General features: G+C 37.9%; 1 protein-coding gene and 1 long non-coding RNA gene across 2 annotated transcripts; one reads left to right on the top strand and one right to left on the bottom strand.

Annotated features, from left to right (window-relative positions):
• Nucleotides 1-42,912: 42,912 nt before the first annotated feature.
• On the bottom strand, nucleotides 42,913-89,976 carry KCNK12 (potassium two pore domain channel subfamily K member 12). Its single transcript, XM_014057279.2, has 3 exons — nucleotides 89,862-89,976; nucleotides 88,187-88,913; nucleotides 42,913-44,112 (listed from the first exon to the last, which is right to left on the bottom strand). Exons 2-3 carry the CDS (start codon nucleotides 88,527-88,529, stop codon nucleotides 43,217-43,219), a joined length of 1,239 nt encoding a protein of 412 aa, XP_013912754.1. The 5' UTR covers nucleotides 88,530-88,913; nucleotides 89,862-89,976; the 3' UTR covers nucleotides 42,913-43,216.
• A 370-nt stretch (nucleotides 89,977-90,346) lies between these two features.
• Nucleotides 90,347-136,161, top strand: LOC106541749 (uncharacterized). The gene is made up of 6 exons (XR_015696921.1): nucleotides 90,347-90,636; nucleotides 97,902-98,129; nucleotides 106,534-106,727; nucleotides 108,933-109,199; nucleotides 114,616-114,727; nucleotides 134,375-136,161. It is a non-coding gene; the product is annotated as an uncharacterized LOC106541749 (long non-coding RNA).
• The last annotated feature ends 508 nt before the right edge of the window (nucleotides 136,162-136,669 follow it).

The raw sequence follows: 136,669 nt of genomic DNA, 5'->3' as shown, positions 1-136,669 counted from the left end.
AAATCAACTCCATAGGTTGGTTAAAATATTTTTTATTGAAACTGGGTGTTATAATAGAGATTTGCAATTCAGTTTGTTCTGTGCAATGATATCCAAAAATACCTATTAAGATGGGATACATTGCAACTATCTTTATTGAATAGAATCTCTGGAAATTAAGATGCCTTAATGTTATTTCTATTTCAAACTTCACCAATACTTATAATTGATACTTAATTTAAACAATGGAAACTTTCCAAGTTCATATGGCAGGAGAAATAAAACCAAGATTTAGATGTAATTTACTGCATGATTCTAAAGAAAGAGAAGGTTCGAGTTCACTAGATTCAAAATTATACTTTGATACTTGTGGTTTGGTCTGATTTAAAGAGGGCGTGATTCTCCAAAACAAGAAGTTAAATGATCTGCAGGGCTATACATGGTTTCAGATTTAGATGGCATGCCTATTTAGAGTATGATAAGGTTAAAATAAATGTGGATTTCAACAACCATTTTGTTAGATGTCACAAAGGTGCTTTTTTCAGAAGGCAGGGAATGTAAAGAAGGAACTTTTTACCATCTTTGGTGTACTATACAAAGCCAAGAAATATTGGAGTATGAGTCATATCATAACACAGAAGATTTTCTAAAGTGAATATAAAGATAAAACCAGAGACTTTTCTTTTACGCCTAATGAACAAAGAAGTTGAATTTTCTTTTGAACTTTGATATTACATATGCTGAAAGCAGCAAGAATAGTCTATGCACACAAATGGAAAGAGACTTTAATTCCCACAACGGATGACAAAACTGTTGGAGTTAGCAGAGATGGCTATTTTAATTAAAGAAAAGAATACAATTCATTTAGGTTCTACTTAGAAACCTCTTCTGGACTTTGTGCTTCAGGTGGAAAAAATGAGACTTGATATTGATTTTGCTGAATAGATAGGTTTGTTGTTATAGAATTTATTTCTACATATTAATATGTAAAATTAAGTTGTGCTTGTATATTATTACCCTATTTTATTGTGCGAAAAACAATTTTCTTTTCTTTTTCTTTTCCCCTTTCCCTTATTTTTTCCTCTTCCTTTTTTCCTCCTCTACTTTCCAATTATTTTAATTTTTCTTTGTGTTTACATTTCAATAAATTAATAAAATTATATCTGCAAGTCTGATTGTGCAAGTCGGATTCTGCATAGTTCTGTGAATTAGGGAGGTTTCTGTCTGAGTCACTTTTAAACATTATCTAGACATTCTAGACTTAAAAAAAAATGCTTTAGAATCATTTGCCTAAGTAAAACTTGTGCTATGGGCAAAACAAATACTAAGCATAAATAAGGAGCAATTTTGCTCAAAATAAATAGTACAATTAGCATTATGTAAACTTACATAATTTTAACATGTTTTATTCATTTTCATATTCCTGAGGCATGCACCTGATATAATTCTCATATCACACCTGACACAATCTTTACATCTTATGTTTAATGCATTATACTGCAGTGTTTAATAGTTGCTGGCTGTTTTTCTTTGATATAAACATGGAGGCATTTTTTTGGTCTTTCCTGCCTTAGGCATGAAAGCCAGCTTAGTGTGTTAGTATCAGATTCAATCACACATATGCTATGATGTCAGCCAAAGGCTTGTCCATGTCTTGTTTTGTAAGGTGATACAGAATCGATCTTGACATTTCAATGTGTAATACCCCTTTTAGGCATCATGCATGCACATAGGCAACTTTTTAAAAGATTCCCTCAGTTTTTCCTCATAAAATTTCTGTTCCAGTGTCCTAATCATCCTTATTGCTCCATTTCTGTTCTAGGGCCTCTGAATTTTAAAAAAAAATGTAGTGCCCAGAACTGGATATATTTCTTGGAGTCTAATACGCAATTGCTTTTCTATTAGAGCTATTGTGGAAGATTCTTGTAATTGATGTTAACACAGCAGGAAGACTATTAAATGATTAGGTAAAATTGGGATAAACCAAGTTTTTCTCTGGAAATGGAAGTCAAAGTATGGGCTCTATCAGAAAATTCTAATTATCTTAGTACTTATACTGGATGTTCCTTGAGATACAAATTGGGTCTGAACTATTTAGGATTTTCAAGAATAGAAACAGCAGTTTGATGATATCCTAAATGGCAGATAGTATAAAGCTGATCGATCATGATGGGGATTTATCCCAATCCCATTATAATCCAACAGTACAGGAACTATAATTGTTATAACCTCTGCATATCAAGAATCACTAGGAAATTGGCTTCACTTGAGAATCTTTCTTACTTTTAAACTTTGTTGGAACTGGAAATAGTGTCTTTCATCCTTCTTTTATTTAGTGGCTTTTCCCTCTTCCAATAACTTGGAATTAGTTTTATAATTTTGTGTTGTTGGAATTTGCAAAGTTCACAGACTATTCAATTGATCTTTTAAAAAAAGAATTCAGGCTCCTTGCTTGTTTTTCTGTGTTATCATATATGCTTATGCTTGTTACTATTTTTTTTTCATTTTTTCCTACTCTTCTGTTACCAATTTCCAGTTATTTGTACAGTTTCTGAGAGACTCTGAAGACCCTGATGCTCAGTTAAATAAAGAAGTAGCAGCTGCCCAGAGCTGGTCTAGCCACTTGTTATGTCACAGTAACACAAGATATCTCCCATGAAATACCAGATCGCACTTGGTTCTTTTGTGAATATGCCTTACATCATGGGTGTCAAATGTACAGCATCACATTGCCTTGATGTGAAGTATTGTGATGTTTCTCCCCTTCGTGGAGCTGTGGTGGGCGTGGCCTGCACGTGACACATCCACCCCACGGGCCGCCAGTTTGACACCCTTGCCTTACATCCATCTGCTCTGAAATCAGCAGATAGTTTTCCAGGAAGGATAGGTTGGTTCCAGCTAAGATTCACAGGACTGACTCTCAGTGGAATAAAGATTGCCATTCTTGGCTATTAAGAAAGGAGGAGACTGATTAACATTTAAATGGCTGAAGATGTCAGATACATTCTTCTTGAGATCATGGTGATTTCACCAATAAAAGCTGTTTTTCAAATTTGTTTTCAAATAAAAGCCTGAATTGCAAGTCCCTGTGGGGAATGGAATATCTTCTTCTTTTAAATCAAAGCTCTGTAGTTTCTTGAGTGAGTCTGCTGTGGGAACATGTTTTTTTTTAAACCTTTTCATATGTCAGGAGCAGAACATACAGTATAATTGAGACCTCTCCCTTTTCTTCTTACTACCTCTTAATGTATGTTTTTTTGACACTCAAAGGGAGTGTATAGAGAATCCAAACATTAAAATAACACTTGAGATTACATTTAACAGATGGATTTTACTGCAGTGAATGAAAAGTATTGATCCATTTCATCATATCAGCTTTTAAGGCCTCTAGCTGCAATAAAAGTAAAAATGATGACATATTGGGGGGTGGGAACAAGTATCTGTAGGGTGTGTGTGAATAATGTTTAATTAAAATGAATGAACTACCTAAATGTGAGTCTTAAGGCTTAAGATCTCCTTTGCAGTTATCCCTGGTTGGCCATGACTTCCACTGACCCAAATTTGCAAACTCTCTTTTCTTATCTTTTTGTTTTGCTGTCCTCAGTAAAGCTTTTTTTTTTTTTTTTTTTAGCTTAGAAACTCTTTGGGGCAGCGAAACTAGATAAAATATGAGGAAGATACAAGATAGGATTGAAAGTTGATTTACTGGAAGAAAGGAACAGATGGACTTTTATTAAATAACCAACAAAATTACCTGTAAGCAGGGTCACTTTTACAAATTTTCTAGATCTTTAAATACTTGCATACTTATTAAAAATAATCTGAGCACTATCTCCCTGATGGGGTGAGGTATGACTAGGTTTTGACTCTCAGCCTCCCTTAAACCAGTCCTTGCAAATGTACTTTCCAAATCCTTCTTCTCCAGTTCCCTCTTCTTGCTGGATGATAACTCCAGAGGAGATGCTCTTTATTGCTCTCCTGACTAACAGTTTATCTCTAATCATCATATGGAGAAGATGTTATCTGAGAAAACGATGGTTGATCAGATCTTACCCAGCACTAGAATAAGGCAAAGTCAAAAGTATGTGGGATGCTTTTTCTTGCTTTTTCTCATTTAATTAGTGGCTAGTTGGAAGGAACAGATCTGACATTACTCAAACAGGGATTCTTCAAGGATGTAGGAAACCTCAGATATGATCTTGGAGAAAGCATCCCGAAACCTTTTAAGGAGAAAAACAGGTGCAGATGAAACATATGTGTTGAGCCCAGATGGTGGGTGGGAAAGTATTAGGAAAAGAAACCCTCAGACAGGCTCCTCTTTGATTTTTGGGGTTATAAGAGGGAGGAAAAGAAAAACACAGGCAAAATGTGCAAGATTGTGTTACTATAACCTGTCTCCGTAGAGTCTAATTCTGGCTTTCCCTTGGAAGTAATTTTCTGATCTGGTCTCATAGGGCTAAAAAGAAATCTCTCCCCCATCTCAGTACACTATGTATTTAAGTAGCTTCAGCAACATGAATTACTCTTATTTTGAGCTGCTCTTTATATTTCATATATCCTCTGGATCAATAATACCGCTACATAGTACTACTTCTTTCTGCAAAAGACATTTGATAAATGGTACAGCTCTTTTAGACCTGTCCTTGTACCAACACAAAGAAAATGCTTTGTCTATGCCAATGTGTCTCTCTAGACTGCATGCACTGTTGAGCTGCCAACAGTGGCACCAGCAGAGCTAGATTTTTCTTGTTGTTTTGTAGTGTTTATTTCATTATGGCAAAATATTGATCTAGGAAAATTTATATTGCTCTGTCTTTATTTATGAAGATCCATTAAGTTTGATACTTGCAATAAATGAAAGAAAAGTTCTTTGAAAACAAAACAAAATAAACAGTTACCTTAAAATGTAAAGGCGGTAAGCAGTAAAATAGCAATTGAAGAAACACAGCAAAAAATAAATGCACCAGGTTTATGAAACAAATTTACTGTCTTAAAATATTTTATTCTGTTTTTGTTGTTGTTGTTGTTGTTGTTATTTCCATTTTAAATGAAGCTTTGTAACCTCTTTACAAGAAAAAGAATATGGAAATGTTGGAAATCAGTTATGCCACTTAGGAAGAATTGGTAACATCAAATGTATGAGATTAGAATTTACTTGTTCAGAATTTTCCCAACATGTGATTTTTATACTTTTTGGGTTCAAATAAACAGGAAAAAGGGAATTGTGAATACCAGTATTTTCATGTTGGTGCTTTGTTTGGATGAATGGTTTGGTTGCAACACTGATTTCTTCCTCATCCCACTTATGAATTTAATATTTGTAATGTATTACAATTTATCAGTCATGAGGATCCTATGTATAATACTGTAGCAATGTTTCTTCTGTATGCAATATCAAAAAGTCTTTTTTGCTGGTATGAAGGATGTTAAACATATTTTTGTAAATTAGCTCTATTTATTAGCCAAGAGAAGACTATTCGATTACTTGAATACACTGCCCTCTCTTGCCTCCAGGTTTCTAAGTTTTCCTTAAGTTTACAATAGCTGATTCTACATAGTATTAAATATGACTGGAAAGCTTGTCAGGCAATAGAATTCATATCCAATTATGGCTATTATGTGCCTCTACCTTAGATGCTGAATGGATGGCAGAGAGGCTTTTTGGAGAAGTCACCTCACTCATGGAACATCTCCCTCGGAGCATGCCTGTTTCCTTCTTTGCTATTCTTTAGCCAAAGGCTTTTATCAGGCTGATTGTTAAATTATTTTTAATACTGCTGAAATGATAGATGTACCTTTTTACTAGATGTGGAATTTATTTCCATCTTACTTTTTAATCCTTTACAAACTAAGTTGGATAATGCCAATGGGTTGTTTAAGGTTGAGGTAAAAAGACTCATTAAAGCATGCTATTACTGTCCATTGGATTTAGACATAAAGCAGCCTCATGTTATGCGCAATCTGTAAACATAAAAGAGGTAATTGAGAAGACTGCTTTCTTTTAAATAATCTTTCATATAACCTCCACTACCTACATTCTGAAACTTGAGCTGATGTTTGTGGTCTAAAATCAATCCTTACAGTTTCCTTATATTCCTCTAGCTCTACTAGATTGCTAAATGCTCGCTTGACCCTAAAAATATGTTCAACTACAGTCTTCCCCATTGCATCTATAACTTGAATATAATAAATAGTGTAGTTTTAACCAGCATTGTTTTCAACTGTAACCACAAGTTACTGTCTGCATTTTCACTGCATATTTGAGCCTCATATGAATCCTATGAAGCTGGAATAAGCTGCAAGAAAAACTGCAGCTTATTCATTAAACATAATAAGTTTTGTAGCTCATCACTAGATGACATCAATAGTGATTATGTTCCTTTAAAATCATGATATTCCAAATCTATTATGTTATAATAAAATGCAGTGAATTAAGATTAATATTTTATAATGAAAGAAGAGTGAGGTGGCACAACAAAAAGTCAGCCACTGCAGTGCTGCTTTGTTTTTCAAATTTACTTGACAGATATTATTCATCCATTAAGGTGAAAACCTGTGCTAATCTGCCAATCATTCAGGGATCTCTCCTCCTTTAAGATATTTGGAGCCATCATGCTGGCTGGGGAATTCTAGGTGTTGAAATCCAAGCATCTTAAAGATGCTCAAGTTGAGAAGCACTACTCTAGATGATCCTTTATACTTGCTGATTAGAATAGTTCCACAGAACATGCAAATACTAATATTAATAAAAGACTAATGAGACCGGGAGAATCTAATTTTCAGAACACTAGGCAACTTTAGGCAGCTCTTTTGGATATTATGGATGATGGCTACTAATGATCTGGAGCAATTATCAGCTTAATTATTAAACTAAAGTTTTCAGAATTTTTGTGGGGAAACGATAACAATAAAATGTGCATAATACCAATGGGAGCATGTAATGTAGAGGAAAAGATATTTCAGATCTAAGCTTCAGTCTTTATGGTGCTAAAATAGAGATGTTGCTATAAAATTTTCTGTACAGTCTTTGAAGACCAAAAGGTGGTGCCCATGAAACAATTAATCCAACCTTTTGGACACTTACAAATACAGACCACCTTAAGCTTGGATGCAAAAGGTACATGGGAGAAGTGCAGGACAGTATCAAGTTTTCCAAAAGTTTTATCTCTTTTTCCATTGGAGATTTTCAAACAAAGGTAGAATACTAATTTATCAGGGATGGTGTGGAGAATCCTGCGGTCTACAGTGAGTTATATTTGATGATTTCTTAGGTCTTTTCCAAGTATGATTCTTGAATCCATGCGCTAATTCTGACACTGATTCACTTTTTGCATTGGAATGCAATACAACATATTTCTAAAGGCTTCTTTTACTATATAGCAAAATGACATTTCTCCTCTGTTCTCACATCTGTATGAGTTTTTTCCAATACAATATGTGTATATGACTCAACTACAACACCCATCGTCCATAGAGAAAATAATCACATTCGCTGCAGATGATATTTGGCATAAACCAAGTTGAGAAAGATTTATATAGATACAATGGGCCAAGTTTTCTTTTCAAATTAGACATACATAGTAGATCAGATATATGGAGGTTTGTTTTAAAGGTTGTTGACACTGTTTAATGCCAGGATGGTACAGCATTAATTTTATTTCAAAAGCATTCTGCAAACAGTTGCTGCAGACATTTGCCAACAACCAATTGTCTGAATTTCCTGTGGGGGACAAGGAGGGAGAGAGATAGAAGTCTCTTTCTCATAGAAATGTTATTATATTGAAAATGGATCCTCACAAGACTATGGACTTGAAGAAAATCTGAGAACCTGAGCAAATGAATTACCTAATTACCTATCAGCTCAGCTCCTCCTCCAGAGTACGTGCTGCAAAAAATGGTTTTGCAGCATTTCATCTGCAGTTGCAATGTTTCCCTTGTTATGGAAGTCAAAGCTTTGTACCATTTGTCACCAACCTTACCACCACCACCCTCCATTCCTTTGATGCATGAAGAAAGTTGACTCTGCCACTCTTCCTGCATAGTTGTGAATTGTTGGTGTATGATACATGTAACAAAAAGACCTCCTCTATCCCCCCCTCCCCCAAGCAGCCTGAAGCAAGCAATCCATTCTCTGCCAATCAGACAGCTCTTGCAATCTTCCCCTTCATTTCAGAGAACACCAGTGGGGGTATTTGTGCAATGGTTTAAATCTTGACCAAGATTTGTGGTTGTTGCCCAAAAGGAAAGGAAGAAGGAAATCCCAGAAAGAGAAACAATGTCTGATTCATTCATTGCTTCCTTAAGCCCAGTAATCACTGATGTGCAGGAGAATTTCAAAGATGTGCAGTCATTAGGCATGGAAAATAGCCCAACTGTGCTGCAGTGCTTTGTTGCAGTGGGAATGAAAGGAAATTTTTCAATGAGGATGCTGAAATGTCTATTGGGAGTTTTGGGGGTGAGGATGGTATTTAAAGTAAAGGCATGAAGCAATGGTTAGATAAGCATAGCATCAGGAGTTTATGAAAGATCGTGCATTGTCTCTTGCCCCATAGCAGATCCAGAGTCCCTGTGATTGAAATTTTACTTAGGTATGTATTTTTGTTGATTTCCTTTTTTTCCTTGTAGCTCTCTAGCTACTCCCTCTTACTGCCCCCCCCCCCACTTAAATCTGTTCTGGGATTGAAAAATGCAGGTATGGTGGCAAGAAATGTGAATATGAGAAAACTGCAATCCTCAGAAGAAAGTCTCTAGGGGAATCACATACTTTCCTTCATATAGGTTTTATTAACACTTTTAAACAAGAAGATGAAAACTGACCCAAACTAATATAAAGTAAGGAAGCAAAAATAAAAAAGAAATAAATCAAACAAATAGCAAAAAGTGCCAGAAAAACAGAAAAAAAAGTTATAAAGAAGTAGCTTCCAAAGTTCTAAGTAAATTCTAAGTAAAATATATTTTAACCTCTCTCTCTAGAGTCCCATCATATTATTCTTCTTTCCATAATATTCCTTGTGTAATTATCAAAACCATAAATCACATTTTTTTCAATTTTTACACAAAAAGGTCCATAAGAAGCTTCCAGTCACCAGATCATGTCTTTTCAAGAATCATATGCCTTCCTCTAAATGGAAGGGACATATACTGGCACAGAGGAAACGGCTCAGGATTCAAGGCCATATTTTATTTATCAGTAGCAAAATATCATTTTTATGGGAAAAACTCTCTGTCTATATAGCACAGCTAGAATATATTGCCAAGGGAGCTGGGAGTAGGGATGGTTGCTATAAACCAGTTCTGCACACAAAGCTACATTGCAGTCCCCTGTAAGATTTACATAGAAAGAACTTAACTATTCAGAGAAAGGAAATTAAAGGCAATTAAACCTTTTCCATGTGGGTGAACTGCAAACAGTCACACAGATGGGAGAAAGTTAGGGAAAAAGCTTATGGGAGGGGAGGAGATGAATTTGCCTTGAGTGACCCAGTAACTGTACCTTGTGGCCACTGAGTAGAAGAAAGCACAGCACTATTGTGCATTGAGTCTAATGAACACATCTCATTTGTGATAGAACCTTGGAAGCGAGATTTTATGCAAAGTGTCATGGTTACTGCTTGAAATCAGCAAAGAGCTGCAGTTTCTCCCCATCCCTTCTTATTCCAGTCTCTCCCATTATTGCCAGGCTTTCTCCTTCTGTCCTTCCCGCTAGCTCTTGGATTGCATCTCCTAGTACGTCCTAAATTTGTGCCTGCCACAGCATCTTGTCTCTAGGGGATGCCTCAATTAGTTTAAGCTTGCCATCTTATAAAGATGGCACACAAGAGACCGTAGTTGTTGTACTCAAAGATGGTGGCACATTTGTGTTATTTTGTTCTCCTGACGAAGGAGAGTGCAATGCTAGAGATTAGATGGGAGTTTATGACTGAATATAAACAATTCTCTTCTACAGTTTTCTAAGTAAACTGTTCAAGAACTGATATTCTTTGAGAAGTCTGGAAATAAAATTTGGTTAGCAAAAGGATAAGGAAGAGATGAGAAAGAGGAATTATGACCTCAGTGGCCATTAATGACTAATGATGGAAAATGATTGCCAATCTGTTTAATTTGCTATAAATATTACTTCCAGACTGAGACTGAGCAGTATTCTTAATTTTGAACATTTTATAACAGAGAAAATCATTTATTTCTTTACTTATCAAATTTGTCAGAAGAAGTGACTCAAGGCACCATACAGCAAAAAATAAAAATAAAAACAATAAACATGGCAAACATAGTCATATTAGTGTGTGCCAGTGGTGGGATTCAGCCAGTTCAGGAGAACCGGTTGTTGGAAGAAATCTCCTTTTGTTTTTTTCCCACTTTACAGGGCTAATCCTGTAAGGAAGGAAACATTCTGGTGTTGTTTCTAGCCTCATCTTTTTTGCCCTGCTTACAGAAACTGCCTCTCCGGTTAACCCTTATTACATTGTAACAGCTAAGGCGAAGCGCCCATAGACGTGAGTGATGTTGAGTTGGCCACGCACACACAGTCACATGACCACTGAGCCACACCTACCCACCTGTCATTAGGGCAGAGAACCAGTTGTTAAATTATTTGAATCCCACCACTGGTGTGCGCACACACACACACACACACACACGCACACACACACACACACAGACAGATTTAATAAATAAAAGAGCCACCTCATCATCTCACAGGTTCCCTGATACTCCCTGGTTTTGAAGACAAAACCAGGTCTTGAGGGACTTCTGGAAAATAAGGAGATTTGCAGCTGACCTCACTTTGGGGTGCTAGAAGAATGTTCCACAAGGCAGGCACCATGTCAGGGAAAGTCCAACTCTTTGGGCACATCAAGCATATTTCCCTGAGAGTCAGGAACTGCAGCATGCCCCTCATGCAGGACCTGATGGGACAGTTGAGGAGAGATGGTCTCTCAAATAACCTGGTTTTATGCCATGAAGCACTATACAAGTCAAAACCAGCTCTTTGAATTAGACCTGTTAACAGTCTGGCAACGAATGAGCTGACTCACAGAAGAGACATACAATGTGTTGCTTGTTTAGAAGCATCCATTTTGCACCAGCTGAAGATACTCTTCAAGGGCAGCTCCGTGCAGAACGCAATTCCAATTGGAAGAGGACTAGGGTATGAGTAACTGTGAGCAGAGCCCACTGATCCAGGAATGGGCATAACTAGTACACAGCATGAAGTTGTGCAAATGTGTGCAAAGGCCCAGCTTTATGAAGCCAGTGAGAGAGAAACAAGTCCAAACTTTGCAGCTGGTTACAGAAAAGAACCTGTGAAGGTTCCAAATAGAGGCTGCCAAACCAGAATGCTTTAGATATGCTTTCTGCTTCACCATGCTTATGTGTGTGTGTGTGTGCGTGCGTGCGTGCGTGCGTGCGTGCGTACGTACATACATACATACATACAGACAGACAGACAGACATATTCTGCTTCACCATGCATGTATATATATGCTACCCCAGATTTTTTTTATTATAGTAGATAAATAGACAGACAAGCAGTGTGCAATGTTTGGGTTGCTAAATAAAATATTGCTAAAAGAAAAGAAAACAAACAGAAGGATATTGTTTCAGGCACAAAATGTGCCAGAACAGCAACATTTCATTAGAGTATCTTCAAATAAAACAACCCCCATTATTTTCTTATTAATATAAAATAAAATTAATAATGCTATTTAATATTTTAGAAGAGGGTTTATAATTTAATATTTTAGAAGGGGATTTCCTTGAAATAAAGAAGACATAGGAAATTGAATATTTGTGTATGCTTGTGTTTGCCTTCTAAAATATTACAGCACATCTTTCCAGGGCAAGGACAATAACTTCATATAAGCAATCTCTTAAACAAAGATTGAGCAGAGTTATAAATAAAGAGGGACACAGAATAAACATCTATTTAAACCCTACTGTTCCTTTGTGATCAACAGGACATGAAGTGCTAGAAAGCCACTGCCGTTGGATTTGGACCTACAAAGTTTAGCAGTTATGTCACATTGTTTTCCCATGTGGATAATTATGAGATCTAGATCCTTTTCACATGTACTACTGCCATGGTGTCCTCCATCCTATACTTGTGTTTTACATTTCTCCATTCAAATGCAAAACTTAGCTACCTCACCAGCTTTGTGCACCTACAAATCAGAGGTGATATTCTATCGGTTCAGACCGGATTGCCAGAACTGGTAGTGGAAATTGTGAGTGGCTCCTCCCACCCATCACATTTAGGTGATTTTTTTCACCAAAAGCGCATACATGGAAGGATCTGCATATACGCGGAGAACTGGTAGGGAAGTTAAGTGTATACCACCCGTAGCTACAAATATTATACGTGTCTTCTCAAATCCTTTAGTGAAGTAATTGATAAAAATGTTGAACAGCACATGGCCCAGAGTCCAGGTCTGACTCTTTTCAGTTGGTCTTCCCCTGCATGTCACAAGTTTAAAGATAATACAACAATTTCATCATATGTTATCAATCATCTTCAGTTCTTCAACTAATTCTTCCTTCTGGTGAGGATTACCAGAATGTATCAATTACCACAGCAAACAAGAGGAAGAACTGTTACACATGAAATTCAACTGAGCCTTCTATAATTCCATGACTTTACAGGTGGCAGCCAAATTTAAAGATTCAAAAACAATCCCACCTCTAAAAGGGCAAAATGGTGAAGATTGTAATGATGATGCCATTAAGGCCAATCTCTTCAACATTTTTTTCAGTTCAGTCTTTGTCAACAGCAATGGCATCTCCCCTTCATTTCCTAGTTGTACCACAACCAATTGTAATGATCTAATCCACATTGATTTTACTAAAGGTACCATCAAAAGGGCATTACACAACCTAAAGCCATCTCTATCTATTGGTCCTGATGGAATAGGTGCCTACTTTCTAAAAAGCTCTCCATCGCCATAGCTGAATCTCTAAGCACCATCTATAAAGTATCTTTTAGAATGAACTCCTTGCCTGACCTATGGTCATTAGCAATGGTCATTCGTATCTTCAAAAAAGGAGAACCCAGCCTTGTTAAGAATTGCAGAGCAATCTCCCTTTGCTGCCACCTGTAAAGTCATGGAATCCATCATTAACCAATCCATCATCTTCCATTTAGAGACAAACAACCTACTCTCTAATAAGCAATTTGGTTTCATGAAAAATTTGTCCTGTAATCTGCAACTCATACATTGCAAAACATTTGGACCTCTTTACTCGACAAGGGTAAAGCAATGGATGCAATCTACATAGACATGACAAACTTCTGTTAAAACAAAGCTCCTATGGCATTTCTGGATCTTTGCACAGGTGGATAGCTGTGTTCTTATCAAACAGGCAACAAGTAGTCAAAATTGGAAGCTCACTATCGAACCCTACGCCAGTTAACAGTGGTATCCAAAGGCAGCATTCTAGGCACCAACACTCTTTCTACTTTACATAAATGACCTTTGTGATCATATTATAAGCAGATGCATCCTCTTTACGGAAAATGGCTGGGGTTTCGGGAGGCCAAAAACGCTGTATTCAGTGTATAAGATGCACCCAGATTTTCAGCCTCTTTTTTGAGGGAAAAAGATGCTTCTTATACTTTGAAAAATGCGTGACCCATCAAAACCGCGCTCGACTAAGCCGCGCCCGATTAAACCGCATCGCTGATGTCATCAACAGGGCTACAACAGCCAGCGCAGAGAAAGAAGGGTGCTTTAAATAGCGCTTTGAAAGCAAGCCAATTCAACTTAAGGTAAGGGTTAGGTTTAGGGTTAGGTTTAGGGTTAGGTTTAGGGTTAGGTTAAGGGTTAGGATTAGGTTTAGGGTTAGGTTTAGGGTTAGGTTTAGGGTTAGGTTTAGGGTTAGGTTTAGGGTTAGGTTAAGGGTTAGGTTTAGGGTTAGGTTTAGGATTCGGTTTAGGGGGGTTAGGTTTAGGTTTAGGGGTTAATTTTAGGTTTAGGGTTTACAGCGTGCTTCTGTCTCCGCGCTGTTGTTGATGATGTCAGCTACGCGGTTTAGTCAGACACGGTTTAGTCGAGTGCGGTTTTGTGGTGGAAACTGAAAAATGTGGTATTCATTTTATGTGTTTATGGATATGTTTTGCTTATTTATATCCATTTATTTGTGCCATTTTTCATGTGTCCATGTCTATGTCTATACTGATACTTGTTTCCTTGTACTTGTCGACAATAAATGAATAAATAAAATAAAAATAAATTATATATGCATAATGGTGGAGCCCTTTTTGTTTTTCAACTTTACACAAATTCAGTTTCAGCAAGAGAAGACAAGAATGTGTTTACTATCTGACTCTTTAATGTCTCTGCACACAAGAGTACTTAAAATGTCCTGTTTTGCTGTTGTATATCTCTGTGTAAGATTGGTTATCTAACCCCAAAAGGCTACTTCATCCATATCTTCTGTCTGCCTAGGATCCATAATAAACTCCCATGAAGGTTCTATATCACTATTGGTTTTCCCCCATCTAAAACATTATTTAACATTATTTTTATACAAGAATTTCTGTGTTTTGATTCCTGAATTTCTGAACATACATTTTTACATACAGTAAGGCAACACAAACATCCTGCACATTTCCTAATTGTACATTTGACAGTGCTGACTATTAATCCATTGAGCTTCAGTGATGCTGGTTATATGCATCTTCCTAAGTGAAGATCTCTGATTTTCCTTGTTTATTTCCCATATGCTCATTAATTAATTATTGATTAATTTAAATTATCCAAGTTGTAATCAGCTTTCTTTTCACTCCAATATAAAGACTATTATATGCATGAAATAATTAAATCCAGGATCCAAGCCTTAGAAAGGGCCAGTTGTTCCATCAATTTCAATCTGCTTGCCTATGAAGGTATCCATGTTAAAGTGATTCTAATAGATGGCTTTTGAAGGGGAGTTCATAATCCCCCTTGGTAATCGATTCTATTGTTGTCACTGCTTATTTTATTGCAGAGTTTTCCCTAACTGTCAACTATAATTTTCCTTCCTGATTTTAAGAACACTATGCTGTGTGCCTCACTCTGTGATGATTGACAACAATTTGTACCTTTCCTCTGCATAACAATAATTACAAATATTCAAAAAATGCTATCTTTGAAATTCCAGTCTATCTGTATGTATTGTTTCTTGATAACCTATAATTTTTATGCAGTCACGTTGATTTCTTCTGCAACCTTCATTTTTTTCTCTCATTACAATGATTTCATTTTTAAAAAATCTTTTACCTTCCATCCATCTTAGGCAGTTTTCCCTATCTGGTCTATCCATTGCTCTGAGTGTTTTAAAACACATTTGTTTGTAATCCAAAAGTATGAATTTTATCAGATTAAGCCTTAGTACTTCTTCAAATCAAAAACTTCAACATTGCACAGTTGTTTTTCCCCCCATGTTTCTGCTACTTCCACTTTGTTAACTAAATCTTCCCTTATAGAGAATCAAATTAGGAACATTTGATCCCCATTTGTCTTCCTCTGGTCTCAGAAGAAGGAATTTATTAGCAAAAAAGAAAAAAAAAGAAAAAAAAAGAAAAAAACCTTTGGATAAAATATTCTTGGCAGAATTTATTTTGCAACAGATGTTGAGATACTTAAAATCATACAATACCATTATTATGTAGATACATGATTCTGTCTTACTTTTGGTATTTATTTACTTATTTTTCAAAATAAGTAAATAAATGCAAAATAAAACACAGGAGGTAAAACACACAACACAAAGCTGACAGAACACTCAAACAATTATAACAGAATCCTGAGTAGTTAAAGGTTTCTAGATATCGAACATATTTAAAAGCAGCCCATTAATTGATTGAAATTCTAGGAAGGTTAAAAATATCCTTGCCTGACACGGAGAGTCTATAAAGGCATATATCTCACTGGGAGACAATGTCAGAGTCAAGGGTAGGGTGGAGGGTTAAAAATACCAACAAGGTAAGGTCGCAGCAGTCAATTAAACTAAATACAGCTCATGTTGATCACTGGCCACACTGCCGAAGTTAAGAAATTAATTGATCAAGAATCCTCAATAAGACTGCAGAAGTTGGTAAAGGCCTTCTGCACAACCAAAACAACTTGAGGGATGAGAAACAAATTAAAAGTAGGATAGACAAGCTTTGTCCACAGTATGACAATTTGCACTATTGCCCTGGAAAGGCTGTAGACCTACTTGCTGTATGATTAACCAAATGAGTTTTGGGACCAATTGTATGCTCTGACAACTGCCATATTATAGGGAGAATCTTTAGAAATAATAGCTATGTATTGTCCTCTAATAGATAATGATGTATTTACACAGTTGTGATTTCAGAATTTGCTTGCAGAAGCTTCCAGAGCCTGCAATAATTCAGCACACTACTGTTTTTTGCAGGCATTGGGGAATATAAATTAAAATACTCCATAGTCAGATAAACAGTCTTCTGAGCCAAGAGACATCTGCTGTAATTAGCCGTGTGTAAGAACTCTTCATAGAGCATTTAAAAAGGGACCTTAAATATTTCTCCAATGAAGAAAAGGCTCAAGGAAAGAGCTGTTTCTGAGGAAGGGGCATATAAAATTAAGGAAGATGAGTCAATTTAGAGGGATCATTGAACTAGCAGACATCTGTCTACCAATAAGTCAAGAACCCAGGAGAAATGGCATCAGTGATTGCATATTTATAGATCTAGAGCTGCTGAACAAAGGTATGAAAAGACAGTGAAACTTTCTCCTGCCCTTCTGTCATGACAATTGGTTTCTGGAATATTCACACAGCTTAAAGCAATAGTCCTTGTTTATATTCAGTTAGAGTCAGATTGTAACAACTTTTATCATACAGATGCAGATGTAACCTAACACTCTTCAGAACACCATAAAGTTTTGTTTTTCTGAGTAAGATCCAACAGGGATGCTACATGTCAGTTGAACGTGTACAAACATCTAACCCCAAGAATGATTGCACCTCCTTTTTCTTTATAGCAGTGGTCTCCGACCTTGGCAACTTTAAGACCTGTGGACTCCAACTCCCAGAGTTCCTCAGCAAAGCTGGCTGAGAAACTCTGGGAATTGAAGTCCACAGGTCTTAAAGTTGCCAAGATTGGAGACCACTGCTTTATAGGAATGGGTCATTGCTTAGATATCCATTACGGCAACTTTCAGAGAGGAGATAATCTCATAGCCTGTTTGATGTCCAAAGTAGACTACCAGATTCAGCCACTAGACATTTCTTGGTCTTGAATCTGGCCTCCCTGATGCACTAGAAAACCACTTCCAGATGCTGTTCACATTTATAGTTGAAAAAATGTATTTGGTCTCATGAGAGATCTAGGCTATTACCAGACCAGCACCTCACATGTGGAAAGAGTTCCACTATAGCTCTCGCTCATGATTTATTTCTAGAAAGGTTGCCTGAACTGAGTTGTTTTGTTCACACTTACATTTTATTGGTCATTTTCTTGATGCAGATTTCAGCTTAAATCCCTGACATTTATGCTTTGGACTGTATATTCCTCCATTTCACTAATATCCACAGAATATTACTGAATGAAATGACTCGAATATTTAGAGAACAGTACCATGGCTGCATGGAAAACGCTGTCTGCTTTAAGCACTGTCTTTGACAGTCTAAGTTTCCATTTGACTGTGGAGCACAGGGGTCAGCCTAATCAGGAGGGGTGCATTATTTCCTTGTCAGTTTCTGTGACAGCCAACAGTTTCCTCAATACTAGAAAAAAAACTCCCATAAATGTATTGGAGGTCCTGATTTGTTGTATGGATACAAAAATTGGATGTGATATACTGTATATATTCATATTTATATACCTATACATACCCCAGACAATGGCAACATTTCACAAAACAGCAGAACTAAGGTGAAAAATAAATTATGTAATTAATCATTATTGATTAAAATTGATTTGCTGCAAAATAAAGTCTTCCCTTATTCATAATCTATTTTTCTTCCAACTGTATGTACACATACTACCGGTAACTATTGATTCATATATAAATTATTCTCTCAAAACACACACACACACACACACACACCTCTGTGTAAATCTGGGCTCAGGAAACATAAAGCCCTAGATGTTTGCTTTACATCAAGTCCCAGGAGTTCACTGATATTCCTAGGGATGTACTTGGTTGTTGCTATGTTTAGCTGAACTGTTTAGCTCAGCTTATTCCATATAAACTGCATTGCACATTGGGGAAATGAGGTAGTGAACTACTCCCCCCCACCGTTTCGTTTACAAAGAGGAAATGGGACATGGAAATCTCTGCACTGCGCTATAAGGACTCAGAAACCTATAAATGCTTATTCTGTAATAACTTCTTTCTTCCCCTCTCAGGTTTGTTTTGGACTTAGGTTCCAGTCAGCATGCTACCATCATTCTCCTCTCATTCTACTTCATATGTGGAAGATGAATGCCTGCAATTGAAAGCATCTTTTTCCACAGAAACTTTCCACTGATTGAGAATTCTAACTTCCCAGGGTGCTCATTCACCTGAAGAACCTTTATGGACAGAGGGTGGCACTTCTGTGCAGATATGCATCTTCTGGAGCAGGTGTGTCAAACTCTTGATGACGCATTGTTGTCATGTGACGCATCACAACTTTCCCTCCCTTTGCTAAAATGGGGGTGGGGGTGGCCCGCAGCCTGCAAGTTTGATACCTGTACTCTAGAGGTAGAGGCAGTGGGCGAACCAATAGTGGCGGCAGTGGGAGGCTCCGCCCATTCACTCAGACATCATCACAGACGCTCTCCGTATGCACAGAAGTGCTGTGCTTGAGCGAAGCGCATGCACGCATGCTCCCAGTTCCAAACCGGTAGCGAAGATAAGAGGATTTCATGCATGGGTAGAGAGTTCAAGAGAGCTGGGCTCTCTGATACCTCTTGTAGTAATGTCAGTGGCTTCTTTTTGTCTTTATCTTCCTCCACTTTAGCTATTTGCTTTCATTAGTTACATCTTCATTATTCATTATTTTGCTTAATAGTATGTTGCTATAGTCTTAGCAAAAATGTTTTGTCTGATTCATATATATTTAGAAAAAGACTCTTTCTGGGACATATGATATTACATTTATAAGAATATGAGCAGTGCTTATTAGAGTATATTGCAATACTTTCACTATATTTGACTGATGTATTTATATACTGACTTTCTAAACAAGCATTTTTTCCTATGGATAAGAGTTATTAAATTAGTGATAATCATTTTAAATTCCCACTGAAACTATGAGAAATAGGAAACATAAATATTGTTTATATTTCTAAAAATATAGAAATGTCAACATTTACTGATATTTATGACATGGAATAAATTATTGGAATATCCAATGATGAATGTTAATAGATCCATGTTTTTAAAATTGTTAAGTTGTTTCTTTGGGTTTAAAGCTGAAATTAATCAAAATTAATCAATCAAAAGATTTTATTCCAAGTTAATTGGACTCCTCAAATTATATATCAGAAACAATAGACTTGGAGATGTCAGAAAGGCTAATTCAAGAAATGTGTAATTTAACAATTTTTGAAAAGACTGTTCACTTTTTTTATTTAGCACAGATTTAATAATATTTCATAAGAATTGACACTTGTATGTATAATGTAATATATTTTTATTAAATTATTATATAATATGTAAAATAATATATTATAAATATTATATAAATATTATAACACACACACACACACAAATATATAATTTTTTTTGCTGCTAAAGGGAAGCAGTATGCTCCCTCCCATACTAGGTGCCTTGACAAAACATCATATATATGTATGTATGTATGTATGTATGTATGTATGTATGTGTATGTGTGTATGTGTGTGTGTATGTATGTATGTATGTATGTATGTATGTATGTGTATGTGTATATAGAGAGTGGAAGTGTGACCTTCCTCCCATATTTGGGCATACCAGGGGTTGCGACTTTAAATATATATATATATATATATATATATATATATATATATATATATATATATATATATATATATATATATATATATATATATATATATATATATATATATATATATATATATATATATATATATATATATATATCTGTGTGTGTGTGTGTGTGTGTGTGTGTGTGTGTGTAGTATTTGTGCTGATAAATAAATAAAGGGAGACTAGTATAGATCTATTTCAAGTTATTTAGCTCTCATCAGCTAGCCATACCCTTACTGGGATTCAAACCTGGGCTGTAATGCATATTAGGCAGATGTGTTTAACCACCAAGCCACAGGCTCTGATCCATTATCAGCTGAGCCAGGGAGAAAGATATATATTTAAGTCACAACCCCTGGTATGCCCCAATTATGGGAGGAAGCTAACTGCTTCCATTCTCTGTCCATCGGCTCGTCACAAGAGACCATCCAGACAGAAAGCCCAATATTTTACTGGTAGTATTTGTGCTGATAAATAAATAAAGGGAGACTAGTATAGATCTATTTCAAGCTATTTAGCTCTCATCAGCTAGCCATACCCTTACTGGGATTCAAACCTGGGCTGTATTGCATATTAGGCAGATGTGTTAACCACTAAGCCACTTGCTCTGATCCATTATCAGCTGAGCCATGGAGAAAGGTATATATTTAAAGTCACAACCCCTGGTATGTCCCAATTATGGGAGGAAGCTAACTGCGAAGATGTAATATAGCACAGGTTCGAATCCCAGTAAGGGTATGGCTAGCTGATGAGAGCTAAATAGCTTGAAATAGATCTATACTAGTCTCCCTTTATTTATTTATCAGCACAAATATAACACACACACACACACACATGCACATATATTTATTTATTCACGGGTGTAGGTATGTTGGTCTTGTTGTATTCGGGTCTTTTCCCATGTAAGATTGAGATTATTTTGGCAACATTTCGGTGAGGTCTCACTCGCCATCTTCAGGCTGTGTTTTGGACTTAAAGTGTGGTCGGAGCTGCCATCTTTCTATAAATCTTGGGGTGTGTGCGTGGAGTGGTGGCTTTGTTGCTGTGAGTGGATTGGTTGGGGTGTTATAACATCTTGATAAGTTGATGTTTGCAGATTAGTCCAATCCCCCAGGAGGTTGCAGAACAGGACTCAGGATATCACTACAATAGAGCTCAGGATGTCATCACACAGTCCATTACCCAGGTCGTTACAACACAAAAGAGCAATAGGCACACAGCCAGTACCTCAGCCACACAGGATGTTATGAAACAGCCGATTAATCTGCAACATCTCCTGGTTTCTAGTCGAATGTCTTAACCCAACGTTTCTCAACCATAGCCCTTGATTATAGGTGGACTTCAACCTCCAGAATTCCCCAGCCAGCATGAATTCTGAATGTTGAAGTCACCAAAAGAGGGTATTCTGGGAGCTGAAGGCCAACCAGCGCATCAAAGTAGCTCTCTTTTTTACTCATTTCTTTTTTTAATTTGTTAGAATAGCATATATTTTTAGGCCTTGAATAGTGTTTTATGTTTCTCAGAATCATTAAACATTATTTATAACTTTACATGGTATCAAATTTAACCTGAATATATCAGCAAAATTTAGGAAAAAACTATTCCTTCACACATACATTCCTTTAAAAGCCCATATTTTTAAAAGCATTATCCTTGGAATTGATTCAACACTGGATACCAGGGAAATGCATAGAAAAGGGACTGTACAATGTGAGCTGTTTTGTTCAGATTTTGTTGCAAAATACCCACAATTGTAGTTGTGACCTTCTCACTAGTCATCTTTTAAGGAGAGAAAAACAAGCAGGGCTTCTTGCTGTGTGGTAGAGTGGGATGCAATCTCAGGCAACATGCCTCCATAGACACAATGACACAGATGGGTCAATTTTGATTTTCTTTCTGTTGTATTCCCATTACCTTCCATTGTGAAAACTCCACACAAGTCTTCTGGGTGAATCATACCCCCCCCCTCCACTCACAAGTCTACCCTTTTGCTTCTCTCTGTGCCTGCATTTTACAGGAAGCTATGAAATCCATCATGGTATTAACATAATAATTCAACGGTGGCTTTTCTTTCTTTTGGACTCCCTCTTGGAGTGAAGCTTTCGGAGGCCTTTAGATAACAGAAGTAGGAGAGAAAAACTAAGCAGGGTATGACCTGAATGAAAAAAAAAAAGTAAAATCTGAGAATTAAGGATTCTTTGCTTTGCTATGGGAACAGCTTACATAACCACTTTCTACATCATGAATGTTTTATGTTAATCGAAGCAAAACAAACAGGGATGTCTTCATGACCTGAATGCAGTGCTATAGAAACTTATATGCCTTCTTAGAACTGTTGCCTATCTTACAATGTCAATTTATTTAGAGGGCTGAGTCAAGGTTGTTTTGATTTTTCACCAATTTATCTGAAATGAGAGCAAAGTTGGACATTTTGGCAGCCTGGATCTTGCACCAGATTTCTTCTTTTTGCTTTATAACTTCTGGGTGAAAGCAGGTTCACTGCTTATTCATTATTTTTTCTCAGCCTCTACTGCATTCCACTTAGGCTAAGGAAGAAATTCAGGCAACTTTTTCAGTGAACCTACTTTTAATATTTTCAGGAGTGTTGTCAGAATCCAGAAGATTATTTAATGACAAAAGAGAGTTACAGAACTATATACTTTTTGCTAACACCCAATGACGACCCACACATTTGCAGGTCATCAGATATGTTAACTTCAATTTTTCTGATCAGGTTTGCAATCTGTACAAAACTTCTTTAGTTTTATGTTTCATAAGCAGCATGAATTTAATTCTACTTGATGGAAACCTCTCATGAATCCAGGAAGGGTTTGCATACTTCCTTTTTGAAGTACTTTTGGAAATTGCTTATTAACTGTTTTTCAAATTAAAAGATATTTGGATTGACAGGTTTTACAGCACCAGGTTAGCTTCCTTCAATCCTTAGTGAAAGAAATTCTATATGTGGAATCCTTGGTCTTCCAGAGCTTGTTTTTGCTTGTTGATGTTTCATTATCTAACTAGTGATATCATCTGAGTATGGGGATTGCTCTCTCCTTATATATAGTAGTTTTACCTGCTGGTATTGGTGATCGTGTGGGTTTCCTCTTGGTAGTTCCTTGATTAGGTAGTTCCTTGATTAGGCTTGACTTTCATAGCTAAGTTATGACTAGGTTACAAGTTTCTAGAATGGTTGAGAATTCTTTAAAAAAATACATGGTAGGATGGGACTTTGAATGTTGAACACAGGGAGAACTAGAAGGAACTAAAGATTAAAATTAAAGAAGAACACTTAAATTTGACTTACTAATATATAAAAAAAACAGAATACTTTAACATTGGACATATTTAAGGATTATTTATGGACCCAGAAATTAATTTTAAGATACTCTAACATTAGAAATAAAGTGTGTAATGGAAAATGAATACATTTTACTGTCCAAGACTGAGACTGATCAGAAAATTGACTTAAAAATGAAAGGCTACAAGAAAGACATGAAAAAGATACTACGCTGGATATACAAATGAAACCTGCTGATGTCTTAATAATTAAAGGGGATGCACAAATAACAAATCAAAAGAGTGATCGGGATAACTTTTCCATATTGGATTTGCATACGAGACTTCTTTAAGTTTTGAAGAATTTTATGGGAAGGGACAAGGAAAAATAAAAATAAATCAAGTTGTAGGTCATCATTTGAAGAATTTCAAAAAAATCAAGATTATTAAAAGTAAAAGGAAGCAATATAAAGTAGGCTTATTTAATTAAGTTTAAAATAGATAGTTATCTTTGCAACTCTTAATGAACTTTAGCTGACTAGGATTGAATGATGAAGCTTTAAGGATTTGTTTATAGGGAAAATGGAATATGGGACAAAGAGAGAAGGTGATAAATTACTGAAATGGTTTATATTATTGTGATGAAGTCATTTCTTTATGTATTTCATTTTTTCTTTTCTTATTTTTTCTGTACTTTCTATTTTTCTTCCTTTCTGTACTTTCTAGCTTTGCTTTGTTCTTTATTTTTTATTGCATTAGTTTTTATCTTTGTTTTATAAAATTACTATATTAAAAAAAAGAAACAAGGAAGCAAAGAGTACCCACCACAGGAAACCAAGTCACCCACAAATTCTGCAAAGATTCAGGCCCAGAAATGAGGAAATGAGGAATTCCTTGTGATTATAGGTTTAGCAGAATCAGAAATAAAATCATTCAGATACTGAATGCAGACAATGGCATGATATCACATTGCTATTCTGGAATTGTGGAAAGACTTCATTAAAACTACCCCGTGTCTCCATAAACTCAGTGACCGGGTTCATGCAACATAATAAATCCTAAAGTTGGTTTATAAATCACAGTTGCTATACTCACATAAAATGCTCTGCCTGAACAAATAAATCATATCATGCTCATTTCAGGTGCTATAATGTGGTACATGTTAGTACAGTAGCTGTTGGGGTTTTACAATATACCAAATGATAACCAACCCAGTCACATTTAATCTAGTGAAACTAAACCTTGTAGTAAAAGTAAAGCTTATAATACTGTTTGAAAATGTGTTCTCAGAAAAGGTAAGCCAAGATGGAAGAAATGCCAGAGGAAAACTGTTATTAGTTTGATTTATGGTAAAATAGATATTCTATACTTAGTCACCCTAATCACTCTTTTGTTGCAGTTCTTGTAACATATTTTCCATAAATTAGGAACACTATTTGAGAGAACACCTTGAGTCCCTTAGCTGGAATAATAAGATAGTGTGCATTTATTTCTCTCTGTAGTTGTGGAATATGGAGTCAAATATGCTAAGGGACACTGAGGTTTTTAAAGTGGATGAACAGAAACTCTGCTAAAGCTTTCTCATGTTTGGGAATGTTTCCAGATGTAATACTGGTAAGGGAATTATGGGGATTTGAGGTCCAACACATCTGGAAGTTGTGAGATTGGGGAATGGTGGATTTATATGCTACATTCATGGGCTCATTAACATAATACAGCCACTTAATCTTTTCTTTCTCAATAGATTTTTTTAAGGGATGAAAAGTAGAATTAGGAATGTGGCTCAATAAAAGCCTGAAAAAGTCCTCAATTGGTACTTATTCTCAAGAACAAGAAGATGTAGGTGTTATCAAGCTGAGAAAGCATTTGGTACAATATTTAATATTTGTTATGGAGAGGGAATTTGAAGTATAATAAACATCCACAATAACTTGGAGACAATAGTAGATTGTATTGGCCTGATAGAAAAAGATAGATAGAGCTCTAAATGAATCTCCTTCCAAAATATCACGCTTCAAACAGCTCAGATTTATAGAAAATATATTACTAATTTGCAAGTAAAGTACCTTCTATTTCACTGCATTTTTAAATTCAGTTATCTACATTAAAATGAATGCATAATTGCAAAGGTTTCTACCAGACAGCTTTACTTGCTGTGGTTCATTAAGTTTACACAGTCACTTGAAATGATAAGTATACAAAGCACTTAAATATATTTGTGTTATGCAACTGGGATTCCTGCTATGTACAAATTCAAGGCTGCACAACTAGTGAAAAAGGAATGCTGATTCTATTAAAAAACAACAAGTATCTCCAGTGAGATCTGATCAAATGGAAGATTTAATGCAGTCTCTCTTGGTGGGAGACTTCCAACAATGAAGATATTTTAGAAAAGATGGACCTCAGTAAAGGAAGCATGCCCTGTCTACTCTATACTTTTGGCTTGCAGGAATCAAGATCTGAAGCTATGGAGGAGATAGCCAAAAGGAAGAAAACTGGAAAACCTCCCATTTCCTTAAGAGATTTGCAGCCACAGAGGAACCTATTAGTAACCAACAGGTCATCTTTCTGTAGAACAATATAACAGGGGCCAGAGGTCACTCCTAAATGCAGCAAGCTAAATATCAATTTCCTTTTAGTACCGCTCAAATGCAGTAATAGCTTTGTACCAGTTTAGCCTTGCAATCAGATAGAAGAAAAGCAATTTATGCTTGACTTGGAGGAGTATATAGAAGAGGTCTAACATGTTATGCATTTTATAGTGTGCTGCTACAACAGACCTGCCCTGCTCTGCCCTCCTCTCTTATGATGTGAGAAGTCTCGGTTTGAAATGGCTTTTTTGATAGCATTGAGCCTTTTATTGATACCTTACAGAGTTTTACATCTCTGAAACCAGTCCCTTTGCTAGAAGGCCAATGATGAGCTTTGAAAGAGCAAATTTCAAGAGGCTATCGGACTAATATGGAAACAGATTCTCAACTTGTAGACAAAATTATGGACCATTTTAGAAAGGAGAACTGATAAATTCCAGTGGTATTAATACTGCAGGTTTGCTGAGCTGTTCTTCCTGGATTTATCACATAGGTATCTTTGAAGATAGGATATGGGATGTGGGCAACAACCATGATAATCACACAACCATGATATGTGCCATAATTCCCTTTGATAGTGGATTAATTATTATGGAAAATCAATCAGAAAATTTTATTTTAAAATAGTGATGCCTATGCTTCCAAGATTAGAAAGAAAAATAACCCTTTACTTTAACACTTATGCAAAGGGTTTCAATTACTTGTATACCTGTGGCTCTCAAGAGAACGGGAAACTAAGGATTGTCATAATAATATGGCTTTTTAATAATGTTCCATCTGGCAGATTAGTCTTAGCTTATCAGACTATAGATAGCTGAGTATTTTTAAGCAAATAGTGGCTGCTTCCATATAAGAAAGCAAGGATATTTCAGAACTCATGCTTGTATATTTCCCCCCCCCCCATCCCCATTAAATTAATGTTGTGGGCATCAATTTAAATGATTTAACATACAAGACCAAGTTGTGTTGCTGGGTGCCATACAATATAAGAAATAAATAATGTTCAAGATAGTAATCGTGTTGCCTCTTTTATAAATTCCATGCACTGCAAGTCCCAAGAGGAGCTGCCCCTTTAAAAAAAATGGGAAGCATATAAATAAATATTTAATTTTGGCTAGCTGAATAAATAATTCATATTAAGCTACTAAGATCCCTGTACAGTTATGGTGCACTTAATAAACTATCTTACATCATTTGAGCTGACTTTTTTTCCTTCCAATATATGCACCTCACCTGGAAAAAATAGTTTGAGAGAGCTTAATGACATGTTAAGTGGCTTATACAACATTGGCCTTTGGGGAACAAGAGTGGTGACCTCCTTAATCAACAGAGCCACAGCCAAAATATGCCCCAGGAACCGAAATAATTGGGTGCCTCAACATTTTTCACTTAGGGAAGTACAATAGATCAATTAAGACATTATCTCATTTATTTTGACACTTATTGCCGTTTCCTGCACCATCATCAATGGATAGAAAAAATGGAGGGAAAAGATACATTGTCCTGGGATGCAGTGAAAAAGCTTCCAGGCCTCTCAATCTCTTGAAAATATGGTGCTACATAGCTACTTTGTATAGGTGCTGCTGCAGCATCTCAGCATCTCAGAAAAGGGAACCAATAGATCTAACTGGCGGGGTGGGAAAAGAGCTTAAGCAAACTATTTTTTAAATCAGACTAGAAAGGAAGAATTTAAAAGATATACCCTCTACATATTTGGGTGCCTCAAGCAAAAGATATAATGAGAAATGAATTTACATGCAAGGTAGATAAATGTCTTAACCACTGAAGGGAAGTAAGCAAAACATTTTCTTTTAAAATCACTGAAGAATGACTATAATGGACTGGCACTAGTAAAAATGCATTTAAGGGTTGTGCCACCTACAGTCACTATGGTAACAATGAAGCTATTGTTGTGTTGCACCCCGTGTTTGACTGTGTTTTAAACAACTACCCAGATCATAGAAATTGCTCATTAGAAAACTGGATTGTAAGAAACATGTGGAATGTTGCCCAGATTCTGAGAACAATTGCAGTTTAGTTTCCAAGCTACTAAATATAAACATTTTGGAGATCAGGTCCAGACTGCCATTACATTAAGTACTATTTTAATTGTCTTTCCAATCATACTACCCAAATTGTGCATCAGTGCTGATTCTTTTGATAGTTGTTATCCCCAGTTCACATAGTTTTGGCCAAGGTGGCCAAGAATCACTTGGTGAGTGATACAGATCCTGGGATAAATAGACATTTGACATTAACATATGCAATGCTTCAAACTTAGGGATAAACTTAATGGTACACCTTACCCATTTCACACCCTCTTTTTTAACACCCCCTCCTTCATTGCTAAGAACCAGCTAGGTATAGTGGTTAAAGTGTCAACACTAAAACTCAGGAGACTGTGTTAAATTTATATTTTACTGACAAAGAAAGGGAGACTAGTATAGATCTATTTCAAGCTATTTACCTCTCATCAGCTAGCCATACCCTTCTGGGATTCAAACCCAAGCTACTTACATATTAGGTAGATATATTAACCTCTAAGCCACAGGCTCTCCTTGCTTTGTTGACTATACCAGGGGAGAGATTAAGTGTTTTTTCTTTGGCAGGACTGGTTTATCAGGGCAACCTGGTCTACCCAATTATGGGATGGAGCATATGTGGAAGCAGTATGCTCCGTCTCATAATTGGATAGACCAGGTTGTCCTGATTGACCAGTCCCACTGGAGGAAAAAAAAGCACCCAGGAGACTGTGACTTCTAGTCCTATCTTGGCCACAAAGCAGCCGGTTGACTCTGGACCAGTTACCCTCCCAGCCCCAGGAAGAAAGAATTGGCCAACCACTTCCAAAAAACATTGCCAAGGAAACTGCAGGGGAAGTTGCACAGAGTAAAAACTGACTTGGAGGGAGAGTTTCTTTCCCTGTTGCTGCTGTGTTGCCTCCTGCTGTTTGGTGCATGACTAAATGGTGCAGCAGCCCAATTCCCTACCCACTGCTAACCTCTTTGTGTCTTTAGCATCCCCCCTCCTCACCTGCACTCCCTGTTCCCCTGCCTCTTTTTGCCACTGGATAAAGCAATTTGTGTGTAGCAGTTGTTCTGTTAAGAAGTATCAAGAAGTCTAAAATGGCTACCCAAATGTGAGGCTGTTGAATATTGTACATTTTAAATGCATAGGCTTACATTTGAAAGAGTGTTGATTTGAATGGGTGGTGAATGATGGCTTTACTGCTCTTTCTTTGTCCCCGATCTGCTAAGGCTGCCTTTATATTACAATGATATTTCTCAGGTCTTTTGCATCACAGATTGTTGACCCTCAGGAAAGGCCACCTGGCACCCCGAGCATGTCAGGGTTAGAAGAGGATTTATACTCTCCCCTTTCAGAAGACCTCACCCATTGTGTGAGGTATTTCTTTAGGTTCACCTTGGCATATAGTCATGCTGGCCACATGACCACGGAAATGTCTTCAGACAATGCTGGCTCCTTCAATTAAGAAATGGAGATGAATAGTGCCCCCTAGAGTCAGACACAACTGGATAGGAGAAACCTTTACATTTAGCTGAGGGCTGAATAGAAGATGTTTTGCTACTAAAAATGTGGCTTTGTTTTTATGAGTAGCCTCTGCATAGGGTCATCAGAGCAATAAAAATCTTCCTATTTTATTTTCATAGAGGTCCTGTGAAGGAGACTAGATCAGTAGAATTGAGATGCCACAGACTGATTTTAGGAGATTTGAATCTAGACTTAGTCTAACCCTCTGCTCATTGTATAACTTTGTCTTACCGCTTGAGTTGTTTGTGAAATATTTATAGGCTTGCTTATTCAGTTAAAAGTACTACACTTAGTCTTCATGTTTAAACAACAACCAAAACAGAAGACAATATTGAACAACATTACAGTTTCAGGCCAGTTGGCAAGGGATACAGCAGACATTTCTTCTATAAAGTACAAACACCAAGGGAGAAGATTACGGTCTAGCACAAACATGGAAACCTGGATCTTCAGTTTGTTGGTAGAAACAATTCCCAGCACCCCAAATATCAGCTCTGCTGGCTAAGGCTACTGAAAGCAAAGGGCCAAAAATTTTAGACAAAATATGATGGCACAATTCCATACAGTGTTTATTAATACTGCCTAATTTACAGAACTAGCTGCTCAGACTGGGCTGTATTTCTTTTATGAGAGCTGCATCTATTTAAAGTGAAACTGGTTGTGGAAAGAGCCAGAGCCCTGTATGGTTGGCTACACTATTTTCCTCTGCTATTTCCTGCTCTCTATCCCTTCTTCTTCCTGCTATCTATACCGAGCAGTAGTTCTTCAAGTGATCAAGCAGGGTTTTTTTCCTGCATTTCTTGCAGATGTCTAGGACTTTCTGATATAAAATATAATTGGTCATATTTTGTAATGTGCAGGGACTTTTTCAAAAACATCTCTAATACCTGGCTTAATTTACATGCTTTAGGTTTATATCATAAATGTTGGCTTGCGATCAAAGCAAATTAAAAATGCTTACATAACTTTAAAAAAATCATTCATTGGGTGGCGTTTAACAGCCTATTTAAATGGCTTTCATTTGGAGGTATTCCAGTGCGTATTTAAATGGTGCAAGGAACAAGCTGGCTTTCACCACAGAAGATCATGTTGTGAACAAATCTTTACAGTGCATTAATATTATTGAACATAGCCTTGAATTCCAACTGATCAATTTCATCAACTTCAAAAAGTCTTTTGACAGCATGCTGAGAATCATTATGGAACATTGTCAGGAGTTATAGCATTCCCCAGAGATAAGTCAGTATTTTCCAGAGTCACTATCTGAATTCCAATTGCTGCATAAGAACCGATGGGGGCACTATGGAATTTTTCAATATAAAAACTGGAGTTCAAGAAGGTTGTATTCTGTTACCATTTTTGTTTGTTTTGGTTATGGACTTAAAGAGCTATGAGTCATCCAAACTTTGGAATTCCATGGGAAATTATATTTTTCAGTTTTTACCAAGGCCTCAGTTTTGTAGATGATATTGTATTACTAACAAAAATCAGGGAATGCCTGCAGGAGTTGACTGATGACCTGGAAACTGGGGCCTCCAGAATTAGGTTACAAGCTAGTACTTCCATAGCAAAGATATTTTATGGCGGAAATGGTGGAGGGACCTACAATTTCTTGTCAGAGGTAAGCATATTGAAGATGTTACAAATCAAAAGTACATGTGGGTAGACTGGGTGAAACCAGGCTTAATAGCAGTAACTGTGAGCAAGATCTTGGAGTCTTGGAAAACCAGCTAAATATGAGCCAGCAGTGTGCAGTAGAGCCAAAAAAGCCAATGCAATCCTAAACTGCATTAATAGAGGGATACAATCAAAATCACTTAAAGCCTAGCTTGGGCAGGGGTTTGGACTAGATGACCTACAAGGTCCCTTCCAACTCTGTTAATCTGTAATAATTAATTAATGAGGTAGAGCAGTTCACTGTCTGGGAAGCATACTTTGCTGTGATGGAGATGTTGAAGTAAACATCAAGTACAGGATTGGAAGAGCTTTGGCAATATTTCAGCAGTTGCATCCAATTAGGTCTATGTTACGCTCTAATTTTGTTATAGCATTGTTTTGCCAAATGTAACATATGCCAGTAAAACATGGAAAATGGCATGTCAAGTAGCACAAAGGCTCAAGATGTCCCAACAGTCCTACCCGTGAAAGATCTTTGGTATCATTAGTGTTACAGTGCTGAGAACTTACAAGAAATGACTCACATCAGATTCAGGACAGTGTGGCAGAAGAAAGCAAAAACAACTCACCTCAGAAAATCATGCGAAGAAGACTACAGGGATTAGTCCAGGCAATCACCAGGAGTCAATATTGACTTGAAGGTACCAGTCCCCACACCAACTACCCCACAATCATTCAGTTGGTTAAACTGAGGGATGCTGAATATAACAACATTAACAATAGCTTTTTGACTGAGTGAGGATTTGAACTTGGGTCTCACCAGCTTTAACACAAACTATAATGAACCATTATAACAAGGGTGGGCATGCAGCAGAATTCATGAAGTCCCCGCATTCCTGAAATTCAGCAGGAAAATGATTGAATTTTAGCAGCATTATTTTAGAACATTTTTCAGTGTTTGCCAAAGGTACTATTTAAGGGTGGATCTAAAGTAGAATAAAATATGGATTAAACTATAAGAATGAAGACATGGCATAAAAGGGACAGTTAGAAGTTTGCTTAAAAGGACAAGGAAATGTCATCAGCCTTCAACCACAACATGTTCCAGCAAACGTCCCTATGTCAAAAGTCCAAAACAGGAAGAAGTTATCCGAAAAATAATGGACTGTGCTGAAATGAGTAAATTGACATTTGAAATTAGAGAGCAAGAGGATGAACAATTTAATAAGATATGGGATTTGTTTTATCGGTGGCTAGGGGAAAAAAAAACTTTGGAAATGAAAAATGATATACTTATGCTTTAATTGAAAAAAGTAAATGATGATATAATTATGCTGTGAAATAATCTAACAATGACACAATGAAGAATTAATATAAGGTCTGGTGATATAATGTATAAGGTTAAGAACTTATTATAATGATATTTCACTGCTGATAAGCAATTCTAATAGGGGAACAAATGAAAACTGATATATAGGCAGCGATGTTTTGTTGAAAAATGAAGGAATAAGATCTCTTTTTGAAGGTATGAAATGCAAGGTTAACAATAAATATAAGTATACTTTCTGGGGAAAAATAATGCTAATGTTAACTGAATACATATTGTAGAATGAAAATGAGGCCTTTAGTTATATTAGATGAAACATTTGAGACGGTAAATATTATTTGAAGATGCAGATGTTAAAACACTTGTAACCAAACGACATGCTCCATGTGATGATGGTTTTCTTTTTTTCCCCTTTTTTGTGTTCTTTCTCCTTTTTTTCTTTTTTTAACCCTAGGTTATTGTGGCGTCTATCAAATATATAACAGAGAGATATGGGGTGTGTGTATGGGAGGAAACGTAGTAGGGATGCACCTGTAATCAAATGACATACTGTATGGGATGATGGGTTTTGTTTTCCTTTTTTTGTGTGTGGGGTTTTTTTTTTCTTTTCCCTCTGCCTTTCTTTTTCTATTGTTATGTGATTATGTTGTCTATGTAACAAAAATAAAATAAAATTTAAAAAAAAAAGTCCAAAACCACAAGGTTCAATTAAAGTTCACATAAAGACATGTAGTCTATACCTGTGTCCCAAGACAAAAGGAGAAGAAAGACTCCATCTCCTTATAAGGCTTTTTCCTCAAAGTAACCAATAAGAAATGAGTTAAGTGTTTCCGTGTTATGCTGCCTTTGAGAATGTATAAGAATGCGTGCTTCGATAATGTTCAGAATTTCCAATGCTAGCTACGGGTTAGCTCTCTGAACCTGGCTGCCAAATAAACTTTTCCTGTATCCTGGGAAGTCTAAGCCTGTCATTTTCTGCAACAGATCTTTCACTTCTATTCTTACCCTTCAAATAACAAAAAAGTCAAACTTGAATAATTAATTAAATTGTTTTAATTTTTATTTGTGAAAAAGTAGCATGTTGCCCCTCTAAATATTGCATTAAATTACTGTGGTCTTCTAGAAGATTCAGAACATGAGTTATCGTCCCCATCACTGGGAAGCAATCCACCTTTTCAGCAACCAGTATCATTAGTTAGTTGGCTGGAAAATGTCCCCTATTTTGGTTATTTTTAAAAAATTCTGAACTGGAGAAGGAAGTTTCTAATTTGGAATAATGTTCAATAATTCTATGCTGTTGGGATTTGTGCGCTTCACAAATCTCAATAGATGGATATTGTATTATTCCATTATATGTTTCCAGTGATGTGTGGTGAGGTTTATGGCTGGTGAGGCAGACCTCTCCCCCGACACCCCACTAACTAAAGCATTTTCTTTCACCCGCCTGTGCTTGCGGCAGAGCTCAGGCGGGCGAAGGAAAGCACTTTAGTCATTGGGGTGTCGGAGGAGAGGAGAGAATGCCTTAGAGAATGCCTCTCTGACCCATACGTACATGTACCTTTTCCAGCTGTTTCACAGAGGATTTCAACTCTGCTCTTGTCTGCCATCATAAAAATAAAAAAAAATGTAAAAGGAAAAAGGCAAGAGCTGAGGTCAGGCTGGGCTAGTTGCTGCCAGAGTCGCCATGGATGAACTGTTTAAAAAAGCCTCTAAAAAAACACCGTCTACAGGAGGAGGTAGGAGAACGATGTGCCTCATCTACATCAGGAATTTTTCGGCTTTTAACCCTTGTTTAACTCTGCTCGAGTGATCATAGAGACAGACTAGATGAAGCATGTGGTTCTCTTGCCTCCTCCTGTAGAGGGCGTTTTTTTTCTAGGCTTTTTTAAACAGTTAAGCACTAAGCAGAGTCATCCACTGTGACTCTGGCAGCAACTAGCTCAGCCTATTTCCTTTTACATTTTTTTTCTTTTCATGATGATAGTGGTGAGGCTCTGCCTCCCCTGCCTCCCCTGACTGCACGTCCCTGTATGTTTCCAGATAAGATTTTTATTGTGCAATTGCCTTGTCTCGTTCATCAGCTTCAATCTGTAACCCTCTTTGGTTTTCCCATAAATATTTCACCAAGAAGAGAAAGATAAAACAGCTCCATTATGTTGTTTTTGATTTGCAATGCTAGGAAGTCTCTCTTAGAAGCTCAGCTATCACTTTCGAAGGTTAGATGATTGTTAAAAAGGCTGGAGATTGTTCTGCTTTATTGCTATAGTGCTGGACTTCCTTTGGGAACTTATTTATCTTCTGAAAAATGTGACAGCTCTCATTTTGGAGTAGTTTTTTTAGAATCATAATGTTGTATCATAATTTTGTTATGCACTTAATCTAATGCTACATCTGCTTTGCAATTTTTTAATAGTTTCCCCCCCACCCCTTGTGAGAGGATATTCTGTTTCTCAACTCTTTTATATGGATAGTTGAAAATACTTACTTTCCAAATATCCCTTTTGTTCTTCACCTTATTTGGCCTTATTATAACTAAATAAGTGCAAGAATACCATATCTGGAATGAAAAATCCTCCAGAAACTCTTAGCTGCCATCTAGCAGTTGTTTAGGTGTTTGCAACCTAGGTATAGAATAGAATAGAATAGAATGGAATAGAATAGAATAGAATTCTTTATTGGCCAAGTGTGATTAGACATACAAGGAATTTGTCTTTGGTGCATATGCTCTCAGTGTAACCTCTCATATGAGGTTGGATCTAAAAACATATGACATTTGGTTTATTAGGATTTCACCAAAATTCTCTTCTCTTTGGGAAAAACATTTTATGCAATTTTTTTCATTAAATTGCATGGAAACTTAGACTACTTCTTTTGAACAACATGAAGTGCATCTGGTAGTGATTTTATCCCTGCAGAAAAAGAAAATGCAGCCCAAAACCTTTTCCTAGATTTTCTTTTGCACTGCAGCATTTTGTGTGTGTGTGCCGGGGGGGGGGGTGGTGCCTTTCTTTGCAGCTAAAATATTTCATGTGGGAATGCATCCCATTTTATTTTTAAATTTATTTAATAGAGAACATTGATTGATAATTCATTTTAAGTTTTGTGCTGGAAAGAAATAGTGAAAACATAATTTTAACAAAAATAAATAATGTAGATCGGCCATCATTAATGAAAAGCTGTCATATCAGCTACAGTATGGACTCTATTCATACATTCAACATTGTGTTACTAAATGATGAAAATGAAATATAATTGTGTATTTGTACATCAAAGAGACAGATAATGAGAACTGAGGCTTAATCCAGTGCAACATGAATAGCTAAATACTTTCTTTCCAAATCCATTAGCTGACAACACTGTGGTGGAAAATATTTATTACAATTTATGCTAGTCAAGAGCTCATAAATGGTTCTGCTCTTTTACTGTTTATTGAACCTTTTCTTGTTCAGTGCTGGCTTTGTTTTGCTTTAATCTCTGTACAAAGAACCAACATTCTAGAAGGAGAAGTATTTAATATTTCCTTTTTACAAAGTGGTCAAAATGTTGTTGTTGTTGTTAATTGCAAAGTCATGTCCGACCCATCACGACTCCATGTACAACATTCTTCCAGACCTTCCTGTCCTCTACCATCCCCATTCTCTGCCATCCTCTTCTTGTTTTGCCCTCAATTTTTCCTAGCATTATGCTCTTCTCCAGTGAGTCCTTCCTTCTCATTAGGTGGCCAAAGTATTTAAGCTTCATCTTCAAGATCTGGCCTTCTAAAGAGCAGTCAGGGTTGATCTCCTCTAGGATTGACTAATTTGATCGCCTTGCCATCCAAGAGACTCGCAGGAGTCTTCTCCAGCACCATAGTTCAAAGGCCTCAATTCTTTGACGCTCAGCCTTTCTTATGGTCCAACTTTCACAGCCATACAGCCATGCAGGTCAAAATGTAGGCTCCAACAATTTGTGCTTGCCTTACAACAAGCACACACACATTTTTTTTCTGGGTAAAGAGCCACTTTTGGTTTCTCAGTGACGATAGTGTTGGAAGGAGCCTCAAGAAAGCTGCAGTATCAAAGGGGGCTAATTCACTTCATTTCACTTCATTGTACTTTACATCTATTTATCAGGGGATTGAATGTATTCATTAGCTGGTGTGGGGTGTGGACAACAGTATGTTGATTTATTTGAATTAGAAATCCTAATATGCACAGAAGTGCATGTTAGAATACTTGGGTTTGACTGCACTTGTGGCATGATGATTAAAATGTGTCATAACTTATTGGAATTGCCATTATCATTAGGGAACGATTTACATGGCAAGGGTACAACTAGGTTGGTAACCGTGTCTACTTCTCTGCCTCACTAAAATGTGCTATTCAAAAGCCTCAGTTGATCAAAACCCAGATGGATGGTAGAGATCAGTATGGTGATGCAAGACAGCTGGATGGAATTATAGCAATAGCAATAGCAGTTAGACTTATATACCACTTCATGGGGCTTTCAGCCCTCTCTAAGCAGTTTACAGAGTCAGCATATCGCCCCCACAGTCTGGGTCCTTATTTCACCCACCTCGGAAGGATGGAAGGCTGAGTCAACCTTGAGCCAGTGAGATTAGAACAGCTGAACTGCAGATAACAGTCAGCTGAAGTGGCCTGCAGTACTGCACCCTAACCACTGCGCCACCTCGGCTCATATAATTATGTTAGAGATATGTATGTGTTGGAAGGAAAACCCATCTGTTCAGGTCCAAGCAAGGAGAAAAGACACTGGAAACAACATGGAGGCTGATTGGAAAGGAAGTTTATTGAACAGAACCACAAAGACAGTGTGCACTTCTGGGTCAGTTGAACCAGGACCACAAACCCTTCATCATTAAACTCCATGTTGACTCCATGTTGTTTCCAGCATCTTTTTCCCAGCTTGGAACTGAACCAGGTGGATTTTCCTTCCAACATGTGAGAATGATAGTGATCAGTTAAGGTGGATTGAATCAAATATTGGTGCTTGAGAAAAAAGTGGTGAAAAAGAGAACATTTTGAATGCAAAACAAAACAAAACAAGGCTACTGGCACAACTAGTGTAAAGGAAGAAATGTCAATTAAATAATTAATTGTGAAATACAAACATGAAAATGCTTCTCATCAACAAAGAAAAATAATAGTAAGAAAAAACAACTGAATACAGTATTAGTGATTAAAACTGACTGTATTTAACAAAAGTTGAACTAGCCCTAACAGCAAGATGATAACTATATAAAATCAAAGGAGAACAAGTTTGATCTAGTTGTTAAGACGTCAGGTTAGAAACCAGGAGACTGTGAGTTCTAGTCCTGTGTTAGGAATGAAAGCCAGCAGGGTGACTTTGGGCTTTGAGCCAGTCACTTTCTCTCAGCCCATGAAGTCAGGTTCAGGAAACAAGTTGGTCACTCAACTGTTATCACAAGACTCACAACTAATGGATCAACACTTGGTTGATCCAAAAAATGCAGGCCCTGCACTTGTGGGAGAATGCTAAAAAGAAAAAAAAACCTAGATAAAAGTAATTAAACCATTAAATCTATTAAATCTAAACTGGAGAAATGTTAAAATATAACCATATATAACCATGTGCTTATAGAATAGCTATGCAGCTTGTTTAATATGTATGTGAAGGTTACTGCAGATGGGAAGAATCTGTTCCTCTGTAATAAGGGAGAGATAGATAAAGTGAATGCAAACTTTACAGAGCAGTTTGTTACAGGTGCCTGGCAGAATGTTTGACAGAATTCAGATTGAAATCTCATTGTTCATATTTTGAAACAGTACTAAAGAAGTCTATCCTTCAGACACTTGAAGGCATCTATCACATCTCCAACTGAATGGATTGGGAATGGGTTCTGAAAAAGTGCGTAAAACAAGTACAAGGTGCATTGATGCTGTATGAATGATTGAATGCAAAAAGAAAGAAAGAAAGAAAGAAAGAAAGAAAAGAAAAGAAAAGAGAAGAAAAGAAAAGAAAAGAAAAGAAAAGAAAAGAAAAGAAAAGAAAAGAAAAGAAAAGAAAGATCAGCATGAAAAAGTGTTTTGGTCATATAGAAAGAATGTTTTGTGATTCAGTAATGCTCCCTGTAAGACAAAATAACCTTCTAACTTTTGTGAGTGAAAGGAAAGTGAATAAGTTGCATGGAAGATGAAGACTGAAAAAATGTGGTTAGATAAGAGAAGACAAGAGCCTTAAAAAGGGAGAAATGAAAAATTTAAAAAACAAAAGGCATTATTGTGCCTTTTATCCCATTTTCTTTTATTATTTCTTATTCTTTGTTTGCTCTTCACATCATGTCGCTAAAACTCAAGAATGTAGAGCGATGATTTTGTATATATGCATGTAATTTATCAACATCTCTTATCATGTTTTTCCCCTGGTGATTGAAACAAAGTTCTTATGCAGTGAAATTATTCTATTCTAAATAAATATGTAGAAATTTAAGAAGATAAACCAAAGTTTGAACAATCTCTCTCTGGTTTGGGCAATCCTAATATGTAAAGAGGCTTTCGGGCAGGGGTGTCAAACTGGCTTTCTTTGAGGGACTGATCCGCATTGTAGTTCTCCTCCGCAGGCTGGGAGGCAGGAGATAGGATGGATGCCTCTTGCAGCAGTCTGCTAGCCAAAACAGGGAGCCCCCCATTTTGGCCTGCAGAGTCCAGACTGAAAATAGGGGTGGAGGTGGGGGCCTGTACGCCTACTGTGCCCCATTTTGGCTGCCAGAGGCACTGTAGTCTATTCATTTGCTATTTCCAAGCCGGTCCCGTGGGTCAAATTTAAGAAACTTGCTGGCTGGATCCAGCCTGTGGGCCTGATACTCCTGCTTTAGGGTCAAATACCTTACATGTGTGACACAGATAAAACTGGGATTGGATCTCAATACTGATGGTTATAGCTATCATCTCAATAGTTTTGACCCCTCTTGTGGATGCCCTTGTATGGATAATATTATGCTGGATAGAGAAATAGCTGGAGCTGTTACCATTAACAAACTAATGGTCACACACTAATAACAATTTTCTAGATAAAATTACTAATATCCTAGAACTTAATTGCATTACATGTTTGGTTAAATTCAGGTCAAGGCAGGTTTGTAATCTCAGCAAGATTTCTTGCATTCTTTAAATGTTGTCTGCTTATTTTAGTCAATGCTGGATTCAAGGCAGCCTTCTAAAAGAGCAGAAATGCCGCTCTTAACGTACAGGAAGGCTGTGGAAACCATGAAACAACAACTTCAAGACAATCAATCAGATACTTCAGATATTCTGAAAGGAAAGAAACATCTCTTGTGTTATGTCAAGAAAATCAGTTTGGGCGAAATAATTTTGATTTCTGTTTTGTAGCTGGTTATTTTTTTTAACGTCAATGTGCTTTATATTCAGTATGAAAGGTTCCACAGGCTGCTGGATTTTTGTAGCTGTCAAAATGAAAAACATGGCCATCAATACTGGCAGTAGGAGTAGTTAATGAAGACAACAGGTGCTTGGAGCTGTCACCTTAGTGAGAAGATTTGTAGCCTGCAAGTTTGTAACATACTGTATTAAAAGAGGAACAGTTGTTGCAGGCCAATCTACAAGGCATTTTGGAAAGATTCCTTATGTTACGGGAAGCTGTATAAGAAATGAAATCCACGCAATTTGGGACTATAGTAAGAAACCAAAGGTCCCAATCAGTTATTGAGCAGCCTATGGTTAGGGGCCCAGTGCAATTCATTCTCCCATACCTGGAGTTTTATAAAGCCCTTCATGAAACGAAGGACTGCTTGAATATCATTATCTCTGGTTTGTAATTGTAATACCAGAGGTGATATTCACCCGGTCCTCTCTGGTTCGAGCAAACCGTTAGCGATGGTTGCGGGAGGCTCAGCCCACTGCCCCGACGTAATGTGTGACCTTCTGCGCATGTGCAGAAGGTGGTGCGCATACACAGAAGGTGGCGTGTGTGCGCGCTCACATTTGCGAACTGGTAGGGAAAGTAAGTAAATCCCACCACTTCACTAATACCCTTCATCTTGCTATACAGGTTTTCTAACTGAATGCAAGCTCTGTATAAATGCCAAACTGGGCCTTGGGAATTCACATATTGATAATTGGTTTTCATTTTAAAAACAACTAAGCTTCCAGCCTTAAATTTATTAGCCACGTAAGATTTAATAGACATGCATGTTGAGAATGGTCTGTTTCTGATTGTTGTTTATGCTACTGCTCAGGGAATGGATTTCATTATTAGAGTGACATTCTTCAATATATTATTATTATATTGCAATAGGTTCGGGCTGTATATTTTTAAAAAGTCTACACCATTTAAAAACTGAAAGTAGGCCACAGAATGTTAATTGTTCTCTTTGTTAGCTGATGAGAGGCAGAGAAATGTTAAGCACTAGGTTTTTGGTTTTTTTTGCAAAAAAAAATTAAATGAAGGAAGCAGATGTGTCTTGAGATGCCTGGGAGAGATGGCCTCCAATATGAACTTTATCATTGTTCTTGGAAAAGGGCAATTCATCCAGAATGGGCACAGACTGCTGAGCATGTATGGATCAATCCTGAGAATGAGAGTATCAGATTAGGGCTATGAACACTACCTGGGAGAAAAGAAGGCCCATAGCTGCCAAGCAATAAACTAGGAAGGTAGAACTGGCAGCCGGGACACAGAGAAGATAAGAATTGTATTTTGCTCGTCACTGCAGCAGCTTCAATAGATATTCTCCACTCATTGGGACCAGTTTCCTGTACCCAACATTTTTCATTCAAGTCGCTGGCCTAATCCTCAAGATAGTGAGCCCCTCTTCAAGAAAGGGTTACTGTATCCAACTCTTCTGGACATCATCCTGGATTATAATGGATCCATCCAAATAATGGATTATTTGGACTCATTTCAGTTAGGTTTCAGACCAGTATACAGTAGGGAGACAACATTGGTCTTGCTTGTTGATGACTTTTGGTGGAGTTGGATTGATGGTTGTGTATTTATGGCCTGTCCCCTTTTGGAATACCTCAGGACTTGATGTACTTTCCCCTTCAGTTTAATATCTATCTATCTTCACTGCTAAGTGGTCATATTTTGACGTCCAGTATCATCACCTATTATCCACATGACCAGATGATGTTGCCAACTTAGTTTTAAAAATGCTCATGTCTCATAGGTGGGTTCTGCACAAGAGGATGATCTACATGCTAGGGAAAGTAAATAGGTCTTTCTTAATCTCCCCCCCCCTCGCCCAACCTATATATAGAACCAAGCAGCATGGCTAAAAAAATATTGGGAGATGCAATGTATCTGAAGAACATTAATTGGAAAAGGTAGAATACATTATATCGGTTGATTGACATGGGATACACAGTGCTTAGCAGTCAAAGATAATATCTTAAATACTTTTCTGGAAAAATCTGATTTCTGTAACAGTTGTTTGGAATCTCAGCAGCTTGAAATAGACAACATGAAACACATTCATCCTTAACATGATTATTGATTAGCTGGATAGGATAGCAAAATTATTAGATCGGTGTAAACACAAGATCTCAGCATATGTAGTTTGTGAAGATCAAGTGATCATTTGCCACTCAAGACACTGCATGAAAAGAATTTTGTGCCAAATGGCCTCTAATTTTAATATTTACTTTGGAATTAGCATAAACTAAATTAATCACTACTAATACAATCAGTGACACTTGCTTGAAATGATGATAAAGGCTCTTTGGCCCCATCCTAATGGAGCAGAAAATCGGAAATCTTTAGACATGTGCATATAGTTTTGTTCAGTGGATATAAAGCAGGACTGGAATTTGGACTTCCTGAGTTTCAGTTGTAACTCTCAGTCTATAATGTAGGATGAAAAAGAATTATTATACATTTTCTTTTTTTTAAACAAATGTTTAAAGAGATTGAGCTCATATCCATGTTTCTTTGCTGCTCCAGTTCATGAGCTCGATATAGAAGCAAAACAGAATTGCAACAGTTTTGAACTACGATCACCGCATTTCCATCCTTTAAAACAATTAAGCTTTTTGTTAGCTTAACACTACACTACATTTTCCTCACTCAATAATGCACTTAATTCTATCAGTCTTATATTATGTCTGGCAGCAATGTGGGAAAGAAGAGTGAAGTAGCAGCAGAGATGTAGGCAGGGTATGGTCAAAATGTCAAGAGGGCAGCCGCAACACTGTGACAGCTTTGATTGCATCCTCATAGATGCCATCTTGACTTTGTTTTACTTTGCCAATGGGCAACCCTGAGTTAGAGAATGCCTCAAAGGGTAGGCAAGGGAGCATCTGTATCTCTACCACTGTGCACCCAAGTGAATCTGACTTTTCCATTGAGTTTACTTGTCAGAAATTTGCAAAAGGGGGTCACATGACCTTGGGACACAGCAATGGTCATAAATGTAAACCAGTTGCTGAGTGGTTGTGCCTGAATTTTGTTGATATGACCTCAGGGATGCTACAATGGTTGTAAGTATGAAAAACAGCCATAAGTCACTTTTTTCAATGCTGTTGTAACTTTGGTCACTAAATGAACTGTTGTAAGTTCGGGACTACCTGTATTTGCATGCTGCTGTTTGAAGCCTCTCCTACTTTCAGCACCACCGGAATGGCTTTGACTCTTGGTATTTCTCTTTGTGTGCTCGGTAATATCAGTGGTATGTGCTAGAGACCTAAGTTGGCCAGTGATGATTGATGATCCCTGACACTACTGGTTAAAATATTACAAAAACTTAAGGGAATAAATACTACTACATCCCCAAAAGGCCTCTTTAAACATTTTAAATAATCAGCTTTTAGAAACAAGCAAAACATAAATCCTTCCAGAAATTTGCCCTTGAGATGGATTTAATAAATTTTTAAAATATCTTTTTATTAAATAAAGAGTAAGAAAAAGTCTTCATGTTAGAGAAGATAATTTCAAAATTTCTACCTAGAATCACTCGTCTCTGCCAGTCTATTGTTCATGATCGCTAAAGCCCCAACTCCACCTGAAAAATCATTTTGTCTGGTGCTGATGCAAACATTCCTGGGATAGCCATTGGCCGTCTCTGATAACTGCTTCTGTAGAAGCGCCAGGGAGACTTTGTTAGAAGCCGTGAGATCCCTCATGGAGATCATCTCACCTGAGAGCCTTCTCCCTTCTGTGTCACTATCATATTGTCCGTCTGTTTCCATAGAGAAATTGTGCCGGCGGAAGCGGGAGCCGGGTGTGATGGCATTGCGCCGCCCAAGGCGGGTATTTGGTTTATTGCAATCTGGGCAACATCTGCATCGGAACTTTCTTAGCATCCAGTTTAAAACCTGCTTGATTACAATTGATATGACGTTAAAAAGAGAATATATGCAGCATACCCCCATTAATATAAATGTGAAATTCCCAAATCTGTATAATCCCTGATTTTGGTAGACAGCATTCTGACTGCTCACAAGATCACCAAATCCAATGGTGCTGAAGGTGACAAAACAATAGTACAAGGAGTCAATGTAATTCCATCCTTCCACAGCCGTATACATGGCAGAGGCACAGCAAGCTATAGTAATGGCGAAGATTCCCAAAATTAGCATCACGTGATAGACAGATGGCTTCCACCCAATCAGGCTGTCCGCATCAGACAGGGCAGAGCCCCTTCGGCAGGTAGGAGGTAGAAGGCCACTTCTTCTCAGTTGTCTCTCACGGCAAGCCTTCATGACCAAAGCCAAAAGTGAGATAATACGTTCTAGAAAAAGGTTGAAGAACAAGATGGTTCCAGCACATCCAAAGAGACCATAAACGATAAGGAAGGCTTTGCCCGCTACTGTTGCTGGTGTGGACATCCCAAAACCTGGAAAAATAAGGAGACAATGAAGCTGAGCTAAGATAATGTGATCGTTGAGACTGAAAGTTTTCGTTTTATTTTCTTTATCACAGAGAAATGATTTACTGCTATTTAATGGTATTCCAAAACTATAGTGTAACTAAGGTCCTCCACTCAGTAACATAAATTATTGCAATTGACTTGAGAGGATTAATACATTCATTAAAGCAGCCCATGAATCTTTTTAAGTCAAGAGAAGCACGTTTTATGGGGACAGTGAATATATTTGGAACTCTAGGAGTATATAATTCGCATCCTCATACAAGGCTTCTGGTGTACATAGGTAGTCCTCAACTTACGTCCACAATTGAGCCCAACATTTCTGTTGCTAAGTGAGAAATTTGTTAAGTGAATTTTGCCTCATTTTACGACTTTTCTTGCCATGTTTGTTAAGTGAATCACTGCAGTTGTTGAATTAGTAACATGGTTGTCAAGTGAATCTGGTTTCTCTATTGACTTTGCTCGTCAGAAGGTGGCAAAAGGTAATAATATGACCTCAGTGATTTAGCCAACCCCAATGCAACTGTCATAAATGTAAGTCAATTGCCCGCAACCATCATAAAGGTGAGTCAAGCATCTGAATTTTGATCACCTGACCATGGGGATGCTGCAACAGTCCTAAGTGTGAAAAATGGTCATGTCACATTTTTCAATGCTGTGGTTACTTTGAACAGTCATTAAGTTAACTGTTGCAAGTCAAGGACTACCTGTGTTGTAATTATAAGTATTAGTCAACAGGGATTAATTTAAGGATTAAACACAATCAGAAACTTTTGGGAAAAGTTTTACTATTTTGAAGGCTTTGTGGATTTTCCAGATTTAAAATAAAATGTGGAAAGTGCCACTTTTGAGATCTTCAAATATGTAACGAGCCAGAATTAGGACTCTGGTCCATTAGAGCCCTCAGAGTTATTGCTTGACCTGCATTTTAAGATGTAACAAGGAGGAGGATCCTTTCCCCCAGAATTTGATCAGACATCACTCTGCAGCATTTCTTACAGTTAGATTTGTGTTTGGCAACATTGCAATGCTTTTTAAATAGTGAAATCCAAATGCTTAACGCAAGGGGTGGTTTGCGTTTGTGTGGCTGTATTGGGGAGGAACGGGAAGTCTTTAATAATACACTGGTAGTGGATGAATCAAAATGTGCAGCTAAGCCTGTATTGAAGAAGCAACGCTTTGATAATGCACTACCAGGGAGTCCACAGCTGTAGAGATTTAGAGCTCTGTGGGGAGAAAAATTATACCCTTGCTTCAACTCTACATCAGAGGTTTTTTTTCTGTGGTGCCTAAACAACTGATGCACATTAAAAAAATAGGGCATTGTCAATTATGGTCTTGAATGTTTCACCAGTAAATCATACAGCAAGTTTCCTAAAGCAGCTTTATATTTCATCATGAACTCAAAAATGGATTCTAAGAACTGCAAACCAGAGAGAATTTGCTGCTTGACAGCTTCACCTAGAAGGAAGAATGATACTGTGTAAAGTCTCTGGCAATATTGCAAGGCAAGCACAATTTTCCATCTCAAATCATTGCAGAGTCACACTTTGGGTGGTGCGTTTGCCCTTCAGGTTAGACCAGAGTAGAAAACCCTTTTATCTGACTGCTGACTGCTTGGACGCTTCCTCCTGTCCTTCAAGACCATTCCCTCTGCCTTCCACACAGTGCAAGGGTAACCTTGAGCTATGTTTACAGTGTGATTTGAAATTTCAGACGCCTGCGTCCACAGGTACCCCATAATAAGCTTTTAGTAGTTATTAGTTTTTAAAACTTTAAGTTCACAAAGTATTTTACTGCAAGCTGGAGTCTTGATCTGGAGTCATACCTGTAAATCCTGATTCTATGATAACTATTTTCATCATATTGTATATCATTAAAGGAAACATATGGCATGAGTGCCTACTTTCCTATGCTTGCTTCCATGAATCTACAATGTTAAACCATATAATTTAGCTGATTCACTGGAACTCCACTTCCCTAGAGAAATTTGGGGATGTTGTTGTATAGATATATGGCTCAGTGAGAGAACATATGCTTTGCATGTAGAAAGTGCTGGGTTTAGTCCCTGAGAAATATAAGGATACGGCCCTGGGGGAGGCATTGTTACACTGTGTGAAAAATAGTGAAATAGATTACCTAATATTTATGTGTTTATTTTATATAACCACTCATCTCACACAAATGGCTCTGGATGCTCACACAATTAAAAACAAAAAAGCCCAATTGTAGTACAAATAAAGAACTAAAACGAAAACCATCCGAAAAACCAATTAAACAGTTTACAACTTCTGATTCGATGTAAGGCGACTTTCTCTAAGCCAGGTAGCAAGCTGGAAAAAAATAATTCTTGGAACCTTCATTGCATTGCAAATTAAACAGCACAAATTAAAATGCTAATACTCAAGAAGTGGAATAAATATGCTTGTAGTGCAAGTAACTAACCAATAACAAGTAAAGTGAATCAAACTTTTTTTTGTAAATGGAACTGCTACCTCACTATGAGAAATACTCAAACAAGCCTAGCCTTTACTCCTTTTTTATTTTATTACAATTTTTGCTTTTTTTAATCATATGAAATTGGGGTTTTTCTTTTTCATCAGTCTAAGATAAGGTCAGAAACATCTGCTGCATTTTAAGTTAGCCATAGGGATTCTGAAGGAAAACCAGTCTGCCTGCCATAGAATTAGACACAACTCCTTGACTCATTTTAGAAATAGCAAACATGCTGTGTGGCAACACAAGCAATTTATAAGCATGGGAAAGCAGACCTGTTGGTGGGCCAGTTGTTAGAATGAAGTCACAGTAGATTAACTTTAAAGAGTCACCAGAAAACAAAAATCAAAACAAAATGTGGAGGCTTACAGCTTTTCCCTACTTCGGGGTTGAAGTAGTATCCCTGTATCCTTGAATCTAGAGAAATCTGTACCAGCATGAAATTTGCTCTCCCCAATGTTAGTTTCTTTCTGATCTCAGTGGCCAGAGGTTCCAGTCACTTGACTTCTCTCCAAGATAATGAGAGATAAAAACTAACAGATTTTACATGTGATGAGGCTGATGTTGATGTTGCTTTAAAAACATATCTACAACTAAGGGTAATATAAGATTATCTTAGGCATTTGTTGAATATGAGATGAAGGCAATGCCAAGGGGGCACAGTAGAAAAAAATACATTGCACAGGCATGGTTGTGTTGCAGTGAGGTCCAAGGGGGAAAAATCAGTAGAGTGCTCAGTGGAACCTAGAAAATGGTCATGGCTACCATATTAATTAACTTAATAATAGTTTGCATGCATGCTTTTGGACACATGGGGGTAGTGATTAAGGCATCAGCCAAGAATCTGGGAGATCATATGTTCTAGTTCTGCCTTAGAAACAAAGCCAGCTGGGGTTACCTTGAGCCAGTCCCTCTCTCATCCCTAGAAGGGAGGCCATGGCAAACTGCTTTAAAAAAGTGTTGTTAAGAAAACTGCAGGGACTAGTCAAGGCACTCATCAGGAATCAGCACTGTCTCAAATGCACACCTGCATGCTTTTGGAACCATTTGGATAGACAGAAAGCTTTTGGGGGAGAAACTGGGGAAGGATGATAACTGGGGAACTCTGTTCACTTCTCTGTTCTAAACTTCTTCCTTGTTAAATAGCTTTTCCTCAGTTCCAGTTTTGGTTCTGTTTTCTCTCAACAAAGTTTTATGTTCCACCAGGCAGTTAAACAAAGCAGAATGAAGGAACAGGATTAGAGCTCAAGACAGAAGGGAGCAGAGAGTCAGAGCCCGGTGATGATGAGCCAGGGAAAGTTGTGCCCTGCCCTTAATTGATTAGATTTAGATTTAGATGTGTTTATTATTTATAGGCCGCCCTTTTCCCTGAGGGGACTCAGGGCGGCTTACAATTTTGGGGAGGGGAATACAAGACAAGACATGAGACAATACATAAGTAAAAATAGAACACAACATTCATTCATCATTCGGGTGGGGACAGATTAGAATCTTTATCCCCAGGCCTGACGGGATAGCCAGGCCTTGAGGGCTGTGCGGAAGGTCTGGACGGTGGTGAGGGTGCGAATCTCCACGGGGAGTTTGTTCCAAAGGGTCGGAGCTACTACTGAAAAGGCTCTCCTCCGCGTAGTTGCCAGTTGACACTGACTGGCGGATGGAACTCGGAGGAGGCCTAATCTGTGTGATCTAATAGGTCGTAGGGAGGTAATTGGCAGGAGGCGGTCTCTCAAGTACTCAGATCCACTACCATGGAGGGCTTTATGGGTGGTAAGTAGCACCTTGAAGCGCACCCGGAGATCAACAGGTAGCCAGTGCAGCTCGCGGAGGATAGGTGTTATGTGGGCGAACCGCGGTGCGCCCACAATCACTCGCGCGGCCGCATTCTGGACTAGCTGAAGTCGCCGGATGCTCTTCAAGGGCAGCCCCATGTAGAGCACGTTGCAGTATTCCAGCCTAGAGGTCACAAGGGCCCGAGTGACCGTTGTGAGAGCCTCACGGTTCAGGTAGGGTCGCAACTGGCGCACCAGGCGAACCTGGGCAAATGCCCCCCTGGTCACAGCCGACAGGTGGTGGTCAAAGGTCAGCTGTGGGTCCAGGAGGACTCCCAAGTTGCGAACCCTGTCTGAGGGGTATAAAATTTGGCCCCCCAGCCTGAGTGATGGAACACTAGCCAAATTATTGGGAGGGAAACACAACAGCCACTCGGTCTTGTCCGGGTTGAGTACCAGATTATGCTTTAGTCTCTACTTTTTGTAAATTAAAAACAACCACTATCTCTGAAGGCAGTATTTATGAAATATTTGTTTGGCGATACCTATTTTTATAAGTACTGGATTGGTGTTAGATCGGCCTTATTTATTTGGGCTACTAAACTCCAGAATTTTAAGTCACGCAATCAAGCATCATTCAGTGTCTATTTTTGTTACCCAAATATGATAACCTTAATAAATAGTCCAACAACTGAATTTTATGTAAACTGCATCTTTTCAGGTTTGTAATACTGTAATAATTTTTGGTAAGAAATAACAAAATCTTTTCTGCTGGATTCTGCTCTGACTTTCTCAATTCTACTTTATGGGAAAGATCTCCATTACGGAATGCAAGCTGTCAGAACTAATTTGTTTTTTCATATATTTTTGGAAAAGAGAAAGAAGATAAATTTAAGTAAGCAGCTCATACCATCTGAAATTTAAGCCAGATTCTAAGTATGAAGCAAAACATTTGTTTTATTCTTAAGGAATGATACAGTTGTTTAAATGTTCCAAGTGAGGACTTTTGCTGAGGAATCTGAAATCCTGACACTATGTTTTAAGTAATGAATCAGATTGAATTGAATTAATTATACAAATCATTGAAGTGATTTGAATGTTTCTAATGTCATTTAATGATTCAATTTATTTGGAAAAAGCTATCAAATTCAAAATCAACTTGACTTCAGACCAAATCTTCTAACTGAAGCTTAATGTAGCGCTACTAAATCCCCACAATCTTTAGGTTACAACTGTTAACTTGCCCATAGGAGCAAGACTTTTCACTACTATAGGTAAAAAGGCAGTCCCTCTACCCCCCACCCCATTTACCTAATAAGATTGGCAACTGAACTGTACTTCAGTTAACACTGGCCACTGTAACTAAGATAACTGCCTAGTTTATACAGGACAAATTTTCATCCGCCCACAACTGCCTTCCTAGAGCTTCCTGCTGCTTTCCATCCATTCTCTGCTTTGATATAATCCAAATGGAATGCTTCCCACTATCTATTGGAACATATCTACCATCTCTGCTGCATCTCCAGTCATTGTTACTCAACATAAAGTTCTTCCAATGCAATCTGCACTTGGTTCCATAAATTGGCTGGAATAATTTTGCATTGGCTGTCATGTTACTACTTATGCCAATATAGTTTAATGGCCAATAAAATATCTTAACAATTAGACTAGAATAGTAATATGTCCAATTCATTTTCCAGCTGCACTTTACATTTCTTTGTGTGCTTTTTAATTAATGACAGAATATCCACCCACGCAAGAAGTTTAATTAAGGGAGGCAAGTAAGAAACCTCTAAGGAATCAGGATCAAATTGGAAGAGATAAAATGTTCAGATTGCAAGAATAGTTATATCATTATTATAAATTAATTGTAAGGATTTAAGTAGTCTACCTGTTTTATAAGTGTCACATTTTAATTGTGTTAATCAAACGACAGCAAGATCAATGATTCAGTAATGACTCAAGCTTTGCTATTGTATTGTCCTCCAGTTAAGGTGAATTGTAGACTAAGATCTCACCATAAACCTGACTCTATAAGGCTTAATTTATCTGCTGGACTCAGACTCGGTTGAAATTTCTGGCAGGATAAAATTCTTTATTGCAAACTAAAACAAACAGTTTCTTGTTATTATAATGATTGAATGTTGGATTGTTGATAATATACATTGTTGGTTTGATTAGATTTTGTTGATACTATTGTTATATTGAAGCTTTTGTAAGCTGTTTAGATCCTGCTGCTTTAATCAACTCCAAAACAACAATAATGAATACTATAAAATAAAAATAAGATACTAAAATCTCATATTTACCTTTGCTTCCACAAAATATATTTTCAATCTTGCCAGTTGGAAATAGAATTGGTTGAGGTTTGGTTTAAAGCTTTCTAGGTCATGTGTTTCACTTTAAAAAGGTGATTCATGACTTATCCCTCATCTTCTGCTACAATCAAGCATTGTTCCTGACACATTTTGCATGAATTGTGCTTGAAACATTTTTTGTCTTTCCGTTTTTAGACAAAGAACTGTTCCTGATTTGTATTTGAAGGACCTTATCTTTCAAGCTTCTTTCTAAGATTTCATTCCCCAACCTAAATACTGATAACTTTAGTCAGAAATATTGGCAAATTGTTGTCAGAAAAGCTAGATCTGATAAATTCGGGATCCTGGATGTAGTGAGACCTGATATCTCAATGGTCAAATGTAATCTAAGACAATATGTTATGTTAATTGTAGAAAAGTTGATGATGAGCAACCATAACTGAATATCCCAACTGATGCATTTAAATTTATGTAAAGGCCATGGTTAAAAAGGTAAAACATATTTCTCCATTCTTGTCTTCTCATAGAAACACCTGAAGTTAGTTTGGGTGCAGGTTTTTTTTTTCTGGGTTTATGTTCAGTAGAATTTATTTATGAAAGAGAAATTATTTGAGGACAATCGATGTGAGCTTCAATGATTCTCTATATACTTTCCATCCAGCCAAAGTTTCTTATTCAAATCATTAATAATTTATCTTTCTTTTTTGCAGAAGAAAGACACATTGCTACTCTAGTCTTAGGTAGTGAAGTCTGTGTATGTTTCACAGCAAAATTACCAAAGATACAAAAATAGTTACAGCAAGTTTTCAGTGTTTAAAATTGCTGCTTCCTTTATATTATACAGTCATTATACAGGGTTTCCCTAACCCTCTTAAATATACAAGTTTATGGATCACATCATTAAAACTATTTAAATTCAAGAGAGAAAGGACAATCAGGAATCTAAATATTAAAATTCACAGATTTACATATTATTTGTGGGCAAAATATTCATCTGATCAAGCAGTGGAAGATTGCATGCTAGGATAGGATTTTAGGGGAGGAAAATATTGGTTTGACATTGTATAAACTCCTCCAGTTATTAAATTACAACTGCCCCCAGATAACAGATGGATCTTAACAGTAAATATGCTGCTTGCCTTCCTTTCCCATCTGTAGAACTTCACCCAGCATCCATTTCTCAATTTATAAACACTGTTCTGTTTCATGCTCTTTCTACAATAACAGTAAAGTAAACACAATATCTCCATAACAACCAAACACACTGCCACCTCTTGGAAATTAGACTAGCACTGTAACAATAATCTATTTTACTACTCTGAGAGCCTCAACTCTCCGCCCTACCTGCTGTCCTCACTCCAGGCTTTCTTTAATTCCAATTGTCCTTCCAAGTTTTCTAAATGTATCCTGGGGATGCTAAATAAGGTTTGCAGAACATACTAGATCAGTCTAGAGAGGAATTATGTTCAGAAGTAGAAACTGTGTCCAGAAATAGCTCAACAAAACCCAGGAGAAATCAATGGCTAAGTAAAGCAAGTAGATAAAAGATACATGACAGATTGGAACAAAATCAGACCCAGCCTATTAAAAAATGATGGTCTGAGAAACATTGTTGCCGCTTTACCATCAATTCCTAACAATCTGCTGAGGGATCTATCAATTTTATACACACTGTGTGTGGCAGTTGTCATGAAATTTCAAATTGAAGTTATGTTGACACAGATTAACAATTAATATTGGATAGGCGCATTGTTAAAAACCAAAATACAGGTCTAGCATTTGATGGTGGAAGAGTGCTGTATTGTCTCTTAGGCAGATGTGTTAACCACTGAGCTACAGGCTCGATTCCCAGTAAGGCTATGGCTAGCTGATGAGAGCTAAATAGCTTGAAATAGATCTATACTAGTCTCCCTTTATTTATTTATCAGCACAAATATAACAAATGTAACAAAAAGGCAACAGTAAAAAATATTGGGTTTCTGTGTGGATGGTCTCTTGTGACGAGCTGAAGGACTGAGAATGGAAGTAGTGATCTTCCTCCCATATTTGGGCATACCAGGGGTTGTGACTTTAAATATAAACCTTTCACCCTGGCTTGGCTGATAAGGAGTCGAGCTCTGTAGTTCAGTGGTTAACACATCTGCCTAAGAGGCAATACAGCACAGGCTCGATTCCCAGTAAGGGTATGGCTAGCTGATGAGAGCTAAATAGCTTGAAATAGATCTATATTAGTCTCCCTTTATTTATTTATCAGCACAAATATAACATGTATATGTATATGTATCTCCATCTCCATCTCCATCTCCATCTCCATCTCCATCTCCATCTCCATCTCCATCTCCATCTCCATCTCCATCTCCATCTCCATCTCCATCTCCATCTCCATCTCCATCTCCATCTCCATCTCCATCTCCATCTCCATCTCCATCTCCATCTCCATCTCCATCTCCATCTCCATCTCCATCTCCATCTCCATCTCCATATCTATCTATCTATCTATCTATCTATCTATCTATCTATCTATCTATCTATCTATCTATCTATCTATCTATCTATCTATCTATTCACATTTAAGGTGGCCGATTCTCTCTGCTCTCCAGTTTTGCAGTTCAATGGCAAGTTACATATGCTGTTAAATAATATTTGTATGGTTAAAAAAACTGTTTTTATTGATAGGAAATCTTCCAGTAGTGCTAATGAAAGTTACATTCCCAAAACCAACTGCATCTTCAGAAAAAAGTCCTTCAGATTTCACCAAAAAGCAACAGCCCCCTCCATTTTTAAAGGAATTTTAGATTTAAGCTTAAGGAAAAAAGGTATCCCATTCCCATTCATCATATGATTTTTCCATATGAAAATAAATGGTTTGAAATAAGTGGCATCACCTCTTCCACTGGTGATTCAGTGACAACCTCTTGCAGCCCTCTGAAAGATCAGACCAAGTTGCATTTCCTCACTGCACAAATGATGTCTTTTGGGTCTGTACAAACGAATTCTGCCGCTGATTAATGAACTATATTTTAATTAAGGGTATTTGGGAAACTGAACTGTTAGATTGTGAAATCCAGAGAATTCCAGGGTTATAATCTCTAGCCATTATAAAACTATTGGCTAACACCAAAATTTAAGATTAAGGGGAGAAGAAAGTGGCATCTACTTATTCAAAGATACTGCAGAGAATGAAAAAGGCTTTCATGTAATGTTTCTAAGAAGTCTGGAAATTAAATAGAAGGGAGAGTGTATGTAAGCAATTAAAAGATAAAAGGTGAATATAATTTCTAAGAAAAAGATAAGCAGTCAGATGAAATTATTTAAATCCGTGATTTTCAAACATGCCAAATTTAAGATGCTAGCTGGGCAATTCTGGGAGTTGAAGTCTATACATCTTAGAGTTGCCAAATTTGAAGAACGCTGTTTAAATAAACACAAACACTATAAATATAAGCAATATTTCAAGAAATGTGTGAATCCTTAATTATGATTGGTGGCTAGGGATAACAAAAGGGAAAATGAATTATCAAAAGTTCTCCTTGTTAAGTTTTTCGTTACACCTTTTGACTTGGTTTCAGTCTCTCACTTTTCCGTATCCATTCCCTTAATTTTTTTACTATCAGCTTGAAAAATATAGAGCAACTATATGTGTATTATATGATATATAATAAATAAATAATAAAACTTCATTAAAAACACTGAGATTGAACACAAATTATTTGATAACTTATAAATGACAAGAAACCCAGGGATGAAGCACTGTAGATCATTCAAAGAAACCTATCTCATTATAAATGAGGTTAGAAAATTCCTCTTATGGTTTCCAGAACTCTCTGTATTTACCTACAGATTAGTATGACTGGATATTTTACTGAGGTTTATGTGGTTCTTGCTTCCTTGATCTTGCCCAACTGTGTGCAGCCTGACAAGTATAAATCTAATTGCTGAAATGTTAACTGTTCAACTGAAACTGCTCATTTTGAGTAATCAAATCTTTATTACGGTCATAGACCAGCATATCTCATTATGAGTAAGTCTGAAAACATGCCACAGAAATACTCAAAAGGTTAACTTTAATTACAGTTTGCTGTCAAGTTATTGTCAGTGAATATTCAGCTTCGGTGGGTGAAATATTTGAGGACCAATCTAGACAAACAAAACTGATATACAGTAATACTTCCTTTTTTTAGAATGGTAGAATTTCTAAATTATGGTTTATTCGATTAACCCAACATCCCCTTAATAACCCCCCTCTTCTGGGGGAGAGTCACCTTGCTTGCCAGTGAGGTAACTTGCTGGGACATTTTCTGGATAAACCCAAATTCTTTGAGCACTGATAACTTACTGTAAACTATAATTGGAGATTTGTTGAGATTTCTCAAGCTTCCTAAACAGACTTCAATGGTGCAATGTTGATTCTTTGCACCAAGCAAAAGTACTACACAAAGCAATACTTTGACAAAGGACTGCTACTACAATGGATGCTTGCAGCTTAGTAGAAGAAAAAGGACTATGGCTAGCATACCAGAATAGCCATTCTCACATGGAAAAGAAAAGACACGTAGAAAGATTCATGTAGGTCTTCATGAGAACATGGAGAAGGAGACGACTTCTGGGGATGAAACAGTAAATTGAATATAGTCCCACTGAGAGTGGAGCTGATGACTGTGGCAGAATGAAGATCTGACAAATGGATTGACTCTTTTGGATTCCGCTCTGGGCAAGGAGAAGACTTGGGATCGCCCTCATTTGCTTCAGCATAACTGCTTTTCAAATACTAAGAAGTATGAGAACTGCATTTTTTACTACACTGAGCAAGTTACCTTCAGTCCTTAGTGAAATAAATGTTTATGGAGATTCTCAGTCATCCAGGTCATAGTGGTCCCAAAGGTGCTTTTTCAAGAAGCAACTGGACTTCCTTATTTTTCTTTGAAGACGTTTCACTTCTCATCCAAGAAGTTTCTTCAGCTTTGACTGGATGGTGCAGAATGGAAGGATTTATATTCCTTGCAGACAGCTGGTCATTTGCATTCTAGTAGAGAGTCATTGAGGTCACTTGGAAGTTTGTCTGTGTCCTCAGGGTCATCTGAATAATGCAAATGGTTGTGGAGTCTTCTTGGAACTGTTGAAAGGACTGTGTTGTGGAGCTGTGCTTTCTGCAGGATGTTTCTACAGAATGAAAGGACAACACAGCCCTTTCAGCAGTGCCAAGAAGTCTCCACATCCATTTGCACTACTCAGGTGATCCTGAGAACACAAACTTCCAAGTGGACTCTCTAAAATAGGGGTTTCAAACTTAAGGCCTGGTGGCCAGATCTGGCCCACGGGGTGCTTAGATATGGCCTGTGGCCATGGGCAGCCCACCCGGGCTCCATTTTTACTGGCAGAGTTGCAGGAGGCAGTTGCTGCCAAAAATGGAGCTTGGGAGCTCATTTTTTGCTGGCCGAGTGCTTAGACCACCACAAGTGCCCCCAACATAAGTGACGTCCAGCTGGCTATGCCCACCCTGGCCACGCCCAGTCCAGCTCCCCCCCCAAGGTCCAACACAATCCTGATGCAGCCCTCAATGAAATTGAGTTTGACACACCCCTGCTTTAAAAGAATCATTTGCATTCTGGCAAATGACCAACTGTCTGCAAGGAATATAAATCCTTCCATTCCCCACCATCCAGTCAGAGCTGAAGAAGTTTCTTGGATGAGAAGCAAAACATCTTCAAAGAAAAACAAGAAAGCCCAGCTGTCTCTTGAAAAGTGAAATAAGTTTTAAATACAATTTTTAAAGTTTTAAATATGATAAAAATATGATTAAAAACTAAACAAGCAAGAAAATAAAATGGGGAAAAAGAATCAGACAAAAAGCAAGATAAAAGTGCAGAAAAAAGTAAAAAGTAAAGAAAAAAGCAGTCGAATGAATTTTGACTTTCTTTGGTAGAGATATAGATAAAATACATTTAACTCTTACTCTAAAATTAACAAATAGCTACATTATGTCTATACAATTTTACATGCATTTTTTTTGTATTTTCCATGTTTTTTGCTATGTTCCTTAGTTTGTATTAATTTTTATCTTTTAAATTGCAATACTTACTAAAATACAAAACCACGCGGAGGAGCAGAGAAGAAGATTCATTAGAGCATTTGTAGCAGAAAGAAGCGGAACAAAAAGATTTAAGAGCACATTTAAAAAAGGAATGGAAGAGGGATCAGAATATTGTAGGTACAATTCTTCCACTGTGGATTGTTCCTCCCTTTTTTTGTAAAGAAATGGAGAAGTTGAGCTTAAGCCATGTCTTTTGATAAATAAATAAATAAATAAATAAATCAAACTGCCCAGTTCCATAGTGAATTTGGATTGTAAATCATTAGGAATGTTTGCTAATTAGCAACTAGAACTTTTTAAGCTATGGGAGAAAATCTGCATGATTGGGCATCTGGGAGGTTAAGAAAGTGCTATATTGTTTCTTTAAAAAAATAGATGAAAAGAAAAAGAAAGGGAAATGAGTACTGTATTAATATTTTATTCCTTTTGTCTACAAATGCATGTTAAAAGTTCTATTGCTCCACCACTTCCCTTGCATAGAATCTCTTTTTTTTCCTTTCCTTTCTTTCTCCTACTCATTCTCATTGCTTTTTATCTCCTTTTTCCTCTTTTCTTAGTTTCATTTAACTTAGATAATTTCAGTATATGTGTGTCCAGTCATTTGCGAAAGAAAGGAAAGTGAGAAAATGAGATCTTCAAACATCAGTCAATTTTGTTGAGAGTCAAGACGTTGTTTAGCCTCAGAGTCTTGGAAAAATCTACTTTGGCATTGTATTGGACAAGACTTCTAAATGCTATTGGATTTGTATTCTATTTTTTAATGTAATGTATATTTACTATATTTTGACTTTAAAAATAAAAAGTTATCTCTGACTTTTTAAAATCTTGTGTTTTTGTGCAAACCAATTTATGCAAGCTGTTCTCTTTGGAAGTGGAAGGATTATGTCAGGAATTCTTTCCCTCTTTCTCTTGCTTGGCCATTTCTTTAAACAATGCCCAGAAATGCCCTGAAAAAAAAAATCTAAATATTTTCATATCTTAAACTATCTTTCTCAATGGTCCATAGAAAATGAGTGTTGCAAAAATGTCTGATGGAAAAGTAATCTGATTTCTGATACTTACTGGTGCTTTGATTCTGATGAGCAAAAGCTTATATAAAAGGATGTGCAAACTGCCAAATTCTCCAGAATTCTTTATCAAGCAAGATGTTACAAAATAACAACAAGAAACAGAGAATATGTAGCAAACAAATAGAGGTAGCAGCAATTCATTGTTTCCATGAGGAATATTGCAATATTTCAAAGCCATCTCAAAATGGAGTTTGTAGACTTAGGGCAGAATCATCACGAGGCAGTGTCAATATCAGAGTACACCAGGGGTGGGTTCCTACCGGTCCTTGCTGGTCCTTGTGGACCAGTTGGTCGGTGAACCTGGAAGTAATTAACTTCCGGGAACATCAGCAATGTTCCCTCTAAGGTGCATGGCTGCGCTGCTCATTACCGTCAGTAGCCCCGTTTTCAGCAAAGCAAGTGTGGGGAAGTCCTTTGCAGGCGGCTAGAACTGGCCACCCACAAAGGACCTCCCCAGACTTGTTATGTTGAGCGCTGGGCAACTGACGGTAGTTTGCGCCAGCCGCGGCCGCTCAAACTAGCATCAGTCGCCCTGTGTTCAGCAAAGCAAGCCCGTGGAGGTCCTTTGTGGGCAGCCAGTCCTAGCCGCTTGTGCCTGGTGCTGCGGCTGAAGTGAAGCTCCAAATCCCCCGCCGCCACTAGAATAACTGCTTCCTGCTCCCCCCCTCCTCCTCCTCCAATAGCACCACCACATTTGCTGCCCGATGCTGCGGCTGAGGTGAAGCCTCCAAAGCTCCCACTGGCTCCCCCACCCATGGCAGCGGCGTCTCCCCCTTCGCTCGAAGCACCTGATCTGGGCACCGCATTACCCCTGCCCCCTCCTCCTCCCCTGTGCTTTTGGGGAGCCATAAGGCCGTGGGAGCCAGTAGGAAGATGGCGGAGGGGGGATGGGAGCAGGAAAAAAATGGCCTCATGGCTTCTCAAAAGCATGGCAGAGGAGGAGGCGGTGACAGGGATAACATGGAGCCCAGCTCAGGTGCTCCGAGCGGAGGGGGAGGCGCCGCCGCTGCTGCCACGGACAGGGGTGCCAGTGGGAGCTGTGGCGGCTTCACCTCAGCTGCAGCACCGGGCAGAAAATGTGGTGGTGCTGTTGGAGAAGGAGGAGGAGGAGGCAGCAGCAGTTATTTTGGTGGCGGCGGGGGCTCGTCGGCATCTTCAGCGGCAACCCTGCCCCCTGTGAAAAAAACGAAGATGGAGCAGATCCGCGCAGATGACGTCGCCACAACATGACTGGAGGAGGAATTCTGGGAGTTGAAGTCCACATGTCTTAAAGCTGTCATGTTTGAAGACCCCTGGGTTTTTTTTCCCTAAAGGGTTAGGGGTGCAGGGATCTTGTAACTTGACAGCTTTAAGACTTGCAATAGCAATAGCAATAGCAGTAGACTTATATACCGCTTCATAGGGCTTTCAGCCCTCTCTAAGCGGTTTACAGAGAGTCAGCATATTGCCCCCAACAATCTGGGTCCTCATTTTACCCACCTCGGAAGGACGGAAGGCTGAGTCAGCCCTGAGCCGGTGAGATTTGAACCGCTGAACTGCTGATCTAGCAGTAGCCTGCAGTGCTGCATTTAACCACTGCGCCACCTCGGCTCTTGCAGGCTTCAATGCCAGAGTTTCTGAATAGCTACTTGGACTGACCTAAGTACTAATTCATAATTTCATATCCAGTCACATGGGTGGCAAGCCACTCCCATCTGGTCACATGGGTGGCAAGACACTCTCACAAAGGAGGTCACACTTGCAGAGTAGGTTCATTAACCTACATTTTGGCTGAGACTGGAGGAGATTTTGGCTTAGCTACCTGTCGAAACTAGTAACTATTCTTTCACAGGTGTTTTATATTCAATGTTGATATTAACTGATAATTGGTCTACTTTTAAAAACAGATGTAGTCCTACTTCAGAAGGGGCACAGAGAGAATTGCACCATGAAGCTGACTTTCTCTTCCCCCCCCTCTCATTTCACCCTGAAGCAACCCTGCTGGGCCTACTGCAGAGTTGGTATTCAGCAGGTTCTGACCAGTTCCGGAGAACCAGTAGTGGAAATTTTGAGCAGTTCGGAGAACCAGTAAATACCACCTCTGGCTGGCCCCGCCCCCATCTATTCTCTGCCTCCCACGTCCCAGCTGATTGGGAGGAAATGGGGATTTTGCAGTAACCTTTCCCTGGAGTGGGGAGGGAATGAGATTTTACAGTATCCTTCCCCTGCCAGGCCCATTAAGCTACACCATATCCACCAAACCACACCCATAGAACAGGTAGTAAAAAAAATGTTAATCCCATCACTGGCCTACTGATCAGCTGTTGTACAGGTTGAGCCAAATGTTTGATTCAGGGATTGGTTTGAAGATCTCAGATAGCCCACATCGAAAGAACTAGACTCTTTTAGTGAATTGGAATCACTAAACCATATTTTCCAAAGTTTCTGGAGGAGCAGTAGGGAACTACCAGAGGACTGGAAACAAGCTGATGTGGTTCCCATCTTTTTTTTAAAAAAAAAAAAAGGAAAGGAAAAAAATATCGTAGAAATTGCAAACCAATCAGCCTGATATCAATACCTGGGAAGATCCTGGAAAAGATAATCAAACAACAGATCTGCTCACATCTAGAAACAAGCAAAGTTATTATTGGAAGCCAATATGGGTTTGTCAAAAATAGATAATGTCAAACAAATGTTATTACATTCTTGACAAAGTGACTAAATTAGTGGACTGACAAAATGCTGTGGGCAATAATATACTTGTCACAAAGAATAAGAGTTCAACCTATTCTCCAAAACATCTGAAGGCAGGACAAGGAGTAACTGATGGAAACTTTTCAAGGAGATATCCAACCTAGAACTAAGGATAAATTTCCTGACAGTGAGAACAATTAATCACAGGAATGGCTTGCCTCTACGGGTGCTCTGCCACTGGAGGTTTCAAAGAAGAGATTGGACAGCCATATATCTAGAATGGTATTGGGTGTCCTACTTGAGCAGGGGGTTGGACTAGAAGACCTCCTAAAAGATTCCTTCCAACTCTATTATTCTGTCTAAGGCAGGGGATTTTGGAAGACAAAACCCAGAGAGCAGAATGGAAGAGGCATGCCAACCCTAGCTAAAATGGCTGATAGATCAGCGGCGGATTGCTGCTGGTTTGGCCTAGTTCAGCCAAACCGGTAGTGGCACCGGTGGGAGGCTCCGCCCATCCACCTGGATGCTTCTGCACATGAACACAAGGAAACTGGCGGTGAACCAGTTAGCAACCGACCACTGTGATAGATGCTTGGCTGATGTGAAGCCTAGGATTTGTCAATGGTTGGTAAAGCATGACAGAATGAGCAAAATCTCTATCAAGATGGGAAGAGAATGCTATATTGATGATTTAAGCCTGATTCAGGTATTGGGATCAGATGAAGACAATGTGATAAAGATCCAGTTGAAGAAAGAAACTACCAGAGCATGTCTCTGCCGCAGTTAGATGCAAGGGAAGAAAGGTTCTTTTTCCCTGTGTGGAAAACAGTGATTATGGATGACTGCATTAATAGGACACTTTTTTAGTGTTGGCAGATGTACTGCAGTCTTCAGTGTGCAAAATGGGTATTTTCTGCAAATAGATTTTACCATCACCAGAAAAGTTCTTAACTGGATTGCAGGAAGCAAAACATTCAATTTTATGTAGAGAAGGAAAAAAAATAGATAACTTCAAATGTCAGGAGTACTTTTTAAATATCACATCAGCATTCTTTTTTTTTTGCATCGAACCGTTCAAATGTCTTTGAAAAGGAACGAATGTTCATCTTGTTTGAGACTCATTTCCTATGGAATGTTGGCAAAGTTTCAAAGATTTACACCCATGAGCAGCAAACCACTTCTGATTTTTTTTCCACCTCTGCAGTCTTCTCAATAATATCTTTTAATATCTGCTTTTCAAAATAGATAATAAAACTCATATGTGTGTGTGTGTGTATGTATGTTGTATTTGAGCTGATAAATAAATAAAGGGAGACTTATCAGCACAAATACAACACAAATGTAACAAAGGCAACAGTAAAAATATTGGGTTTCTGTCTGGATGATCTCTTGGGGTGAGCCGATATTTATTTTATTTATTTATTAATTAGACTTATATACCGCTTCAAAGGGCTTTCAGCCCTCTCTAAGCGGTTTACAATTTTTTTTTAGCAAATTGAGTCAGCAACTTGCCCCCACAGTCTGGGTCCTCATTTCACCCATCTCGGAAGGATGGAAGGCTGAGTCAACCTTGAGCTGGTGAGGTTTGAACTGCTGAACTGCAGATCACAGTCAGCTGAAGTGGCCTGCAGTACTGCACCCTAACCACTGCGACACCTCGGCTCTTAGATAGACAGAGAAAGGAAGCAGTAGACTTCCTCCCATATTTGGGCATACCAGGGGTTGTGACACTAAATACATACCTATTTCCCTGGCTCAGCTGATAAAGGAGGAGAACCTTGTGGCTTAGTGGTTAATACATCTGCCTAATATGTAATACAGCGCAGGTTCGAATCCCAGTAAGGGTATGGCTAGCTGATAAGAGCTAAATAGCTTGAAATAGATCTATACTAGTTTCCCTTTATTTATTTATCAGCACAAATACAATATATATATATATATATATATATATATATATATATATATATATATATATATATATATATATATATATATATATATATATATATATATATTGTATTTGTGCTGATAAATAAATATATTTATATTTATTTACATACATACATACATATATATATATATATATATATATATATATATATATATATATATATATATATATATATATATATCTCCTTCTATTCTTCCTTAGTGTTACTTGATGCATGAAAGCAAAAATACAAATACTTAACATTTCTCTATTTCATTTTTCTTCTCCCTAGCCTGCTGTTTTTTGTTTTTTTTGGGGTTCTTGGCTTAGACTGATGGGCACTTCAGAATAAAACCAAAAGCAATATTCTTTTAAATGATGAGGCTATAATTCCTTTTTAAGATTCTGCTGTCATTGCAAAATTTCTTCATTATTCCTCATGATAAATATACTGCCTTGTAGTGCATAATTTCCTATCAATTGTTTTATATGTCAACATTTCTCACAGAATGTTGGTGGAAATGTTTGCTGAATCCTTGTAATTATATTTCTTTTTTCTTTTGGAACAAACATTGGTGCAAGAGATGTGTCAGTAAGAGCGAGTAACTTTCAGACTGATTATTAATTCAGTTTGTAGAGTCTGGCTACAAATCACTTCAAAACACAGACACATTTGAAATTGTCTCTTGACCCAATCTACTCATGCATGTAAAATGAGATAGTGAGACTTCTGAGATAGTAAAAAGCAACTTTAAAAGAATTCCTTGTCTGAGAAAACTTTATCATCCAAACTGATAGCACATTTGGAAGAAATATTCAGATCCATTTTCTTCTCATTCTTGCTATTTTTCTGTCAACAGTGAGTTTCCATAGCAGCATTTGAATATGAAAACTGCTTGCCTGTGGCCTGACTTGATTAAAACATATTTTGCCACCTCAGAAGTATTAATGAGTTACAACTGTATTATGCACAAGACAGAATTACAGAGACATCTGAAAAATTCTAACTACAGATCATACAAGGGAAGACCCAATAGCTGCCAGTAGACAATTAAAGTGGGAAAACCTCTTTAGATCAAGTTCATAGACATGTCCAGATGTTTTTTTTGCCAATAATATGGAACTGGTATGCTACTGTCATTTTCTCAAGTTTTTTTAAACTTTCAACCTTAATTTACAGCCCTGGAATTCCCCTGATATCCGAATATTAATCCAAAGCCAAATAGCTCTTGACTTAAAATCATTTGTTTAGCAATCATTCAGAGTTACAACAACACTGAAAAAACTGACTTAAGACTAGTTCTCACACTTATGAATATTGCAGTGTCCCCACAATTATGTGATCAAAATTTGGGCACTTAGCAGCTAGCATATCTTTACAACAGTTGTAGCATCCTGGGTCATTTGTGACCTTCCTAGCTGGCTTCTGACAAGTAAGTCAATAGGAAAAAACTGAATTTGCTTAATGACCATATGATTCATATTAATGACCATGTGATTGCTTACCGTTGCAAAAAACTCAAAACATTTACTAATTCATTTAACAACTTCCTTGCTTAGCAACAGAAATTCTGATCCCCCCAGGGGATCAGTGGAAGAAAAGAAGCATATTATTCATAAATACTTTGCAAAACAATATGCGCAAGATAGTATGGAGGAAACTAAGATAAAACAATATTTAAACACAGAAATGATAACCCCAATCTTAAAAGAACAAAGGGAGATGATAAACAGGCCGATAATGTTAGCTGAAGTGGAATTAGTCCTGAAAAGCCAGAAAAATAATAAAACCCCAGAACCAGACTGAATTCCGGTGGAGTTATACAAATATAATAAAATAATATTGGAAGAACTAGGAGTGGAAATGTTTAATGAAGTTTTAGGGAAAGCCAAGATGCCTGAATCATGGACGGAAGCAATAATATCACTAATCCCAAAAGAAGAAGCCAACCTACAAGAAATGCAAAATTACAGGTCAATTTCATTACTGAATTCTGATTATAAAATATTTGCAGCAATTTTGCAGGAAGAATTAAACAGGTTTTAAATGAATGAATACACCCAGACCAAAATAGATTTTTACTTCACAGACACATTTTTTGAACCCAGACGATACAAAGGTTAAGGAAGCTATTAACATATTAAAATCTCAATTTGACATGTTGATCTCTGACCAGGTGGCTACTAATCTATTATATGCAAAACACAATACTTTTTGTAATGCAAACAAACCTGGCAGATGGTTAGCTTATCAGATTAGGAAAAAAAGGAAAACTCGAAATATATCTAAACTGATTTACAGAGGGAAGGAGGTGTTTCAACAGGAAGAGATTCAAAAGGCTTTCTGGGAATTTTTTACAGAACTGTATAAAGGGGATAAAATTAATGGTTTAGACATAGACAAATATTTAGACAAAGAGAAAATACCTTCAGTTAGAGAAGAACACAGGCAAAAATTGAATCAACCAATAACCTCGGGGGAAATCCTGCAGGTAATTAAGCAATTAAAGTCAGGGAAAGCACCAGGTACAGATGGCTTGACAGCGGTTTACTATAAAAACTTACAGTTAGAAATGGTAGAACCTCTTAGAGAATTATTTAATATGATTCAAACGGAAGGTAAAGTCCCTCCATCTTGGAAGACAGCGTTTATATCTTTGATACCCAAAGAAGATCAAGATACTACTCAACCCAAAAATTATAGACCTATTTCATTACTGAATGTAGATTATAAAATTTTTACTAAAATATTAGCAAATAGGTTAATGTTGGTCACTCAACAATTGATACATACAGACCAAACAGGTTTTATACAAGGGAGACAGATGAAAAGTAATGTTAGATTAATTATTAATGCATTAGAATATTTGGGAAAGAACAACCAGATCCCTGCTGCGTTTATATTTTTGGATGCTGAGAAGGCCTTTGATCGAGTTAACTGGCAATTTCTGTTGAAGATACTGCAAAAAATGCAGATAGGAGATAATTTTTTACAGTCAATTAAAGCAATATACCAACAGCAAACAGCACAAATCATAGTCAATGGAAGTCTAACAGACTCTTTTCAAATTGGAAAAGGTACAAGACAGGGCTGTCCTTTGTCCCCATTATTGTTTATTATAACTTTGGAAGTATTGTTGAATAAAATACGGGGCTTGGATGGTTTAAAAGGGATCAAGATTAGGCAGCAAGAATATAGAGTCCGCGCTTTTGCGGATGATTTGGTCATAATATTGGAACAACCGCAGGAATCCAGTATGGTTTTAATGAATATGATTAATCAATATGGTCAAGTGTCGGGCTTTAAAATAAACTTAGGAAAAACCAAAATATTAGCTATAAATATGAATATTAAACAAAAGGAAGAATTAGGAGTGATGCTAGGATGTGAGGTAGTTAAAAAAGTCAAATATCTTGGAGTTAACATTTTAACTTCAAATGGGAAATTATATAAGCATAATTATGAACCACTTTGGCATAGCATACAGACAGAGATGAAAAAATGGGAGAAATTGCACTTATCTTTGCTGGGTAGGATAGCGGCAGTGAAAATGAACATTTTACCAAAATTTTTATTTCTCTTCCAAATGTTACCTATACTTAAAAAAGATGCGAACCTTTTAGAATGGCAGAAGGGTATCAACAAATTTGTGTGGGCAGGAAAGAAGCCGAGGGTAAAGATGAAAATAATGCAAGATGTACGTGAGAGAGGAGGATTGAAACTACCTAATTTAAAACTATATTATGATGCAGTGGCATTATCTGTAATTAGTGATTGGATTCACTTAACCAATGATAGAATATTGAACATTGAGGGACACGATCTGGTATTTGGTTGGCATGCTTACCTGTTATTCAACAAAAAATTGGATAAGAACTTTAAAAGTCATATTTTAAGAAATGCTTTATTGCGGGTCTGGAAGAAATACCAATATAAATTAAATGACAAGATACCCATGTGGGCAATTCCTAGACACGCAATTGAAAATATGAATACAGCACAAAAACATGACAGAATTACCTACAGACAGCTTCTTACCTCGGAAAGGGGGGTATTACAATTAAAATCTTTAGAGGTATTAAAAGAGGAGAAGGTAGTTCAAACATGGTTCCAGTATGGGCAATTACAGGCTAGGTGGAAAATAGATCAAAAAATTGGTTTTATTCAAGTTGAGGATAATCTGTTTAAACAAATAAGAGATCAAAGCTTAATGCATATAAAGAGGATATATAATGTATTAATACAGATGGATTCGGAAACAGAATTAGTTAAAGATTGTATGATAAAATGGGCTCAAAATATTGAGGAACCAATAATGTTGGATACATGGGAAAGAATCTGGGTAAGAAATGTGAAATTTACACAAGCTCAAAATCTGAGAGAAAATTTTTACAAGATGTTCTATAGATGGCATTTAGATCCTAAAAAGTTGGCTTCTATGTATCCGAATGTACAGCCTAAATGTTGGAGGTGTGGTTCTCTCGATGCTACATACTATCATATATGGTGGACCTGCCAAAAGGTTAAGGCATTTTGGATAAAAATATGGTGGGTCATGCAAAATGTTTTTAAAAGAAGGATAAAGTTTAGTCCTCAGTTATTTTTACTAGGTATATGTACTGACTTTACAGTGGTAGAGACCAATTTGATTCTGCACCTGATAACTGCAGCAAGACTGTTGGTGGCGCAATATTGGAAGAAGGAAGACTTGCCTACAATCCAAGAATGGACATTGAAAGTAACAAACTTAGCTGAAATGGCTAAAATATCGGCATATCTCAAAGATCATTCAAATGAGAGATATAAACGAGACTGGAAAAAATGGATTGACTATATACAAAATAAATACGGGACTAAGAAATTCCAGTTAGCCTATGCTTAAGATCAGAAATGATTTAAACTGTTAAAAGTCAGTTCAGTAAGAAGAAGCTAAGGTCAATCTAGAATGTCATTAATTTCTTTATTTCTTTTTTCTCAATAGATTTTAGACTGTGTTAGTTAAAAATCCATACCGTGTACGGGTTCTGGGAAGTCGGGGGGGGGAAGGAGGAGGGGGGGTGGGGGGTGGAGGGAAAATTGTACTTCAATGTCTTAATGATTGACAAATGATGACATATTTGTGTTTTTTTAAAGAAAAATAAAAAAGTTTTGTTCAAAAAAAAAAGGAAATTTATTTTTAAATTTTTTTTTATTGAAGGTTATAAAAAAAAGGCAAGATTTACAAAATACAAAAAAAAAAGAAATAGAACTCATTACATATTTACAGCGCAAACGGCAAAAATTCATACATATGTATACATAGTTCATCTCACCTTGCCTAGTATAAAACTAGGTTACTAATTCTATGCAGGTATTCATAACGGATTTTTCCTATCAGATCATCAAAGTTTTTTCAACACTGTAGTCTATTGATATTACTTGTAGGTGAGTTCTCACCTCTAATACATTTCTTATCTCATTTGTTACTTAGTCTTTGTATATTGTATATTTAAATTGTTACTTAAGTTATTTTAAGTTAATAAAATATCTCATTTATATATCTTAATTCTCATTGTCTTTCTTATCAAACCATTTGTATAATTTCTCCCAGACTTTGTAGAATTCTGTGTCTTCTTTTTCGTTAATCTGCATTGTCAATCTATTCATTTCCGCTATTTCTAAAATTTTATTCATAACCATTGTACTAGTGGGGGCATTTTCTTTCTTCTAGCACTGCGCATATGTGATTCTTGCCGCCGTCAAGATATGGATGAGTAAGTATTGATTAGTTTTAATTATTTGTGGATCTATTATCCCTAATAGAAACATTTCTGGAAATTTATAATAACACAATTAGAGAGGATGAAATTTGGAGAAAAATTTACAAAAATGATAGAAAAACTTTATAACAGTCAGACAGCCAAAGTTCTGATGAACGGAGAACTAACAGAAAAGATCGGAGTAAAAAAGGGAGTTAGACAGGGATGCCCTCTCTCTCCTTTGCTGTTTATATTAACTCTGGAAATATTATTAAACAAAATTAGGAAGGACCAGAGAATAAAAGGTTTAAGATTCAAAATGAAGAATATAAGACCCAAGCCTATGCCGATGACCTAGTATTTATTCTAGAGGATACATTAGAATCCAGTCTGAAATTAATTCAAAAATTAGAAGAATATGGCAAAGTGGCAGGATTAAAAATCAATAAAAGCAAAACAAAAATGATAACCAAGAATATGACAAAAAGCAAGAAGAGGAACTGGAATTAGCAACCAAAAGGCAAATAACTATGAAAGTGAAATACTTGGGGATCTGGGTGTTGGCAAAATGTTCTACAATTAAAGACAATAATTATAATAAACTATTGACACAAATAAAGAAAGATTCAGAAAGCTGGAAAAATATTCAGCTATCACTAATGGGATGCATAGCCACAGTTAAAATGAATATTTTACCAAGAATCTTATTTTTGTTACAAGCCGCACCTATTAATTTGGGTAAAACTTTCTTTCAAGAATTAAACAAAATGACTGCTAGGTTCATCTGGCAAGGACAGAAAGCGAGGATCAAACTAAAGTCAATGCAAGACAGCAAGGAGAGGGGAGGTTTAGCATTACCAAATTGGGAATTATACAAATTAGCAGTAACAAAAACATGGGTGAAGGATTGGATAGAGCTAAAGAATAAAAGAATTCTGACCGTAGAAGGCCATGATTTGCAAGCAGGTTGGCATACATTCCTATGGGATGATAAAAATAAAATGCACAAATACTTTCCAAAACATCTAATTAGAAAAGCATTATTGCAAAACTGTCTCAAAATTTTAAAAATCCACTATGTGAAAATCCCGAACTGGCTATCCCCGACAGAAAGGACGATTCATCCAGATTTTATAGATATGAATAAAATGCTAAGATACAGAGACTTAATTAATGGACAGGGAAATTTAAAAACAATTGAAGAATTGGCAGAACAAAACATGTAAGTTGATCAGCTAACCTACTGGCAAATCAAAACTAAACACAATAATGATACTAAATTATATGGCATTGAAATGGAACCACATGAATTGGACAAAATAATTCAAAGCTCAGATAGAAAGATGATAGGAAAATATATAAATTTCTCCTGAAGTACAAATTGGAAGAAGAAATCGTGAAAGAACAAATGATAAAATGGGCACAGAACTTTGGCTATAATATTGAATCAGATAAATGGGAAAAATTTGGGGGAACAAACTTAAAAATGACAGTTTGCATACAAGGAAAACCAGTACAAAATGTTTTACAGATGGCATCTGGCACCAACCAGATTTTAGGTTAGCTAAAATCTCAGCAAATACCTCCCCCAAATGTTGGAAATGTGAATCAATACATAGAACATATTACCACTTATGGTGGACTTGTGAGAAGGCTATTTTTTTTTGGAAAGGGATAAAAAATTGGCTAGAGGCAATAACAGGAGTCAAAATAGATTGGAAACCCAAAGTTTTTATTACTAGGAATAATGACTGCAAAATATAAAAAAGAAATCCAGTATTTAATTTTACATATAATTACGGCAATGAGGATTGCCTTCACTCAGAAATGGAAAAACAAATAAATTCCAAGTTAAGATGAAATAATAAGAAAGGTTAAGGATTGTGCCAAAATGGATAAATTAACAGAAGAAATCCAGGGAAAAGAAGAAACAGAATACGACCAGATATGGGATAAATGGTATAGGTGAATGGAGGAAAGAAACAAGGATCAATGAAGGAAGCCAATAAAGCCCAAAAATAGTAGTTAAGGAGAATTAACACATATATATGCGAAACTCAGCTGCTGTAAAAAAAATCGCGCAGACTGATTATAAATTGCGGCACAATTCAGTAGCACAAATGATCCGTTGGAATTTGTGCAAAAATTATAATATTAAAACAGCAACAAACTGGTGGGAACATCAGCCTGAAAAAGTCACCGAAAATCAGATGGTCAAGATCTTGTGGGATTTTCGCATACAAACCGACAAAATACTGGCGCATAATACACCAGACATCACACTGGTTGAGAAAAATAAGGTCACAATCATAGACATCGCAATACCAGGTGATAGCAGGGTCGCCGAGAAGGAACATGAAAAAATTGCAAAATATCAGGACTTAAAAATTGAAATTCAACGACTATGGCACAAACCAGCAGTGGTAATTCCAGTGGTAATTGGCACACTGGGTGCTATTCCAAAAGCACTGGAATTACATTTAAAACAATTAAAAATTGACAAAATCATCACCAGTCAAATGCAAAAAGCCGCACTGCTTGGATCTGCACGCATATTACGAAAATACGTTACAACGTCCTAGGCCCCTGGGTGGGGCCCGACTAGTAACCAATGCCAAATCCGGCAAAACAACTGGCCGCTGTGATACAATTGTATAATAATAATGTCAAGATCTTGTGGGATTTCTGTATACAAACCGACAAAATACTGGCGCATAATACACCAGACATCACACTGGTTGAGAAAAATAAGGTCACAATCATAGACGTCGCAATACCAGGTGATAGCAGGGTCGTCGAGAAGGAACATGAAAAAATCGCAAGATACCAGGACTTAAAAATTGAAATTCAACGACTATGGCACAAACCAGCAGTGATAATTCCAGTGGTAATTGGCACACTGGGTGCTATTCCAAAAACACTGGAATTACATTTAAAACAGTTAAAAATTGACAAAATCACCATCAGTCAAATGCAAAAAGCCGCACTGCTTGGATCTGCACGCATATTACGAAAATACGTTACAACGTCCTAGGCCCCTGGGTGGGGCCCGACTAGTAACCAATGCCAAATCCGGCGAAACAACTGGCCGCTGTGATACAATTGTATAATATAATAATAATAATAATAATAATAATAATAATAATAATAATAATAATAATAATAATAAACTCTGCCATTGCCGGTCCCAAGCCTGGATGAGAAAGGAGGAGGGTTGGAGTCAGGTTGGCAACCTGGCCCCATAAAAAAAACCGCCAACCCATACAATATGGTGAAAGAAACGAATAAAATTTTTATACCGCATCGGTTGTTGCGCGGGTTAATAAGGGCCACGGCGGATGTTGGGGTCCCTGGACATCCGTCGACAAGTGGGCTACAAGTGGACCAGCCAACAAAACGACAAAAATATAGTGCAGATGAAAACCGTGCCATAATGGCCTGTTACTACAACTCAGAGTCAGAAAAAAGAGGCTATTTAAAGTGAATGTATGAATTATGGAAACAACAATATCCAGATTCAAATGTTAGTGAACAACGACTAGCAGATCAAAGGCGATTTATTATACGGAATAAAGTGTTTAGTGAAGTTGAACTTCAGGAAATTCAGGCAAATTGCAAAACCAAAAAACAATATCACAAGCGGAAATAACTGATATTCAAGACAGAACTAAAGACATTATAGTAGAACTCCCAGGAGAAGCTCTCAGGGAGGAAATAACACCACCACCACTAGAATCAGTTATCACTGAACCAACTGATGAACTAACTCAAAAACAAAAAGAATTGAAGGATAAGATCATGGAGCATTTTCTGCTTAATGAGGAAAGGCAACGTTTACCATCACTAAAAACTGTGCCTAAGAAAATTTTGGCCCCTATCATGAAAATGGTTAATGCAGTGTTTTCAACAATTGAATCGGGATCCATCTTGGAAATGAACCAGTTAATGTACAGCGCAGCTGTAATAGTCACCAATGAACCAGGCATTAAAATCAAAGTACCTAGTCACAAAACAGAAAAAGCATAAAAGCCAAAGTGGAAAATCCAATTAGAACAAAAAGTCAAAAAATTAAGGGCAGATGCTAGTAACTTAAAGAACATGCATGAGCAACGGCTTAAAAACAACAAAATCATAGATCAGCTAATCAGAAGATATAGATTGGATGCAAGAAACATCAATGAAGCTGTAGAGATTGTAAAACAGCAGATAACAGCAACAGCTAGAAAAATTGAAAGATATGAGGCACGAATCATCCAATATAAACAAAATCAGCAATTTCGATCAGACCAACGGCGTTTTTATCAAAGTCTTAATGTGAATGGTGACACCAAAAGTGAAAAACCAGAAAAGCAGGCCACAGTTGAATTCTGGAAAGAATTGTGGGAAAATGCAAAGGACTACAAAAAGGAAGCAAAGTGGATACATGACTTTGAGAAAAGCATTGGCAACAAACAAATGCAACTATTAGAAATAACAACTGAGATCATCAAAAATCGAGTAAAAAAGGTAAAGAATTGGACATCACCTGGAAAGGACCAATTACATGGTTTCTGGCTCAAATATCTGACCAGTTTACATGCAATATTGGCCAGGCAACTGAATGAAATTTTACAAAAGGGCCAAATTGATGAATGGGTGACAACTGGAAAAACATACTTGATTCAGAAAGATGCAACTAAAGGAACAACACCAGAAAACTACAGACCAATAACATGCTTGCCAACAACCTTCAAATTACTCACAGGCATTATTGCAGATAACATGATGGATTATTTGAAAACAAACAACATCTTGCAAGTAGAGCAAAAAGGCAACAAAAGAAGGAGCAGGGGCACAAAAGATCAGCTCTTAATTGATAAAATGATATTAGAAAATTGTAAGAACAGAAAAACGAACTTGAATATGGTATGGATTGATTACAAAAAGGCATTTGACTCACTGCCACATAGTTTGATCATAAAATGCTTAGAAACAACTGGCATTAGCAAAAATATTACATCCTTTACTGAAAAGGCGATGAAACAATGGAGAACTGAGTTGGCAGTAGGGAATGAGATCTACAGAATGGTTAATATCAAGCAAGGAATTTTCCAGGGTGATTCACTTTCACCTCTTCTCTTCATCATCGCAACGATCCCACTATCAGTAATCTTTAAAAAAATGAAATTAGGCTACCAAACAGCCAAAGAAGCTGAAAAAAATTCGCATTTACTATATATGGATGATTTGAAACTCTATGGAAAGTCAGAAATAGAAATCCAATCATTGACAAACACAGTCCGAGTATACAGCACTGATATTTCAATGCAGTTGCTATGGAAAAATGCGCCACTGTATCCATAAAAAGGGGCAAAATCACTGCATGTGAGGGAATTGAAATGCCCAATGGCCAACTAATTAACTGCAGCGAAAATGAAGCCTACAAATATTTAGGCATTCTGCAGTTGGATAACATCAAGCATGGAGAAGTAAAAACTATTGTCAGGTGAGAGTACACCAACAAAGTTAGGAAAATTTTGAAATCTAAATTGAATGGTGGAAATACAATCAAGGGCATAAATACCTGGGCAATACCAGTTATAAGATACACAGCTGGTATAGTTAACTGGACACAAGCTGATTTGGACATTTTGGACCGAAAAACCAGGAAACTAATGACAATGGACTACAGTTTACATCCACGTGGTGATACTGATAGACTGTATCTGCCCCGAAAATCAGGTGGCAGAGGATTATTACAAGTGAAGCAAGCATTGAAGAAGAAAAACATGCACTGGCTGATTATTTAAAAGAAAGTCAAGAACATCTATTAATCGAACTAAAGAACAAAAATCTACTGAAGGCCCAACAGACGAAACAAGAATACAGAAAAGATGTGATAAAATAAAAAATGGAGAGTTGGCAGAACAAAGCACTGCATGGCGAATTTCTAGAAAAATAAAAGATAAAGTGGACAGTGAACAAACTTGGTTATGGTTAACAACAGGTACATTAAAGAAAGAAACAGAGTCACTAATCCTGGCTGCGCAAGAACAAGCTATCCGCACAAATGCCATTAAGGCCAAAATCGAAAAATCCTCTGATGATGCCAAATGCAGACTTTGCAAAGAAGCTGATGAAACTCAGCTGCTGTAAAAAAATTGCGCAGACTGATTATAAATTGTGGCACAATTCAGTAGCACAAATGATCCATTGGAATTTGTGCAAAAATTATAATATTAAAACAGCAACAAACTGGTGGGAACATAAGCCTGAAAAAGTCATCGCAATACCAGGTGATAGCAGGGTCGCCGAGAAGGAACATGAAAAAATCGCAAAATACCAGGACTTAAAAATCAAAATTCAACGATTGCATGGCACAAACCAGCAGTGGTAATTCCAGTGGTAATTGGCACACTGGGTGCTATTCCAAAAGCACTGGAATTACATTTAAAACAGTTAAAAATTGACAAAATCACCATCAGTCAAATGCAAAAAGCTGCACTGCTTGGATCTGCATGCATATTATGAAAATACATTACGACGTCCTAGGCCCCTGGGTGGGGCCTGACTAATAACCAATGCCAAATCCGGCGAAACAACTGGCCGCTGTGATACAATTGTATAATTATGTTAATCTTTGGTGAGATTCACAGCCTTTGGGGCTGGTTGGTAGCTCAACAGCTCGAGTCCTAACCATGGACCTAGGAACAGTTAAGGTAACGTCGGAGGATATAAGCTGTTCCAAGTAGGATGGTTTTTTGTAGAATCAGAATGTTCAAATCTGATAAATTTAAAATTTCCAAATAACGAGGTAGCCCTTTAGGTATTGCTCCAAGGGGTCCAATTACAATTGGGACAACACACAATTTCTTTTTCCACAGTCGCTCAACTTCAATTTGCTAGTCCCAGTATTTTGTGATTTTTTTCTTGCTGTTTATCTTCAATTCGTGCATCTCCAGGTATTGCAATGTCAATGAAACATGCTTTTTTCTTTTCAACTATTGTTATGTCAGGTGTGTTGTGGGCCAAGTGTCTGTCAGTCTGGATTCTGAAGTCCCACAATATCTTAACTTTCTCATTCTCTAAAACCTTCTGAACCTGATGTTCCCAGTGGTTTTTGATGTACTCAGACCCAAACTTTTAGCACACTTTCCAGTGAATGATCTTAGCAACGCGGTCATGGCGTTGTAGGTAGTCAATTTATGAAATTTTGCTGCACCCACTGATTAAGTGGTCAACTGTCTCATCTTTCTCATTACAGAGGCAACATTTGCTGTTGGTGGTAACATGTTGAATTTTTGTCTTCATGTAGTTTGTGGCTAAGGCTTGTTCTTGAGCTGCCAAAATAAAGCCTTCTGTTTCTTTTTTCAGTGCACCCGATCTTTACCAGTTCCAAGTTAGCTTTTGGTCAGCTTTGCCTTCAATACTTTTCAAGTATTGGCTATGCATAGCTTTGTTTTTCTAATTGTCAGCTCACTTCTCAATTACTTCTTTCTTATATTCAGCTTTTGACTTAGTTGTCTTTAAAAGGCCTCCTTTATTTACTTCCTTAATCATTGGTTCTTCACTTTTCTGGATGTAATCATTCAAGCTGTGTTTTTCTTCTTCCACAGTCTGTTTTACTTGTAGGAGTCCTCGACCATCCTCTGCTCTTGGTAGATATATTCGGTCAACATCACTTTTTGGGGTGCAATGCATGATTCATTGTCATAAGCTTCCTTGTTTTTCTGTCCAAATTGTCCAACTCCATCTGGGTCCAGTCAATTATTCCTGCAGAGTATCGAATCACAGGCATAGCCCAGGTATTTATGGCTTTTATGATGTTTCCTCCACTCAATTTGGACTTTAATATCTTGCGAATTCGTCAAATGTACTTGGCTGAAGTTAATTCCTTGACTTTATTATGCATTAAGTCAGAGGCCTCTAAAATCCCCAAGTAGTTGTAGCCTTCTTCTGGTTTTACTGCCTTTATCATTTCTTCATTCTCAAGTTCTATTCCATCATCTTCTATGACTTGTTGTTGTTGTTGTTGTTGTTGTTGTTGTTGTTATTATTATTAAAGTGGAACAGTACATTAATTCAAAAATCACATGTGTTTGCATGTTATCATAAAGTGTATTTATGTAAATGCATTTATAGTATAGAATGGGTAGATTGAGATGGGTTTTCTCACTAATAATTGAGACAAATAAGGAAAAGGAGTTGTGGGGATTAACTATTTGTCCTACCATATACCTGATTCTTTCCTTGTTCTCTGTGTTACTATCAGACAATGGACACTGGGTTGTGCGTGTGTACTTCCATTCTTGATGTCATTATAATATGAGTAAGAGACAGATGACTAGTTTTGATTAGGAAGTCACTCCATTTGTAACAGCTTCTGAGAATTAATAATTAGGAAGGGGTCATGTCAAACTTATTCAGATTAATTTTGATTTAAGTCATGTTTGCAATCATTTCAATGGGAGCTCTTTTTACTGATTGGCTGACAGGAAGAAAGCTTTCAGGATATGTAAGTGGAGCAGACTTCTCTCATCATTAATACAAAACAATTCATTTTCAAAATACAAATTAGACACTGAGTCTTTTGATTCAGGTTTCACAGCTATTCACAAAAAAGTATGTGTCTGGATGGGTTCCTCCCCGTCCCCTCCTCCCCTCCCCTCCCCCTCCTCCTCCTCCTCTCATACTCAGAGACAGAGGAATGGTACCTGTATACTACATTTAAAGATAAAAAAGCAATAAGTATATTCTTTGGAGGTACCATTCCTCTGTCTCCAAATATCTACCAAAGCCAGATTAGCCATCAAATAATTTTAAAAAGTCTTTGATAATTTGCCTTGGTTGAATTTAATTTTCTTCTCTAAAATTCTACCAAGTTGCAGGAAGACTAGCCTATCCCAATCTTCATCAAATATCAATCTCATAAAATGTTAATTGGTTGATAAGGCAATTCCAAAAACTCCCCTTTATTATCGTTTGAAACATGATGATGATGACCAAATTATAGATTTAGTCACTAATGAAGGTAAATGTACATATCCCAGGATAATGTTGCAGGATAAAATCTGGGTCGGTTAACGGGACCAGAGATTTAGTCTTCCAAGCTTTTGGATTTGTGATGGAGCCCATCCTCAGAGAACTTCTCTGTACTAGAATGTGCCATATAAACACTAAATCTAACATAGATTTAATCTCCAAAGTCAAATACTTCACTTCCCTTTTTCTTATTGGTGCTTCTTGCAAACAAATTACATCATGCCTCAATTTTTCTTAATGATGATTTTTTTTTCTTTTTGAGGAACATTTGCTCCATTTATATTCCAGATTAAACATTTGTAATCCATATTCAAGCAAACAATTTGTCAAATTTTCAGAATTCTGGAGTGGTATGATTGTTGGCCATGTTAAGTGGGAACTATGAATTAGCATTCAACAGATCTGGAGGTACCAAGCTATAGAAGATTAAATTGATTTAAGAGACATCTGCAAAGTTGCAAGGCAGAGAAGAATAAGTCCTTTTACTCATATTATTCCAGCTTGTAAAAATCAAATTATGGCTTTGTAGGTAAATTCATGCCAGTCAGAGAAATTTTCTTGCTCTGTTTTTATTGGGTTGGATGAAAGGGAATTTCCTCCAGAAATTAATTCAAAGAAGACCATTTTAGTGCATTTTCATACGTATATTGAGTTGTACTATCCTTTATTTAAATATGAGGAGCCCAAAAGATATACAGTGGTCCCTCTGTACTCATCATTAATTGGTTCCAGGAGGTGTAATGATTACAAAAAATGATGAGTACCAAACAAAATTTTTCCATAAGGAATAATGTACAGTAAATAAATTTAATTCACAAACCAGAAACAATGCACATTTTATGTTAAAAGATAGGTTTGTGTATCATTATTTTATATTAGAAATAAACCTAAAATTAATAAAATACTTAGATTAAATTAAGTAAAAATTTCATTTTATCTGTACTGATGAGAGAAAAAAAGTGCAAAAACGAACAAAATAACCACAGAAGTTAAGGTAAGATTTCAAGGGATGTACAGAGGGCAAGAGTGTCATACTTTATTATGACTGGAAAGGGTAACGAGTCACAAGATAACTGAAACTGACAAGTTCTAGCTTGCTCATTGAGTACCAAACAAACAACAAGTACCAGGACAAAATTTTCTTGTCAAAGTGATGAGTTTCAAAGCAGTTGAGTACCAAGGTACCACTGCATATAAATTCACGCCTCTCCTTCTAATTAGTCCACACTTTGGCTTTTTGCCTGCTTGGCTTCCCACATTTTTATTAAATCCCCAAGAAAGCTACGGTGAGCAAACTTTTCCAAAAGATGGGGTTGCCTATTACATTTTCTTTAGCACAAAGGAGATTTTGAGATTTGTAGGCCACACATTATTACCACTTTCTTAAACTGTGAACAAGGATTGTGAATATTTACATCTGAATAACTGCTATTCCTCATTAGGGAGCATTATTTATGAATAATTGGCATGCTGTATTTTATTTTCTCATGAGAACTTATAACATTGCAGCTTGCATTTCTATAAAGGTAGGGTAAAAACCCTATCAAGAATCAACTCCTCAATTAAAATAAAAATACTTCACCTACTAGTTTTGTATTGCCTCACCTATGTCAGGAATTTTTCAGCTTTTAACCCTTGCTTAACTCTGCTCGAGTGATCATAAAACACCTAAAGTCAGACTAGATGAGGCATGTCGTTCTCCTGCCTCCTCCTGTAGAGGGCGCTTTTTTAGAGGCTTTTTTAAACAGTTAAGCAGAGTCATCCACCGTGACTCTGGCAGCAACTAGCTCAGCCTGACCTCAGCTCTTGCCTTTTTCCTTTTACATTTTTTTTTATTTTCATGATGACAGTGGTGAGGTTCTGCCTCCCCTGCCTCCCCTGACTGCATGTCCTGAGACACTAGTATACTCAGAAATATTTAAAAGGAATCAAGAAGTGCCCATAGCTTCAATCAGCATTTCACTGGCACCGAGTAAGGAAGACTGGATGGCCCTACCAACAAGATGGCACAAAGGCATCTCACAGAACCCTTGCAAAGGGACTTCACAAACCAGGCCCCACCATTTCAGTTCTTCCATACATTTAATCAGATATACCATTAGAAACTCCTCCCTTCCCCCACAAAAAAATCCTAGGTTAAATATTATAATCTAAGATTGCTTTGTCTTTGCCAATTGCATTAAATTCTCAATGTGACATTTTCTCCACTCTTTTGAGGGTTTGGTGCAATGTGTATTGGTATAAAAGCAACACACATTGTGGTAGTTTTTGTAGAGCTATAAACTAGTGGGGGTACTATAAGTTATCTTATTTTAACTGGAATTAATGTACATAGTGTATCCCTGGGCTATAAATGTATCTAGCTGAAAAACAGAAATGAATTATGCAGTGTTAAGAATATTATAACAATATAATATTAATAAGCAAAATCATAGTCATCAGCATATTTTGCATCTGAGAGATGAACTTCTTAATTGGTAAAAACACTTGCAGGAGCTCACAAAACAATAGAACAGCCAAGAGTCCTCTTCTTCTCCTCCGTCTCCCTTTCTCTCTCTCTCCCAGGATTGTCAAAACATAATTTTGAAATGGCTCATCATTGTCTCAATTTGACAATAATATTTTAACTAGTAAAAATATCTGGTAGAATTCCTTAAAGGTTTTGATTACTTTCTAACAATATTATTCTTTAGATATATAAAATAGACCTTTTTTTGAGCTTCATTAGCAAAAGTGCCTTTTTAATGGTCTTTGGCTAATCCATTATTTGTTTTGTTCCTAAAGTTCCTCATAAAACAGATTTCACTATTACAAAGGTCTATTTATAATGTGAATAATAGGCATTACAAAATCACAATAAAATCCATTCTAATAGAAATTAGAAATTAATAGGCACAATGGTGGGTTCCTACCGGTTCCGACCGGTTCAACTGAACTGGTAGTAGCCTGGCAGCCTGGGTCACTGGAACCAGCAGCCACCCAGGTCTGCCACACCCCCGAACCAGTCCTCCTGGCAGCACCATAAGTGCTGCCATCTTGGTTTTTTGCTTCTGCACATGTGTAGAGCAATTTTAGTACACTGCATATGCATGCACAGTGCACATCAAGCATGCATCAAATGTGCATTGAAGTACGCACATGCGGGGCGCATCCCTGAGCAAACTGGCAGTGGCCTCTGCCAGAACCCACCCCTGAATAGGCATATATGTAGAATAAAATTTAGTATGAATGCAAAAACTAAAACAAGGGAACAGAAACTGGCTGCCTAGGAAAGAGCAAACCACTGTAGAACAGTGCTTTCAACTCCCAAACATGCAGACTTTCCAGAAGGATGCCAGGATCAATGATATCCAAAGCTACCTACAAGTCTGAAACTCTTCTGTATAAAGGGAAGGCTACAAGTCATATCACTTTTCTTAATATGGGAAGATACATACAAGGAAAACATCTTTATGAGTTGGATCACTATTACCTCCTTCAAGTCAGCTCTGCTCTTCCTAGAGTTTGACCACCTTTATGACTATTCCCTTCCTGAAAGAGCCACGTTGACCAAGCTCACTAGTGAGGAAGCTCATTTCATCAATCACCCTAACCTCTTCCTCAGAATTAAGAAGCTGAAATAAATCTCATATAACCTTGGAAGATGCTGTCTCCTTCTCAGATCTCTTCCACACAGACTCCAAACCTAAACTCAGTTAAGCAATTTTGTCAGTATACCTATTCCACAGTGATTCTCAGAATAGCATAACACTTAGACTTATATACTGCTTGGCAGTGCTTTACAGCCCTTTCTAAGCAGTTTACAGAGTCAGCATGTTGCTCCCAACAATCTGGCTCCTCATTTTACCAACCTCGGAAGGATGGAAGCCTGAATCAACCTTGAGCCTGGTGAGATTCGATCTGCCAAACTGGCAGCCGGTGATTAGCAGAAGTAGCCTGCAGTACTGCACTCTATCCACTGCGCCACTGTGGCTCTTATGATCTTCTTGTGCCTCAGCAAGTAAAACTTATAGTAAATATTGCAGTGGTGGCATAGTCTACTGTTACAACAAGGGCAAACAAGAAAGCTTTGCCATTCTTATTGCCACAGTGTAAGCTCAGATAGAAGATCTCCATGGTCAATTAAGTTGACTTCTGCTCTTTCTTTACCAATACCAATTCTCTACCACTGTCTCTTCTGCTGCTATGTCTCCCAGAGCTCTTCAGTAAACTGAGGGGTCTCCTGAAATTGGTTGATAGAGAGAGGCCACTTAGGGACAATCTTATCATGGGGTTCTCTATTATTGTGAGAACCCACATCATATAAAGCTTTACTGGCTCAAGCCAGGATTTTTGAATTGGACCCACGAATGGAGAGAAAGAATTCACAAGACAGAATCAAAATGTCTAGTTTTAGTTAGAATTCTTGGATTTGTGCAATAGATGATTATTCCATATCAGTGTTCAGAGACATCACTTCTGCCAAAGAGATGACCTAACAAGGCAGGAATGGTAGTTGCAAAAACAAGCTTTCAGCCTGGGAAGTAAAGAAAGCATGGAAAAGAAACTAAAATGGATTCCTCCTTAATGTTACCTCCCAGCGACCAATAAGATCTCACAGGGTGGACCTTCTCCGGGTACCATCAACTAGACAATGTTGTTTGGCAGCTCCTTGGGGGAGAGCCTTCTCTGCAGCTGCTCCAGCCCTGTGGAACGATCTACCCCTGGAGATCTGGACCCTCCCCACTCTCGCGGCCTTCAAAAAGTCTATTAAGACCTGGCTTTTCCAGCCGGCCTGGGGCTGTTGACCTCTTGAATGAGGTCCAGCCCCACTACGGTTGAGTGTGTTGTGTTTTAACCTGATTTGTTCTCTTCATTTTTTAACCTTTTTAGTACTTTTTAAATTGTCTTTTATGTAAGCTGCCCGGAGTCCTTTGGGATTGGGCAACATGTAAGTTTATTAAAATTCAATTCAAATTCAAATAAGTTTATTAAAATTCATGTACTGGAGCAGGGCTCTCCAATCTTGACAACTTTAAAACGTGTGGACTTGAACTCCCAGAATTTCTCAGCCAGTTTGGCTGGCTGAGGAATTCTGGGAGTTGAAGTCCACAAATTTTAAAGTTGCCAAAGTTGGAGAGCCCTGTACTGGAATATAAAAAAGAAGGAAGTGGAAAATCCAGAGACTAGTTACTAGAAAAGGTGAAGCTGATCCTTTCTGACATTTACTGATTTTGCTCCATTAGGGAAATGGGAAATCAGGAACAATATAAAAATGCAATGGAGTCATACCAAATGGCCAATGATTCACCTTCTTTTAATGTCCCTTTGCCTGTCCTCCAAGTTGCTTTATGCTGCAGAATTCATCTTTCAGCTTAATTGTCTGCTTCCTTTGAATAGCTATTAGTAGCAGCATACTTCAGTTAATGTGCAACCATTGTTATTTGAATGAGCAAATCATTTGGGAGCTCCAAAAGTGCCTTTTAGTTTTAGTGGTGCATATTCCAGGAAACATTAATTTACAAAAAAATTGATGCATGATGCTGAAGTATGAAGGGTGGGTTGAGGGATTCATTCAGTTGTTGTTGTTTTTGTCAAAAAATGACATTTTAAAAAGTCCACTGAATAAGTAATACAAGCAACAATAGACTTCACAAAATTATATAGTTGAATTAATTTCTTTATGCCTTCTGTTTGGGTTATTTATATTTCTAAATAAATTATAGGATCCTATCATTGCCTTTTGGGTCAGAAGTATTTTCCAGATTTATGACAGTTATTGTTAAGCACATCACAGGAAAGAGTGTAGAATTTTAAGTAGAAATGCTAGACATTCAAGCTATGTATATTACAATAACACTATTTTTAAAAAAAAGACAGAAGGAAGAGAAGCTTTGGAATCTCATTCACATACTAATTTTGTGTGAGGAAATTATGATATTCACTACATGACATCTAGACATTAGTGAGTGGATTTTTAAGTATTAAAATATATAGACCCTATCTTTCTATAACACAGAGTATACATAGCATCTCCCACCCAAGTGTAATGTTCAAAAGTACATAAATTAAACTCACTTTATATTATTATAAACTAAGAATAATTTTAAATGAAATGATATGTCAATTAAAAGAATATTAATTGCAGAAAAAATTCAATAGAAGCAGATAACAAGAAGGCACTACGCCTTTTTCTCCTTTGGCAGATATAGCTATATTGGGCCATGAGAGAGAGAGAGAAAAACAGAATTGAAAATCCATTATTGGGCAATAGACTTTTACGACTGACTACAATACCATCAAAGTTTGGATGCAAACTTTCCAGCTCTCCAGAACATTTTTTAAAGCTTAAGTGTTACAAAAGAAGGACATAAGGGAGGAAACCATTTACTAACAAATTTTGTGATTAATTTATGCTTAGTTTTCTGTGACAAAACAATGGGAAGTATTTTTGCTCTCAATTTTGAAAATTCAAAGGAATCCCACCATGTGGATGCCAAAACCAAGAAGATTGTGACTTCTCTGTATCTCTGTATCTATTTCTTGTGTGGCTGTTTGTATGTTCCAGATCCCTTCTAATGAAGGCTGTGGGACCAGAGATAGAGACCATTTCTCTGTCATGGCTACTGCTCTCTGGAACAACATCCCTCTAGAGATATAGATGGCTCTTTTCTCTTGGAGTTCTAAAAAGCACTCAAAATCTGGCTTTAGTTTCAGGCCTGGCATCAATGTGTTTGTGGCTCCCTAGTTTGATTTGATTTGTTATTGTTATGATTGTTTTAGTCCAGGGTGCTTGTGGTACTGTATGTTTTTAACTGCTTTTATCGGTTTGGTATTTGTTAGCAGCCCAGAGTCTATGAGAGTGGTGACTATAGTAAATTTAAATTTAGTGTATGCACATAGGTGTGGAGGGGGAGGAACTAGTAGCCTCTTTCTTTTCCTTTTCTTGTTGGATGAGAAGAAAGAGAAGTATAGAACAGAAATAATAGAGGAAAAATAAGGATACCAAAGATGGCTGCTTCTTGTTAGAATTGCTGTCACTTCTATCTGTTCACTTAATCCTTCTTTTCACTGGATGGGGTGAAAGACTGAACCCAATTAAAGCTGAGGAAGCTGTTCCTTTTCGTTCATCTACACCAAGGATTTGTAACTTAGTTCAGATTTTTGCAGGGTTTCTAGTGTCTTTCCCAGCACTACAGTTCTCAGGATTTCTCAGGAAGAAGATAGTGTATACTATTAAATCGGGATCTGGTAGTGCTGGTTGCTGTGAAAAAGAGAAGAAAAGGGTCTAGAAGAAGGAAAAGAGAAAAAGAAATGTATAAATAGGGAGGGGGAGAATCCCTGTTGCAAAATTGGTGTTGAAAAAAGTTCACTAGGGCAAAAATGCAGAAAAATGATTTGCAACTACCTGGTTACAAAAGTGAGGAAGGCTTTAGAGCTGGATCCAACAATTGTTTTCATTTTATTGTAATCATTTTCCTAGCAACTCAGAGTAGTACAAAAGGTACTCTTTACCACCTATTATAGATTATTATGGGTAATGATGACTGATCCTAGGTCACCTAGTGAAATTGATTGTTGACATGAGATTTAAATACGTTTATCCTTGGTCTTAACCCAATATGCTCGCTCCCACCTCACTTTCAGAAGTGATCTATCATCCACTTCACAATCCTGTGGGTGTTAGGGAAAAATTAAAAGTTGCATTCTCTTAAATGAGACCAAAGGACGCATTAAAAAAACATTCCTTTTTTTCCATTTAATTGTTTCGAGGAAAGTGCTCAGGGTGTAAGGGTTTTTTAAAAAGTCTAGGTGGCAGCTTTTTGCAATTAAAACCTTATTTCTTTGTAGGTAACCTGCATAAAAAGAGAAAGGCTTTGAGTGTGCAGTTGTGCCAACCATCTTGACATTTTTTATCCTCCTTGCAGATGACCTGAAAAGTGGTGGGGAATACAGTGAGAGGTTTTAAAAAATAATCTCTTCTTGTAAAGACAGAGGCTGCTGCTAACAATCAGTTGCTAAACTCCTGTTGATCAACACATGTTCTAATGTCACCCTGAAGTAATTGTTGTTATGATTTAATTTATTGATTAAACTTTTATGCTGCCCATCTTGCCAGAGGTAACCCTATGTGCTTTTAATGCTGTAAGCATAATATTTATATATTTAGGTGGATTTAATGCAATATCCTCCTCTATATTACTACAAAGTAGAAGCTAGAGGTAAGAAGTGTGGCCAGGGAAAGTGTTGACAGGGAAAGCAACTTTCAACACTAATATTTATTTCCCAATCTCTACATTTTATAGAATAGCACTGTCTTATTATTTTAATTGTGAAAGAGAATGTATTGACATAAAAACCCAATTATATTACAATTATAAGAGCTAGACATGGGAGAATGTCTAGTAGATTGTGACCAATAATGCTAGTTCATACAGTGGTATTCCTTATGGAAAAAATAAAGAACATTGTTAAATAGATTGTTAGCTGTATGTGACAAAGTCAGCCATATCTGCTAATATTTTCTTTGTAGATACAGTAAGTAAGTAGCTAGGACAGGGATAGGCAAAAGGTAAATTTGAATCTTCTGGTACATCACTATGTGATTGGTAATATAACACAAAGTTGGCCACTTCTGTCTAGAAGGTAGAAGGCCCCACCCAACAAAGTATCATTTATGCAACACTTTTAGCATCACCTATCTTTCAGGGCAAAGCTTGGAAAGGTAAAAGGAAAGAGAAGAGAATGACAAGCAGCAAAGTGAATGGCCTCAATTACAGCAGTGATGGGTGCACTGTTGGAAGACCTGAAGGACAGATTGGGGACAGGCTGTCATGGAGAAAGAAAAGTTCACTAAAAGTTGACACTAATTTAATGTACATAATTAGTCAATCAAATTTCAGGGCACCCACAGAATGTTTAATTCTTCTTTCCTTTGCAGGGTTAAATGTCACACTCCCTATCATTAGATGGGAAGTGGTGATGAGGGAAAAGAAAACCCAAACTCTGTAATACTTTATTGGTACTGAATAAAATTTTATTCTGAAGGAATTTCGAAATAATCTATACATGTTAGTCTGATTTTAAATTTGTCATCATAAAATAGAGAACTATTTTAGGAACATCAAATTGGTAACAGACACAAAATTAGGGATGCAGGAAACAGGAACTGGACGTTTTATCCCACTCACTCTACTAAATGAGGTTATAGAGTACAGACCAACAATAATGTAGAATTAATTGGTCCATATCCATTACTAATCAGGTTGAGTCTTAATCTGCAAGAAATATGTTCTTATTTTGCCTCTTCTTATTTTTAATCAATTATCTTATTTAAACATGTTTTAATGGACCAATCATAAGCAGAACACAAGCTCAATTTCCTGTGTTTATATACACAGTGTTGACTTTATTATTATTAAAAAAAGAATAGGCCTTGTCTTATGAAACCAAATTGTTATGGGAATAATAAATAATATTAGCTTAGCTATTTGGAACAATAAAACACAATTAACTGCCCATGATGGCGAGACCAGCTCTGTTTATGAAGGCATCCTGACTTTCAGATCACTTTCCAAACTTCAGTTGCTATAGCAACTTAAGAAAGCTTTCTAGAAAAAGAAACAACATCACTTCTGAACTTCACCCATTCTACTTCATTAAAGTATACCAGCTGTTTATATTTGTTTGGAGTTTTGAAAGCAACATGCATATAGTGTGTTACTCAAATCTTGTTTCTTTGTGGAAAAATAATTAAAGCCCCCAATAAATATCACTAATATATTAAATTATAATCTTTCTGAGAGCCAAAAAAGAAATCCTTTTCTATTTCCCATGTAGACCCTTCCTTTGTATTTTGACTGTATTGTTTTCTTACACACCATTTTTGCATGTCATCAAAAAGTGCATTTCAGCTCTCATACAACACTAGTGTGATGTTAATTGGCCTAGGACATAATAAAGAAAAAGATATATTTGTGCATTATTATTTTTTAAAAAAATATTTGTTTTAAAGGCTGATTTGCATACTGCTTTTAATCTTATATCTGAAAATGCCCTTTTCAGGCAAACTGTTGCATTGGCATACTTAATAATATAGGATAGCTGTTCCTGTGTGATTTTGAATAGAAAAACATGAATTTGACACTTTAGCTTTAAAGCATAATAAGTATTTCTCTTTTTAGCGAAATTAAAATTATATTTTTGTCATTGATTCCTAACCTAAAGTTGAGGAGCGATTTCTTGCATTTCCAGCCAATGGTGTTGATCCTGATGAGTTAATGCATTTGGAGAAAACTAGCTTAGGGAAACTTTCTGTTTACTTCTAAATATACTGCATATGAAGATCTTGTTTTACTGTAATTGATTTCCATTGACTTTGAGGTAAAACCCTTGAATTAGTGACATTTAATTATGAATACTTATACGTTTGTATTTTAAAATGTAACTGGGAAATAAATTCCTTCAATATTTCATTTAAAAATGGCTGGAAGAGAAATGATAGAGAACAATGGTTATTTAGTTGGTTATGACTCTTGAGCTACACAATTATTATTCTAAAATAAAATGGGAAATGGTCAGTTTTAAATAAGAGGATATGTCCAGATCAATAAAATTCTTAGTCAGCGTGGACAATACTTTCATTGATTTGTTGGATTTATAACCTGCCCTGTGCTAAAGGAGTTGAAGGCAGCATACATAGTATTTTCTCCTCCACTTTCTTCAGCAACCCAGTGACTGGCCTAAATTTGGCCAATGAGTTCCATGACCAAGGGTGAACTTGAAACTGGGTCTCCCTGATTTTAGCCCAACACTTTCTCACACTTTCTGGAGAATATCAAATTGTGAAAGGCTACCTTTGGTATTTGAAAGAGAAGGAAGGAAGGAAGGAAGGAAGGAAGGAAGGAAGGAAGGAAGGAAGGAAGGAGGGAGGGAGGGAGGAAAGGAAGACTTACCTATTGTTGAAACCACTGTGCCCACAAAATAGAAAGCTCCTGTGAAATCCCATCTTGGTCGAAGGGCATCTACCCTAATACCTGCAGCCATGGCTGCCTCATAGCTTCTTAAGAAGGCCTTCAGCTCAGGGACACTAATGTTGAAGATCTGGCTAAAGTTGTGAAGGGTCCCGTTCCAACGATGCTGTGCTTCTGCTTCAGATGGGCTCTCAATGGCTGAGAAGATGGTAGCTCCAACAGTCAGGTATGCCCCAATGAGTACTGCTAAAAGGACAAACCTACCATTGTCCTCATTGAAATGTGACATGCAGCAGCAGCCTTTAAGTCTCCTGATAGACATCATCCAAATTTCAGCACCACAGAGGTGATGCAAAATGACCAACACCTCATTGGGGGGACTGGCATGGAGATATTATCCAATTAAAGCACCCAATCGAGGGAAAAAGATCCTTATTTTGAAGGGTTTCCCTTCTGAGTCATGGGTATTGGCTTGTCATGCTTATGTCAATGCAGGCTTCCATTAACTTGATTTCCACTGAACTCTCCCACATCAGCCTAGGCATATCAATTTTCATAGAACTATTTCGGGAATTCTGTTGCCACTGAAGCCCGCTTCCAAGCATTGGCTGTGCCTTGTAAGGAATAGGTTTTTTCTTCCACCTCAGATAGTTGCACTTGGCCATGTTCTTTGTAGTCTAGCCTTTATCCCGATCAAAAACGTCCAAGTCTAGTTAAGAGAAGAAATAAACCAGTCAAAATTAGTATTTCTGATGTATGATACAGAGGGCCAATAGAATCTAGGATAGTCCTCCTCCTAAAGGATGCCAAATGTTCATTTCACCTCCCATCGTTTCCTTTTCAAGCTTGCCTCAGACTTTGCAATGAATCTCCTTCCGTTATGCATCACCAGCATGGCTCTTCTTTTCTGAGTCCTTTAAACTCTATGCAGGTAGCATTCTCATATATTGAATACACTTGGAACACTACAAAAGACAGCTGCATTCAACACATTTTATAAAGGAGAGCAAATGCTCAGCACATTTACTCAAATGTCACCACTTGACAAACACACAGAAAATGGAAAAAGCTGGTTGGATAAATCAACTTAAGTTAAGCTTTATACAACCAGCTTTTCCCATTTTTTCTGTATGTTTCAACTAGATGAGTATTGATCAGCTTCATGATTGAGGAAAACCTGAATCAACAAGACAACACCCATGTAACTTCATTTAGATCTCCACTGAATAAACTCTTTCTAATCACTTCCAATTGATATTTGTTCCATACAAGATTTGGAAGTTTGGGATAATCAAGACTGCATTTGTTTGTGCTGCATATTACTTTTCCCCTCCCCAGTAAAGTTATTCATGTCTCTCGTAAATCTGAATTAAAATGAGAAAACAGTGCCCTTCCATATTCAACCACTACTGGATATGCAGTTTAGCATGAAGATAGCAGAAAGCAGGCTAAGATGAGAAGGCGAAACGGACCCGCTTCTCTAATTCATCAAGACAGATATCTCCCCCCCACTCCCCGGCAGCCCGCCCAGCATAGCCTTTCCCATATTAGTTCATTCCTTGTAGATGACAATATAGGGGGGGGGGGGGAAGCAAACGAAGCAAATAAAATGTAGTTTGCCAAAGCATATTCTTCAGTGGCTTTTTTTTTTTTTTACCTTTCTTTAGATTCAGGTGAAGTTACCTTCTTGGGACTCTTCTTTCAACCTCCGCTTGAGTAGCTCTGATTTTTGCCATTTGCTCGCAAAGTCCCGGCCACCCACGCCAAGCCTCACAACCCCAACCTGGTTTCCCTTGAATCTAATCATAAGCCAACACACACCATGTCCTTTTATTCACAGCAGTTCGGAGTCCTCCTGTGACATGCAGTTGTAAGTCTCAAACGTGAATGACGGCTGGGGTGGGTGGGTGGGTGGGAGGATCGCCTCCTTTTCTCGCACGGCTGGGTCGCGGTGATGGGAGAACAGCTGGGAAAGGAAGTGCGGCTGTTCAGCACCACGGATAGTGCACTGCAGCTCCGCGTGCGCCCGCGACTCCTCGCTCTGTCCCCGCCTATAGTTGAGCTTCGAGGGCTGGGCGGGAGCTGGGGCCGCTCCAGCTCGCGAGTTGTTCAATAACCAACTCCGCCTTTTCTTTGCCTTCTCGGCATTTCTGTTGATTGCGGAACATACAGCGGGAGCGCTCAACTCGAAACGGGAGGAGGTGGAGATGTATTTCTGCCTTGCCCATTAGTCGGGAAAGGTGTACGTGGTGGCTGCCGCCGGTTTTGATCGGCAGGTATTTTCGATAACTCTCCCTTTTCCGGGGTTGCGAAGTGGGCGAGAGGCCGATGCATTGCTGAATGGTATCCAAAACCGCAGGGGAAAGACCAACCACAAACACTCGATTCTGAAAGAGGAGTCGTCTTTTCAGAGCCTGCAAAACGGGACCAAGGTTCGCCACTTTTCTTTCCAACGAAAGTCTAGGAGACTTTTCAAATATTTTTCTGTCACTTTACTTCTGTGGGGTTTTGGTTTTTTTCTCTCTTGATTTAAAGAAATGTGCCTCACAGAGATGCTTGGGTTATGAGTGTCTAAAATTTGTTTTGAAAAAAGTCTATTTCGTTCTCTATATCAACATGTAATACAGGTTCTTACAGAGATCATGGTTGGAAATGGAAAATCTGCTTATGTCCATGTTTCAGGGCTCTGGCTGGAACTCAGCTGGACAACCTAATATATGCAGATATGGGGAACAAAACTCCCATCCTCCTCATGGACATGAGGAAGTGATAAGAGTTGCAACTTGCACCTAGAGGACACCATGTTAGCGAATGGTTTTGGCATTGTTTACTTGGCTGACTTGTGTCTTTGAGTCAATGTTGATTCCTGGCTGAAGGAAGCCCCACTGTTTGTTGTGTACAATAATAATATTGTTCAAGAGATTTGTACTTTGAAAGAACAACAATGGAAAAGACGTAATCTGGGCATGTTGGTCTTCAGTTCTTAAATGTCTTTCTCAGTCTGTTTAAGATGTACAAAAGCAATTAATAAGCCAAGACATATCAAAGATTTATATCAAAGCTGGGAAGTATAGGTCATTTTCTTTCTCTTCATTTTATTCTTAGACTCCTACAAGGTTGGGTACTTAAGTAAATAGCAACAGGAGCATAGTTAAAAGGACATAATATAGTGTAGCCATGATTTGGACTGAGATTAATCAAGGTTTAATTTAAGATATAATCATTATGCTACATTGGTCTATATGGCAGAAATGCTACCCATGAAGTTTGGATTACAAGGTTCAAAGTCCATATACTTAGCCATGGCAGCTGATGAAATAGGCCATTTCCCATAAACCAATTTCTTCTGTGCTTCAAGTTGGATCTTCTCACGTACCATCTGGCTTCTCTTTGGCAGACTAGACATTTCCTAAGTAGAAAGAGTACTTAGTGGATATAAAAACAACAACAATCTAGAAGTGTTGTGAAAAGTTGCTTTTGTGCTTCAACAATGGGATAAGAAAAGATACTATTTCTGTAAAGTGTCTACTTGTCCCCACCATTGTTTAAAAATAAAAATAATATCACACAGGAGTCAAGAACAGGCAGTGCTAACATGCCTGGGCAACTCCAAAGCAAGCAATCCAAATTGTATTTCCTTCCCACAAGGATCTCCTAGAGAAATAAGCAGCAGAGATCAGGAGGTACAATAGGCAATGGAAGGCACAATATTGTGGGAATTACACGGATCTTCATGTGAGCTCACACAGTTTTTAATGAAACAAAATTCTCCTTCCCTGTTGAATGACAATGATTTTAAAATGAATTTCAATAAGAAACTGTGTGGAAGCAGCCTTGACCTCTAGATTATAGGAAATCCTGGTCAACATGCCAGTCATGAGACAGCATCTCACTGACCCACATTTTCATGTTTTGAATTGATTGCCTGAATCAATTCTTCCTCTTACTATTCTAAGAATGGGAAGATGAATCTTTTGGGATCAAATCAAAACTACTCTGAAGCCTTCTGGATGTTTTGGACTATAACTCTTACCATTCCCAGTCATTTTGACTAAAAGTTAGGGCTATGTGATATAATACAATACAACAGAATCAGAGTTAATGTTTAATGACTTTACATGATCTCCTTTACAATGAAGGACAAGACAAGATAAAACTTAACACAACATTGTCTATTTTGTCCTGTGCTGTTTTTCTATTTGCAGGAACATTTCCCCATAAGTAAAGATTCTTAAAAATTAATCCTCTAGCCAGCAATCTGTAACAAGACCATCTATTTCAGCTTTCTGCAACCAAGCTGGCTGAACATTATGGAGCTGAAATCTAACACGTCCAGAGGGTGTTAGATTGGGGAGGATGATCTATTCTTTTCCCTCATCCTGATGTATGCATAAACCGATATGCCCTTCCTTGATTATAGTTCAGAAAATAAATCCAAAGGTAGGCTTGTTCTTATCATAGGGTGAGTAACTGTGTAAACAAGCTTTGGCTAATCAAATGTTATAAGAGGTTTCCTCTGGCCACTTGGATAAATGAGGTTATAGAGTACAGACCAACAATAATGTAGAATTAACTGGCCATATCCGTTACTAATCAGGTTGAGTCTTAATCTGCAAGAAATATGTTCTTATTTTGCCTCTTCTTGACTATTTTTAATCAATCATTTAAACATGTTTTAATGAAGGGCCAATCATAAGCAGAACAGAAGCTCAATTTCCTGTGTTTATATACACAGTGTTGACTTTATTATTATTAAAAAAAGAATAGGCCTTGTCTTATGAAACCAATTTTTTATGGGAATAATAAATATTAGTTTAGCTATTTGGAACAATGTACGTGGAGAGAAAGGGGAGAGGAGAGAGGGAGGGGGAGGGAGGGAGAGAGGGGGGGGGAGAGGGAGAGGGAGAGAGAGAGAGAGAGAGAGAGAATATGGAAATGCATTCATCAAATCTTTAATTAAATCACCAAGGTAGATCAAATCTCAGAATGTATTTCTTTAAAAAAATGCAAATTTCCAATTGCCATTTTTTAAACTGATGCATTAACACCATTGATAGGTGGAGTTTTCAAGAAGCCATATTTCAAAGTCTGACAGATGAGTTTAGAGCAAAGGCTTATTAGACTAGGATTAGACAGATTTCAAGCTTGCAAGGATATATCTTATTTTCCACCACACTTCCCAGACTACTCGCTTGAGTTTCATTCAGAGCTTACAGATAAGTCGTGGTTTCTTGAAATATGGATTCCTGAATAAATCAAAGTTGACTAGTTCATACAACATGCTGAGTGGCTTAAACTATGGTTGCATTGTAGAACCTGGAATGACTGGTTTATACAACATGTTATGTCAAAACTGAACAAACTTCATTTTGACTTAACATGTAGAATGAGGTATCCTTGGACAACTTTCAGCATTCTCCTATGAAACTCATTCCCAGTATTCATTGTTCCCTTTCTTTTTTCAGATGATTCTTAATATGGAATCTATAAGCTTTTATGGGGAAGATCTCTGCAGTATCCATTTGTCCGATATTGACCTCCCTTGAAATTAATTAATATTTACAGACAATAAAGCTATAAATATCATCTCTCCTAGTCTCGGTTATATTAGTTTCCCAAATAAGCATCCATCATCTGTCCCAATGCAAACAGTGATTATTTCACTTGTGCTAAGTCATAACATGGCTTGTTTAGATTTGGCTTAGTGGCTGTATTTTTATGACATGCTTAACTGAGTCACTTAAAGCCCAGCAAGTTAGGCAAAACCATTACCCTGATATTTAAATTCTGACAAATGGAGATTAACTTGTTATTTCCCTCAATATATGTTCTATCATTAAATAAGACAGATACAAATGAAACACCAATAACACCATGATTTATTAATATATATTGCAGTTTTCAGGAAATTGTGGCATTTATCTTACATTGCCAATATTTACCTGTGAGTGTCAACATATATTATATTTCAATAGTTTAACGTTAAAATAAACTTTAGATTACATTATCTATGATTTGCCAAAGAAACATTGCTCCCAGAGTGAATGGATTGTCATTAAATTATGTGTTCTACTTTTTGCCTCTATCAAAGGACTCCTGCAGTGAAAATATGAATATGCTGATGGGCTCCTTAGGAAGACACTGAGTTATGATGTCCCCTCCCATTTATTACTTACAGCACTGAGGAGCTGACTTCCATGGTTCTAGCCTAGACTGGAGCAGTAAGATGTTCCTTGACCAAGAACTGCTCTTAGATTCTCAGGCAGTAGCTCCAACCAGAAATGCTTTTGTCCAGCATCCCAACTGCATTCTTTCCTGTGCATTGCACCCAGATTGCTAGGACATGCTTGTGAAGGAATGTAGGATACTGTCTTCCTTTGGGAAAAGCAGCTGCAGCCAGGTAGAAATGCTTCCCATCCCTACTTCCTCAAGCCTCGGCTCAGCAAAGCTCCCTCAATTCCTGCTGTTTCCTAAACGACTGTAAACCCTGAGAATAAAATCCATTCATTTCTAGTGTCCTCACAATAAACTGTGGTGCTGAGCATGCCAAAGTGTGTGTATAGAAGAAAAGAAGAAGAGAGCAAGCAGACAAGGATTTTGGAAGTGGTGTCTGGGAATTTATGTGGTGTCTGGGAACTATTACAGGAGAACAAGTGAGCTGCTGACAGTTAATTATCAGAAGTACAAGCTGCAGCAAGCTGCCCATTGTGGTGTGATTCCTACCTGGAGCCTCACTTAGAGCTTGGCCTGGAGCTTGGTAGCAACCAGAAGAACAGCAACCAAGCTGAGGCAACACCTAATTCGAGCCAGCACAATAACTTGGGGGTGGGGTGGGGGGAGGAAAAGGTTGTATGCCACTTTACAGAGTTAGAAATTTTTTATTGTTTTAAGGTAGTATTGAAGCTGTATTTATGTCACTCATCAACTTGCAAGGGTCTCAAAGGGTGGAGCTAATCCAAAACTATTGCCTATTGTTGATGAAGGTGTGTGCCACAATAAAACATTGTGTGTACTTACTGTATCTTCTAGGTCAGTGATGGTGAGCCTTTTTCTTACGGCATGCCAAAATTGTGTTCCCAACTTCTGATTGGCCTGTTTTTCATCCTCTCCAGCCTCTGGAGGCTTTCCTGAAGCCTAGGGAGGGTGAAAAATGGCCCCAATGGGCCAACCAGAAGTTCAGGAACAAACTTCCAGTTGGCCCGTTGGGCACGTTTTTTGTCCTCCCCAGCCTCTGGAGACTTTCCTGAAGCCTGAGGAGGGCGAAAACAGCCTCACCCGGCCCTCTGGAAGGACGAAAAATCAGCTGGCCTGCATGCAGATGGAAAACAACCCTATCTTTGAAGGTTCCACCACAAAACCGCATTCGACTAAAGCGTGCTCGATGAAACCGCGGAGCTGACGTCATCACAGCATGACGAAAAAAGCATGCTGCGAACGCTAAAGCTAAAATTAACACCTAAACCTAAACCTAACCCCCTAAACCTAATCCTAAACCTAACCCTAAAGCTAACCCTTAACCTAACCCTAAACCTAACCCTTAACCTAACGCTAAACCTAACACTAACCCTTAACCTAACCCTATACCTAATCCTAACGCTTAACCTTATAGCAATAGCAATAGCAGTTAGACTTATATACCGCTTCATAGGCCTCTCTAAGCGGTTTACAGAGTCAGCATATTGCCCCCAACAACAATCCGGGTCCTCACTTTACCCACCTCGGAAGGATGGAAGGCTGAGTCAACCCTGAGCCGGTGAGATTTGAACAGCCGAACTGCAGAACTGCAGTCAGCTGAAGTAGCCTGCAGTGCTGCATTTAACCACTGCGCCACCTCGGCTCTAACCCTAACCTAACCCTAAACCTAACCCTAACCCTTAACGTAACCCTAAACCTAACCCTAAACCTAACCCTTACCTTAACGTGAATCGGCTTGCTTTCAAAGTGCTATTTAAAGCGCCCTTTTTTCTCCGCGGTTGTTGCCCTGCTGAGGACGTCAGCCACGCGGTTTAATCGGGCGCGCTTTAGTGGAGCGCGGTTTTGTCGTGCCACGTCTTTGAAAAGAATTTGGAAGTTGCAATTGGAAAAGAAATGCAGCAGGTAGAGTAATAATTGAAACTATATTTAGGGCTGGAGATAGGAGATGTGATTCCTCTGCCACACAACTTTCATTGACTTCCTGAACCAAACATTCACTTCCAAGCTAAATGTTACCTGTAAAAGCCATAAATGACTTGAAACCAGGATGTGTTTACAAGGTTGGACCAGAAAAGCTGTTGCCATCTGGTGCTGATAAGGTAATTATAAGGCTTGGTAAGAGAAATCTATAAAACATGGTACTTCTACACAGAGGTGGGTTACACTTACGTTAAGAACCAATTCACTGCTTGTGAGTGTGTGCATGCGCGCAAGCTTGCATCACTCGCTGGCTTGCTTTGCTTGAACACCCCTCTTTGGGGCTGAAAAGCAGCTTCAAACATGCAGCTAATCTACTCAGGCAGCTCCGGTGAGTACAGCAGATGCACATGGAACTCAGTTGGGCTGCGTGGGCGAGGGAACGAGCCAGAAAGTTAGTTATATATGGAAAGGATAGCACAGAGGTAGTGGGGAGGGCCCAGCCAGCAATCACAACTACCGGTTCTCCCAAACTGGTCTGACCAGGCAGCAGCCCACCACTGCTTCTACAACAAAGGCAGCAATTTCAGTTCCAGAACTGAGAAAGCTCAGAACAGAATTTCAGCTGAAGATGTGTTTAATGCTATGTTTTTCAACTTCAGCAACTTTAAGCTGGGTGAACTCCTAGAATTCCCTGGGTGGCTGGGGAATTTTGGGAGCTGAAGTCCACTTAGCTTACCGTTGCTGAGCTTGAGAAACACTGTCCCCACGGGAGAGGGTCACATGAGAGAAGCAGTCACTGGTTCTGACTTGAAAAGGGACAATGCAGCAAAGCTTTCTGAAACTTAAAAAAATGCTGCCATTCTGTGCCTCTTTAAGCTATTTCCCAGATAACATAATGTTACGTGCAGTGCACATAAAAGCTGCAGCTCCATGTTCCTGGTAATATCTCATTTAAGCCCTTACTTAAACATTAGTAAATGGAATTAGGCATTTCAGCTTTGCATTTGTCGTTAGCCATTTTTTTTTTTAAAAAGTATATCAATATCCACTTATGTGAAACCGTCTGTTACAATAACCAAAGGATCCTTCCCGAGTCAGTCAGACGGCTGCTATGTTTGGGCAACATTGTCCAGAATTCCCAGCTACTATAGACAGTGACTGAGAAATCTGTGTTCTGTAGTTTTGGCACTTCTGATGGTTGGGGAAGATTGTGTTATTTGCTGGCAGCCCTTGGGCCGGATGCATCATATGCAGGCCACGCCCATCCCAGCTCCCGACTGGGAAAAATGTCACGAAATGTCATGTGACGCTTGACCCCCATGTGGTTTTTGAAAAACCAGTCATTTGAATAATCATTTCCCCCGCATTTTTCTCCTAATAGTTAGAGGCCAACATTATGATTTCACTTTCTTGATTTTTCTTTTGCCATTTTGAGAGAATGGATTAACTACTATGAGGATTGCATAACTCCTTCTCTATTCTTTTATAAATACACAAAAGAAAATCATCTGATGTATTGCTGGTAATTACATCTTCATGAGCACCAATGATTTTTCTAATTCTGTTCATTTATCTCCCACAGATTAAGAAGTAGGTCCAGGAAAAGCAGCAATATTGCTTAAAAATGTCAAAACATTGTAGTCATATCCTTATTGCAATGAAGGAAGATTATAGTCATCTGGGACCGTAGTCAACCACTCATCCAACAGAGAAGACTCCTGCTCCATCTACAGCTTGTGCCAGACTCCGCATGGAAGCTGTCAGTTGAAATCAGTGTGAAGGAAGGGCAGGTGATTCAAGAAAATGAAAGGTCAGCAACATTTGAAAAATTATGTAAGAATTGCCCCTTTCAGATTGCTTATGAATTTTGTAACATTGCTGGTGGAGAACAGATCTTTCAAGGGCTTTGAACTTAGAAAGAGGAAGGACTAGAGTTTAGGCCATAAGAGTTCCTTCAACTCAGGCCATTTCCAGAAAGGATCTAGTAAGACTCCTGCCTGAAACCAAAGAAACATACTGTACTTTTTGGACTATAAGACACACCGGAGTATAGGACGCATCAAGATTTTGAAGAGGTAAATTTAAAAAGAAGTTTTTGCCCTCCATGTTCCCCCCACCAGGAGCACTCTGCAGGTCTCCCAAACCCTCTGCATGTCCCATTTTTGTGTGTGAAAAACTGGCCCCTTTTCACTCATTTTTGCCCTCCCCAGTCCCTAGGAACACTCTACAGGCCTCCCAAACGCTTTGCACACCCATTTTTTGGTGAAAAATGGGGCATGCAGAGAGTTTGGGAGGCCTGCAAACTGCTCCTGGAAGCCAGGGAGGGCAAAAATGTAATGCATGGGGGTTTTAGGAGGTGAAAAAGGATCCATTTTTTGCAAAAACAGGCCTGTAGAGTGCTTCTGGGGGCTGGGGAGGGTGAAAATGAGCAAAAAATGGAGTGTGCAGAGAGTTTGGAAGCCCTGCAGAGTGCTCCTGGGGGCATGGGAGGGCAAAATACCCCATTTTTTGTAAAAAACTGCCCCCCTTTCACTCGTTTTTTCCCTCTCCGTTTTTGCAAAAAATGGGATGTGCGGGGTGTGGTTTCGGGAGACCAAAAATGCTGTATTCAATGTATAATATTGCATCCAGATTTTCACCCTCTTTTTTGGGGGGAAAAGGTGCATCTTATATGCCAAAAAATACAGTACATTTTGGAAAATAATAAGCAACTACAATAGATGGATCAATATTCTGTTGAAAATGTGTCAGAAAGATGGTGAATGTGTCATTGATAAGAAGATACATTGCCATGTTTTCTGAAGGAAGGTGGTTGTCTGCCCCTTTCTCAACAAGTCCTAGCTCAACCCGGTCATTACTGACAATTCTTGATTCATTTCCAACTTTCCATTTGGAGAAAAGTTGTGGGGAAAATTATTGGCCCTCCGTGGCTTCAGAGGGCCTTGGAGAAAACAAATTACTGGCCCATTTTAGTCAGGCTTCAGACTCAGGGTTAGCATGGAGACAGCATTGCTTACACTCCAGAATCTCTGGAGTATAATCAATACACTCTGCATAGGGCTTATGTAACTTTCCTGGTTATGTCTGATCCAGTGATGGGTTTCAAAATTTTTTGAAACCTCTTCTGTAGGTGTGGCCTGCTTTGTAGGAGTGGTTTGCCAGCCGTGTGACTGGGTGGGAGTTGCTTGGCAGTCATGTGACCAGGTGGGAGTGGCGAAGACGATGTCACTGAATTCTTTGCCCCAATGGATGATCTACAAAAAGATATAAAAAAGGAAATTTATTATTTTGTGTTAAATCTTAAATAATCTTAAACTTAAATAAGATTAAAATAAGTAGACAAAACAATAAGAGCTACTTACAGAAGGAAGATGACTGTCTTTGCCAGTCTTCAATATCACTGACTCCAATGAATGGCCTGCACAAAGAAGAGACACAGAAATGAACTGTTTCACTGCATTAGGATGAAACCAGCACACAAAATACTAGAAAAGGAAGATTACTGTCCTTTTGTGTGTTGAAGTCACCCACTGACCACCTTGCTCCAATGAATGGCCTGCACAAAGAGATACAGAAAGGAAGACTTTGATTGCTTGCACTACTATATAAAGGATGAAACAAGCACACAAAGCAATAAAACAGCTACTTACATAGGAAAGATGACTGTCATAGCGGTCATACTCTGTTGCCTCTTCATCCTGTTAAATAATACGAACTGCAGAAGAAATAAAACAATATTGGACTCGATTGTGGTTGTAAGCTGAGGACTACACTACAGGTAACAGAAGGGATCTCTGTTTTCACCCAACAATGTACAGTCTTTTCAGGAAGGATGTCCCCCAACAAACAGGAAAGATATAGTTTTTCATCTAAGAAGTTAAATCAAGAGTGAATGTCATAGGTAGATTCACAGAGCAATACAGATTTCTTTTTCTGAAATGTATCCCTCAGTTCAAAAGGAGGAATATATGAATTAGGTTCAGTTCTTAGGACAGACCAAGTAGCTATTCAAGAGTTAATGGTGTCATGGTTAGAAGCAATGGTAAAGCAAGATATGGATTTAAACCAGTAATATTTGGTTAGGCATTTCAAAGGAAATACAATACATATTTAATTTTACACATGTCAACAGCTGCTGGAATTGTGTTTGCACAACAGTGAAAAGATATGAAAATGAATAAATATTAGAATGTGCATGAATGAATAAATTGACAATTAAAATCAAGAAGGCTTCAAATACTTTTTCGCGTGAGATTTATTTTATCAATTGCTAACAGAAACAGAAATTAGAAATCTAAAAGTATGAAAGAAAACACCAATTATATAAGGAAAGGTCACTAAAATGTATAAGGAAATTAGTACTTGATCATTATTAATGTGTAGATAACTGCGGGACATTACACACCCACACACACAAACTATGACAGTGCCAGGAAAACACCAAAAAACAACAATTTCCCCCCAAAAGACTGCAGATGAAACCAGTTTTTTTCCCTAACCCTAAGGAGAGGAAAGACAAAGCCACTGGAATAAAAACCATCAAGGCATTGTGGGAAATTATTAAGGACAGTGCCAGGAAACTCACAGAACCAGGAACCACAATTACCTAAACAACCAGGTATCACAGAGAAACACACAAAATCTGGCAAACCTGCCTTGCACCAACCTGACCTGCCCATAGAAAAGCAGCCACTTTGAGACACATAAAACATGCACCAACCTGCACACTTAAAAGCCACATATTGCATCACAAATAAAACATTTGCAAAAAGGAATAACATTTATTGTAATAAACATATTCTATAAACAATAAATAAATAAAAATTCTCTAAAAATAATTTTAAAAAGATATTCTATAAATAATAAAAAAATTCTTAAAAACCATTTAAAAATATTCTATGCACAATCAATTAAAATAAAACAATTTTAAAGTATTCCACATGCAATAATTTAAAATAAAACCATTTTGAAGTATTCCACAGACAATAATTTAAAATAAAATCAGTTAAAAGTATTCCACACACAATAAATTAAAATAAAACCAGTTAAAAGTATTCTACGCACAATAAATTAAAATAAACCATTAAAAAAATTCTATACTCAATACTTTTAAATAAAATGATTTTAAAAAATTCTACACACAATAAATAAAATATTCTTTAAAAAAACATTAAAAGCATAAAAGAAAAAAAAAAACGAGTCACTTACCAGCAGGTAGAATCAGCAGCTCTCCGATGCAATGGATGCAGCAGGGAGCAGCCAGACGATGAGGCAGCAGGTAAGCTGGACTGAAGGGCAAGGGACAACCAGGTCAGCTAGGCCTGCCGCCTGGCAGGCTTAGCCAGCCAGGCGAGGCTGGGGACTGGAAGGAGGAGGGGGGGTAACAGGAAACCACCTTTCGGCCACGCGGCGTATGCCAGCTCGCATATGCCAGCTTGCATATGCCAGCTCACGTACGATAGCTCGCATATGCTAGCTTCCTGCTGCCATCTCCGCTGCACCCCTTTCAGCCATGCGGCATACGCCACTCATGGCTTGCGAAAGGAGCGGGCTAGTGTAGGCTAGCCTCCCACCACTGCCACCGCCCACCCCCTTTCGGCCACGTGGCATAAGCCAGCCCGCGGCTTTCGTGAGGGAAAGCCTGAAGACCTTCCCTCGCAAAAGCTGTGAGGCTGGGGTACGCTAGCCTCCTGCCACCACCGCCACCACCCACCCCCTTTCAGCCCCAGGCTGGTATACACTAGCTTCCGGCTGCTGCTGCTGCACCCCTTTCGGCCACGCGGCATACGCCAGCCCATGGCTTTCGCGAGGGAAGGCCTGAAGGACTTCCCTCGTGAAAGCCAAGAGCTGGCATACACTAGCCTCCTGCCACCGCTGCCCCCCCTCACACTTAGTTGCTTACCTGAGGGAAGCAGCAAGCTGCTGGAAGGCAAAGCGAAGTGAAGGGAGGACCTGATCAGCAAGCGTGATGCAACAGCTGCTCGGGAACGAGAAAGACTCTTTTCAAAAGAGGAATGTTGGCTGTTGGCGCCGAGCTTTTAAATGGATGTTAGATGTGGTCTAGTCGACTCCAGCCCGCTCACTGATTGGCTGGTCTGATCTCTCAGCAGCTTTCAGTACCATTAGTCATGGTATCCCTGTGAGCTGTCTCTGAGGGCTAAGGGAGAAGGCCACTATTCTTCAATGATTTTCCTTCCTGAAGGAGCAGTTTCAGTCAGATGGAGAAGGGAAGAGATGGATTTCTAGATGGATTTGATGATCTCCCCACTCCATTTCAACATCTAGGGAAAGTGTTGGGGGGATCATTTTTCTAGCATGGACAGATGCTCTGATAGTTGCCCAGTGAGTTTCATAATCTCTGCATCTGCGTCTGAAGAGATTTTGGAATGTGCTATTTTGTGGCTTGTGTCTCATTCTTCTGTTAAAATTTGTTTAGAAAGGGTCACTTTGGGAAACAGAGAATAAGAGAGGCAGAGATTTATGCTGTTTATTTTTCTTGATCTGGTTTGCTCTATTCTGTGTGATCCTTCATCTTTCCCAAATCCAAACACTTTCATCATTCCTTAAGCTCTCAGTCTGCTTGTCTGATAGTCCTTATTTATCTCTGTGTCAAATCTATCTGCCAGTTTTCTTTTCTTTCAGGGTTTCTTTTTATCCCCTTTCAAGTCCTTTTCATTCTCACTTTAATTAAATTTAATGCTTCTTTAAAAAGAACTTGTTTTCTTTCTGCTATTAGTCTATCTTGTCCTTGTCTGCTTCCTTACTAGGTGTTCTCCTTTAGTGAGTCTGATGTAGTGTAATTAAAGTTAGATTATTATGTATAGTACAGATTAATTATTCACCCGTTTATATCAGATGTATAGCTTATTTTAAAAACAGTTTTTGGAAGTTTTAGTAGACCCTTTTCTGCATGGGTTCAGCATAACTTCTCTATGAATTTTTAGTTGAACAATTTCGTGACTGCTGTGCTATGCTGTGATTTTCTTATCCTTGCTATCGCTGCCTCAAAAGAGGTCCAATAAAATATTTAAATCTGTTGTTGTGAAATCTTTCAAGCTATGTAGCTAACTTTTTCTGAATCAATGCTATCAAAAGAACTTGATAACAGGTGTTTTGATGCCATCCTGTTAGAGCCTATACATATTTTTGTGCATATTTCCGTAAAAAAAAGAGTCTTGAATCTGTTCAGATTTAGTCCTGTTGTCTTCAAAGCTTGAGCACATATCCAAATCTAAGCCTGCCAGACTGAGTTCAGATTGAATATTGACAGATCTGAACATCCCTATTAGATGGAACTATAGAATATCTTAAGAATGTTTTCTAATGGTGTTGACTGTTTACAAGAGTCTCCTGAGGTCTTTATAGATGTTATATTTGGAAATGTTGCCATTTTGCCCTGCAACAATTTTATAAATTATTCTTAAATGTTTATTCTATATTTTAATCATACAACACCAAGGGCGGATTTTCTAAGATGCATATAAATTATGTATTGAATAATTTAATAAAAATCTTGAGACTTAAAAAGAAATAAAATAAAAGGCATATAAATATAATAAATAAAATAAAAATTAGATGGCTGGATAACCAAGCATCTCATCTCTCTTCAATTGATGGATAAAATGTTATATATATACCATGTTTCCCCAAAAATATGACTTGTCCCAAAACTAATGCCTTGCCACATTTTTTGCGTGGGCAAAAATATAAGCCCACCCTTAAAAATAAACCCTCTGGACAACCCCGCCCCCTCTGGTCAGGCAGAGCACCGCTCACCGACCTAATGGCGCTAAGCCATGGGAGCCAGGGGGGGAAGGCAGTCACGTTGCTTGCTGCCTTCAGGATACCACTAGGTTGGGGAGTGGAGTTCTGCCTGGCTGGAGTGGGGAAGTTGCTGGGTGGCTGCTCCCTTGTGAGTGGGCTCCCGAAGAGCTGGGCAAAGCCTCAGGGGCGAAGCAGCCATGAGGTAATCATGCTCACGAGCAGCCTCCCAGCAAATCCTCTCTCCAGCCGGGCAGAGCACCATTCACTGACCTAGGGGGTATCCCTAAGGCGCCAAGCCATGTGGCGCTCTGCCTGCTCCCCAGCTCCCGCGGCTTGGCACATTAGGGATACCCCCTAGGTCAGTGCATGGAGCTCTGCCTGGCTGGAGAAGGGGGTTGCACAAGTGCCTGTTCTGCCCCTGGTCTCACCAAGCCCTTGCACAGCTCTCCCAGGGCATTACCGCTGCCTGCTGCCACCACACTCCGAGCATAAGTGCTCTCTATGGTGGGCTGGCTGCCGGACAGAGAATCTTCTGGACAGAGAGTCTTCCACCATAGAGAGCACTCCTAGAGCGGCCGATGCTGGAAGACTCGGCAACCAATTTTTGGAGTTTGGAAGTTATGTTTTCATAGATTTTCACAGGTACAGGTATGCAGGTTTTGGTGTATGCGGGTCTTTTCCTGTGTACAATTATCTTGGCAACCTTTCAACGAGGTCCCACTCATCATCTTCAGGCTGGTGTCTTCCCCCCAAAAGATGACAAGTGGGACCTTGTCGATACATCGCCAAGATACTCTCAATCTTACATAGGAAAAGACCCAAATACACTAAAACCTCCATAGATAGATAGATAGATAGATAGATAGATAGATAGATAGATAGATAGATAGATAGATAGATAGATAGATAGATTTTTCATTCATTTATTTATTCATTCATTTGCAATGGTTAAAGTTAAGACTTCAGCAGTGCAAGTCTTCCTGCCACCGCAAAGCCCCCGGATACTTAGGCCAATCACATATAAGCATAGACTGTTTATTAGTCTCATCCAGGGGTAAAATTCAGCAGGTTCTGGCAGTTTTTGGAGAACCGGTAGCAGAAATTTTGACTAGTTCAGAGAACCAACAAATACTACCTCTGGTTGGCTGCAGAGTGGGGTGGAAATGGAGATTTTGCAATATCCTTCCCCCAAGAATGCAGAGGCAATGGGGATTTTGCAGTATTCTTCCCCTAGAGTGGGGCAAAAACCTCCTCCCCCAGGCTCCGGAGGCAGGAAATGAGCCCATTTCCAGCCTTCTGGAACTTCTGGTAGACGTAATTTCCTTCATTATGCAATTGTTTGGCAACAAAAGAAATGTTTGGTACCAGTGATATATCTATCACACAATATACACACAGCACCCTAGTTGATACAATTTACACTGAGATTATAATATCTCTATCTCAGTGACCCATAGTAGATCTTTCATTTTTCAACTGCCTTTAATTTTCTGACAGAGGGTGCATTATTTTCCCTCAATCACAAGGTACTTACCTATTCTGTAATAGAGAGTGTATGCTTGTATAACTTTGCTGCATAAAATTTTAAGCAAAAACAGAATGAATCCAAATCTGAAAAGGGCAAAAGACTGTATGAATATCACTGTACTTTGTTTGAGTAGGAAGATATCCAGTCTATTGGCAATTACTTCTCAAGTGGCTAAACTATTTAACAGAACACTCCTAGCTCAGTGTTACAGGTAGCCAGTCGGACTAACTTCATTCTGAAATAAAATGAGCACAGGTAAATTTGAACAATTCATATTTTAGAGGAAACTACTAAATTAATATTTGATGTCCCATTTCTCTTAGCAGATATGGCTCATGGTGAAAAATGAAAAATGAAAATTTGCCTGTAGCTGGCAGTGGGTTTCACTTAGTTCCAGCTCAAGAATCAAAAGGCTGTTTCATTTCTTCTTGCTCGCTTTGCTAATGATGCTTGTATTTTTATGACCAAAGTTCTAGCACTCAAGTCCCCTGACTTTTCAAAGTGACAAGTAGGGAATTGAGCGGCATGACTCCTCTTAACAGAAAATCAGTGAATATATCACATGTTCCTTAGAAAAATGAATTTGGCAATCTCCTAATAATGTGAAGTTTAGAGCTCAACAGGGGAAGGAGGATCAACATGAGAATACATTCCCTTTCTATCTTCTGAAGAATCAAGTCCTCTGACACCTTGAAAGTGCCTGATAATAAATAAAAGAAAGGAAGATCACAGCACTTTAACAAGAAATGTATTTCTATTGACAAGCTTGTGTATCCAAGAAGAAAACAGAATGCATGCTTCGTATGCAGAATGCCTCCGATTGAAATGCTTATATCCCTAGGTAGACCAAACATCCAATATAAGGCAGCTTTATATCAAAAGATTAGCTTAGTGTTTCTCAATACCTTGGACTATTTTTCAGAATCTACTCCACCTTTGATCACCTGAACTCAGCACCTGAACTTGGCACTTTGAACTCAGCAACAACCAACTATTTTTGGGGTGCAAAAGAAAATAAGATTACACAACTCAATAACATGAGGTTTGAATGGTTCAATGGGCCTTCTGTGACACAACTTGGATGGATGGGATGGAATTGAATCAAGCTGAAATCAAGTAAGATGGAATTGCTATATGTGTTCTGAGAATGCAGTATCTCCCCCCACCACCACAAAAAACAAAACAAAACCCCAGGTCAGAAAATTGGACTTGCACTTACTGCTTGTTAAGCAGGTGGAGACCATGATCAGGGGGATTTCATTCCAGCATGGCTGTTACACCAGTTGTAATCCTACCTTGAGTGATAGGATCCCATCATCACTTGCCTGGATTATTGCCATGTGGTCTGCATAGGGTTGCCTCTGAAGACTGTGTGGAAACTGCAAATAGTTCAAAATAGAGCAGGTTTTTTTTAAGCCAGCATTCTATAGTGAATTATACCTTTGGGTTGAATCCTGCATTGGCTCCCAGTAGGCTTCCAGGAAAACAAAATGCTGTTTTCTGCCTGTATCCCTGGATAGGCTTGGTACTTGGTCTCCTGATACAACCAGCCAGTAGAAAACAAAGACTAAATCCCGTTTCTATGAAGTGTGCAGGTATAAATCTAAGAGATGCTGCTCTTCAGTAGCAGCCTTTGCCCTTTGGAATAGCTTCCTGGTTGAGATCAGATTATAATGGTATGTGGGAATGACCTTGGGAAACAGAAGAAAAACCATAACCTAGGCAATGGTGGAGCGGTGGCAAAAGTATCCCAGAGGAGACCCTCTCTAATTTTCAGGAGAGTAAAAGTGAAAGAAAGTAGGGATACATTCAGACCTTCAAGATTCTATTAATGTAGCACTACAATCCAGATAGAGCTAGTACTCCTGGGTATGCTTTTTGTCATTCTGAACTCTCTTGCAAGTATAACATCAGTCTGTATCACAGGATAACACAACCTAACTGACAAACCTACCATACAGATAACTTAATACAGTGGCAGAACGTGTAGAAGTGTCCTTCAGGAAAGTTCCATATTCTCTAAGATGTTCATTAATGAAAAGATGGTGTAATCCATTATTTGTGCCCCTGGAACTTTCAAGTAAGTTTATTACTAACAAAAGGTGCACATTAAGGATAATTTATTTATTTTAGTATATGTTATTTTTATTCATCACATTTAGAGACTGCCTGTTTCTCTCACTGAGTGATAATATTTCCACTCAAAGTGAGGTAATTTCAATGTCAAAATTGACAGTCACTGTCAATATAATAACTTGCATTAGTTTCTTGCAGAACTCAGCAACTAATTAATTAGCATATTGTTGTGAACTGTTCAGCCTGCTTTGTCAATATGCAAAGCCTCCCTAGGTAGAGGCTTTGGAGTGGGCATTCATGGACCATTAGAATGCCTTTCCTAAAACGAGATGATACACATTTCTTGCCATCTTCCTAAGGGAAGAGCTCCAACAAGTTTTGCTAAGATAAGGGGATTAAAATAGAGTAGCTGTTAGACGGGTAGAGTTTGGCTCATAATTTATACTGCTGCTGAATATTAATTAAATTATTGCATCCATGAGAAAGTTTGACAGAGTTAAAGATGCTCTGCTCCATGATACAGCAAAAGGCAAAATTTGGGTACTTTATGAAGCAGAGTTTTTGGCCTGGCCCCTGGGAGTACTGGCTATACTTTTTGTTCTTCTGGTTCAAGCACTGATGAGGCCATGTCACTCTTCTTCACGTGCTACAAAAAGGGCAAAGTTTTAATGGCAACTGAGTTCTCTGAATACATACCATCTAGAAATGCACTTCTGTTCCCAGAGAGGGTAATCTGAATAAACAAATCTTGTTAACCAGGATGGGAAACCTTTTCGCCACCCTCCAGGCCTTCCGCAAAGCCCTCAAAACCTGGCTGTTCTGACAGGCCTGCGGCTAAAGAGCTGTTGCCCCCGTCTCGAATGGTATGACTGTTGTGAGTTTTAAATTATATATTGTTATGTTTGTTTTTTAAATTTTTGTTTGTATCCCCCTTCCCCGGTTCGAGTTGTGAGCCACCCTGAGTCCCCCTTCGGGGGAAAAGGGCAGCATACAAATACAATAAACTGAACTGAACTGAACTTTGAAAAAAGTATAATGTTCTCTTGCTAGTTTCAGGAACTCTCACTGCATCTATATGTTGCTATGCTCACTCCACTTCTTTAAAAAATTAGAAGTTCCAGGAATACAATGGAAGGAGACTGAAATGTGCTATAGAGTTTCCAAAGAAAATAGTGGGACTGAATGGCATCTAAGATGTGGTTCCTGTCTCTGTTGTGATTTTCATTATGATTGTGGCTTTTTTAGGCTGGATCACTATCTCTCTATGCAAATACAGATCTATAGTCCATTGCTGCAAAAGTGAAGTGCTACTGTCCAGCAGAATCCGTTGGACCCACATATGACACCTTAAGCAGCAGCCCCTGCATTGCTACGGATGAAGCTACCAGAAGTACTGCATTATATAAGAAATTTGGATGGCAAAGCAGAATGGGAGATCACCCCAGGAAAAGGAAGGGGATGGTAGAAATGCAGAGAAGTTAACTCCATGCAGACAGAATTCAAATGCAAAAGGTCAGTGAGAGTGCATTTATACTTAGTGGCTATTAATAAAAGATTTAGCTTTTTACTGCAAAACATAATATAGCTGTTCTGGAGAGGGAGGTTATTAACTAAATATATTGTGTAAAAAGCTAGTAAAGATGATAGCACTATAAAGGTTTCAGCAGCCATGGAACTGCAATCTTAGTTTTTTATTACACTTTCACCAGGCTGTCATAGCACTCCATTTTCTTTAAGAAAAAACATACCGTATTTCAGAAATTGAATGTTTTATAAATTGATAAAATTTCCCCTTCCTATCCTGCCTCATCTTGCCAAAAATTTCTACTACAGCCCAGAGAAAGCACATTGGATTTCCATCCATGCTTCAAATGAATGCCTTCAGCTGTTTATAGCCAAGAAGAGGGATGAAAGAAATGGCAGACTCAAGCCCAAAGGGGCAAAATTTTCCCTCTGCATCTTGGCAAGATTCTCAACTGTTATTTCTGATTCTGATTGATTTGTAACATAGAGTCCAATGAATTATCTAATCCAATATTTTGCAAGGTTAAGATTGGAAAGATCAAATCATCCTCTTCAAAATTCTGTCTTGCCTCAAGAGAGAGCGCCAAAATACAACATCTTTTCAGGGATTCTATCTTTCTACTTAAAGTTCTATGATTCTTAATGTTTATTGCACAACAAAAAGCATTGTGATGTTGTTCACAAGCTCCATAAAACCAAACCATGTTTTGTCTTTGCTTTTTTGAACATGTGCAACTGAACCAGGGATAAATTGACTTAATCATCACAGTTGATGCCATGGAATCACACAGATAGTGCTGAAGCCCTCATGCTTCTTGAGATTACAAAAGCTTTGAATGAACAATCTTGACTTGCTTTGGACTTCATGTTTCTGCTCATACTTCAAACTTTTGTGCAAGGTTTTCCTTCTTTGATCACTGCTTCCATTTTTCTTTTCATGAAGATACTCAACTTTTCTGGATTTCTGGTGATGATTGACATTTTTCATATTTTCTTCAGTTATTTTTTGTTTTTCTAATTTTGGACAGTTTGAAATTTCAGCATCTTTTCACCCCAGTCCCCAGGCTTGTTTGTTTTGGGATGATAAAGTCTATTGATTAAGGCAGAAACATTTAATATGGCAAACATATATAACACTTCTTCCTCCACCTATTTTCCTCAACCTTGTGAGGTTAGTTGGATTGAGAATGAGGACTGGCCCAAAGTCATTCAGATGGCTTTCAGTCCTGAGGTAGGACTGATAGTTTTTATTTTTCAATAGATTTGCATGTCTAATTTGTCATCATTTCCTCTGCTAAGGATATGGAGAAAGGTAATGTATTGTTTTCTTCTTGCCTTGTGAAGTTTATTCCTTTGAAGAAGTTGTTGATGGTTTCATGCATTTTCTCAATTGTTTTTTTTATTATGATGGTGTTGCCTTCACACCAGATCTATACTTTTGGTTGTATGTGTTGGGATGTCATAGTTTCTACATGTTGCATTATGGTCTCTGCTATGAGCCCTGAAAGTGATGATAAACAATACCAATAAACAAGCAAGCAAACAAACAAATAACTTAAGCAGAAGTCATATAGATTTAGATGTTTCCTAGCAAATTTAGAGGTTAGAGGTTTAGAGGTTTATTCAACTTGTATGCCGCCCTATTCCCAAGGGACTCAGGGTGGCTCACAAACCTGGAGGGAAGGGACATCATACAAAAGGGAAAGAACAAAGACAAACAACAATACAAAACAATTTAAAAAGGTCTCAATTAGCACTCCAGTTCGAGAAGGGATGGAACTCAGCAGCCCCAGGCCTGCTGGAACAGCCAGGTCTTAACAGCGATACGGAAGCCTGAAGGGTGGTGAGGGTCCGAATCTCCATGGGGAGGTCGTTCCAGAGGGTTTTAATAATGAGGGTGGCAAGGTGGCAAGTACAATCCAGTGCCTAAGTGAACAAACAATTGTGAGGGGAGTAGAAATGAAAAGGTGAGAATTTGCAGAGGTATAGAGAAATTTGGGGAGGAAAAAATATGCTTCTCACAAAGACACCTTTTCAGGAAGGGTTGTGAAAAGTTTGGGGGGGGGGTTGTATTGTTCAAAAACTCATTGGGAACCCCAAAATTGCAATCTGTCTGATCACTAAAAGCGAGGTAAACTGGCCATTCTGAGGCCTTGGTGAAAAAATCTGCAACAACTGCAAGATTGATTTGATTTTAAAAAAAGCCAAATGAAATGAATGTTACCTATCTCTATTTGAGAAGTGAAGAAAGCATGTTTAACAGTGAAACTTTTGTTAGTCACCAAAAATGTTGTGCTTTAACTGCTGCAAGTTCCAGCAGCAACATCAATAGAACAGGGATAACATCCATTACACTCTTCCAGGGCACTCAATTGCAAACTGTACATTATGTAACATCAAATGTGGGACTATTTACTTTCTGAAGTGAGCTTGCCATGCACAGCCTGTGCCTGAGGATGGAGTGAATATCTGATCAGCATATAAATTCCAGCTGAGCAACTTTATACAAGTATTTACTGAGGTAAAAATAGGGCACCTTTCAAAACTGTTACAGAATTTATTCTGCAATGCAATATATTGAAGGCCTGCCTGAACTTGCTGGATTGAACTTGCAAATGATACATGACAGCTAAAAAGACCTTGAGATCTGATGCTGATAATGTTATCCTCTTCAAAATGATTCCTTCTAAAAGTTTACTATATGGAAGCAGCATGTTATCTTAAAATATAATAAGCCAATATCCACCACACTTCAAATACAAGTTTCAAATTCACCCAAAATCAGCTAAATAGTATTTCACCATGATTACATCACCTTTGATTATTCGAAATGGAAAGGTCACAAGAAATAAGGCAAATCTCTTTAGCTCCTGCAATACTTTGTCCAGCCAATATTTTAAATCAGTTTGCTTTGTTTTAACATGTCCCCTTGCAGCACCACCATCAATTTGCAACATCCTTAGCAATAGCAATAGCACTTAGACTTATATGCTGCTTCACAGTGCTTTGCAGCCCTCTCTAAGCAGTTTACAGAGTCAGCATATTGCCCCCAACAATCTGGGTCCTCATTTTACCAACTTCGGAGGAAGGAAGGCTCAGTCAACCTTGAGCCTGATGAGATTCAAACTGCTGGCAGCAGGCAGTCAGCAGAAGTAGCCTGCAGTACTACATTCTAACCACTGCACCACCATGGCTGAGGGGAAAAATCTGACAAGTCCAGTAAAGCTAATAAACACATCCATCATTGTGCTGTACAGAAAGAGTCTATCGATGCTGCCTATACTATATTGAATGGTATTCACTTCCATATCAATGTTTCAGAATTGCACCATACACTGCATGCCTATTTTAAAATAAGTATGAAAGAGCAAACTTGCCTGGTGGTATTGCATTGCTGTTAGGTCTGCTTCCCATTGGTAAATATCATCCTAAGGTCAAATTCAGTTAGTTTCCCTGCATAGACCAGTCAGTTCCTCAGAGTTTGTTGCTGTTGGGCATTTTCCCTGACAAAATCATTTCTTACGTTACTTAAAGCTGCAAGACAAAAAAAGGAAAGTCAAACCACCCAGAAAAGAATGGTAGAAAAATACAGTCAGTAGATGCAGTGCACATTAATTAAATGGTTTTCAGATTTTGTAATGTGTTGAAAATCCATGTTCTTTTCCAAGGAAATTGATCAAGATCAGAACAGTAATAGAAAAGCTGAAATCTGCACTGCAGCATAATTCAGATTCTAGCAAACCTTCAATGCAACAAATTACCTTGTATAGCACTGATACAGGCAGTATGTCATAAAAACTCCTCTTATGATGAATGATTATTATTTTTATTCTTTTCTCTATTAAAAAAGGCCAAAACAGATCAGAAGAGAGTAGCAAATTCTATCCTTGCTGTAAAAGGATACACAAGCAAGTACGCAGTATCAATTCTCCATTTCCCCGGAGAATCTGTGCACAGCCTACAGCCAAAAATGCAGGCCAAAAGTGAGTTCTTACAGAATTTTGCTCTGAAATTAACACTTGAATTTTCACAAATTAAGGGCTCTTTAGAATTTCCGCCAAGATCATCAGCAGATTAACTCTGCCATACTGCTGAAGAAATATACATTTTGCAATAAAAATTAGAAAATGTAGCTGGGTAGAGTTTTGGAATTATTTTGCTTCAGACTAGCTCTGTTAAGTGATTCAATTTTAACTCCCTCACTATTTAACGTATGCATAAATTTTCTCTGGAATATCTGTTATTTTTCAATTTCTTAAGATTTTTTAAAATCTGTCACAATTCCAAACTTCTTAGGAGTTTAGAGTGTCAAGGCACAAAATGAAACTTTCATATCAAAATTAAAAAAAAATCATGTAAGCATAAAGTCATAAAGTGAGGTAGACATACTTCACCGTAGGCCTTCTAGAACAATTTCATTTTCAATGTTGTTTTAGAAAGGCAACCTTAATTCAAGCAGGTGACTGTTCTAAGGTGTTGGTGCTGCTATAGAAAAGAAGCATATAGAAGCCCCAGGTAGTGTTTAGATTGCAGAAATTGAAGATAGGTAGTTTTCCCCCACAAACTGATTCCAGCTGGAGGCTGATTTCAGCTGGAGAAACTGCACCTGGAGCTTCCTCAATGCCAAGCTACCTGAGGCTTTATAGATTATAACTAGCACTTTAAATTATACTTGGAAGCTGATTAGTGGTGGGATTCACTTACCTTCCCTACCGGTTCACAAATGTGAGCGTGCGCCTTTTATGCATGCGCAGTGCTCACGCATTATGTCAGGGTGGGTGGGTGGAGCCTCCCACAGCTGCTGCTACTAGCTTCCATGAACTGGAGAGAACCGGCTGAATACCACCTCTGAAGCTGATCAGATGTCAGGGCTTGGACCATAGATGTTTTAGACTCATTGACAATGCCAGCCAATAAATGATCAATTGAATTCTGGACAGTTGGAAGCTTCTGGAATCTTCAAAAGCAAACCCCATTTAGAATGCATTGGTGATGAGAACAAGAGTTAGTAATGCAAATCCTCTCAGTTGGAATGAAAAGTTGATGAAAAGTCTAAGAGAACCAGAGGGCTCACTACTTCCATCCAGGTCAGCAACTACCATATACAAAGAATTGCTCTTGGTTTTTATGTGATAAAAATATCAAATTGTGTTTTCTCTTTCCCTTCTGCAAAATCTTGGCTAATCACAGCAAACAACACCAACATTTCTAATGTCCTTTACAAGTCTCAGTCCTGGTTGTAAAGACAGACAAATCAAAATCACTGTCAGTTCTGTTTGCTGTTGGTTTTCCAAAATTCCTCATTCAAAGTTCAAGACTCCAGAATCCTTTCCTTTTAATTGAATTGTCCCATATCTCTCTGTGCTTCTTCTACTAACAATGTGGTTTCAATATCTGCTTGTAGCTGCAACTTTCCAGAGCAGTAAGGCCAGGACAACAGGCTGACTCACCATTGCTGCTGCTGCTATTCAAAATGGATTAAAAACATGATGACCCTGATTTTCTGTCCTGATAAGGTATTGCTGGTAAAACTCATTAAAAAAAATTGTTTGTCTCAGTTTTCGCCATTTACCTTAGTTTCAGTTCACAAACTGCCAATCTCATGGATGATAAATCTAACTTTCACCTCTATGGAACCAAACCGGGACAATGCCAAATTCAGCAAAAACATTGTCTGACTTTCTTCTCACTCCTTGAAATCATTATCTAAAAACTCTTCATCACTGTTGAAAAGAAAGCAACAACAATTTTTTGGAAAGCTGTCATTAGGCAGGCAAAAGTTCAGCAGTCTAGCTTTTAGCAATGGGATTCAGTAAGAAAATTCTTAAGCGCATGCTTAGATCATTTCAGAACCTGCAAAATGAACAAGAAGAAATAAAAGCTTTCCTATAAATGATGTCTCTGAGGCCTGAGCAATTACAGTTGAGAATCTTGAAGGGAGTCCCTGAGGTAATCTTTCTGGAATTTTTGAGGAGAATGGGCTCAGCATCAGAGGACTGGGAAAAAAAACTAATGGTACAGTTAGTCCTTGACATACAACACTTCATTTAGTGATTGTTCAAAGTTACAACAGCACTGGAAAAAGGGAGTTATGACTGTTTTTCACACTTATGACCCTTGAGCATCCCCATGGGGTCCAAAAATCAGATGCTTCCTATTTATGACCGTTGCGGTGTTCCAAGGTCACGTGCTCCCCTTTTGCGACCATCTGACAAGCAGGGATGTGTAGTCAGGGGAGGCAGGGGAGGCAGAGCCTCACCACTGTCATCATGAAAAGAAAAAAAATGTAAAAGGAAAAAGGCGAGAGCTGAGGTCAGGCTGAACTAGTTGCTGCCAGAGTCACCATGGATGACTCTGCTTAGTGCTTAACTGTTTGAAAAAGCCTCTAAAGAGCACCCTCTACAGGAGGCAGCAGGAGAACTATGTGCCTCATCTAGTCTGACTTTTTATGATCACTCGAATAGAGTTAAGTAAGGGTTAAAAGCCGAAAAATTCCTGACGTAGATGAGGCACATCATTCTCCTGCCTCCTCCTGTAGAGGGCGCTTTTTTAAACAGTTAAGCAGAGCCATCCATGGCGACTCTGGCAGCAACTAGCTCAGGCTCACCTCAGCTCTTGCTTTTTTCCTTTTACATTTTTTTTCTTTTCATGATGGCGGGCAAGAGCAGAGTTGAAATCCTCTCTGAAACAACTGGAAAAGGTACATGTGGGTTGGAAGGAGGGGGAGGAATTCAAACTTCATCCTCCTGGTGCAACTTTGTGTGTGTGTGTGCTTGTTTGCGAGAGAGTTTGTTTGAGTGAGAGAGGGAAGGGGGTAGGAGAGATAGTCCAATCCAACTTGTGTGTGTGTGTGTGTGTGTGTGTGTGTGTGTGTGTGTGTTTGAGAGAGGGGGGAGGGAGGGAGAGAGGGAGGAAGGAGGGGAAGGGAGAAGAAAAAGAAAAAGAAAGAATGAAACTGATTTAGCAAAGGAGAAAAACAAATGCTGTTGCTTTAAATCGGAACCATGCCTGGCTGTGGAATTCTGGGAGTTGAAGTCCACAAGTCTAAAAAAATTGCAGCCTCACCAGTCATAAACCTCACCACATGTCACTGCTGACAAGCAACATCTCAGTCTATGCAAATGATGCAGCAATACTTTCAAAAACACCCATTGGCCTTAATAGAGCATTGAGCAGAGTTTGAGATTGTGTAGGTCTCTTGTTTCAGTAGGAAAACTCACGGGGACTGCAGGTAGTTGCCAGTAAAATGATGGTAATTGAGACTGGAATTTCCATCACAAAGTGATGCAATCATAGGGCATTATGTCACATGGCCACATTACTTAGTCACCATTGCTGTTGATAAGTAAGGATTGCTGGTCATTAAGTAAGGACTACCTTGTGACTTCCAACAAGCAAAGTCAGTAGGAAAGCGAACAGGAAGTGACAAGTTCCAGATGGCTTGCAAGCAGACCGTGGGTAGGCAGGTGGCTGCCATGGCCCCATACAAGCCCAGTCAGGCTGGGACCAGCTGCTACCAAGGGCAGCTATTGCCAGGGCTCACAAACGGCACTGACTTCTGCTGCTCCTACCACCCTCAATATTTTCTGTTTTAATATTGTTTTAGCTTTTCCTATTAATTTTTACACTCAGATGTGTCTTCTATGCATTTTAATTGATTGTACCCCACCTCCCTTGTTCTGGTTCCATGATTATAATAGTGATTTGATTTATGTTTGGGTAGTGTCAGCTCTCCCAGGTGAGCCCCACGGGGAAACATAATTACACGAGCTAATTCTATTTTATTATACAGATACATTAACAGAATCTTACAAGTCTGATGACATAAATCTCTCACCACCACTTTTAACTGCCTGATCAGCCAGGGGTCCTTTCCTAAGTTGTTTCCTCTGGTTGTTAAGCCACTGGGAGCTCTTCCCTCTTTTGCCTCATTGTTTCCTAGGCAGCATCTCTTTCCTTCATCCTTCAAAGTTATTCTCACCTTTACAATAGAAAACTCATTTATATTACATGCATATGGTACATTATTAGACTAGATGAGTTCCAAGATCTCTTCGAACTTTGACATACAATTTTGATGATTCTCTAGGTAGTGCCTTAAGAATCAGAAACAATAATAAGCAAGTATCACCCTTAGTTGTGACCTATAACATTTGAGCCTGTGATTCTGACTGAAAATAACCTGGTACATATTTGAAGAATTGAAGTTTGCATCATTTCTTGACGAACAGGTTGGAATAGTGAGTGGTCCCACTTTAGTTCATAACAGAGAATGAAGATTCATTGTATCAAAATAGGAGGCTCTATAACAGAGCAAATAACTTTACCCAAAGATGAAGCAATGCAGGGTAAGAGTGGCAATTGGGAACAAGTTATGTGGAGATATTTTGAACTGGTAGAATTCATAAACAACATTGAAGCTCTTGCAAAAGAAATGGAGAGAAGAAAAGAATAATAGGAGATAACAGATAACCTGAAGAGCAAGTGGAAGAGATACTGCTGTGTCCTACAAAGGACAAAGATACAAATACTGATAGTTGGTAACTTATACATACATCAGGAGCAAATGCTGAGCCAACAGGCTACATATAAGCACCGTAATATTATTGAAACACCAAAGGTTGCACCAATGGGGATTGTGAGTGTAAGGTCTACAAATACTCTATGCCTGTGTGCAGTTCCAGAAATGAAGTTACAATACAATACAAGACAATAGCAGAATTGGAAGGGACCTTGGAGGTCTTCTAGTCCAATCCCCTGCCTAGGCACGAAACCCTATACCACTTCAGACAAATGGCTACCCAACATCTTCTTAAAAACTTCCAGTGTTGGGGCATTCACAACTTCTGGAGGCAAGCTGTTCCACTGATTAATTGTTCTGTCCTGAAATTTCTCCTCAGTTCTAAGTTGCTTCTCTCCTTGATCAGTTTCCACCCCTTGCTTCTTGTTCTACCCTCAGGTGCCTTGGAGAATAGTTTGACTCCCTCTTCCTTGTGGCAGCTCCTGAGATATTGGAACACTGCTATCATGTCTCCCCTAGTCCTTCTTTTCATTAAACTAAACATACCCAGTTCCTGTAACTGTTTTTCATATGTTTTAATCTCCAGTCCCGTAATCATCTTTGTTGCTCTTCTCTGTATTCTTTCTAGAGTCTCCACATCTTTTCTACATCATGGCGAGCAAATGCAGTATTCCAAGTGTGGCCTTACCAAGGCATTATAAAGTGGTATTAACACTTCACATGATCTTGATTCTATCCCTCTGTTTATGTAGCCTAGAACTGTGTTGGCTTTTGGCTATTACTTTGATTACTTCTAGGTGTTCTCTAATTCATTGCTTGATTATCTTTTCCAGAATCTTTCCTGGTATTGAGGTCAGGCTAATAGATCTGTAGTTTCCTGGATCTATTTTTTTTCTTTTTTTGAAAATGGGAACCACATCAGCTCTTTTCCAGTCCTCTAGCAGTTCCCCAGTGCTCCAGGATCTCTGAAAGATATAGTCCAGTGGTTCTGAAATCTCGTCTGCCAGTTCCTTCAGAACCCTGGGGTATAATCCATCCTGTCCTGGTGATTTGAACTTGTCTAGGGTAGACAGGTGCTCACTTACCATTCCTGCCTTTCTTCATTGTGAGCCTTAGGTCATCTTTACAGGCTCAGGCTATTTGCTGATATTCTGCCTTAGTTATGTCCTCTTCTTTCCACTTTTTAGACTTATCGTTTTTGTCTTTCAATTTATCAGAGAGTTCTTTATGCAGCCATGCTGGTTTCTTTTGGGAGCTGTTATTTTTCTTCTTCATTGGTATTGTGCTAGACTGGGCTTTTGTAATCTCATTTTTCAAAATTTCCCAAGCTTCTTGATTTGTTTTCCCCTTGAGGATTCTCATCCATGGAATTCTTCCCAAGCTCTCTCTAAGTTTATTGAAATTAGCTCTCTTAAAGTCCAAGACTATAGTTTGACTTTATTCTACTACTTGTGTTTGCATAATGTTGAATTCCAATATTGCATGGTCACTTGCCCCTCAGGGTTCCTATGGCTTTAACACCTTCTATCATTTCCTCTCTGTTAGTGAGAATTAAGTCCAATATGGCTGATCCCCTTGTTCCCTTCTCTACTTTTTGGGAAACAAAGTTGTCTGCTAGGTTTGTTAGGAACCTGTTGGATCTTCCACTTGGTGCAGAGTTTGTTTCCCAGTTGACGTCAGGGTAGTTAAAATCTCCCATTACTATTGTGGTGTGCTTCTTACATACCTTAGTTAGCTGACTAGCAAAAATTCATCTACTTCTTCTGCTTGGTTGAGTAGCCTGTAGTATAGACCTATGGCAATGTTGTCCCCCCCCCAACCTTTAATATTGACACAAATGAATTCAAGATAGTTCTCATCATTGTTGTGCTCTATTTCTGTAGAGGTGTAGTTATTTCTTATATATAGTGCAACTCCACCTCCTCTTTTATTTGGTCTATTTCTTTTAAATAATTTAAATCCTTCTAGCTGTATGTTTCATTTGTGGGTTTCATCCCACCAAGTTTCTGTAATGGCAACAATATCGTATCTGTCCTCATTTACTTGAATTTCTAATTCACCCTGCTTATTCCTCATACTCTGTGCATTGGTGTATAGAGATTTGAGTCCATTTTGATTGACCCTGTGTTTACTGTCTACATAACCTGTTTTATGCCTGACTGTCCCTATTTTCTTGCCACTTGTATGATTCGTGCACATGGTATGGCACTCACTATTAAATGCTTGGTTTTGCTTGACAGTTGGAGTGATAATTGGGATTTTATTCCTTATTTTCAGAATAAGGCAGCTCTTTCTGTCAAAATGATTAGCCCAAATAAATTTTCAAAAGAAGAATTTTAAGACATAAAATTATAATTTGGACTTTCAATTACTTTTGTTATTTTATTATTGTTTTAATGCTTTTATGATGGTTTTACTTTGATTTAGTTTTCATGATAGCATTTTGTTTGCTGAGCTTCACCATGGAAACCTTTTTAATATAAAAGTGCAACAACAATGGCAATGATTAAGATAATGATGATCATGACAATAATAGTAATAATTGTACTTTGACATGCATTACATTGATGAAGTGATGTTTGATTATATTTATTATGAAAAATTGGAAGTCATGTTTTAGTACAGGTAAAATAGTTGAAGAAGAAAAGGATGGATTAAATTAATACATATTTAGGTAAGCAAGAGGAAATGCTCATAGCAATTTGCAAAGGAAACATCTTGAAAGTAGCAGAAGCAGAAAATGACTGTAAAAATGAATTTTTGGACAACTGTTCAGAAAATTGGAGAAGTAAACCATTTCACAGCCAATACATAAAATAAACTAAAAATAAAGTAGACATGAGTTTAAACTGGCAATAGTTACAAGTTGGCACTATCAAGCTGAAAACAAAAGAATTAAAATTTAAAGCTCAAGAAAAACATTAGAAACAAATAGGGATTCAATATGTATCAAACCACAACAAATGCAGACTTTGTCAAGAAAAAGATGAAAGCACGGATCCTATAAATTGGTGTGCTCAGGCAGGTTGTAAACAATATCATGACAAAGTGGCCACCATGATCCATTGGCATCTGTGCAAAAGCTATAATTTCTGAGCTTCCCAAATGTGTCATGATCACAACATTGAAAAAAGAGGTTTAAAATCATGCTAAAATTGTATGGGATTTTTGTATACAAATATATTGCCATCTAAAACATAAGCCACTAAATGCAACAATCCTTAAAAGAAAGAATATTTTTTGCAGGAATGGAAATTCCCAGGGTTAGCAGAATTGAGAAAAAAGAATGAGAAAAAAGATTACAAAACATAGAGAGCTAACAATCAAAATGGGTAAATTATGGGAAAAGCTTGACGAAACCAATGCATTCAATGAAATAACAAATTAAACAAAATTTTACAAGAGCTAAATTCTTTGGCTACATCAATTGCGGATATATCCCCTCTTCCTAAAGCCCCTACTACCACCTTACCTGGCATAAAGGTAAAGGTTCCCCTCACACATATGTACTAGACGTTTCTGACTCTAGGAGGCAGTGTTCATCTTCGTTACAAAGCTGAAGAGCCAGCATTGTCCGAAGACATCTCCATGGTCATGTGGTCAGCATGACTAAAAACTGAAGGCGCCCGGAACACTGTTACCTTCCCATCAAAGCTGGTCCCTATTTTTCTACTTGCATTTTTTCATGCTTTGGATCTGCTAAGTTGGCAGAAGGTGGGACAAGTAACGGGAGTTCACTCTGTTACGCGACGTTAGGGATTCGAACTGCTGAACTGCCGACCTTTCTGATCGACAAGCTCAGTGTCCTAGCCACTGAGCCACCGTGTCCCTTTTACCTGGCATATGTTATGTTATTTGGATAATTTTTAGGTTCCTGGCTGGAACTCAAATTTCCAAGGAACACCATTCTTTTTATTTATTCTTTATATTGTATCATTCCTTGATGAATAAAAACATATTTCATCATAGCAATGCATGGATAGATGAATGGAATCTTCAGTCGATGGGCTGGTCATTAGATTCTCTTTCCCCTGAGTTTACACAGATCTTTCTCAATTACAGTCCTTGTTGAATCAATTGAAAATGTTTTGACTACTTCTGAACAATTTAGTGGAATTTTCTACTTTATTTTAGAGAGAAATAAAGAGAGGAACTTCTACCAGCTATAGTTAATTGTCACAACCAAATTGCCATTAATTATGTGACATTTTGGAAATGCAGTTCTGACATATATATGTGTGTGTGTGTGTAGTGATGCTAGGTGAGCTCCCTGAGATAATTTATAGATACTGGTAAATTGTGCTAATGTGTATTTTTAGGCTGCTGACATAATTCTTGTACTACTACAGATTAACCAAGGATAAAATATTGACTGGACTTTTCTTCCTGGCCATGTTAATTTGCATATCTCAAATCTTTTACACAGTAAAAAAGTACAATGGCATAAATTGTGTTTCCCCCCCAACTCAGCTCTAATCTTTCTCAGTAACAAAGCCACTGAGTAGGTGCTATCCTTCTAGTTCTAATGCAGGAGAAGTTTAGGATGGTGACTGGTACATTTCCTGACTACATTTCTCTTTTCACAATGTGACCTTTTGGTGGGGGAAAATGTCACCACCTGCTGTGTCTTGGGACGGGGTTGTGCTAGTATAAGTAGGTGCCTGGAACAGAGGGATTTTTGAACTGAAAGGCTGCTGATGAGGACAGGGGTACTCTTCAGCTGGGACCTATCATCAAGTTATTACTGAACATTTATAGTGGCTTGTCTGAAAGGGTGCCCCAATATAGCGCTTGGCTGAGAATGTATTCTCATTATTGTAGCTGTTGTTGTTTTGTAGTGTATGCATTCCAGTGGTGGGTTTCAATTTATTTTACTATCAGTTCGTTCATGAGTGCGCACTCTCTTGCTCATGTGACACTTCTGAGCATGTGCAGAAGCATCCGGGTGGGTGGGCTGAGCCTCCCGCCGCTGCTATTATCAGTTCTTCCGATCCAGGGTGAACCGGCAGAAGCCCACCTCTGATGTATTCAGTTGATGGCATTTTGTATATCATCCAGAAAAATTTCAGCAATTAGACAGATTCAAAATCTAATCAATTAATAAATGGGGATAATGCTTACCATGGCAGTGATTTATGTAAATTGGCTAGGCTGACTTGGAATTATGGGAACTGGAGGTGTCTGCACTATTGCCAATTTGAACAAGGTTTTTTTTTAACCCACAATAAATAATTCTCATTCTAAGGAAATCATCTAAACAAGCAGACTTATGTGTAAAGTGCTTCCTCCTTTTCTGCACTATCATCCATTCATCTTCCCCTCATCAGCTTCTACAACTACTTTGATAAATAAACACAACTGCTTCTTCACTGTTTTTTTCCAAGCTAACTTTTGGAAAGGTTTCAATTATGGTCCATTTCCTGCTGCAGTGCAGATAAATCCACAGTCTTTTAATGCGGAAGGTGGGGAGACAGGATGAAATAGCTCTCCATTTAATCCTGAGTTGTAAGTTGCAAAAGTTGCCATCTGATCTGATCCTGAGATAAAAGGAAAGACAACAACAAAAAATCTCCCTGCACCCAGGAGACCAGACCCTTTAGAATTTCCCTAAATGGGAGGTAAAGGATGTGCCAACACCTTATCTCAGAGTTACCTATATTTTGATCTGGTTCCCTAGGACAATTCCCCACTTCTCTATGGGCTTCATTCCAGACGACATCGGCACTGAATAAACTGTGTCCTTGACAAGCTGAACACTCTTCTGGGTATTTGAGACAGCTTGCATAACCACAGAGTTTAGCTTTCTCATTCTCTCATACAATAATAACCGTAACTTAAAGAGAAGGGAAAGAAGTAAACTGCAAGCCACTGAATATTGAAATGTCAGCAGCATTCCCTGGAATTTACCAGCCCACTTGGGAGTTAACCAAATCACCAGGACAAAGTTTGCACTGCTGGAATATGATGATCTCCTCTAAAATGATTTATGTATTTAAAGCTATAAACAGATCAGAATACAACATATGGAGAAAGGCATAACATGGGAAGAAGAACTCTTCTCTTTTAAGTGGATAAATCTCAGCTCTTGATCACCTAAACATGATATGAAGCTTGCCATGAGGATGTGGCATAAAACCAACAGTTACTGGACATGTCCAGTTGTTAGAGGATTTGAAGAGGAGCCTGTAGTCAGACACCTCTGCAAATGTTTATTCTATTCAATGAGCTGCATCAGTTCTGCTTAGATTCTCTTTAACTACTATCACTATTCTATTTATTCAGGAGGTGCTTTTTCAAGAGGCAACTGGACTTTCTGGTTTTTCTTTGAAGACATTTTGCTTCTCATCTAAGAAGCTTCTTCAGTTCTGACTAGATAGTGGGGGAAATCGACCTTTGGGACAACCATGATCTGGATGACTGAGAATCTCCATAGATATTTATTCAGGACTTTATTTCAGCCTTACTCAAGCTAGGGGAGCATACTAATCAGAGAGCTAGTAGCCACTTTCCATCAAACCCTTTCAGTCTTCAAATAGCTTGTAAGACTAAAGAAGAACTCATTTTGCAAATCCAGAAAGGATCTCTATGCAGTGTTATTTATTCTAGTTTCTTGTGAAACCATTCACAAGGAACTATAACTGTCTCTAGGCTTCAGCATTGCTGTAGGAAGAGCAGTTTTTCATTGGAATATTACAGAGGGAGCACAATGTCAAATGAGACAGATGGAAATATTTCACAGTCTGTCAGCAATCAGGTAAAAGCAACTGCTTTGCTTTTCAACTGATAAGTGCCAATTATGTTTAAATTCCTGCAATGTCTTCAGCAAGGGGAATCAGAAGGATGATGTCATTAATTAACAGTCATTTTTGGGTTTCATTCACAAAAGTTAAAGATCAAATCACTTCAACTGGAGTGACTAGAACAGAATGAAAAAGATAGCCAATGAAAGGAACAAGGCAAAAATTAAATTCACTTTTGTAAAGCAGGACTTGGCAATGTAAATACCACTGCTTGTGTGTATTGTCAGCCTAGCATGAGGTTTTTTTTTGCATTCTCGTTTCCTAACCTCATAGATTTTGCATGCCAGAATGCCAACAAATCTCCATTCTTATCTGAAATCTTGAACAATTCTGGTATTTTATTGTAAGACACCCAAAGTCATTTATGTGAAATAGGTAGTGTAGAAATCTGATTAGCAAATGAATACATAAATTATTGACTAAGATCTTATGCTAAAATAATCAAACTCATGAGATTTGACAATCACTTCAGATTTCAGATCCTTTGAATTATTTTCTAAAAAAACATTTTTTTAAAAAGGTTGTTGAATTTTAAACAGAGATATCTTCAGGGAAGGGGCAAAAAGTCAAAATGGCAGCCATAACCCAGTGGTCAGAATCCCCCCCTTGTTTTATGTAAGTCACAATGAATGTTTTTTTTTTTTAAACAAAAGGATCAAGGTTCCCATTACATGGCTAGAAGCTGCTATTCTTGACTTTTTTTAAACACTCCATCCACTTTGACCCCTGGACAAAGTTAATCTTGATATTTTTAATCCTTTCTTGAGGACACTGTTGATTTTAGAGGTCCCCAATTGATAACTATGGTGTCACTGACATTCTGGTTCCTTATAGACACCTCTATTGCCGGTGTTTATAATAAAGTTATAATAAAGTTTTCCACAAAAGCTGTGTCCCCCCCCCCCCAAGGTATAAATTCTCCAACCAGGCTGTTTGCTATCTTGATTCCAAAGAAGGGACAAAGAGATCAAAGGAGATGATAACATTTTTTTAGAACCATTTACTATAAAAATGCCTGACACAGTCTTTTAAGTTGTGCATTATACTTTGATGAAAACATAAACAACAGAGATCTTTTTTGTCTGCAGATTAGCACACTGAAAAATACAGGAGATATGAAAACAGGAACTCCAGTTCCCTCCATTTGTTTCATTAATGTGGAATACAGCAGAGAGTGATAGAGGCCAGTAGAAATACTCCTTCTTATAATGTTAGAACAAAAGTTCTGGTTTATTTATTAATTGATAAATGTGTAGATCATGACTTAAACAAATAAAATGCCTGCTTTCATCCGAAAGTGATTTACAGGACAAATCTATTTTGGTCTACTACTAAAATAAAGTCCCATTGGGGGGAGGTGCTTCATGTGGCAGTGAAACGATGGACTTTCCTGGGGCTCCGGGATCGCAGCTGAATTCCGGTCTCAGGATGGTTCAATCTGGACCTAAACCATCCCGAAGAGACAGTGACAGGTAGGGGTATATCCTGTCGATCCCAGAGACACCTGCAAAGTCTCTGGTGATCCGAGAAAAAGCCCCTCTTGCCAGCGACTATGAGTCAGCCATTAGGCTGCTGGAACTGCTGACAGCTCCGAAACGTAAGGGCAGGAGAGAAGCATGTCATTTTGGTGAAAGTTTTTTTTTTCTATTGGAGAGAGAACACTCTAAATTTGGAGATTTAATTTAAAATAAAGACTAATGAGAGAGCAAGCGGCAGACTTAAGGCATAGTTAATTGAAAGTTTCCTCTTTTCCCTTTTTACTGTTGGAAGCCTGATTGGACTTCCATTGTAAATCACTTTCTAAATTGGACTGGCTCTTTGTGTGTTTTTTTCTTTCTTCATTGGACTCTTTTGAAACATTGATATAATTAAGTTTTAACCGTCTAAGAATTTCCTTTTTTTTTAACTTTTGCTTAATGAACTATTGTATTTCCCTTTTCTTGGTTTTCCTTTTTCTATTTTTAAAAAGTAAAAGGCAGTTGTTTATACAGGTGTTCCTTGTAAACTTTCAGTGTCTGGAAATTTACCTTGAAAGAATAAATAAACATTTTTTAAGTGAAAGCTCAGAGTGACCTTGGAAAGGCTTTCACCTTATAAAAGCTTTGAACTCTTTTTCTTCTTTTTTAATGGCAGTGTTTACCCTACTCTTATGAAAGTTGTGACTCCTCTCTGTCTCCTTTTCTCCTTTTCAAATTTTTTTGAGTAATTTGTTAGCTTGTTTTAAGTGAATTGGACTAAGGAAAAAACTAAACACTTTTTTCTTTTCCTTTTTTTTCTTTTTCATAATTTTTGCATTTTCATACTTCTATATTTCTATTTGGGGTGTTCCTTTTTGCTCCCCCTTTTTTACCTCCTTTTTCTTATTCCTTTTCTAATTGGAACCAACTGGATAAGGGCATACAAGAGATTACTAGAGGTTAAGTTAAAGGAAGAACAAGTTAAAGAAACTATGATAGCTTGGGGAAAATTTTTGGACATGGGCTTGAACTAGAGAAATGGCAGAAATTGTGGTCTCAAAATCATAAAATGACAATGTCAACAGCATACAAGGAAAATTTGTATAAGATGTTTTACAGGTGGCACCTACCCCCAACGAGAATAGCAAGAATGTTCAAGAACAAGTCGGAAAAGTGTTGGAAATGTCATCAGGCACCGGGCTCATATTACCATATGTGGTGGACCTGCATAGAAGCTAAAAGATATTGGACTAAAATCCACACATGGTTGGAGAAAATAAAACAAAAACACATAGACTTTAAACCAGAGATTTTTTTTATTAGGAATCATACCAGAAACATATAATAAAGATCTGAAGTATTTCATTGTAAATGTTTTAATGGCAGCTAGAATTCTATTTGCAAAAAAATGGAAAAATGAGAAAATACCAACGCAGGAGGAAGTTATTTGAAAAATAATGGAATGTGCTGAAATGAGTAAAATGACGTTCAAAATTAGAGAACAAGAAGATGAACATTTTTATAAGGTATGGATTATAAGGATTTGTTCTATCAGTGGTTAGATAAAAAACATTGAAATGAAAAATTTTGGAGAAGTTTTTCACATTGTAAGAATAATAGAATGATAGGTGATATCATAAAGACATATTATTAAATAGATTTATAATGATGCAATGGAATATATATGTATGTATGTATGTATGTATGTATGTACGTATGTATCGAATGTTTAGAATATTTAGTTTAAAATGAAGGAATAACAATTGGAGTTGAAGATATGATGTACAATGATAATAATGTATCTATGAATATTTGATGGACAATCTGTGATTTTATATACAACTGAAAGTGGTCATGCATAAGTATTCTTTCATATTGTAAGAAAAATAGTATGAGATAGGTGATACTATAAAGACATATTATTACTAAATAGACTAATAATGACGCAATGGAATGTTGGTATATACATGAATCTAATCTCTAGAATATGTGTTTAAAATGAAGGAATAACAATTGTAGCTGAACATATGATCTAAAGTGATAACAATGTACCTATGTATACCTGATGGACAATCTGTGACTTTATATATAATTGAAAGCGGTGATGCACAAATGCTTGTAACCAAACGTCATGCTATATGTATATGTAATTGATGATGGTTTTATGTTTCATATCTTGTTTGTCTTTGTCTAAAAATAAAAAAAACTTTTATACAAAAAAAGTCCCATTGAATTAAATGACAGATACTCCTAGGTAAGTGCAACTTTAGCTTTATTCATACCTAACAAATTACAACATTTATCTTTAATTGTATGTCTGTATATATGTTCTGCCTATTGTTTTTATAAATAACTTAACATGGCAGACATACCTAATACTATTTCCTCTTCCTGTTTTCTCCACAACATCAACCCCATAAGGTGGGTCAGGCTGACAGTGACTGGCCCAAAGTCAGTCAACCACTCTTGGTTTCTAGCCTGAAGTCTTAACCATTAGATCAAACCAGCTCTTATTTCATAACATATCAGAATGTTATGAGTTTGAATAAAACTGATTCATTATATAATTGTGTATGTGTAGCTTGTATAATTTATGACACTATTTTTAAATGAATAGTAGAGTGCATTAATTCTTGCTGGAGCGTGCCCATTAGAATTCACAAACAAAGTGTTCCTTTTTAAAAAATATACTATTTGAAAATTGAAAGTAAAGTCAAGATGCTGAGGAAAATATCAGACAGGAAGGACTCAAGTAACTCCAGATCATCCAAACATTCAGTTGTTTTTCTTTTATACTGCACGATTTCAATATATGCTTTGAACATCAGTGTCATATGAATGGAATTGTACCTTACTTTTAAAACACTGCAGCTGCCATAGGCTTTTCCTGTTTTCTCCAGTTGTCTATGTTTGGGGACTTATAAAGTTGTGTCTTGATATTACGCAGCCTTCCAAAGGCTTGGATGCAACACTCTTTTCAAGTCTTTTTTGCATCTGAACTATAAGTATAATAAGTATATAAGTACTTATTAAGTATATAAGTATAATAGTAACAATACAATTGAGTTGGAAGAGACCTCGGAGGTCTTATAGTCCAACCCCCTGCCAAACCCCTATAGAGTGACATTTTTCTACTGTATGTAACACCAGGTTTATTCAATCTGCTTGTCTTGTGTTTGGGGAAACTGACTCCCCACAGGATCTCTCAGTTAGATTCCTTCCATTTCTATCCAAATCACTATAAACAAGCCTGTTGTCAAGTCTCCAATAAATAGCAATAGCAATAGCAGTTAGACTTATATACCGCTTCATAGAGCTTTCAGCCCTCTCTAAGTGGTTTACAGAGTCAGCATATCACCCCCCACAGTCTGGGTCCTCATTTCACCCACCTCGGAAGGATGGAAGGCTGAGTCAACCTTGAGCCGGTGAGATTAGAACCGCTGAACTGCAGATAACAGTCAGCTGAAGTGGCCTGCAGTACTGCACCCTAACCACTGCACCACCTCGGCAGGGCTGAGAGTGAAGGTTCATTCTCCATGCTTGTGGGTTGGTTTCCAAATGTTCCATTACCAGGCTAGGTAACATCTTCAGCAGAGTTAGGGGATGTCAGCGTTGTTCTGTTTTTAAGGGCTCTATGTAGTCAGTAGGTCTTGTGATGGTGAGGTCATGTCAAGTGAGGGTCCCATCAGGTCAGGATCTTGTGATGGGTCAGGTGTGGGTGTGTCAAGTCTTGTATTGGGTCAGGTGTGAATCACCAGTGAGAGTCTTGTGATGGGTCTTGTGATGGGGAATTTACATCAGGTGAGGGTGATTGGGAGATGAAGTGCTGGCTGGGGTGGGGGTTTGCTTGGGTTGGTTGAGGGTTGGTGCTGTCTCTGGTTGGCTGTGCAGTTGATTTGGATTCTGAGGGGTCCATAGGCTGGTTTCTGGTCAATGTGTCTGTTGATGGAATTGCTTGTGGAGTGCTAGGCTTCGATGAACTCATGAGTGTGGTGGGTGATAGCATGGCCAATGATTTTTGTGTTGCTCCAATTGAACTGGGGCTATTTGGCATCAATGTGTGTAGAGATTAAGGATTTGGGATTCAGAAAGATTTGGAAACCAAGCTTGCAAAACGAACCTTCACCCTCCTCCTACATCTGAATTACAGATATTCACCACTATTGTGAATGGCAGGGCTGTACAGGGTGGGCTTTCCTCCTCCATCCTTCCCATAGATCCAGTAAGAGATTCAACCCTCTCATAATGACCAGACAGTTACAAATTTCCTATCTGAATTAGCAAAGCAATAACTATAGGAACAGACAGTATTCTTTTATACTAGAAAGTACTACAATATACAGGTTCAAAAATAACTTTAAACAAATTTCCTTATTGAACCCAGTAGGCGTGGATTCCTTTCTGTGCTCTGAAAGGATTGCTAAGAGCTAGCAGTTGTCTTTTCACACATATAGTACAATGAGAAGTGTCCTTAAAAGAGCAGGACATTTCAAAAGCACAGTACGTAACAGACCTAACCAACTCTTTCCATTCTTTTGCAAAAAGACCACAGTCACTGCACAGAGTTTCATGGAATTGCTTTTCTCCAATTTCCTTTCTGGCAATTTGATCTTTATTTGGGGGGTCAGGCCTCTTCCATCCTGGCCTGTTTGGATTATTTTTCTTGGCCATGTAAACTACCATTCTCCTCTCCATTCATCCTAATCAGTTGGGCAATGCCCTTGCTGACAAAGCTTGCCACCCTTTCTACCCATGTTAAGTGGGCTGCTCACTTCCCTTGATAAATACAGGAAAGCTGGACATAATTCACCAGGCAGAAAATCTAGTGCTTTATTCTTTTCTTTCTTACTCATAGATAATCTACTGCCTCTCATAATTTAAAGCTTTGATTTACAGTGTTTCCTTTCTCTCTCAGCTAGCAATTTGCTTTACTCTTTTGCTTGCCCTGCTTTCAGACTAAATTTATCTTCTTTCTCTCCTGTGCATATATTTATGTATATATCTAAGATTATATTTATGTATATATCTAAGATTTGCCTAGAAGCTTGTGGATTGATTGTCATTCATCTGTAGTGTATCTGGAATCTCCATAAAGCTGGTCTTTTTTTTGCTGAAAGCACTGCAGCTCTGCAGAGATTGCCTTGTCTTTACTCCTGTCTCAATTCTCTCTGCCTCTCCCTGGAGTAAAGACAAAGTAAGGCAATCATAGGTTAACCTCAAGCTGCTTTGTAGGATTTGAAGTATGGAAATGATGGAAACATGTAACTGTCCTTGTAGGTAACCAGAGGTAGCTTTCCACTGCCTTTAGCGATGTAATTAATTGGGTTTCTTAGTGAACAGCTAGCCAGTAAGCACCAGGGAAATATCAAAATCAATATCTCACAACTTTAAGATATGTGGACTTAAGTCATAGAATTCCTCAGTCAGCATATTAGCTAGGGAATTTGGGGTGTTAAAGTCTACATATCAAGGTTGAGAAGCTCAGTCCATGCATATCAGACAGCAACAACTAAGATTTAGCAGTTCAACAATTTGTGTTTTAAAAGGCCCAGCTTCCATAGGATGGAAGAATCTGTTTTGGTAGGAGTTTTAATAGTTATCAAATGTTCAGACTTAAAATACATAATACCTGCTAGAAAGTCATGACTTCAGGTTTGGATGGCATGAATATTTATGGTATGATAAGTTCAAGTTAAAGTGCACTTTAAAAATAATGTTATTATATGTGTCATATTGGAATACATTATAAACTCAGGTTGTGCCAGAAATCACTATTATGGATCTCAGCTCAAGAAGTATATTACAGAACAGAAATGGCAAATAAAGATAAATGGTTGAGGTATTGGAAAATTTCCAGGGGAATTTAAAATCAAATCAATAGAACAATTAATAGGAGAAAGATATAGTTGTGGATGGTTTTCCCATTTATGGTTATATGAAAGTTTTAACATGAATAAAAATACTTGTGGTATTGTACAAAGTAAATCAGAATTTGAAATATTGATGATGGACATATAATTGCTAAAACACACAAACTTTTATTGAAATTTGAAACAGGAAGAACAGGTTAAAGTGGGCTAAGAATTTTGTTATAATGTATATGTATCAATGGGAAAATATATGATTAAAGGAGCTGAAATTTACATTGTGTTATGATCTAAAAGACAATTATACAATGTGTATGGGTGGTATATGATATCAGAGAAATTATCTCAAATGTTTAAAGGCACTTGAAATGTATGTTGGAAATATGAACAACATGAAGGGAGAAAATATCTTGCTTGGCAGACATGTAAAAAAAGCTTTTAAAAATGGATTTAGATACCTAGTTTGATACAGAGGATTTTAAAGATTGATATTCAGTTGAAGCCAGAACCTTTCCTTTTAGGATTAATGGATAGTTAGAAAAAGCTATGGAAATGATTTATGATTCTGTGGTGCAATTACTATATGCACAGAGGTGGAAAGCTTCAATACTACCCACTGTGGAAAAATAGTTGGTGAAGTTTACAGATTTTTCTGAAATGGATAAATCGATTTCTTCGATTAGAGAAAATAAGTTATCTACATTTATTGGTATCTGGAAGCCTCTTATGGTGTTTGTTTTTTGTGTGCTTAAAAATGAAAAAAATTGAACATGATTTATGGTTCTGAGGATTAGACAGGATAAATTATAGAAGGAAGAATAATACAATGTGTCTAGACCACCATAAGCAGAGCTGGGGTATTGCGCTACATGCTTTTCTAGAAATTACTTAATACATTTATTATTCAACTTCGTTTCTTAATGGCTTCCATTTCCTAGCTCTATAAATAGCTTCTAGTTCTTTCTTGACCTTTGTAGTGTTTGTCTCTACCTGCAAAGAATACGTTATGGGATTTCTTTCCAAGGACTGCAAAGGTCTTCAGATTTAAAGGTGAAAAGATGCTTCAGAATGGACACGGGTGCACATGTAATGCCTGTCTGCTGATTCTTAAGCCAAATGCAACTTTGCAGAGGAAATCTGAGAATTGGCTGTAGAGGGCAATGAGACATTCACAGGAAAAGATGCTGCTGTTTTAAGAAGTTGCAGATGGATCTTACAGGCGTTCTTCAGAACCTGTTTGCCTTGGAATCCAAAGCATAGCACAGTGTCATCAAAAAAGCACAACAAAGAATGTTCTTTCTGTGCCAACTTAGAAAGCTCAAACTGTCAGCCTCTGTTTCGCTATTTGCTTTCAGCTGCCATTGAAATGGGGAGGGGGGCCTGGTATTTTGGAAGGGAAGTTTTAAGTACAGGAGAGGGAAGGGAAGGGAAGTTTTAAGTACAGGAGAGATTGTACAAAGGAGGTTTTGTTCTCACCATTTACTGCGCATGCTGGAGATAGTGATTGGGGTGGCCAAGGCCAACTGTCCTGCATACCAACCTGATGATGCTTTTTGAAGATGGAACTCACGTGACACCTAAGGGATTTGCAGATTGGAGTGTGGGATGGGGTTACCAGGGGAAGGGGGTTGGGTCACATATTGATATGTATGATTTGCCTCAGATCTTGCTTTGCTTAGCTGCTATCTTTTCATAACCAGTAAAAGTACTCTTAATTCTGCAAAATGGAGTTAAGTGGTTTCTTTCTTGGTTGCTGAGGGAGGCTGGCTTGACACCAAGTAGCTGCTGATACAGTTCTACAGAGGAATTATTGAGTCTGTCATCTGCACCTCTATAACTGTCTGGTTTGGTTCTGCAACCCAACAAGACAGACACAGACTTCAGAGGATAATCAGAACTGCAGAAAAATCAATTACTACCAACCTGCCTTCCATTGAGGACCTGTATACTACATGAGTCAAAAAGAGGGCCATGGAAATATTTACAGACTCCTCACATCATGGACATAAGTTGTTTCAACTTCTACCCTCAAAATGACACTATAGAGCACTGCGTACCACAATTAAACACAAGAACAGTTTTTTCACGAATGCCATCACTCTGCTAAACAAGTAATTCCCTCAATACTGTCAAACTATTTACAAGTCTGCATTACTATTACTATTAATCTTCTCATCGTTGTTATCACCAGTCTCCTTCCACTATGACTGAATGACTGTAACTTTGTTGCTTGTATTCTTACATTCTTATATTGATTGTTTCCTAGTATATTTGATTGCTTACTTGTACCCTATGACTATCATTAAGTATTGTACCTTATGATTCATGACAAAAGCATCTTTTCCTTTATTATACACTAAGAGCAAATCCACCAAAGACAAATTCCTTGTGTGCCCAATCACACTAGTCCAATAAAGAATTGTATTCTGTTCTATTCTATTCTTCCTTTAGGCATGACTTAGAGGAAATTCTTAATTCCACTGATTGACACCTTTCCTTTTTTTCTGTGTTTTCCTAGCTGCTGAATTCAGAATGAAGGGGAAATTAATGCTCTTGCTGATGTTTCTCCAGGGACTAAGATTTTTCATCAATAAATGTTCCAATTACAGATGGGCTACTTTTCACTTTCTGCCTGAACTGTTATCAAGTAGAAGAATGTTGCGCACAATTGGATAAGTAGGTCAGGTCTGAATATCACTGAACCTAACTGAATATAATTAGGCATTTTTCTTGCCATTGTTTTCAGAACTTGTGCTTCTGATATTTTCATACACTCTGTTTTTTTAAAAAATTCTGTTGTGCTTAGGAATTCATCCTGAGAATGCCTATCACGCCCATCACCCAATAGAGTGATGAGAGTGAAAGAGATTTGCTGGCAGGAGCAACGGCTCCTTCTGTGCCATGTTCCAGAACAGGTGATATCTCCCTGGCCTAGCAGGCAGTCCTCTCACAAAGACACAGTTTCACGCAATGTAGTTAAAAAGGGAAAGACAAGCTTTCATCCAAGTCTTTGCTTCTGCATTTTTCATTAACATCACATATTAATATTTTATCCGTGGTGGTGAGGTGGGAAAAGGGATTATGTAGTGGACAAAACGTGTGTCTCAAAATAGAATATTTTTACCTTGCGCAACAGAGAAACTTGTAGTTAAATTAAATATTTAGAAACACGGAAAACAAGGGGAGCTGTAAAAAGCTGCAATTTTTCATGTCACCTCCTGCTGCTGTGCCAAAAAAAGCTCCTACACCCATCAGTCAGCAAAATCCTTTAATTGACTTTTCCTAGTCGTTCATTTATATCCAAGAGCTGCAGGAATCCTGGCAAGAGGCTAGTAGCAATTTGGAATGCAGACGTTCACTTGCTAATGCTGATGCTCCAGATTCTATTCTAAAGCTATGAATATGAACGCAGAGACATGCAAAACAACTGAAGCATCATATAGCCAAAAATGAAACTGTGAACGAGGCGGTCCTACGTCAAGCTCAGATGCAGCAAGAATTCCCTGTTGGCCCATTGCAACCTGCCAAGGTTGAATGATGGAAGCATATATTCCTCAATATCTATCTGATTTTGCATGCCAGAATTTTGAATTGCAGGTAGTCCTCCATTTACAACCACAATTGCGCCCCAAATTTCTGTTGTGAAGTGAGTTTTCTTGCCACTATTGTTAAGTCAGTCACTGCAGTTGTTAAGTTAGTAACCTGGTTGTTAAGTGAATCCGGCTTCCCATTAACTTCACTTATCAAAAAGTCATAAAAGGTGATCACATGACCCCGGCACACAGCAACTGTCATAAGTATGAGCTAGTTGCCAAACATCTGAATTTTTATCACATGAACATGGGGATCATACAAAAGTTGTTGTCAGGAGTCCAAATAGCATCCAAAAGTAAATCAGAGTCCAAGGCAAAGTATTGCTCAAAGTTCCAATTTATTAAGAAAGCCATTTTGGCACATCTGGGAAAACCCAAATCTGAAAGTTTCCCAATTTTCCCCACCCAGTTGAAAGTTCAAGATCTTGCCCCCCTACTCTCAAGTTCATCACATGGTCCAATCTTCGACTGCCATGCTGGCAGTTCCACCGATCCAATTCTGGTCAAGTGCAGAGGTGCAGAGATAAAGGATGACCTTGGCTGTCTAGAAAGAATTTTGTTGTGACTGCATAGTATGTGACACCTTACAATCCCCCTCCCATTTCCCCACAATAGAAAATGCATAGCAGAAGAATAGAAAGTGTGGCAGGCCAAAGACCCAAAAGAAAAGATGGCTGCAGGCCTGACAGTTGTAACTGTGAAAAATGGTTTTTTTTTCAGTGCTATTGTGACTTTGAACGATCACTAAATGAACTGTTGTAAGTTGAGGAGTACCTGTACAGCAGACAACTTGAGACACTTAGAACAATTAGTGCAGATATTTCTGGGCTATGCTGTGTCTCACCTTATTCTGTAGTCTCCTCCACACTACAGTCTTTATTAAGTTCATGTAGAGAGATGCCTAGCTGCATTGCAAGATGTTAAAATCTGCTCCCGCTTTCATGCATACCAAAGTAGATTATTTCCATCTTTCTTATGAGGTGGGTATGTATGACATCTTTAGTGTCATTTGTAGTATCACAGACTGGCACATACTGTCCGTGGTGGCACAGTGGTTAGAATGCAGTGCTGTAGGCTACTTCTGCTGACTGCCGGCTGGATGATTTTAAGAGGATATAATGAAATGCCATAATATAGATTTACTTTAAATTTAGAATAATTTATATAAAAGGATGTAATAACAGTTAGAGTCAAGTGAATGTTTATATATATTTGAATGT

Source organism: Thamnophis sirtalis, unplaced genomic scaffold (genome assembly GCF_051295495.1).
Source record: "Thamnophis sirtalis isolate CommonGarterSnake01/CBP01778 unplaced genomic scaffold, rThaSir2_p1.2 scaffold_6, whole genome shotgun sequence".
NCBI classification, from domain to species: Eukaryota; Metazoa; Chordata; class Lepidosauria; order Squamata; family Natricidae; genus Thamnophis; species Thamnophis sirtalis.
This window is presented reverse-complemented; position numbering and strand designations above follow the sequence as displayed.

Excerpts from the sequence above, each read along its gene's own strand:
- KCNK12 (XM_014057279.2), bottom strand. The coding sequence starts at position 88,529 with ATGATGTCTATCAGGAGACTTAAAGGCTGCTGCTGCATGTCACATTTC. Across the intron at positions 44,113-88,186 it reads CACAGTGGTTTCAACAATAG|GTTTTGGGATGTCCACACCA; the intron begins GTAAGTCTTCCT and ends TTATTTTTCCAG.